The sequence below is a fragment of the Pelophylax lessonae genome, assembly GCF_965119305.1.
Source record: "Pelophylax lessonae genome assembly, chromosome: 8".
In the NCBI taxonomy this organism is placed as follows: Eukaryota; Metazoa; Chordata; class Amphibia; order Anura; family Ranidae; genus Pelophylax; species Pelophylax lessonae.
The window spans coordinates 252,989,856-253,111,751 of record NC_138775.1 but is presented as its reverse complement, the minus strand read 5'-3'; the positions used below and the strand labels follow the sequence as shown (position 1 = coordinate 253,111,751).

The following is a 121,896-nucleotide window of genomic DNA, read 5'->3' as shown; positions in this document are numbered from 1 at the left end:
TACAGTGTTACCATAGTAACATTGTAATATGCTGGATCAGGATTTTTTTTAATTACACATTATGATTGCTTATACCAGTTAATTTCACTGTTATAAGCAACAATCTTTACTGAATGAAATCGATTCATTCAGTGTTTACTATTGTAGTTAGCTGTGATTGACCACAGCTAATCACGTGGTACAGATGGGCTGTGTTTGGCTTTGACTGTACCATGTAATCACTGTGAACAATCCCAGAGATCAACACAATTGTACACAATGAATTGCATGAATGAAAGCCATCCATTGTGTATAATTATGTGATCTGCAGTGATGCAGTGGTTGGTCACAATGACACAGTGTTTACAAGGTACCTGCAGGAGTCGGTACACTGATCGGTCTGGTGACCGATCGCGCCGCAGTCATATGATCTCCACCCGGGACAGTGAACTGTTTAGGTATGAATGGCACCCCCCCCCCCCCCATACTAAAGATCAGCGCATTTCTCTGCATATCTTGAAAGCGCGGGATTTTGCGAGTGTTCTCAACACGCATAAATGTAAACCAAGGCCCAAGGGTATCACTAAAAGCTTTCCATATAGAAACAAAGAAAGATGGAATATTAGAACACAACACCTAATAGGTCAACATTTAAAAAAAACCAAAAAACTTCCTATTTCAAAAATAGGGTTTTAGTTATTACATGCAAAAAATAGAAGGACAAACCCCAAAAAATTCTTCAAATATATTAATAGTAAAAAGGTCAGGTCTGAGCATGTAGGCCCTTTACAAAATAATCAGGACTGACTGGAGACAAAGAGAAGGCAAATTTATTAAATACTTTCTTCAGCTCTGTCTATACAAAGTAGCATGGGTGAGCTCGTGACCATAATGAGGACGGTATTGGCACAGTCCCAAATGATCCACAATGGCTCATAATTGATATGGTCCAGAAATTTTTAGACAGAATAAGGGTGGATAAAGCACCTGGACCAGATGGCATCCACCCACACATCCTAAAAGAATTGAGCGCTGTAATTTCTAAGCCTTTGTTTCCAATTTTTAGGGACTCGTTAAGGACTGGAATAGTACCACTGGATTGGCGTAGGGCCAATGTGGTGCCTATATTTAAAAAGGGATCAAAGTCTTTACCAAGTGACTATAGACCTGTTAGTTTAAATTCTATAGTCGGGAAGATATTGGAGAGTTTAATAGATGAGTTCTTGCTGGAAAAAAATATTCTAAACAACAGACAGCATGGATTCGTGAAAGACAGAAGTTGCCAGACATACCTGATTTCTTTTGATGAAGAGTTAAATAAAACCTTGGATAGAGGGATGGCTGTGGACATGGTATACTTGGATTTTGCAAAAGTGTTTGACACAGTTCCCCACACACGGCTAATGTGTAAGGTAAAGTCTACAGGCTTGAAAAGATCAGTTTGTAAATGAAAAGAAAACTAGATAAAAATAATTCAGAGAGTAGTAGTTAATGATTCTTACTCTGAATGGTCTAAGGTTATCAGTGGTGTACCCCAAGGTTCAGTGTTGGGATCCTTACTTTTTAATATCTTTATAAATGATATAGGGTCTGGGATTAAAATTATAATTTCAGTCTTTGCAGGTGACACCAAGCTTTGCAGTGGAATAACTTCTTTACCGGATGTCTCCAACTTACAAGCTGACCACAATGCACCATTTCATTGGGCAGCCATGTGGCAAATGAGGTTTAATGTTGATAAATGTAAAGTTTTGCACTCGGGCACTAAGAATACGCATGCATCATACATACTAGGGGGAGTAGAACTGGGGGAATCCATAGCAGAGAAGGATTTGGATGTTCTGGTAGATCATAAGATTAATAATAACATGCAATGCCAAGCTGTGGTTTCCAAAGCAAGCAAAGTCCTTTCTTGTATTAACAGAGGCATGGACTCCAGAGAGAGAGATATCATTTTGCCCCTGTACAAATCATTAGCAAGACCTCATCTGGAATATGCAGTTCAGTTTTGGGCATCAGTTCTTAAAAAGTATATAGGGGAACTGGAGAAAGTGCAGAGAAGGGCAACCAAACTGATAAGAGGCATGGAGGAGCTCAACTATGGGGAAAGATTAGAGGAACTGAATTTATTCTCTCTTGAGAATAGGAGAATAAGGGGGGATATGATCAACATGGATAAATACATAAGGGGTCCATATAGTGAACTTGGTGTTGAGACGTTCACTTTAAAGTCATCACAGAGGACAAGGGGGCACTCTTTATGTCTAGAGGAAAACAGATTTCGTCTCCTAATACGGAAAGGTTTCTTCACCGTAAGAGCTATGAAAATGTGGAATAGACTCCCTTCAGAGGTGGTTCTGGCCAGCTCAGTAGATTGCTTTAAAATAGGCCTGGATTCTTTCCTAGGTGTACAAAATATAAATGGGTACTAATATTTAAGGGTAAAGTTGATCCAGGGAATATCCGATTGCCTCTCGGGGGATCAGGAAAGAATTTGCTTCCCCTGCTGTAGCAAATTGGATCATGCTTTCCTGGGGTTTTTCCGCCTTCCTCTGGATCAACTTCGGGTATAGGATTGTGTACATGGGATTGTATGGTTGGGTTTTCTTAACTTTTTTTTTGTTTTTTTTTTATTGGTTGAGCCAGATGGACTTGGGTCCTTTTTCAACCTGACTAATTATGTAACTATGGTTAATGACACAACAGGACAACTATTGTTTCAATTTTATTCAAGTAGATCTACATGTATCACAAAATACTATTCATTGAATAAACTATATTATGTTTCACCATTGCACCTTACAAAACAGCCGCTAGACTCTCCTGGAACCTGGTGTTGGGTGCTCCAAAATCTGGCCAGTTGCTGTCTTCCCTTCCACATGTAGTGCCCACCCAGCTAGGCTGTTAGGTAAATTTAGTTATTGGCTCCTCCTTAGTAAGTGGAGTGGTTATTAATACTCAGTTAGATTCTTAAGACAATTTCGTTTTTGGCTCCACTGTAGTCAGTGGAGTGGTCGTTGATTGTTTGGTCTGCTCAGGACTTCTAGGCTGAGAGTTTGGCTGCTTTCCCTGCCTCTGGAAGAAGCTAGTAGAGCATAGGGATGGAGTTTCTTTTGATCAGCTGAATATTTTTCATGCTCTGGCCGATCCCTGGAATGGAGCATCCAGAAGGAGACTGGGAAGGTAATAAATGGGCAGGAGACCTGGGCAGATTGTTCGTTCCTCATCAGGGAGAGCCTGCTGCCTTAGGAGAAGGATCATTAAGGCCCCTTATGAGCGAGTTTGGGGTGGAGGAGCTTGACTGGCCTCCACAGAGTCCTGACCTCAACCCAATAGAACACCTTTGGGATGAATTCGAGTGGAGACTGAGATAAGACAAATACGCTTCTGGAAGAATGATCAAACATTCCCATAGACACACTCCTAAACCTTGTGGACAGCCTTCCCAGAAGAGTTGAAGCTGTTATAGCTGCAAAGGGTAGGCCAACTCAATATTGAACCCTATGGACTAAGATTGGGATGCCATTAAAGCACATTCATGTATGTGTAAATGCTCACTGAGACCTAACTACAGCATGGGAGGTAAATAAACAACAGAGGCTGCTTCAGTTGGATCTCGGTAAGTATACATCTAGAGGGAGAAAGGAAGGTAGGGAGATCTGAGGGGGCTACCTTTGCTGGCTGTACATCATTTGCCCTTAAAGGATTAGTTAACCCTTTAAGAAAGAAAAAATGAACAGGTGAACAACACCCTGCCCACCCACTCCCCACTGTACAGTACTTACATCTGTGAGCGATGAGCTGTCAGTGCCCACACATCCGCTGTAGCAGTCCAGAGATCTGAAATCCCTGTGTGGCCCCTGGTCCTAAACTAGGGCTACAATGTAAATGTAGTTTTTGGCTGGGCTGTAGACAGCTCAGACTGATTGGATAGTTTATATGGGGCCTTTCACTAAGCACAATTGGGTTGTGCATTTCTCACTGTCGCCAGTAGGCGTCACTGGTACCTCAGGCCATAGTATGAAATTGTACAACTAGAGTTATAAATATTTATATTTTTTCTAAAGCCAGCCCAGTAGGAGGTTCATGGCCACTGGTGCATTCTGGAAGAGAATATATATATATATTTGGGGTGGGCCATGTGCTCGCTCTCTTGCCTCAGGCTGAGGCCTGAGGAGGTGCTGCTGAAGTGAGCTCTGCGGGTTGGGCTAGAAGTCTGTCTGGAACCTACTAATGCAGAGGTGGTCCTGAGGCTGTCTTGCCTGGTGTAGAAGAAGCCAAGCTGAGCCCTCTTATGTAACATATGGTGAATAAAAATCTTCTAAATACATACTACCAGAAAATGCTGCTCCAAGCGCCCACAAAATATGGCCACCTGACCGTATACCTAGGCGTCTGGTTACATAGTTGAATGGAAGGACAGACCTGTTGATTGACAAGAAATTTGCACTAGGAGCTTTTTCGGAGGCTGCACACCAGTGGTGGCTGGTGCATCGGGGGAGCCGCCCCCACTATCCAATGCGTCCGGCCCCCTAATTTACATGCAGGGCGCCGGATGCATTGAGTTCAATGGGGCTTTTTTTTTTTAACCATGTGATTAGAGCCAGAGGCTCTAATAGGCTAAAAAAAAAAAAGGGTGGGCTCACCCAGTTGTGTGAAAATAGCAAATGAATATTCGCTATTGTCACATGGATCCTCCTCCTGGCCAATCAGGAAGCAGGTCCGAAAGGAGAAGCCATGCCATTGGGCATGGAGGAGGAGGGAGGAGACGCAGAAGGCTGAGGGGGAAGAAGCCAAAGCCGCCGTTTGCTGCTGTACATGTCCAGATGTCAAGGCAGGATGAGTGAGCTGGGGGGGTCCTGCTGTGGTGAGTGAGCCGGGGGGGGCGGGGTCCTGCTGTGGTGAGTGAGCTGGGGGGGGCGGGTCCTGCTGTGGTCCTGGGGGGGTATGGTGTGCAGCCTGGTGTGGTCCGGGGGGGGGGGGGAAGGTGTATGGTGCGGTCCATCTGCCGCCCCTCCCCGGCCCATGGAGCACCAGCTGCCACTGCTGCACACCCCAATAGACATTAAAGAAAAACAACAGAACATTTCCCCAGGGTTTTTTTTTTTTTTAGACCTGTTGGTTGGGCACCTCTGCCTGAATGTTGTTCCCCTAAGCCACCCCAATGTAAGTCATGTGACTGTGTGCCTAGGCATTTTGTCGTACTGCTGAATGTCAGGGTAGCCTGGAACATATTTTTGCAGGGCTCAACAGTGCAAGGATTTTTTAATATTATTTTTTACTGCACATGAAAAGACAAGGAGATCAGGAAGGCGAAGAGTCATTTGGTTACATATCAGTCTAACCCTTATCATAACACACAAAAGGCTCCGACTTGAGATCACATAGAAAAAACTGCTGCAATCATTTACGAGTGCTAAACAGTGAACAAAGACTAGGTGACTGATCGCTGTATGAAGTGTCCTAATAGGTCGCTTTAATATTCCAGTTTCCTGCTTTGTCTTTCCCTTCCAGCCACCATGTTGTCATGGCTCCTTTTCCCTGAAAAGATTTAAGAAAACGCATGCATTAGAAATTTGAATACAATCCGTGACAACGTATAAATTAACTTCTATGATATGTCTGTACTTCTTCTGCTGATAGGGGCAAAAATGTGCAGCCAATCACAACTCTGCATTTTGTGAGCATTGTGTCAATGCACGCATTTGTTGGTGTTGAATTGGCTGGCAGTGTAGCTCAACACAATAAAAATGTATTAAGAGATTAAAAATGTAGATGCGCTAACTCCACCAATATGTGACCAAAGTTTTACCTAGGGAGGGATACCTCCCTGCAATCTTCTGGGACATGTCACAGGTCCCAGAAGATTGCCCGGGCACTAAGAAGGCACTTCTGGCTGTGAACCTGCATGCTGTCACAGTCGGGTGCCCACACTTGTAATGTTGGCGCCGCCGGAAGAGGAAAGGAACCAAGGCTCCCACCAGCTGGATCGTGGGATAGGTGAGTGTGTGTTTATTAAAAATCAGCAGCTATACCTTTTGTAGCTGATGACTTTTAATAAACACAAAAATGTCTGGAACTCCGCATTAAAGTGATATTAAAGGTAATGTTTTTTTTTTTTGGTTTTGTTTTTTTTTATTTTTATTTTTTTAATAATGTTATATTTACCTGATAAACCTGATCCTCCTCTTCTCTGGTCCCCCGATGGTGCTCTTGGCTCCTCCTCTTCTCTGAGTGCCACTATAGCAAGCCACTTGCCATAGTTGCATGCGCGTGCTCGCTCATGAGCCCTGCTCTGTGTGTTTCCAGAGACATAAAACACACAGAGTGGGGCTCAGCCCTGCCCCCGTTCCCTCCTCACTGGGTGTGATTGACAGCAGTGGGAGCCAATGAGCTCCCGCTGCTGTCTCTCAGTCAATGAGGCACAGACCCAGGTAAAAAAACTTCAGGCTTTAGAACCACTTTAAGCCACAGAGAGCAAGGATCCCACTCTGCAGCTGCTGACAGAGGACAGGCCTTTCCACATAGGGATCTTTCCCATAAATCTTTGCTCTGAGCCAGAGGCCACGTTCGTTTTTGTCCTCCTCCTAAGGACCAGAATGGTTGCAGTCTTACCTTGGATGAAGTGTCCACGATCGAGGTCTGGTTGTTCGACAAGCTGTGCCCCGAAAGACTTATGGAGTCTCCAGCAGTCCCCAGATATTAGTGGGGTGGAGAAGGATGAAGGATTCAGTGCCATATGGAGTCTCCAGCAATCCCTAGCTATTAGCAGGGTGGAGAAGGGCGATAGATGTGGTGCCATGAAGAGCTTAAGCTTAGCCATTGGCAGGCAGAGCGGCAGTGCGGCCTAAGAGTCTTGCTATTAGCAGATAGACATAAATGCCCTGGGCCCATGTAGCAGTGTCTTCTGGAAACAGGCATGGTCGTGGGGGATGCCGTGTGCGGTGATGTATACTTTTATTTTACATATTCCATGGCAGCAGGTGTGTGTGTTTGTCTGTTTTTCTTCCCTGGCTCTAGTGTCTTCCAGCCTATGGTGGCTGGAGCGCATTTACGTTCCAAGCCGCCGCTCTCTCTTCTGGCCTGGCGTCCCTGGGTTACTTCTACCCAGGGACTCAGCGCATGCACACTGTGGGCAGCGGTGGTGTCATTACAGTGGAGAAATTCAATCAGCGGTCAGTACTGTTTATTTAGGGATTTCTCTGTGGGCAGCTTGCAGCCGTTTCCCTAAATGCTGTGTGCAATCATCACAGGTATATGCTATGCAATAACACCCTTGTGTGCTGCCTGTGTGTTATCCTGATGGTTCTATCACCTGTGCAGGTTAGCTGTGTTTGCAGTTTCCACTCTACAAATGTATCACTGCCATTCCCTTTGTGGCCATCCCTTGTGTAGCGGGGATGAGAAGGTGTGTTTTACCCTTTTATTCTCGCTTGCCTGGGCATTCCTTTTGGGTTTTTAACCCTTTTCCTTTCTACCCTATTTTGTTTTCTTTTTAGGTTTTTAAGTCCTTCTAGGTCAGATTGACAATACACGGCAAGAGATGATAAAGACCTCATTAGGTCACTACATCAACATTCTTCTTCCAGATTTATTGAACATTGGTCACTGTCAAGGTCAAGCCTTCTAAATCCTCCTTTAGGCACCACATCCACTGCCGTGTCGGTCTCTCCAAGGAATGAGCCTGCTGGCGGAGGGCAAGTCTCTGTGTGAGTCATACTAAGCCCAGGCGGTTGGAAAAGGGGATTGTGATTTCCAGCAAATGGAATGTCTGGTGAGACGCGTAGTGCAAAAAACCCTTAAAGAGTGGGGTACAAGCCACACGCAAAGTCCAACAGTCGTTACGGCGTACTCTCCCACTAGGGAAGGGCAGGAAGAACTGGAACCGTCCTAACCAAGCCATTCATCTATGAAGACCTCAGAAAGTGAGGCAGAGCGAGATGAGTCCCTTTGCCTTTGTGACATTCTTGGTCAAGACAATGAAGAGGGCGTTTACATGAGTGAGAACCTATAGAGTCTCCTGCAAAGCAAGAGAAAGTTCTTTAAGCACCTCTGGAGAGAGCGTTCTAATTTCCCATTCCTAACGGAAATAAGGGACATAATTTTGCATGAGTGGAGCAAGGTCGTGAGATATACCTCCCTTCTGAGGAAGATGTCCAAGCTCTATCCATTCAGAGATAAGGATGTGAAGCATCTAAAGGCTGCCTCTCTAGTTGTTGAGGCCTCAATGAGGCAAGCAAGCATGTCACTCTTTCTTGGAAGATGCAGTGAATGGCCTGAAATCAGCCTGGGCTCTTGTGGCCATGTTTAAAGTAATTGAAACCAAAAGACAATTTTAAAGAGCAAAGGGCTATATCGGTGCTGGATCAACCGCCTTGAGACAGAAATCAAACAAAAGTTGTAATTGGTGAGCCCCTCCAGCCCATGGAGTCTGCACTCACAGCAACCAAGCAAGGTTGCTGTGAGTGCAGACTCCATGGGCTGGAGGGGCTCACCAATACATTTCAAGGGTCGCTAGTATGGCTTACCCTTTGAGTTCCATTACAGCAGGCTTCTCAGACTTTTTACACAATTCCCTGCAGAGGGACGTCGTCTGAAGGCTGTGTATGAATCAAAAAGGAAGGGTTTTAAATGTTTGGTGCCCTATGGTTCAATGCCCCAGCCTCTCTGCATGCCTCCATCCCGACTACGGTGGAATATATATATATATATATATTTTCGTTCTTTTTTCTTCTTTTTTCTTGTTTAAAGCCCTGTGGGTGTTTTTGAAATCTAATCCTTGTCGTAAACAAACAGTACCTACTGATTTTTCAGGAGAAGGTTCTGAGACAAGTGTGGTTTGATGTAAATTGGTTTGCGATTCAGCTACCCTGCAAGCATCTATAGGTGGCTTCCGCTCCTCTATCTATGGGACCATCCTTAATTTTATAATAATATTGTGAATCCTCTACACCTACCCTTCCCTGAAGAAGCCGAATAGGCAAAATACATTGGACACCCTTACCTCGCGCCACTATAGGTCATTCTTTTATGTACCTGTATGGGGCGGGGTGTGGGTAGGGTATATTGGGAGGTTCACATATGTTTTGTGTCTTTATCTGTTTAGTATTGTCTGTTTACTGTACCTGCTGTATAGTATTTTAGTTGATGTATTCTAATTAAAGTTTTTTCAATTTTTACAACTTTTGTTTGATTTCTGTCTCAAGGCGGTTGATCCAGCACCGATATAGCCCTTTGCTCTTTAAAATTGTCTTTTGATTACTCTTTTGGGGTGATGGTGCAGGAATGTGATTGTGTGGACCTTTAAAACTTTTTGTCAAAGTAATTGAAACGTGGAAGGAGAATGTGGACACAGTATTTAAGAATGTTTTCAGAAACTTGGTAGTTCAGGAGCTGGAGCTGGTGTCGGTTTCCATGGTGAGGCTCCAATTGACATCATCTGCATAGTGGCATGGGTTTTTTTCCTGTCAGTTACAGCAAAGTGAGTGCGATGGCTGGGGCCTGGGCTTACTGATCCAGCCTCTAACAGGCCTAGTGTAAGATCCCTTTTGAGGGAGACTCATCTTTTGGCAAGCTGGTCAGCACCGTAACTAGGGCCACAGTTGGCAAGTTGAGTCTTGTCTCAAGACTGGTGTCTGCTAGGCCGCAAGATAACACAGCCTAGAGGACAAAGTTCAGAGCGTGCGAGGGTCGCATGTTTTTTTTTTTTACAGACCAGGTCTGGATTTTCGGAAAAGCTGTTGAAGAGGCCAGATATACCCTCAGAAGTATGCTAAAAGCTTGACCTTGGGTATCCAAGAAGCTACTGAGTTTGAGCCTCAGACTATTGGAATGTCAGAGCGGTCTTTTCACATGGTCCTTCAGAAGTCCTCTTCATCAGATTTTGCCTCACTCTGAGGTAATATGAAGCATATACTCTTGTATTACGTAAAGTCACTGGTGTCGCAAAGTGCTGCTGTGCCAGTCCCAGGATGCGAGAGATTTCAGGGCATGTGCTTGCTTCTCTTTATGGTCATGAAGAGGAGCGGCTAGCAGAGGCAGATTTTAGACCTCGGGCACCAAAACCAATTTTCATCAACAGAAGAAGTTCAAGATGGAAACATTGTCCCTGATTCATAGGGGGTCCAGCCAGGGGACTGGCTCATTTCCAATAGACCTAAAGATGCTTACTTTTATGTGCCCATTGTAGAAGACTTCCACAAGTTCCTTCGGTTTGCCGTAGGTCAAGACCATCTCCAGCTTGTTTGTCCACCATTTGGGCTTACAACATCACCCTGTGTGTTTTAACGATCTTATTGGTCTTTATCAAAGCAAGGAGCATACACCTGCATAGTTACCTGGATGTTCTTCTCCTACTGTCCCAAGACAGAGGACAGCTGCTCCTCAAAATTCAGCTGGCGGCTGATTCTGGAAAAGAGACACCTGGAGCCCACTCTGTCTCATGTGTGCCTCGGGGCTCAGTTCAAAATAATCAAGAGGACCATTGCTTTGTCTCTGGATCCCGGGGGGCTTGCTGCCTGTCGGGGATAGCTCAAGGAAAGCGGGGCTGTCAATTTCACAAGATTGTGTTGAACATTCTGAAACTACTGGCAGCCTTTTGCAGCCTACAGGCCTTTCACCATATAACGAAGGGAGCGTCAGTGCTCTTAGGCTAGTCATCACTAGGGCGGTCTCCTACATTAAAAGACGAGGGGGGACTCACAGCCTGCTCTCGATTACAGGAAGTGGAGCCAATTATGTCTTGGGCTCAGAAAAATCGAGCCTACATCTTAGAGGCTTATTTACCCAGAGTCCAGAATATTCTAACAGACTTTCTTTCCAGAGTCCAGTTGGACAACATGGAATGGTCTCTACAAGTGGAAATGCAGCAGGTCCTGTGCATTTCTTCAAGTCCTGGTCATCCTCGGGTTACTATAAAAACCCTGACCAGAAGTTGTGGAGGTAGTGGCAGTGATGACTTATTGGCCAATTAGGCCATGGCTCCCCCTGCTAGCACTGTTCATTGTTCAACTACTGGAACCCAGTGCCCCTTCTCATCAGGCAAGACCTTTTGTCACTGGGTGGAATTCTATATCCATGTCCAACACGGTTACGTCTGATGGGCTGGTTCTTGAGATTGGAGGTCCTCGGCTGCTCCCCCTGAGTCATCTCTCTCTCTCTTGAATGCTAGGAGAGTGAACACAAACAAAGTTTACGGGAGAATCTGGTCAAAGTTTGTGCAATACATGTCTGCTGCTGACAGATCATGTACTGATCTAAAAGTTCTAAGTATTCTGGGCTTCCTCCAATCAGATTTAGATCTGCCTCTATTGATCAGCTCCTTCAGAAAACAAGTGTCAGCTTTATCGGCCTTCATAGATGTTTCCAGGTCTAGACATCTTTTCCTTTCAAACAATTCTTCAAGGGAGCAACTAGGTTCAGACCTCAGAGTAAGTGGAGCTTTTCCAAATGGAATCTTCCTCTTGTTCTGAACTCCCTCTTGGGAATTGGAGCTGAGTGTTCTATGGCTGCCTCCGTTAAAGGCCTCTCTTTCTTGCTCGCCTTTCTCCTGGCTATCACGTCAGCATAAAAAGCCTTAGAGATTGATTCACTGGTCATGGACAACTTTTCTTAATGTTCTTCCAGTTCGAGCAGTGCTTTTACCAATGCTTGACTCAATTCACAGGGGTACATCAGTCTTTTTTGGGAACCAAGGAATTGTTCTGCTAACCTTTGGAGTAGTAACTTGCACCCTTTAGATGTGGGGAGGTCGAGCTGTGGCTTAGTTGGTTAAAGCGCATGTCTAGTAAACAGGGAATCCTGAGTTTGACTCTCAGCAGTGCCTTCCTTTGGTTCTGGGAATCTCTAGGATATTGTGAAGTTAAATCTACAAGCTACAGCATCCTTCAGGCTTCAGAATGCCTGTTCATTCTTTTTTACCACAAAGGACATTGGGAAAAGTGCCTTATCTAAAACGATTGTAGCATGAATTGTCTGGACCATTCAACAGGCTCACAGGGCCAAGGGCTTGGCTCCTTGGGCATGGTGACCGCTCACTCACCCAGGAGTGTTTCCACATCCTAGGCGGCTTTGCAGCATGTGGTTCCCAATGTAATCAATAGGACGGCCTTGTGGTCCCTGATCAATACATTTATGGCTCTTTATTGTATAGAGCCGGCCTCTTTATCTTCTGTTAATTTTTGGTTTACAAATCCTGTTAGTTGTCAGTGTCAATTAAACCCTTTTCTTTTGTTCTGTAATTGCCCACCCGAGCGTGTATGGCTAGTTATTTCCCATACGTATGCTGCCATGGAGTCTGTCAGGAAAACTGAAAATGTCCTAATAAATACTTACCGTCATTTTCCTGAAGGATTCCATGGCAGCAAGAGTTACCTCTCAGAGTCGTAAGTAGGCTAGTTACGGAATGCGACCCCTGGCTCAGAGAAAAGATTTATGGGAATGGGGTCCAATATTGATCAGGGACCACAAGGGCGGCCTTGTGATCCCTGATCAATACATTTATGGCTCTTTATTGTGTAGAGCCAGCCTCTTTATCTTCTGTTAATTTTTGGTTTACAAATCCTGTTAGTTGACAGTGTCAATTAAACCCTTTTCTTTTGTTCTGTAATTGCCCACCCGAGCATGTATGGCTAGTTATTTCCCATACGTATGCTGCCATGGAGTCTGTCAGGAAAACGGAAAATGTCCTAATAAATACTTACCGTCATTTTCCTGAAGGATTCCATGGCAGCAAGAGTTACCTCTCAGAGTCATGAGTAGGCTAGTTACGGAATGCGACCCCTGGCTCAGAGCAAAGATTTATGGGAATGGGGTCCAATATGGGAGGAGTGGAGGCGCAGTTAACCCATACATATGCTGCCATGGAGTCCATCAGGAAAGGACAATTATGGTTAGTATTTGATAGGAAATGTTTAGTTTTTTCATTCGTTAAAAAAACAGATCGGATGAAAAACGGATGAAAAACTGATGTTGACTGAAAAAAAAAACGATGACAAAAAAACCTTGACTGAACTGATGAAAGGGGCCTAATGCTGAATGTCATATGTCAAATTACAGTTTGGGTCTTGCTTGCATCCATTTGCAACATGATGTAAGGCAGAGATGTGGTGTGCAACAGCTGTGTCCTCCTTCCACAGCATGGCAATTGTTACTCCCTCTCCATGTGAGCAATTCCCATGGCTACTAATAATGGCTGTTAAGAACTATTACAGGGGTCCCACATGGTGACTGTGCATTTAGGAGGAATCGATACTTGCTGTCTTATTTACAGCTTAGTTCAAAAAGCAGCAGTTTACAATAACCCACAGCAATCAAATGTGTGCTTTCTTCAACTTACAACAGTTGGACAAATAAAAAATGATTTTGATTGCTATGAATTCTGACTTTTGCTTGTTGTTTTTTTTTTATCATACTATACAAAATCTGAAGTTAGATAAATATGGGTGCTGACATATTATTTTGAAAATGCAAGTCACCTACTTGTCAAACTGACCTTGAAGTGATAATAAACTCTGACTTACAAAAAAAAAAATGTGTGCAAGCCGGTATTCCTAATGTTTTGTCTCCATTGGCACTATGTGAACATCTGTCAAAGATCTTTTTGAATTATTTATACAAAACCCACATCTTTGTTTTTTTATGATATATATATATATTTTTATTTGGTTACAAAATCAATAAAAAAATTTGTTTACGCATTTATGGTGTCTTCTTTAGATTTTCTTTGGGAATTTATCATGCATTTAATATATATCGGACAATGTTGAATAATGCTTTATTTTAAAAAAAGTCCTTTACTATTTAAATAGGGAATAAATTACCAATAGATTTGCTAAAAACATACATGGCATATGTCTATTTGACATTCCATGCTATATCTTGGCTGAGAGGACTTCTTTAGCTTTTTTCATTCGTGTTTACGAAACTTCTTGACATGGTACAATGCTTCCGGGTCAACAAACATTTCCGGGAAAATATTTTCGGACATGCGTGATGAGGTTAAACTGAACGACCTCAACATCAACGTATAGAATATCGTTCTTTCGCAAACGAGACGACAGAATTTTTCGGGTTTTTCAAACGGTATTTTTCGTTCACAATATCGATATCGCTCATTGATGGCTGGACATTAACAAGTAGAATATCGGCCGATCGCTCGCTGAACAGAAATTTTTGTCCGATATTCTTATCGTGTATTCCGGCCATTACTCAAGAGAACCTTCTATTGCTCTCAGCCTCCTCCAAAATTCCACATTTCTTTTTTTTTCTTTGTTTGCTGCTGTGATCCGACTTCCTGTGAGTACTGAGAGGGTGGCCACTGTCTTGCTCACCCCCGACATGGACTATAGGCTATGAACTATAGACTATGGGATCTGTAGTATACGCAAAGTAGTATGATCGCAAATAACCCGCACTTTGTCCTCTCCTTATTTACTCCTATTCTGGTATTAGAATGAAGTATATGAGAAGATTATACTTTTAGCATTGTTTTTCTAATAAAACATGTTGATTTTAGATGGGGTAAGACAGCTGGACAGCTCCATGATTATTTTTCCTGGTAGATAATATAATTTAAAAATTTGGGAAAACAGAGCTTAGAGCAATAGCATAAACTGATGCAAATGGCGCCAAGATGTAAATTTGTATAATAACAATCAATACTCCCCTGACCCACTGAAATAAAGCATTTTATTATTGCAGTCAGGCACATATTGAATAAATATGGAAATCAATGTGCATAATGTTTCAGGATCCATGCACACTAGCGTTTTTTTTAAGCTCCTAGAAGCTGTTTTTACCATTTGTTTGCTCCTAGAAGCTAAATAGTGTTATATCCCTATGTGTCCATGCACACTACTTTTGGCTATTAGCATTTTTTTTTCAATGTCAAATTTTTTGGAGAGTTTTTCCAACAGAAAAAAGCCCCGAACTCTACTAAACGCTCCTAAATGCTGTTAACCACTTCAATACAGGGCACTTTCACCCCCTTCCTGCCCTGGCCAATTTTCAGCTTTGAGCGCTGTTGTACTTTGAATGACAATTGCGCAGTTATGCAAAGCTGTACCCAAGTTACATTTTTATCATTTTTTTCACACAAATAGAGCTTTCTTTCGGTGGTATTTAATCACTGCTGGGTTTTTTATTTTTTACTAAAAAAAAAAAAAGAAAAAAGACTGAAAAAGTCTTAGTTTCTGTCAGTAAATTTTGTAAATAGGTAATTTTTGTCCTTCACTGATGGTCAGCGATAGGCTGCACTGATGGGCACTGATGAAGTGGCACTGAAGGGCACTGATTAGGTGGCACTGATGAGGAGGCACTTCTATGCCGCACAGATGGGTACTGATAGGTGGCACTGATAGGCAGGACTGGTGGGTGGCACTGATGGGTGTCACTGATGGGCAGCCCATCAGAGTGCCCAAGTACCTATCTGCAGCCCATCACAGTACCCAAGTACCTATCAGCAGACCATCAAAGTACCTGAGTACTGTACATGTCTGCAGCCCATCAGAGTACCCAAGTACCTATCTGCAGCCCATCAGAGTACCCAAGTACCTATATGCAGCCCATCAGAGTACCCAAGTACCTATCTGCATCCCATCAGAGTACCTGAGTACCTATCTGCAGCCCACTAGAGTATCTGAGTACCTATCTGCGTTTTTAAATTCTTTATTCATTTAAGGACTCATATGGACTTTTTTTTTTTATATATTTTTTTTATATATATTTTTTATTTCTTTAATATTGAGCTCTCCATTTGTCTGATATTTATTTTGGATAGTGCTACACACTCATGTTTATAGTCTTGTTTGGATTATTTATTGCTTCATCATTTGTCTGATATTATTCACCTTGGATAGCGCTACACATATATGTCTACAGTTAGAAAACACCCCCTAGGCTCACACTTAACTCTTTGATCGCCCCTAGGTTAACCCCTTCCCTGCCAGTATCATTATTACAGTAACAGTGCATATTTTTAGCACTGATTACTGTAGTGATATCACTGGTCCCCTCAAAAGTGTCAAAAATGTCAGTTAGGGGTCCGATCTGTCTGCCGCAATGTCGCAGTCCCACTAAAGATCGTAAATCACCGCAATTACTAGTAAAAAAATAAATAAATAAATAAATAAAATTGGCATAAATCTTTCCCCTAGTTTGTAGACACGATACCTTTTGTGCAAATCAATCGAAATATGTTTATTGAGGCTTTTTTTTTTTTTTTCAAAAAATATGTAGCAGAATACAAATTGGGCGAAATTTATGAAAAAATAAATTTTTTCCATTTTTTTTATTGGGAATGTTATAAAGCAAAATGTGAAAATGTTTTTTTTTTTCAGAATTGTCGCTCTTTTTTTGTTTATAGTGCAAAAAATAAAAATCGCACAGATGATCAAATACCACCAAAAGAAAGCTCTATTTTTGGGAAAAAAAAGGACATACATTTTTTTTGGGTACAGCATCACACGACTGCGCATTTGTCCGTTTAAAATAATGCAGTGTCGAATCGCAAAGAATTGCCTGGTCATTAAGGGGGCAAATCCTTCCGGTCCAGAAGTGGTTAAAGATGACCAGACTACAGTATATATATATATATATACAGATTAATTTTCAATATCTGAGTGCAGCACTTCACCTGCTGCTTCTGCTCTGGTTACCACAAGAGATACGTCTATATCTGGAGTGTGACTCATACATTAACATGATACAAGACTGATCAGTCACTTCTGAAATTCCCAGTGTGTATCAGAGGGAGATGGGCATGAAGAGTCGGGGGTGTGGAATTGCTGACCTTGCAGTATAGCTATGCCTGTGTGTGCCGTGTATGATTCAAATTGGTAACAACTATAAAAGACTCCCAAGTATGTCGTTACTTTCCCTAGTAAAATGTCTTGGTCTACAATACAAGCAGTAAAAACTGGAGGAATGTCTTTGCCTATAGCACCCAGCCATTGCTTTCATTACTTCAATTATGCTTGATAAATAGTAGATTTAAGCCATTTACATGTGTAGCTATGTTTGCCCCCAATCCGAAATGTGATCCACAACAGATTGCTTTTTAGGAGGCACCTGACAGGCTGATCCTGGCAATATGTCATCTCCTCACAGCCCGTTTTAAGTCCTAAGCACTGTACTACAACTATGTGCATTACACAAGGTTGCAGCGTAGTTGGGGTTCAGTGCCATTTACATGAATATTTTTACTGCCTAGTGCAAGATATGTGTAGCGCTTAACAGAGATGTATAGTAACGAAGTAGAACTACTTAAGTACTGTACTTAAGTACCGAAATGCAGTATCTGTACTTTCCTAGAGTAGAATTTTTTTCTCCTACTTCTACTTTTACTTCACTACATTTTTTCGATGATTTCGATACTTCTACTCAAGTATTTTTTTTTTTTGTGCTGCATAGTTACTCGTTACTTTTAAAAAAATTACGACTGCCAGAACAGTAGATGGCAGGTTGCATAAAGCTCAAAAAAATGTGTATAATGTCATTTGTAAATCAGCGCATACGAAAATAAAGGCTGTGTATAATAAAAGCTGCTATACCAAATCTTTCCAATAAAAAGAAAATATGAAAAACAAATAAATGGTGCTACAGTGCTTAAAGTGCATCAAGAAACTACTAACAAACACAGGTTAATCATTTGAATAAATCATTTGAAATAATAAAAACAATATGATGTTCATACTTTTGACTTCTTTCTTTAATAACTACATAACACAGTACTTGTACTTCTACTTTCAGTACTTGAGTAGAATTTTTTTTTCAAAACTACTGGTACTTTTTACTTTTAGTACTTAAGTAGCAAATTTTTTGAAAAAACTACTTGCAATACTTAAGTAAAAAAAATGTTGAATACTTTAGTACTTCTACTTAAGTAACTTTTTCTGCGAGCACTTCCACTTCTACTCAAGTAATTTTTTGATCGAGCACTTGTACTTTTACTCAAGTAGAAATTTTGAGTACTTTATACAAGTCTGGCGCTTAACCCATAAATATATATCAGTAACAAATTCAACTCATATGTTCCAACAAGTGATATCCATCAAATCAATAGTGATCACCAATAAGTCCATAAAATAGTCCCAATACAATGAATATACACATGAAAATAAAACAAAAAAAAGCAAAAAAAAAACAAAAAGAATTTGTCCCTGCGACTAAGTGTCGCTAAATGTGAAAATCCCACTGCAGCAAGTTCCAATAAGTGGATGTTGTTCTCTATGGCAACTTGTAAAGCGAGTTTTAGTAAACAGGGCTGCTTACCAAATGTAGTTGGTCTTCCAAGTTAATGAACAGACCTGGGCTCACTTTAACCGCTTGCCGACCGCCGCACGACGATTTACGTCGGCGGTCAGCCCCTCACAGGCAAAGCGACGTAGGGCTACTTCGCTAGCCTGTGAGGGTCTAGGGAGCGAGCGCGTGACGCCGGAGGCGCGCTCCCGCTCCCGCACGGTCATGGACCCCCCCCGCGCGTGTACCCAATGTCCGTTGGTCACTCGCTATCGTCCGTTACACCGGAAGAAAGGCAGGCGGCTAATGTAAACACAGCCATCTGTCATTCTTCCCTGTGTAGGAATGGAGATCAAACGGTTCTGCTATGTAGGACCGTTGATCTCTGTTCTTACACATCAAGCCACGCCAATCACAGTTAGAAACACGCCCCTAGCACACACTTAACCCCTCCCTCTCAAAAAAAGTTAACCCCTTCACTGCCAGTGTTATTTTTACAGTAACAGTGCATATATATAGCACTGATTACTGTAGTAATGTCACTGGTAACCCCAAAAGTGTCAAAAATGTCAGTCAAGGGTCCAATCTGTCCGCCCCAATGTCGCAGTCCCGCAAAAAAAATCGCAGATCGCCGCCATTACGCGTTACAATAAAAACAACAAAAATCTTTCCCTTAGTTAGTAAACAATAACTTTTGCGCAAACCAATCAAAATACGCTTTTTGCAATTTTTTTTACCAAACATAGGTAGAATAAAACAAATTGGCCTAAAATGTTAAAAAATTTTGATTTTTACATTTTTTTGGGGGGAATTTCATGTAAAAAAATGTGAAAAATATTGTTATTTTTGCAAAATTGATGCTTTTTTTTGTTTATAGCGCGTGATCAAAAAATCGCACAGGTGATCAAATACCACCAAAAGAAAGCTCTGTTTGTAGGAAAAAAAAGACGCCAAATTCGTTTAGGTACAGCGTCGTACGACTGCGCAATTGTCCGTTAAAGTCACGCAGTGCCGAATCGCAAAATAGGCTCTGGTCAGGAAGGGGGTAAAATCTTCCAGGGCTTAAGTGGTTAAAGAAGATGGCAGGATCCACTCATTAGACTTCTCACCACTATGAGGGAGGAAGGCTCTCAATGGCTCTCAATGGCAGGTGTTCAGAAACCATATATGGCAGATATATGAAAGAAACACATAGTGTGATACCGCACATACTGCCTGCCAAACGCAACATGTTGTATACATTTTGTCGCACCATGACCGCTGCATTGTATACTGACATAGCCTCTGGCCATGTTAAGTTGTGGCTCAGGTGGTCAGGGAGCCGTAAAACCATGGCAGAACTATTTTTATTGCCCCTTGTCCACCAGTGTAAACAAGTTCTTATAGTGTTTTGTTTTGGATAGGGTAGGGAAGGGTTAAACCCCCTGTCAGTTTCTTTTTTGCTGTCTGTATACCATTAGTGAAATTTCCCTTCACTTCCTGTCCCAGGGATGCAACAGGAAGATAGAGGAAATCTCCCAAAGTGAGGGGAATCCTCTCTTGGACAGGTGTCCCCGTTGGAAGATTTCCCCTTACCTCTTGTTCTGGGGGCCACTCTAATATGTTGGACTTTCCTTCACACAATGATAATAGTCATCGGGACAAACAGAAGGGGGGGGGGGGGTCTCCCCAACTGCGACACAGACAGGAATAAAAATTTGAGGGAAGTGGAAGGATATTGCTGGACCTGTAAGATTACCTTACTGGTATTGTTATCTTACGGTATTGATGTTGGTGTAAATCATCTGGTTCCTGGGCAGGTGGCTTTTACACCCCAGAGAATCTCCACAGTCTCCTTGGTTTGTTGTGTAATGTAATTCAAAATGAAATAAAAGCACCACACCACTGCTGAGAGGTCCAGATACAACTTTATTCCATTACCAGTCAAGGGTACAATCTCAACGCGTTTTGGGGGTCCAAGCGCCCCCCTTATCAGGGCTCTGCCAAACAAACTGCTGATAAGGCCTGTGCTTGTAATTCACACTGGAAAAATACAATTGGAGTTCCAGTTCACTTCTGGTTTGTTCAGATTGTTGCCAGTCACACCCTGATGAAGGGGGTGCTTTGACTGCCGAAACGCATTGAATTGAAATTGGATAGAGGTTCTAACCCTTCCCCATGCTAAAAAAAAAAAATGGATTTGCCAAAAACCATAACTGTCCCACCAGACCAGGAAAATGTGGTTATTATCATATGGAAAGACATGTTTCTCTAATGTAACTCATCTTACCTTTACATCAACCGTTCCTCGACAGGTCAGAGTATAACCACCAATTTGTTTAAGGTGATCGGCAGCACTGGAACTGCACTGAATTTTTAAGGCTACAAAAAGGCATAAAAAATACATTTCAATGGAAAAAAATGTAAAGTTTGATCTTGTCACAACAGAAAAATATATATTTGTCTATTGAAGATTGATATTTCACACAGTGCTGGTACAAGGCCATCTAGCGCCCAGGGCGAACATTTCAAATTGCGCCCCCCCCCCCCAGGCCACATATGACTAATCATCTTACCTATACCTGTTAGCCACACCTGATCATTATACCTACATATAGAGTGCAGAAGTCAGGATTGGATAAATTAGAAAGTGCAAGGGTTGGGAACAATAAAAAGTGAGTGCAGGAGTCAGTAACGGGGTTATTTTTAAAATAATAAATTGGGACCTGCTTCTAGAGGAAAGTGCAGTGTGTGGCAAAAATTGGATGCGGCTTTCACTGTGCTGACTATTGGGTGTGGCAAGAGATGTAAGGGCAGGAACAGTGCAAGGGCTCAGTAGCAAATGACGCAGAGTTCAGCCTTTTATGATTGTGGAAGGGGGGCATTCAGAAGATCCAAAGGTTTTTAGGGTGGGGAGGGTCCACTTTAAAGTTCTTTTACTGTTTGTTCCGAATATCTACAATACTTTAGGGTGCATAAACTGGGGAGTGGTTCACCTAAAGAAATAATTACCTGAAAACCAAAAATGTAATATATTGTAGCTTACCAATTATTAAATGTGGTGGCTGCATTCGTTTTCTTTTTAGGCTTTTTTTCTACCGTTTGTCATCTGGTGCTCTGGCCAGTAGCACACCTGCTTTATTAGAGCGCTCCCACTCTGGATAAAGAAGCTCAGGCAGCACAGCAGACAGCAGTGCTGTCAGTCTGGGGGGAAGGGAGTGTTAGATGAACTAGCAGATTTAGATACACTAACAAATTGAACCCAAACTCCAGCTCCCACTTTATAATCATTAACTGTTACATTTTTTTTCTCTTAGTATAAAGGTTTTACTTAAATATATGCTGACCTTTGTAAGCACCCCTGCCAGTGGTAAATGGTTAGTCACATCTCTAACTGCAAGTGAGCTTGTTCTTTTGAAAAACAGACTTGCTCGCTGGATCACCAGATAAAAACAATTGGAAGAAAGAAAGCCTAAAAAAGGAAAACAAATGCAGCCTTCACAACTAAGAATTGGTAACCTGCAATATAATGTTTACTTGTGGGTTTAATGTCACTTTAATGTCTACTTTACACTTGTGACCCTGTTGCTGGTGACAGGTTTGCTAGTGAGAGCAGAGAATGTCACCACCTGACATTGCTACCATGCTGACAGAAAGTGTGGAATGTCCTTTGTCAGTATGGCTGGTGAGGAATTGATGCTGTAGGAACGGGTCAGTAGTTTCCCTGTCCTCTCCTCTTGCTGGCTAGTTGACACCAACACCAGGATCACAATGTGATTGTGACAAAATGTATTTTGAATTTGGTTTGCTAGGAGTGAAGTAATCCTGACAGTTTGATCTGTTACTACATTCCTGCTAGTTTCTAGACCAATTCAGAACATACATCCAGGGCCATCTTACTGAATGGGCACGCTGGGCAGTTGCCCGGGGGCCCCACCTGCCCAGCAACCCAGCCAAGCATTAGTCCTGATTCCCGTGTGCATCCTGCCACCAAACTTAACAGGTGGCAAGCGCCTCTCGGCCCTGGGCGGCTATCAGGCCACTTGGGCCGTGGAGGGGGAGCCCACAACTGCAGGAATGCCTGTCCACCTCCAAGGGAACCAACACACACAGGACAGTCAAGTCTGACTCCCGCCTGTGTGTGTGTTCACTGGACCCAGCTGAAGAACTTGGAAGCTGTTATTAGCCTGGCACTGCTGTACCAATAAATATCGCATTATCGATAATTTGTAATTTTATTCTCCTGGGTGATTGTGTAGGCGGGTTCCCATTGCACTGCATTGCCCGGGGGCCTATAATGCGATTAAGATGGCACTGCATACATCACTAGCCTATGGAAAGCAGGACCCACCACTCCACACCAGCACACCTCTGCTTCTTCTCACCTGTTTGAAGTGAGTGTGGGAAAGAGAATGAGGAGGTCCCACTATCGCACAGGGAGCTCTGATTCCCAACAGGGTATATGGCATTTGCAGCTTGCTGAAATAATGTGTTTCTACAGCTAGAAACTCCCAAGATTTCTCCCCAGCACTGCCCCAGTCTGTACATGAAGAGCTCTGTGCTTCAGGACAACTCCTCCATCTTTGCTGAGATCCTGGGGCTATCAAAGCAATTCTGCACATTTCATATGCTTGCACTGGGCTGTAATGTAGAGGCAGGGGATAAATGTAGCAGGACACACAGGAGGGAGATCAGGAGAACTGTCACTGCCATGTGCATGAAGAGCACAAAGGAAAGAAACTTACATAGCAACCAATTCTCACTGTGCTCCATCACCACTATATCCATCTTTGCTGCCTGCAGCTACAAGTGTCAGTCACAGAATGGAATGGAGTTATTTTACACTTTGTAGAATACTGAAACATCCCAGTATATTCCCACTATATGAATCCATTTTACTTTCACTTTCACATCTAGCAAAGTACAGGGCAAGTTTACAGCACAGCCAGGTACAGATTGGAAGGCAGACTAGATAGGGACTCACAGGTGCAGAAGACATCCATCCATCCATCCTGTCACATCTTCATTCTGCCATTTGTTGAGCTCTGATGTCTTCAGTGCTGGGCGGGAGCAATGATCGGGGCTGCAGAGAAGTGTCCTCTTCTTGCTCCGCCCCCTGCAGAGAAGCTCTTCCTGTGATAGCCCAGATGGAGCCGAACACAGTAAGGAACTAAAGCCCGGGAGAAAGCTTTCTTCTCTCTTCTGTAAAGGGAAGTGAGAGCCATTGTACAGAGGAGGCAGCCAACAGATAAGGGCGCATCCTTTAGTAGCAACAACAGAGGTTGCAGCATACAGTGGAGTGAAAGCCTACCTATTCTGTGAGTCTTCTTGCTGGCAACCCAGCGCCCCTCCCATACTCCGCCCAGGGCACCCGCCCCTCCCGCCCTCCCCTTGTACCGGCCCTGATTTCACATAAGGGTTGCTAGAAAGGTAAAGTGGTTGTAAACCCTTACATCTACCCAGAGAAGTGACTGGCCTCAGGCCATAATATAGCGCAGGAAGCTTTGTTAGTTAACCCAGTGACATTGCCTCTTCTGTTTTTGTGTTAAAGGTGCATTTGCATGTTGTTGGGGGGAGAAGACTAAGGCCTCTTAATGCCCATAGACATACATTATGTCCGTATATCATCCGCAAACGGATGGGATGATATGCGGACATACGGAGAAGATGAAACAAGTGTCATCCGTGTCCGTAAAAAAAAAAAAAAGGTGCCGGAACGGATAGCAATACGGTCCGCTCCGTGTGAAAGAGGCCTTAGGAAGGCAAAACTAAAATAGAATAAACTTCACCTTTACAGTGGTTGCGAATCCTTCTATATACCCAGTGAAGTCACTGTCCTCAGGTGATACACAGAGATTAAACAAATCCTCATACTGTACATACAGGTGCATCACATAAAATTAGAATATCATCAAAAAGTTAATTTATTTCAGTAATTCAGTTCAAAAAGTGAAACTCATATTTTACATAGATGTGTTACACACAGAGTGACATATCTCAAGCATTTCTTTCTTTTAATTTAGATGATTATGGCTTACAGCTAGTGAAAACCCAAAATCCAAAATTCAGTATCTCAGAAAAACAGAATATAACATAAGACCAATATGAAAAAAAAAAAAAAAAAAAAAGATTTTTATTATAGAAACATTGGCTTCCTGAAAAGTATGTCCATGTACAGTATAGTATGCACTCAATACTTGGTCGGGGCTCCTTTTTACATGAATTACTGCATCAATGCTGCGTTGCATGGAGGCGATCAGCCTGTGGCACTGCTGAGGTGTTATGGAAGCCCAATTTGCTTTGATAGCGGCCTTCAGCTTGTCTGCATTGTTGGGTCTGGTGTCTCTCATCTTCCTCTTGACAATACCCCACAGATTCTCTATGGGGTTTTGGTCAAGCAAGTTTGCTGGCCAATCAAAAACAGTGATACCATGATCATTAATCCAGGTATTGGTACTTTTGGCAGTGTGGGCAGGTGCCAAGTCCTGCTGGAAAATAAAATCAGCATCTCCATAAAGCTGGTCAGCAGAGGGAAGCATGAAGTGCTCTAGAATTTCCTGCTAGAGGGCTGCCCTGACTTTGGACTTGATAAAACACAGTGGACCAACACCAGCAGATGACATGGCTCCCCAAATCATCACTGACTGTGGAAACTTCACACTGGACCTCATGCAACTTGGATTCTGTGCCTCTCCACTCTTCCTCCAGACTCTGGGACCTTGATTTCCAAATTAAATGTAAAATTTTGCACAGACTGTAATGATTTGGGGAGTCATGTATTATGCTTGGTGTTGGTCCACTGTGTTTTATCAAGTCCAAGATGATATTCTATTTTTTTGAGATGCACCTGTAAGTTTTACCTGTTTATCTGCAGTCTTCTCTTCTCTACAGCCTTTCAAAGTTCAGAATTTATAAAGCTTGTCCGAGGTGTCAGAAAAAAGGGGGCGGGGAACTGAAATTACACTCTGCAGAGCCCAGTGAGGAGGAGTTCTGAGATCTGATTAGAAGGAAGGGACCCCCCCCCCCCGCCCTCCCAACACGTTCACACAGCACACAGGAACAGAGGTGAGGTGCTCCCTCCCCTGTCACCTTTGTACCTCTTGGTGTCAGGAAAACTTGTCAGAAGTGATTCATTCTGATAGCAGAGAAACAGAAATGACACTTCGTGCTCTTAGTTGAGACAAGTGAGACACACTATAGAGGGATATGCTTTGTTCATATTTCAGGTTTGAAGTTTCCAACAACTTTAACTTACGCACATTTCTTTTATATCTCAGGCACCCATGAACATTGTCCCCACATAACTAAAATACCACTGTACTGAAGTTTTTTATTACCTGAGCATCACATCAGGTAAACTTTTTGTTAGATTGTCACCTTTTATTTATTTATTTATTTTTTGTAGGAATGCAGCAACAGCTTCGGGGCAATGAGAGGAATAGCAAACATTGGGGTTGATTTACAGAAACTGAATCTGGTGCAGCTGTGTATGGTAGCCAATCAGCTTCTATCTTCTCATTGTTCAATTAAGCTTTGAGAAAAAAAAACCTGGAATTTGATTGGTTCCTATGCAGAGTTGCACCAGATTTTGCACTCTCCAGTTTTAGTAAATCAACTCCATTGCATTGCTGGAGGAAGGCAAAAGTCCACTTACTCTAGAAATGGTAAAGTTCTCTTTTAAAGTGAGCCTGTTGTGAAAAAAAGAAAAGCGCTGTTACCTGTAGAAGAAGGCAGTAAGCACTAACATTGCCTGGTGCCCGCACTCCCGAACACTGCTCCAACCACTAGAACTGGTCCCTTGAAGGCCACTGGGAATCCACCAGTACTGGGAGTATCTATCTCATGGATCCCCTGCATCTCTCACTGGTTCCTCCCTCTGTCCTTAAAGTGTTACTAAACCCAGGAGCCTGCATTCACTATATCTGGTCTCCCACAGGAAATGCAATTATTTTAGTAAATATAAACTGCTAAATATCTTCTCGCATCAGCAGTATATAGCAGTCTTATGACTTTTATCAGTGCCCGGCCAGGCACTGGTTGAAGCTTTCAGGAGTCTTCATTCTTCTCTGACTGTCCTATGAGACTGAATGACCCCTGATCCTCTGTCTGGACAGCGCTGATTGGCCCTGTAATGATCACATATACCCCCCCCCCCCCCAAAAAAAAACAAACATCTCTAGCAATACACACCAAACTGAGCATGTGCAGAGTGCCTCCAAGGCTCTGTATTATCAGGAGGTTGATTGGGGACAGTGTAAGAAGCGGGAGATCTGAGAAGACAGGATCAAACAGCCTTTTTAAACAATGCGCAGGATTAACCACTTAGGTTCCACAGTGAGTATAACAAGCATGCCTTACTGCACATTCACACAGATTTTACTGTTGTGGATTTAGTAACACTTTAAAGCGGAGTTCCGGCCACAAAATCGACATAGTCGATTTTGGGCCATCCGCTTCCTATTTGTCAACTGAAAAAGAAATGGGTAGTTACGATTTTTTTTTTTTTTTTACTTACCTTGTAATTGCAGAAAAAAAATACTCACCTTTCTTCCACTTCCTCCCTCGGCCGCGCGGCTCGCGCCATCACTTCCGCTTTGCAATGATTCCTGGGAGCTGAACGTCATCGCTCCCAGGAATCAATGCGCCTACACCGGCCCCGACGTCAGTTCCGGTTCAGGCGCGTCATACCTTGCTAAACAGCTTCTGGGCATGCCCAGGAGCTGTGCAGGGATGATGCTGCAGACCCGGAAGTGACAGCAGGGCCGGCGCAGTGCATCGTGGGACCGAAGAGGACGGAAGAGGACGCAGAAGAGGATCGCGCTGGCTTCAAGCTGTCCACACCTGAGATGGCAGCGCTGGAGAAGAAATTTTAAAAAGTATTTCTTCTTGCAGGTAAGTACGAACCGGGACAGATCAGAGGCTATCCATTGTGGAATGTACTAGCCCTGACTGTTTCGGGGGTATGTTCATTGAAATTTTTTTTTTTGTGGCCGGAACTCCGCTTTAAATGAACACTCTCCGCTGCCTTCTTCTACAGGTAACAGCCCGATAATTGTGACAGGGTCAAGCATTTCAACCAAATTTTTTGTATCTAATTTTAACTGTTTAGCTTGCCTTAAAAGATCTTTGTAACCTAAAGTAAACCAAAAATCGCTGGCAGGTATGAAGTGCTGCCACTCAGAGATGCCTGCATATACCTGCAGCAGCAGTCATTTCCTTTTGCTTCCCCCAAATGCCAGGCTGTTTTGGATAGGATTTTGTTCAGCAGAGCAGTTTAGATTAGCCTGGTAAACATATAAAAAGGAGCCCCAGAGCTCTGCCTACTGGCTGAAAATTGTAAATATGCCAACTTAACATGCAATTTTTAATTTGACTTACTTCACTTGAGATATTTTTCAAAAATGTATTTATAGTCCAGTGAAGATAAATGAATAAATAGAAAAAATGATTACAAAACACTACACATTTAGTATGATCATTTTGATTATGTGATTGTAATCTCACCTTCACTGGTGGATTCCATCCTTGATGCAGTATTCACAGTATCTCCAAACAAACAGTAACGAGGCATCTTGGAGCCAACCACACCAGCCACTACGGGACCTTCAAAGGTGAGATATATTTACAGCACATTCACATTCTGAGTCTCCCGGTCCGGCTGTTGGGAGAGGACTACAGCTAGAGTTTCATGCATAGGTTTGGCTTGTGGACCATGCATGAAGAGGAGAAGATGTTGGGTAGTGATGGATATGCCGATGGTGGGATCAGCATATCTTAATGAGCAAAATAGCAATTAAACAACTTAAACCCTTGAAGCAAAGGATATGTCCCTCTCTGCCATATTTGCTGTGCCCATAGCCCTGAGAGTGTCTCTCAATCTGGTACATATTGTGTCTTGTCTATGGTCAGCTTTCAAGCCCAACTCAATTATATATTAAAATGTAAAAAAAATCATTTGACTATGAGTTTTGAAAATAAAAAAGAAGTTTTGTCCACAGGACCAATGCAGCCCCTACAGACTTGCCATTTTGCAAACCAGCACCAGTCCTCTTCTGGGTTGAATAATGCCCAGCAACAATCAACTCATTTCCCGTGAGCCCAGAGTGACCCACTTTCCACATTAATAATTATGCTTCCAAAATTAGTGTGTGCTGTAAATTGCCTCCAACATTGCTCCTGTTTTATTGCTGGAGGCTGCCCTTTTGCTGAAGCCCAGAGCCCCTGAGCAGTAGTAAATCATAAAGCAGAACTAAACCCATCGATTTAACGGTTTAAAGAAACGTATACAATCCTGTAAAAGGAATGCTAACTGTCACATTTGCTTGTGTCCTCAACCAAACTGTCACCTATTAAATGGCTGGTATCATAACTGATCACAGATCGGCCTCTACAAATTCAGCAGTGTCTACAAGTACCTAAAAATGGAGAGCAACTGAACATGTGCAGAGCAGGGTGAGACAGTGCATTACTGGATTTTAAACGGTATAGGCACTTATTTTTAATGTTTTACATAGCTATACACCTGCAAAAGTGATCTAGCAGGACTTACAGCCCATTCACACTGCCGCGACAGGATTTTGTGGGGCGACCTGTGAACCTCGGCGCGACTTGCACGGACTTCATATAATTGAAGTCAATGCAAGTCGCCTCCAGGTCGCCCCAAAGTAGTACAGGACCCTTTTTCTAAGTCGGAGCGACTTGTGTCGCTCCTATTAGAACGGGTCCTGTACTATTCAATGGCGAGCGACCGACCGCGACTTATCAGGCGACCAAGTCGCCTGACAAGTCGCGCTAGTGTGAATGGACCCTTAAAGCAATTGTAAAAGAACAATAAAAAAAAAACAAACAAACATGTCTATACTTAACAGCTCTGTGCAATGGAATTGCACAGAGCAGCAGCGAAACCTACACTTTTTGTGGTCCCTCGGCGGCACTCCTGGCCCCTCCTTTCTGTCCAGTGCCCCCATGGGATGCCGCTTCCCATGGGGGCACTTGTGCGTGCTCACTTCTGAGCCCTGCCACTGCATCTATTGAAACAGATTTGGCTTCGCCCCCTCTTCACTGGAGTTGATTGACAGGAGCTGGAGCCATTGGCTGCTATCAATCTGTCCAATGAGGAGGGAGACAATGGGGAGAGCCGCTGCTTTCATGCATGTTGCTGAATCAGATTGGGCTCAGGTAAGAATAAGGGAGGGACTGTGGGGATCCTGGAGCAGAGAAGGTTTTTTAGTTTAATCCATAGAATGCCTTTCTCACTTTAACATGGATTAGGGAATATTACATTTTTAAATAAAAATGTGTGGTTTAAGCACAACTAACTGGACTTTCTGACTTCAGCAGAGTGGCAATGATTCTTGTATAGCATTAGAAGTTCACTGATTAACTTTACTTGTTACCAGGAACTGCTTTCTTAGTTTCCGATGCACAATAAAGGCGTCGGACACAGAATCCTATAATTGGAGAGCAGATATGCAAAGCGACTGTTGTTGGTGCAAATGCTGTAGGACCCATAGGCCAATTGCTACAGTCCATGTGCACACAGAGAATCTTTTTTTTATGGCATTCCTGTACTAATTTATTTTACAAGCTCCCCCTCTGCTTACCCCAGACAATACAGAGTCTCCCCCTTAATAACAGGAAAGATGTCTTCCCTACACACAGAGTGATGATGAAACCAAACTAAAGCCTCGTACACACGCGTCGAAATTCGGCAGGGAATTTTCATCCGACGACCGATCTGCCGATTTTCGGCTTGTTAGTATGATGCTTCCGACAACCGACTCCGACTTTTCGGCCGAAAAAAATCTGGTGTGCAGGCTATAAAATTTTTCCTCCGTCAAAACACGCCCGATTTTCGTGCAGTCAGTACAGATTTTGACGGGGAAAAATCTATTGAGCAAGACTGGGCATGCTCAGAGAAGAAAGAACACAAAGAAAGCAAACCAACACATGACATCACTTCTGAAGTAGAATTTTGGCCGGCGAGAAAAATCGTGTGCAGTCTAGGCACATTCCAACCAACAGACACCACTCTGGACAAAAGACGGACGACCGGTCGGCGGAAAATCGTTGCGTGTGTACGAGGTTAAAACCTTGCACTGAACTGGTGGTCTATCCTTAGTGGAGAACAATTCACCTCCCTAATTTACTGCATTTATTGAATTGAAGGCAGTAAAAAGACCAAGAACTACTTTATTACAGCTCACCTGAATGTATTCCCACTCTGATATTCAACTTAGTGTCGGGTAAATGAGGGATCTGGAAAGAAGAGCAAACACCAACGAGATCCAAAGCCATACTTGCTATCTCTGACACATGCCTTGTACCATTTTCCTTTGGGACACCAGATACCACCATATCTGCAAGACAGAACCTGGAATGTTATAGTGCTACAGGAATTGGTTTTAGGCACAATATATGATATTTAGCTAACTCTGGTCCATGTCCTCCTCTGATCCAAGTCTTCTTTTTGCTATCTTGGTTCTGCTGAATAAGACGGGGAGCCAATTAGAAACCAAAAGACACAATGGGGTTAATTTACTAAAACTAGAGAGTGGAAAATTGAATGCAGCTCTGCATAGAAACCAATCAGCTTCCAGTTTTTTTTTTTTTCTAAGCCTAAAGTGTTTGTAAAGGATTTTTTTTTCTTTTAACCACTTGATGACCACACCATGTATATAGTATATATATTGCAGGGCAGTGACTCCTAAAGGTGAAATTACAGGATCGCCTCTTCCGGCGACCAGCTCCTGCTGTGATGGGAGCCAATCAGCGGGCAGACCCGATATCCGCCTGGACCCACTGATTGTTCCCAACAGAGGCAGAACTGTGGCCTGCCTATGTAAACAAGGCAGATCGCCATTCTATGAGAAGGGAAGACAGAGATCCTGTCTTTCTGCTAAGCATACTAGCACATTATGTGACACTTACCTGCAAACGAAGCCCTCGTCGTCCCCACTGGAGGCCGCATCTTAGTCCGTCTTCCTTCCGGGTCCACTGACTTCAGCTGTGCTACTGGCCAGAAACACGTGATGTCATATCAAATCAGCTGGTCACTGCACAGGGCTCTGAAGAAACGGCACGGGCGGCCGTTCCTTCAGAGCGCATGAGCCGATGACATCATCGGTGCAGTATATAGTAAATATCTCCTAAATGGTGCAAGTTTAGGAGATATTTACAGTACCTATAGGTAAGCCTTATTATAGGCTTACCCATAGGTACAAACAGTAGAGGGAAGTTTACAACCACCTTAAGGGGGGGCTGACAGGGGAGCTGCAGGTAAAAAACCTTCAGCCTTTAGAACCACTTTAATACATATCAATAACAAGCTGAAGCTATAAGCCGATTTTCTACCATGCACTCTCCAGTTTTAGTAAATCAGCCTCAATGAATCTGTCTGAAGGAACAGCTTGAGCCCTCAATCACACCAGTACGACTTCAGGTACGACATGCGATTTACAAATAGTACCTGAAGTAGCATCTAATGTGTTTCTATGGCGGTGTCTAAAGCCCCGTACACACGCACCGATTGTTGGCCGTAAATTTTCGACCAACGTCCGATCGGCTGATTGTCGGCTTGTTAGTATGATGCTTCTGACAACCGACTGCGACTTTTCGGCCGAACAAAATCTGGTGTGCATGCTATAAAATTTTTGTTGGCCGTCACCAGAACGGCCGATTGTTCGTCATTCAGTACAGATTTCGGCCGACAAAAGTCAGATGAGCAAGACTGGGCATGCTCAGAGAAGAAAAAACACACGAAAAGTAGACCAGAACATGACTTCACTTCTGCAGTTGGTTTTTGTTGGCCGACAAAATTAGTGTGCAGTCTAGAGCACATTCCAACCAACACAACAACACTGGACAAAAGACGGCCGATTGGTCGGCTAACAATCGGTGCGTGTGCACGGGGCTTTAATAGATACGATTTCAAGTAAAGCGATTTGAGAAGTAGTTCATGAATTACTTTTTCAGGACTTCAGCATCATTTCACTACCATAGATGTAGCACCCCTCCTAGGTAGGTGCTAGAAGAGAGGAGGGTCCATTGATAGGGTCTGCTCATGGTGCTCAGGTGCAGCTCAGCTTGTGTGAAATGTTTCACACTGGTCCAATAGAGCAGTGGTTCTCAATTCCGGTCCTCGGGACCCACTAACAGGCCAGATTTTAAGTATTACCTTGGGGGATGCAGACTAGAATACTGCAATCACTGAGCAGCAAATTAGATCACCTGTGATGTAATTTAGTTATCTTGCAAACCTGGCCTGTTGGTGGGTCCCGAGGACCGGAGTTGGGAACCACTGCAATAGAGAGGCATATTGGACAGTGGGAGGAAATCTGACAAGTGAGGGCACAGGCATTGTTAAACTTTTGTATATAACATCACTGTTTCTCCCTGTGACACCGACAGCCCCTCTCATAAAGTAGCACTGAAGTTGTATTAAATTGTTACAAATCTCACAGAAGTAGTGCTGAAGTAGTGGTTGAAGTCGGGCTTTAAATCGCATTACTTTAAATCATACCTGGTGTGACCGCAGGCTAACAGCTGAAACCAAAATAGGAATGAAATAGGGCAGGTCAGCTCTAGGAGCTAATTAGGCTTTGCTGGGTGCAAATGTGCTGACAGGAGTTGAGAGCAGAGTTGATAACTAATCACTGTGCTGCTGCTCCTTCATTTTTCTATGGGCTCTTTCATACGGAGCGGACCGTATTGCAATCCGCTTCGGCACTTTTTTTTTTTTTCACGGATACGGATGACACTTGTGTCATCTGCTCCATATGTCCGCATATCATCCCATCCATTTGCGGATGATATACGGACATAATGTATGTCTATGGGCATTGCGGATGTCAGCGGATGACATCGCTGACATCCAATTTTGCATCCGTTCCATTTTTTAAACGGATCAAAAATAGGGTTCTGTTCCGTTCCAAAAAATGGAACAGAACTGAAAGGATGAAAATCGGATGTCACCGGATGGTCATCCGCTGACATCCACAATCCTATAGACATTCATTATGTCCGTATATATCACCCGCAAACGGATGGGGGGATTTACGGACATACGGAACTTCTGTGTGAAAGAGCCCTATCAATGGTCTGTGGGTTGGAGGATCATACATATCTGAGGGGACAACATTACTTTTGGTAGAGTTGGGAATTGTTAAAGACCCTGACCACTTTCTTTGGTTTAGGTGTCCATTTGGGAGATATTTCCTTCACTTCCTTTATTTTAGACAAGTAAGAAAAATTCTCTGGGACACTTGTCACGGCAACAAGAAGAGATTTTCCCCTCTAATCCTGCTCTGGTTACAACTCAAAATTTTACATTTTCCCCTCATTTTCAGTCTTGGTGACATTTTTTTACAAGGGACAGATACAGCACCCCTATCCAAAACCAAAAAAATTGATTTAGATACACTTCACATCTAACAAAGAAAGTAGTGTTCTTTTATCTGCTATTCCTGTGACAACTCAAAAATGTGGGGTTTCCCATCACTTTTTGTACCAGAGACAATGTCATGTACCAGGTATGAGAAATCTCCCCAGGCAGCAATAAACCATTACTGGGGCTCCATAACCCTTCTACATTCTGAAAACTAAAAACCAATATAAAGTACTTTCATAACTAGCTAGAACAAATAGGTAACATACATGCGTCTCCAATAGTTTCCACCTTGTAAACATCATAATTGTCAATGATTTCATCAAACTGGGTGTACAGCTTGTTAAGGAAGTTGACCACTTGATGAGGTGTGCTGGCCCCAGACAATGACGTGAAGCCCACAATGTCACTAAACAAGAGAGAAAGAAAGAGTTATGTGAATGAATCTGATAGGTAATTACAGTGGACCTGAACTCCTGCAAAAATAACAGAACACTTCCTGGTATGTGTGGGTGCCTAGGTACTCCTGTGGCCTTAAGCCTCATACACACGCGTCGAAAATCGGCAGGGAATTTTCGTCCAACGACTGATCTGCTGATTTTTTGCTTGTTAGTATGATGCTTCCGATTTTTCGGCCAAAAAAAATCTGGTGTGCAGGCTATAAAATTTTTGTCTGCCGTCAAAACACGGCTGATTTTCTGTCAGTCAGTACAGATTTCGACAGGGAAAAATCTAATGAGCAAGTCTGGGCATGCTCAGAGAAGAAAGAACACAAAGAACGCAAACCAGCACATGACATCACTTCTGAAGTAGAATTTTATTGGGCGAGAAAATTGGTGTGCAGTCTAGGCACATTCCAACCAACAAAACACCACTCTGGACAAAAGACGGACGATCGGTCGGCCGATAATCGTTGCGTGTGTACGGGGCTTTAGCCTCATACTAAAAAAACAAACATCTCCCACGGTGGGGTGGTCTAACAACAATGCTTCTTGCATATCATATCTTGACCTGAGATGCAAACACGCCATGCTTTGCTGCTCTCTGAAGACTGGGCATGTCCCAACGACAAAACTAGAAGAACAGACTAACAAAAGGAGGGTGCACTGGCCTAGTTTATTATCCCATTTATTAACCACTTGACCTCCAGAAGATTTAGCCCCCTTCAGAACCAGGCCATTTTTTGCTATACTTGCCTGCACAACACAAGCAGATTGGGTGCTAAATGACTGTCTCCCCATCATGGTGTCATATTGACAGCTAAAGCACAAGAGTTGGTAATGGGCACAAAAAAAGCAGGGCAGCCACAAAGTGTCTCCAGAGATGATGGGAAAAAAAGATTATATAAACCACCGCTAGGCGCTCATGCTATAATGCACCAGAATGTAAACTGTCCATGGGCCATATGTGTGGGGCTGATGATAGTAACTATTGGATGTCCAGAGCCCAGTAACATAAGTAGGCAGAAATCAGATAAAATAGTTTATTCCAACAATGAAACAGCAATAAAAACAGCAAGAAGCCAGAGTTGAATGTGAAACAGCATTACCAGAGGTGGATCCGATCCTGACCTGTAGCACCAGAGGTTAGCCAGAGGGCCCTGATGACGAGGGGAAACCTGCGTATACCGGGAGATCTGGATGGAGGGCAGATCCTGTGTGAGAAAGCCGCCCACCACCGCTGAACAGCGGGGAAGTACAGGTCAACAGAAACAGCGTGGCTGGAACACAAGGATCAGGTGATCCACCAACATGAAGTTGAACAAATAGGAAGTGAAGTCGGTTGCCCGGACTACATGTTTTGGGGCACACCCCTTTGTCAAATCCAAGCGGGTGTCGGGGGACATTCATTGCAAAGCCGATATATTGAGGGCTGATATGCACTTTCCCTGATATATCAAAATTGGCCCCGGAGGTTACCGATATTGCAGATATTTTGGGAAAGTGCATGTACCAAAGTGATGCCTGCAGCTAGAGGCATCACCCCGGTACCGGCGTCCATAGCCGACGGTCGGCTGTCTTGTAATAACAACCAATGCGTCTGAGAAGCAGCTTGGCTGTCATTACAAGGAGTGGGAGGAGACGTCTCCCCCCCTATTCCGCCGTCTTCCGCGGCTCGCCCGGGTCTCCCGTCCCACCGGGAGACCCAGGCAATCAGCCTGCACGTCCGCCCAAGACCCAATCAAAGCCGCATTTGGCTCTGATCAGGTCTCCATGTAAAAACTCAGCGCCAGATTTTAAAAAATGACAGCCAAACTTGGCGTTTTGAATGCTTTTAAGTGCAGAGGAGGGGTTTGGGGTCTTTTAGACCCCCAGATTCCACCACAAGAGTACCTGTCAAGAGATAAATAAAAAAATATCGGTATCGGCAACGAAAAACCGATATCGGTCGATCACTACTACAAAGCCCTGCTTCTACCAAGATAGCCGCCTCTACACAGTACTACATTCCAGAGCAAGGCATTGTAAGTCAAAATGGGAAAAAGATTAGCTACTAGGAGATCACAAGCAATACTGGTGAGCTGTCCTTTTCCAGCTGCCTGCCTTTTTCTGGCACAGCTTCCAGCGTTCACGTTCTCTGGACCCAATTAACAGATGACAATTATGCTATTTGACCTTTGAATATGTAAAAGTAAATTTTACACTTGAAAAGCACCATACCATGAAAGAACAGACACGAGCAAACACACACATGCTACAACCACAATCATGCACAGAACCTGCCTGAAATAAACAGTTGCATTAGAATAGCTCTGAGCTTGGCAAGTAAGGCCTTGGCGGAGATCATCAGCGACTGGTTTAGGAAGCATACCTGGTAATGTGCAGAAAAGTTGAGAGATGCAATTAGAAAACCGATTTCACTTAAAAAGCTTCATAAATGAAAGCTGAACCCCAGGCTGCAACAAATAAATACACCTGTGGTTGGCTCCTTTCCCCCCTCACAGCAAGGGTTAAATGGCCCGTATGTCTAGGAGTACCGGAAAAAGGAGAAATCTTATTCTGCACTCCAGCAGACTCCCTTTATCTGTGCAACCGAGTCACTGCAACCTCCTCTCTAAGCTGCCGAGATCTCATGCTGGCCCCCACCGCATACAATGCAAGGTTTATAGTCCTGCACGGTACATGATGATTCTTAGTGTCTGCATTTTGGGGAGAAGAGGACAGTGCTGGAGCCTTAGGGAATACACTAATACTGCCTCTTTCTCTACTCCCTAGAAATAATGAAAAAAGTTTTTTGTGTTAATATTTCTGATATGTGCCTGCTGTTTCATGCACTTGTATGAAGATGTATCCTGTTCTCTTTGTATTGCTTCCTTTGTGTGAATTTCCTGGTGATCCTGCCAGCCCCTCTGCTTTCCTATTTAACCGCTTGCCGACCGCTGCACGACTATTTACTGCGGCGGTCAGCCCCTCACAGGCAGAGCGACGTAGTACTACGTCGCTAGCCTGTGAGGGTCTAGGGAGCGAGTGCGCGCCCCCGGAGGCGCGCTCCCGCGCGGTCACGGACCCCCCCCCCGCGCCTGTGACCGGCGGACCCGATGTCCGCTGGTCACTCGGCGATCGTCGGTGCAGAGGGAGAAAGGCAGGCGGCTGATGTAAACAAGCCGCCTGTCATTCTCCCCTGCGTAGGAACGGTGATCATACGGTTCTACTATGTAGGACCGTTGATCACTGTTCCAACACCTCAAGCCACAGCCAATCACAGTTAGAATCACGCTCCTCGGGACACACATAACCCCTCCCTCTCAAAAAAGTTAACCCCTTCACTGCCAGTGTAATTCTACAGTAACAGTGCATATGTATAGCACTGATTACTGTAGAAATGTCACTGGTAGCCCCAAAAGTGTCAAAAATGTCAATCAAGGGTCCGATCTGTCCGCCCCAATGTTGCAGTCCCGCAAAAAAAATCACAGATCGCCGCCATTACACGTTAAAAAAAAAAACAACAAAAATTACAAAAATCTTTCCCTTTGTTAGTAAACGCGATAACTTTTGCGCAAAACCAATCAAAATACGCTTTTTGCGATTTTTTTTACCAAACATATGTAGCATAAAACAAATTGGCCGAAAATGTTAAAAAATTTAGATTTTTACATTTTTTTTGGGGGGGAATTTCATATAAAAAAATGTGAAAAATATTGTTATTTTTGCAAAATTGACGCTCTTTTTTTGTTTATAGCGTATGATCAAAAAATCGCACAGGTGATCAAATACCACCAAAAGAAAGCTCTGTTTGTGGGAAAAAAAGGACGTCAAATTAGTTTAGGTACAGCGTCGCACGACCGCGCAATTGTCCGTTAAAATCACGCAGTGCCGAATCGCAAAATAGGCCCTGGTCAGGAAGGGAGTAAAATCTTCCGGGGGTTAAGTGGTTAAAAGTTGTCAGATTTCTGAATGTGCTGGGAGTACAGCCTGCCTGTCCTTCAATGGCCAAGACTTGTGCTAACAGGCCTTCTCTGGGAAGATAAGTATTCTGTTGTTTCTCTGCCTCCTAATGACACCCCTCCCCCCTGCAGTCTCCACTCCCACCTTTCCAGACCCCTTATGCAGCCAACAACAGTATGTGATCACTTATAAAACATATACAATTTTGGGTTGTTGTGGAAACAAGGATTGGTGATAAAGCTTCAGTAGAGACACCTTTTTCCCATGAGAACTCTTACAGGAGTAAATTTCCTTTCCTAGGGGGAGATTTCCTCTCACTTCCTGTTGTCTCCCTCCGTTTGTAAGTAGGAGTCGTTTGTAAGTCAGATGTTTGTAACCCAGGGACTGCCTGTATACACAAATGATTTGCCTTGGATTTCTATTTTGAACTAAATGGGTTAATTTACAAGGTGAGGGTTTAAAAGGTATAATTTACCAACTGCCTTTACAACCCAAATATTAACTTTTAAAAAAAAAAAGTAGTGATCACTATGCTCCATATAGCCTGTACAGGAGGCAATGCTGTGGGAGGGGCCCAAAAGACCCACACATTTCAAGCTGCCTGCAGAAAACTACAGGAGGGGGCGGAGACAAGACCAGTCACCCTGCACAAGAAGAGAGAGCATCAGTGAGAGGTCTTTATTACAGGAAGCCCCTACACCGAGGCAACGCTTCACAATGGAATACTGCACAGATCTGGAATAAATACACAAAACACACCAAGATTTAGGCTCCATGTACACGCTGGAAATGGCCGTTTAGGAGCAGTTGGGCGTTTTTTTCAGAAGCCCCTGAACCCATCTACATTTTATCTTATCTGTCCATGTACACCAGGTCGTTTACAGTCATTTGCAGGCAGTTGCATTCAGGGACTTTTTCTAGAACGCAATTATTTGCGTTCGAACGTGTGTTTCCCGGCGTTTCAAACGCACAAACGCGTCCGAACGCGATGACCCACGTTTAGCGTTTGCGTTTTTCCATTTTAAAGGGGAATAATTTTTTTGACCACTAGGAACGGTTCTAAACGCAAACGCCCGCTAAACGCTGCTTAACGCGGGTACAAACACGACCGAACGGACGTTTAAACGTCCTAAAAATTCCAGCATTCAAAGGGACTTTTAACAACGTCTCATGTACATGGAGCTTTAGGCTTCATTCACATGTCAGCGTATCGATCGCGGGCAGAATCACTGCGATTCTGCCCGCGATCCGGAAATCATTGCAAATCGTGGGACGCTTGTGCGTTGCCCGTGATTTGCAATAGCACCCCAAACGCTGTGCGATGTTGCCGCGATTTGCGCCTGCCGAATCGCGGTAACATTGCGCAAAAAAAAAAAACGCGGGACGCCCCAAAGAAGCTCTTGTACCCTTTTAAGGCGTTATGCGCCCCGCAATTTTTTTTGCGCGATGTTACCGTGATTCGGCAGGCGCAAATCGCGGCAACATCGCACAGCGTTTGGGGTGCTATTGCAAATCACGGGCAACGCACAGGCGTCCCGCGATTTGCAATGATTTCCGGATCGCGGGCAGAATCGCAGTGATTCTGCCCGCGATCGATACGCTGACATGTGAACGTAGCCTTAGGGAAAAATACGGGCTCTTGTATTTAGACAATATTTGCTTCTCTCAGAGTTCAACTCTGAATGGAGTGCACCTTTAAAATGACCTTTGTATAAACCGATCTTTTCAGTCTAGGACAACATTTGCACTAAAAAAAAACCCCAATCTAAATAAAAAAACAATTACAAAGTATAAAAGAAGACACTGAAGAGCCCACAAACTGTTATGTCTGAATGCAAATATTGGACATTGACTTCCATGTGTGTGAAAAATATGCTCCCTTATAGAACTGCTAGTTTCTCTATATTCAGCATGTTATTATGGGAGATAATACTGGCCATTCACTCACAAAACCGTATTCAGAATCTCAAGTGAGGGCTTTTCATAGTGTCCTTGGCAACCTGAATGAGGACATCTGCTTCATTGTGCAGCGCAATACAGCCAGGATCAATTGGCCCTCGCAAATTAGACACCATTCGGGTTTACGTTATGGCAAAACAGAGCTCCGTGGAAGGAGAAACCTGAAGCTCATGATCAGATATAGTATGTACAGTATGTACTGTACACAGGGCTTTTTTTCAGCGGGAACGCGGGGGAACGCAGTTCCGACACCTCCAGAACTGAATGAATGTAATGGCAAGGGGTGCTGGGGTGTACTGGAGGGTCTATTGATGCTGGCTAATAGGGAATCTATTGCTGCAGAGGATGGGGGTCTATTGTTGCTGGGGAGGTCTTCTGTTGCTCATAAGGATTTATTGTTGCCCTGGTGGGTCTTTTGCTGCTGGTGGGTCAGTTGTTGCTGGGAGGAATTTATTGTTGAGGGAGGGGTCTTTTTTGCTGGCTGCTGGAGGGTCTATTGATGCTGGCTACTGGAGAATTTAGTGTTGCTGGAGGGGATCTATTTGTTGCTGGAGGGGATCTATTTGCGCAGAGGGTCTATTGTTGCTGGGGAAGTCTGTTGTTGCTAGTGGGGTATCATGTTGCAGGGAATCAATCATTTCTGGGAGGGATCTACTGTTGAGGGAGGGGCCTAATGCTGCTGGAGAGTCTATTGATGCTGGATGTTGGAAGTCCATTGTTGCAGGGGAGGATCTATTGTCGCTGGGGTGTCCATTGTTTCTAGGTCTATTATATTGCCTTTCTTGTTATCATTAATTCTCTAAAAGGGGTGGTACTGGGAGGTGGGTAGGAGGCGAAACCAAGGAATGGTGCTCGGGGGCGGGTAGGGGACAGAGTTAAGGGGTGACTCAGAAGGGAGGAGTTCCTGCACCTATTCTCTGAGAAAAAAGCCCTGACTGTACATACTGTATATACATATTGAGGACTACAAGATTGTTCACCTTTTTGGGTTCCGTGGGTTACCAATAGCAACTGCATGCAGAATCTTAACACTTTACTCTCCGGCTCAGTCAATGAACAGTCTAGGGGTATTGGTTGTTTTATTATAAATAAGGATGGGAGAAGGGATGAGTGGAATACTCCAGAACTTGAACTATTCACAATGCTGAGGACTCCTATCTATGGATGCCGCAGTTTCACCTTACCATTAGATGAAACTGAGGTAATGTTCTTGAGCACTTATCTTCAGGGTACTCGCCTTGCACCCCCTTTCTATCCACCAGCTGACACCCGTCTTCTGACTATTCTACTCTGGAGTGGCCCCCTTCCTGGTCAGGCCCTTAGACAAGATACCCTGTACCCACGATACAGTTTTTCCAGGTTCTCCAGTGTCTCAACCCCTCTAGTCAGCTCTCCTGGACCTCTGGGTTCAGCTCCAGACATCTGGCTCACCAGGCCGACTGCCTGTGACCATACACCAACTGCTGCAGAAAAGGAAGAAGCCACCTCCCTCCTTCTGGGACTCTGCTTACCAGCCAAAGACCACGAGCACATGTGCTCCTGGCTTTTATACCATAGAAAACCAAAAAAAACTATTTTATTCACTTAACACAGCCATTGTGGAGTGTCCCAATCTGCTTCTTTGAGACCCTTGTATGCCATTTACCTTTTTTTCCACAGTGGTACAGCTTAGCACTGTCACTATGGGGTTAATTTACTAAAACTGGAGCTTTCAAAATCTGGTGCAGGCTGCAGCTCTGCATAAAAATCAGCTTCCAGGTTTTATTGCAAAAGCTTAATTGAACAAACTGAGGTTAGAAGCTAACTGTGTATGAAGGGGTAACACTGGTACCTGTTCCCTCCAAAAGGTGCCAAATGTGGAAGCGGGGGGGGGGGGGGGGGGGGGGTTGGGGGGGGTGAAGCTCCACTTTACGACTAAGGCTCTGACGTGAATGTACAATATATATGTAAAGCGCTGCGTAAATTGACTGCACTATACAAGTATCTGTAATAAATAAATACATAATAAAGGTTTGATTTTAGATTTTAACTTATTGTAAATATACATTTTTGTTACATTTTGTTACATAGGTTTAACTTAATATTGTTAAACTATCCTATAACCTTGAGGGACATTTTGTATTGCATCTTTATTTTTTTGGTTCTAACGTTATAAACCTTTGTGTTTCGTAGTCTATAATAGTGCTTTCACAATTTTTGCCAATTCTTTAAAAAACAGCAATAACTATTGCCTTATTGGCCATCATTTTCTTATCCGATCGTTGTGCAATTTGATCAAAACGATCAAATCTACAAACCATCAAATGATAATACCTCCCCTTCAGATCGATTTAGATACAATTTCGATTGAATTTGATCAAACTGATTTGATCGTCTAGAATATCTTCAACTGTATTGCATCAATCGACAGCACTGTGATGCTTTGTTCATCAATATGATATTAATATGATCAGTCAGATTATGCAATTACATGGTGGAAACAGAGATGGTATCAATAATTTATGATCATAAGTTATAATTATATATTAACTTTCCACTTCCCCCTGGGTGGCATATTGATCAAATGAATTGCAGACTATAGATCAATTATTTCTATTGGAAGAGATTGATCAGAAAAGGAATCAATCGTTTATTGAAGTGTGTATGGCCACCATTCAGTTGCACGCATGGCATTTCATTCAATATGAAGTTTCATAGCCATATTAAGGATCCAGTAACAGGACTGTTCTCACTGTATGTTGGTGCCACCTAGTGGTGTATTATGTATAGTACAGAATGTCCACTTAGCTTAGTGAAAGCAGTGAAGCTAAATTTATAAATGTGCAAGAGAATGTCAAAAACAGGTGTTCACTTTGCTAAGCAAGCACTCTCTTTTGAGAAAATGAACCAATTTGGATGTATCGGGATCACATCCTGATATTATGAATCACACTAGTTCACTTGATGCTGATACCAACCCATTTTAATGCTCTTTTAAATTGTTGGTGCATACACAACTTAGTTTACATTCCAAGGACATCTATCCTGTGTACCGGGATGACTGCATTCCTGCATATGTGCAGAAGTGATGTCATCCCACATTGGCCAATGAAGACAGTCACAGTGTGGCACCCGAAAAAAGCCAGTAAAAGATACCGGCGCAGCAAAGGTAAGTATTGCAGAGTTTAGTTCTGCTGAAAGCACAGAGGGAACTTTATTTTGAATTGGGCCTTCAAATTTAAAAGAGTTCCAGTTATATGAGTTGGAAAACTAATTTTGCCGCACATAGCAAATTGATAGATGTTTACAATCATAAATAAATACAGTCTGAAAGAAGAAACTTAAATGTTTTTTTTTTTAATAAATAAGACCAAAACCTCAATCTGTCTTAAAACGCCCTTCTTCTCAGAATTAGCAATAGAGTTCTATAATGTGATAATCTAATCACATAGATGGCGCTGACCAATCATAAGCCGCCAACCCCATCCTGTCAGTGCTGGAAAAGAGAAAAGAGAAAGCCACAGGGATTTGAAATCCCTGGACCGGTAAAGCGGCAACCCTATGTCTCACAGTAGGAGATCGCGGGACCGGGTAGGATGGGAAGGGGGTCCAGTGTAAGTTCACCTTAGAGATTTCAAATCCCCTGACCAGTAAAGCATTGACCCAATGTCTCACAGTGGGAGATCGTGGGACTCCGGTATAGCAGGACCAGGGGGGTGTGGGGAGGGGGTCCAGTGTAAGTTCACCTTAAAGATTTAAAATCCCCTAACCAGTAAAGCATTGACCCAATGTCTCACAGTGGGAGATCGTGGGACTCCGGTATAGAAGGACCAGGGGGGGTGGGGAGGGGGTCCAGTGAAGGTCCTCCCTACAGATTTTAAAGATGAACTTACATTTTAAAGTTATTTACCCTAATGCATTCTATGCATTAAGGTAGAAAACCTTCTGTGCCAGACAATCCCCGCCAGCTCCCCCTCCCTCCCCCTTATACTTACCTGAGCCCGATCTCAATCCAGCATTGTGCATGAGAACAGTAGCTCTCTCTCCCTCCTCATTGGGCAGACTGATAGCAGAGGGAGCCATTGGCTCCCACTGCTGTCAATCAAATTATGTGATGAGGGAGCTGGGGGGGGGGGGGAGCTGCACTGCCTGTGTCTATAGATGCATACAGGACAGCTTGGGATCAATCCTGCACGAGTGCCCCTATAGAAAGTGACTTTATATAGTGGGTACTCACTAAAGAGTAGGAGCCAATAGTGCTGGGGACCCCAGAAGGAGAGGATTGGGGCTGCTCTGTGCAAAAGCATTGCAGAGAGCAGGTAAGTATAACAAGTTTATTATTTTAATTTAAAGAAATCTGAAGCTTTACAATCACTTCAAATAGAGTGTTTGTATTACTTATATTTACAATTCTATATATACAATTGGAATCTGACCTAGAAACTTGGTTGGTGTCTTCCATTCACACAATTTACAGTATTGATTAGGAAAATATTAATTGCCTGTTTGAGGCCAATCAGAATTCTGATTTACTTACTGTAAAGGAGACGGTCAGTTTTTTGTTTCTCTTGTAGGAGATCTTGTGTCCTCTCAGCAACAATTGCCTCCAAGTGTTTGCTGTACTTTTCCATCTACCATTGTAATACAGAGAACTGTTAGTTAACCACACAACAACCATAACCCAACATAAATCATATTTTGTTGTTTTTTTTTTTTTTCAGTTCTTCTATTGGATATAATTATTTTCCTTTGCTCTCAGACACTCTTTTTTTTGCACACATGTTAAAATGCTCATGTTGGACCTAAAGATTACGTAAGCTGAACTGCTCAATAACTATAAAGGATATAAATTCAATTTGTGTGCATCAAATGCCTTTGCATTGCTACCTTGTAAAAGTAGCAGTGATGTCATCACTGTGCTGTACAGGACCTGTGCAGGGAACAGGGCTGTGGGAGGGGCCCAGCGGGTTCCACCCACTACAGGCTGCCTGCAGAAAACTACAAGAGGGGCGGAAACAAGACCAATCACCCTGCACAAACAGAGAGAGCAGAAGTGGCTGGTCTTTATTACAAGAAACTTCTGAACAGGTAATGTTTCACAATGGATTACTGCACAGATATAGAGAAAATACACGAAGCACACCAAGAATAAAAATGACTTATGTATTTACACAAAATCTACTTATCTCAGAGTTCAGCTTTAAAACCTGCAAAACATTACATATTTTCTGAAAGCAAAGACCCTGTAGAATAAAATGGTGGTAGTTTCAATTTGTATGCACAATTTTTTGTTAAACTCATATTTTCATTAAAAAAATACTCACATTTTTAGTGCACACAAACACAATATAATAGGCACATTTTTGGTAAAAATACAAAAGTTGAGGTTGCATTCAATAAAAAGATACCAAATATGTCAAGGCTCGAAACTGCATATTTTGTGAAAAGCGAAAAAACGACGGTACTCCGAATTGTCCACAGGCAACACTTTAAAGGCATCATCAATAAACATCAATGTAACCATAAATAATATGTAAGGAATATACTAGTGTATATGCCCCGCGCCACATGTTTTTTTAATAAGTATGTGAATAAATAGTAATAAATTTTATAAATAATTATTGTGAATAGAAAATTAATTTTGTGAATAAAAAAATAAAAAATATTTTTATTTTTAAAATTGTGTGTTTGTAGCAGCTGCTATAGAAGTAAAATTTGTGTTTGTAGGTAAGTAGTCGAATGACTGCCTATAGAGCTTGCTTTAAATTGATATATTTTAAAGTGAATATAATACATTTCATAGAAATTAATATTAATGACAAATATAATAAGTACAGATAATAAATCCTATTACATATAACATTAAATAGATGTGAAAAAGTCCAAAGTTAAAAAGTCCAATAAATATGCAATATAGAGTGAGTCCTTTGTGCAAACAGTGCCAATTTCCAACCAAAAATTGCAAGTGTTCAGCGCGATGATTGCTCAATCCACTCAATAATAATCCTTAGAGTTATAATATCACCATGACAGAGGTAAGATTCAATCACTTACCAGATCTTGGGGGTCATGTATGCCTTATAGCACCACGACCAATCAAGCTTGAGTAGCCGTCCAGGCTGAAATGGGCCCTCCTTATGGCTTACTCCAGGTGGATGAGATGGTGGAATCCCCCTCTGTCTCCTCTCCCCCTCTACCTCTGTCATGGTGATATTATAACTCTAAGGATTATTATTGAGTGGATTTTTACAGTAACAGTGCATATTTATAGCACTGATTACTGCAGTAATGTCACTGGTACCCCCAAAAAAAAAAACGCCAAAAACAACAGAAATCTTTCCCTTAGTTAGTAAACGCAATAACTTTTGCGCAAACCAATCAAAATACGCTTATTGCGATTTTTTTACCAAAAATATGTAGCAGAAAACAAATTGGCCTAAAATGATAAAAAATTTTGATTTTTACATTTTTTTTTGGGGGGGGGGGGGGGAATATATAAAAAAATTTGAAAAATATTGTTATTTTTTCAAAATTGTCACTCTTTTTTTGTTTATAGCGCAAAAAATAAAAATCGCACAGGTGATCAAATACCACCAAAATAAAGCTCTATTTGTGGGGAAAAAAGGACGTAAATTTTGTTTGGGTACGGTGTTGCATGACCGCGCAATTGTCAGTTAAAGTCGCACAGTGCCGAATCGCAAAAAGTGGCCCAGACGTAAGACAGCAAAATCCTCCGGTGGTAAAGTGGTTAAAAAACTGATGGAGCAGGCTTCCCCATTGTTAGATCTTAACTTCGTTTCACCGACAACTGTAAAATTTTGGATTTCCCATTGCCTTCTGTTCTAGTGACAATCATCACCAGGACAAAGAGGGTTAATCTCCCCCTCAAAAAAAAAAAATAAAAAAAATGGCAATATATATATATATACAATAATTTCATTCTGTAAGGTTTCCTTACCAGATTCATCATCATATCCACTGGGCTGACGCGGTGAGGATTCATTTTTTCTAAACTTTTCTTAACTTGCTCAAATGAAGGTCTCATCATAGCATTGTGTGCCCAGCATCTCTTTATCAGCTTCAGAAAAGACAGAAAGAATAGGAATAAAGTAATACCATGCAACCAGTTTTAAAAAGGTCCAACATAGTTTTTCAGAAACTTTTTACCACTCTGAACTTTGAGTATTCTGTTTTCAATTGGGCAGATGAACTCTTTAAAATTTTAACTCTGAATCCCCAGGAATCCTCCACAAAGGCTTCAGGCAGAGCAGTTCATAGAAGATCTCTGTGGTAGAGTTTTACTCTAGAGCATATTTTACTATGTGATTACACTAACGGGGATGGGGAGGGTGCAAAAGATTAAATGTGAAGTTGTGCTTTAAGGGCTAGATTTATCGGTTAGGTTGGGGTTTGAAGTTTGGAGTAGTGGTTGGATTCAGGTTAGGGTTAGTATAAGGTTAAAAAGAATCTAAACTGAGATAAAATTTCCTTAACTTCCACTGACACCACATGACAGGAGTCTGCAGGTGCGATGCATGCAACGTCAGTTCTCCTATACCAGGGTTTCTCAACCAGGGATCCTCCAGAGGTTGCTAAGGCTTCTGCCTCTCAGATAAGTTCTTTCTGCCTCCATTGATCTTTTTAGCTATCTGTAAGGGGATAGTGCTTCCCAATGACCACAAGTATAAGGAGCATTCTTCCCACTGACCATCACACATGATTTGTAGATATAGTCATTTTTAGCAGGGGTTTCCTGAGACTGCAATGTTATTTCAAGGGTTCCTGTGTGTTGAAAATAAAAACATTCCATCCCCTCTGTAACATAATGTTATATGCCCCTGTGTCTATGTTATAGAAAAATTATACCAATATGTACCTATATCAGAGCGTTTCCTGGCGCTCACGTGACTCCTCGGCTCTCTTCTCTGCCCAGCTGACAGCTTTAGTGGGCAGGACCGATCATTTCGGGGGAGGATGGGGGGAGAGAGAGCCGAGGAGTCATGTGAGCACTGGGAGACACTCTGATATACGTACAGATCAGAATATTTTTTATATAACACAGACACAGTGGAACATAACGTTATGTACAGAGGGGATGGGATGTTTTTATTGTAGTTATAATAGCAGCAGAAGGCGAGGGGGTGGGCACTGACACAGAGCAGACAGGCAGGGAGGAGAGGGGGGAGAGGAGAACAGAGAAGGACAGAGCAGGATTGCGGATGACGGAAGCATGTAAACTGACTACAGTATCAGGGCTCAGCAGCCATGATAATCCGTGGTCGCTTTGCAGGGGGGAGTGTATAGCTACGGAGGATCAGCCAGGTTTTTTAGGTGATAGAAGGGGCCATATTACACACCATCAGCACTATGCGGTTATTCATGCTTTAAGGGAACAGGATCTGTTTTTTTCTTTTTTAGAGTAACAAACACTTTAATTAGTGAAGTCTATTCAAGCAGGTGAGAAGACACCCATAAGTGGGGTGAAGGGCACTGTGATGATCAGAGGCAATTACTGAAAAGTTTCTGGTGTATGGGACTGCACTTTTTTTATGGACATTGAATCATGTATTGATGGACTGTATATATATATATATATATATATATATTTCAAAGAAAAGATGGACCTACGTAAATGTATTCTTTATAGTTGATTTTTACACTGTTTTCAGATATTTATTTATGCACTATATTTGAATGAACTTTATTGAAGGAGAGCGCTGCACTTATTTGTGACTATAACCCCTACGTGTAGCCACCATAAAGAAGCTGGATGGAATGGGGTCAGGTAGCTCTGTATTTGCATAGCAGAGTAACTGGGGATTGGGGGCATTCTGGACAATAAGGGGTTGATGTAGTAAGTGTGTAAAAATCTGGTACAGCTGTCCATTGTAGCCAATCAGCTTCTAGCTTCAGCTTGTTCAATTAAAGCTTCAAAAAAAAAAACGTGGAAGCGGATTGGTTTCTATGCAGAGCTGCACCTGCTTTTGCACTTTCCAGTTTTAGTAAATCGCCCCTAAATAGGAGAACTGACCTTGTGTGCAGTCACCTGGTGATGACTGATGTGGCTCAAGTTGCAGTTTGTTTTAGGAGTTAACCACTTTTGCTTTTTCTGCTTTATATGATAGAAGAGAGTCTAATTTTAAACGTTTGTTTGTATTAATCTCTGATATTAGAGGGTCATGCGTGTTCATATGAGATTTATATATCTTTTGTACTTCAATTGTAATGGATAGAATTATTTCCAATTTCTGTTTGTTATGAGCTTCAGCTAACTTGATTAATTTGCCTCAGAGTACTGCTTTGTGAGCTAACCATACTGTTGAAATTTGTGTTTCTGGAGTTGTCATTGAGTTTAAAGTTTTCTTCTATGGTTGAAGCCACTTCTTGATGTTGTTGTGTAGGATCTATTAATAGGGCTTCATTGAGTCTCTTAGAGTACGGAGTGGGTAAAAGGCCAATAAAGTGTGTAGAAAAGGTGTTTATGTGATGGTCAGACCATGAGCAAAGGTGTATAGAGGCGTCTAATGATTTGGATAAAATTATGGGGGTGCAGAATATATAATCTAGGTGTGAGTGAGAATTGGGTGGATGTGAATAGAATGTATATTCACGGGCACCTATATTCAAAGATCTCCAAGAGTCAATAAGTTGTATAAAGTTAAGATGAGTGTAGTTTTGGAAAAGGCATAGGAATTTGGGGTGCATTTTCTTAGATCCTAGTTAGGTTGTGAAACAGAATTAAAGTCGCCTCCTAAGATAATGTGTGTTGAATGATGGCGTTGTAGAACATCAAAGAAATTAGTAAAAAAGGATGCTTCTGCTTCATTAGGGGCATTAACATTAGCTATAGTCAAATCCCATCCTGCTAGACGGCCTATAATGCTAATAAAAGGACTTGCTATATAGTTATATACTTGCTGAATCTCCATAGGAAAGGAGTGATGCATTAAGATTGCTACACCTTTTGTTTTGGAAGAAGCATTAGTGTAAAAGGATTGATTCTAAGTTTTATGGAAAAAGGTGGGATGGTTGTCTTTAAGAAAATGGGTTTCTTGTAATAAGATCACTTTAGCGTTTAATTTTTTATATTGAATAAAGGCTTTCTTTTGTTTGTTGGGGGAATTGAATCCTTGTACATTATGTGAGATAATGACTATAGCCATAATGAAAAATTAAAATTTATAGAGACACAACTGAATTTGTGATAATGGACAGTATAAAGAATGGAGGAGTGAGAGTGCAAACTCATTTCCTTGTTACATCAGAATTCAGCACAATATATCAAGGTACAATTGAACAGATGTTATATACCCGTATTATATATCTGAGAAGTTATCTTGTCATTTTTTGTAATCAAAGGTGTAAAAGTATGAACATATAGAATATGAACATTTAATTTTGGGTCTAGGGTGAAAAAATTCCCCAGACAACATAAAATCAGCCAGAGACTATATGGTCTCAAACTTATGTCTGGCCATGCCGGGGACTAAGGCAACAAGCAAAACCACCGTATGAATACACCCCTCAACTAGTGAGGGAGAGCAATCTCTCATTTCGCTGCTGCTAAGTAAAGACCACGGAGTGGTAAAGACTGAGTGGGGGAAAATCATGTCGACACAGAAATGGGCAGCCGCAGATTATAATGATAACATGGTAACTTTACCTATTGGGTAAAGATATAGGAAATAATGAGTATAATAATTAACGAAAACATCCAGTGTTTGGAGTAAGGCTCTAAAATAGGACCTTATTTTTATAACTGATATTAAACCACTAATCCTAGGAAATAATCAGGAGTAAGTAACAGTATCTCCATCTAATAAAACTGGAGTATAGAAGAGTCAATGAATTATCATCTGAAAAAGTGTTATATCACAAAACGGGCACAAGATGTCATTAGAGAAGCATGAGAGAACTACTAAAAAAAAAAAAAAATAATAATTTGTAAAAAAATAAACTGGAACTTCGGTGAGGTTTCTTGATTAATCAGGGTAATGAGGACCAGCGTCATGTCGGATTCTGCGTCTGTCTCTGAGAGGAGTCGGCACGTTCCAGATAGGGATAGGGCAAGGAGTTGATGGGGTATGTGGTAAAGTTCCAGGGTCTAAGAGACCCAATTTGACTAGAATATCTTGACCTTCAGGGATAGATGTTGCAATTTAGGGTGTGCCATTAAGTGGGACAATTATTTTAAAGGGAAATCCCCATCTATGACGAATCCTTGCTGTGGATAGGACAGAGGTGATTTCCTTAATTTTCTTTCTTCTGTCTAGTGTAGCCTGAGAGACGTCGGGGTATATTTGGATAGGGATTCCATCCAGTTTAATGTTTCTTGTGTTACGTGCTGCTCTTAAAATTTGTTTCCTTAATGAGAAAATCATTAATGCACAATGTTCCTGGGAGGTTTATCAGGGAGGGGGCTTAGCGCTTAAGGCACAGTGAATTCTGTTGCATGTAAAGGTTTGTGCATCCTGATCTGGGAGTAAACTTTGAAAAAGTTGAAGGGTGAATGCTGTAAGATCTTAAATGGTTTCTGGTGCACCTCTAATACTGAGGTTATTCCTCCTATTTCTATTGTCGAGATCTTCGACATGCAATTGTAGTTGGGAAAATGCTGAGGATAATGCCTCATGTTCCCTTGAGAGGTCATTAAATGCAATGGCTAGCTGATCATGCTTGTTTTCTAACAGATCTGTGCGTGTGCCAAGTGCAGCTATTTCTTGTGATAATGTGGTAGTTGATTTTTTCAGTTGAGATTGAAATTTGTTTAAGAGCTTAGAGCAGAGAGAGTCTAGGATGTTCTCTAAATCCAGTTTTGTGAAGGTCCTGTAGGTAATTGTGGATGACCTGTTGTAAGGGGAGGAGTGGCTGGAAAGGCAGCAGGAGAGGCAGTCAGGGATTTAGCTCCATTTTCAGCCATGCTGTACTTCTCCCTTGATCTGAGGAGGTAGTGAGTAAGAGATTTCTGGGCTCCTCCTCGGTTCTTTTTCTTAATGGTAGGCATGCACGGAGGATAGCTTGCAGGGGGGGTTAATGATTTGTGCTGAAACCGCCATTCATTAGCCCTCTTTTAATGGCTTTGAGCCCTGTGAAGAGCGGAGCTTCTTTCAGCAGTGGCTGCTCCGGTCCATGCCGCGCATGCGCCCCCTGCGCCCATCTTTTCTACCTTGTACACCACTCACCATGCCTAGCAACCTGCAACCTGAAGTGAAATGTCAGCCTTCCCTCTATGGGGGTTGTCAACCCCCCCTTTGGAGGTCAGGGGGGCGCTATAATATTCTGAACCAACACCTGACTGAACAAGGCCTCAATGTGGTTTGTAGCTCTGTCACATAAAGTTACTTTTTGTTTACAGATCCTCTAAACATTCCACATCCATCAATTACATATGTAAATCCTCCCTTGTAATGTTTATTGATGTAGATGACCGTATGAATAATCGCCCCACGGAGCTGTTTATATGGATTCTAATGACCAGCAATCTAAATATGAATTTTATCACACCTTGCTATGAATATTAATTTTATCGCACCTTTTTATAAATATTACTTTTATCGCACCCTGGTATAAATATAACTTTTATCGCACCCTGGTATAAATATTACTTTTGCGGCACCCTGATATAAATATATTACTTTTATTGCACCTTTTTAGAAATATTGCTTTTTTCGCACCCTGGTATAAATATTACTTTTATTGCACCTTTTTATAAATATTACTTTTATCGCACCCTGGTTGTCATGTTTCACATGCTTTGTTATATGCCTTTAAATGTTATATGTATTCTCCTGCCCCTGGTTCCTCCCCTCCCTGCAGCTCAGTTTATCCTGTATAGATAGCTCCACCCCTTTGTTCATTTTTTCCAGTAATGCATCTCAGCCTCATGTCTCATGGAGTGGATCACATTATGATCTTTTGACCTATCCAATGTTCATCGTTGTGAGATCCTCACAGTTTATGGATTAAACTTCACAAGATCTTCAAGTTGTCATCTGGATCGAGTCACTGTCTTCTAATTCAGCTAAGATTGTAGGTTATTGCTATCTCATCACAACTGTAAATTACAGAGATCACACTTTCAATGCTTCGATTGGAGAGGCAGAACACTGGCATAAATATTACTTTTACCGCACCCTGGTATAAATTTATATTTTATTGCACTTTGGTATAAATATTTATTTTATTGCACCTTTTTATAAATATTACTTTTATTGCACCCTGGTATAAATATTACTTTTATCGCACTCTGGTATAAATATTGCTTTTATCGCACCTTGGTATAAACATTACTTTTATCGCACCGTTTTATAAATATTACTTTTATTGCACTCTGGTATAAATATTACTTTTATCGCACCCTGGTATACATATTTATTTTATCGCACCCTGGTATAAATATTTCTTTTATTGCACCTTTTTATAAATATTACTTTTATTGCACCCTGGTATAAATATTGCTTTTATCGCACTCTCGAATAAATATTACTTTTATCGCACCTTGGTATAAATATTGCTTTTATCGCACCTTGGTATAAATATTACTTTTTTCGCACCCTGGTATAAATATTACTTTATCGCACCCTGGTACTTCTATCACACCCTGGTATAAATATTTATTTTATCGCACCTTTTTAGAAATATTATTTTTATCACACCCTGGTATAAATATTACTTTTATCGCACCCTGGTATAAATATTACTTTTATCTCACTCCGGTATTAAAATTCTATCGAAACCCTGGTATAAATATTACTTCTATCGCACCCTGGTATAAATATTACGTCTATCGCACCCTGGTATAAATATTACTTTTATTGCACCTTAATATAAATATTACGTCTATTGCACCCTGGTATAAAAATTCTATCACACCATGGTACAAATATAACTTTTATCCCACCCTGGTATAAAAATTACTTTTATCGCACCTTATTATAAATATTACTTTTTTTGCACCTTGGTATAAATATTACTTTTATCGCACCCTGGAATAAATGCCACACTAGTGTGTGTTTTTCCCGGGCACAACAGCCCATTCATTTTAATGGGCTGCTGTTCTGCATGAACCGCAGAAAAATGGTGTATGCATCTTTTTAAACTGCGGCTGCAGGAAAGCCTCATTGACTTTTTGACCATGCGGCTTCCCTGCGGTTCCCAAAACCACAATCGCGCTGCAGGTTGAGATGCATGGGGGTGTCATGCAGAATGAACGACAGCGTGATTCATCTGCGGGGGGTTACGGGTGCGGGAGTGTGAACTGAGCCTTATTGCACCTTGGGTCTGATTCTGTGAAAGGTCAATAATACCAGTTATTTGGCGGATGACCAGAAGTTGTCACGGGTTCTGTCCTCACTTTCTCTGTAGACATTCGATCTGCCTTTTATAATGTCATCACAACATCTGCTTGTGACTTTTCCAGCATCGGGGTTTCTTTGTGGGGGTGCACTTTCTTTAAATCAAGGTTATGGAAATAAACAGAAAAATGGGACGCCTGCGCTGACACACATATTTTGTATATCCAAGCATTTTCTTCACCAGATTCTAGTAAATAAATGTTTAGTGAGTCATTCCACGCAGTTTATAATATACTCCCTGTAATACTATTGAAATTTAAACATGCCATGCAAGGACATCTGGGGGATCCTGTGGATACTGAGTCATCGGGGAGTGTGAAATGTCATTAGGGCCCCTTTGGGAGGAAGAGATCAGATCATGTATGGAGGAGGTGACAGGAGCACCCACATACTGTCATTCTGGCCTGTAAAGTATATGTACCGGTAATCTGTTGCTGATGATATTTAAAGTGGAATAAACCCAAAAGCAAACATCTATTATATTGCAGCTTACCAATTCTTAGATGTGATGGCTGCATTATTTTGCTTTTTTAGGCTTTCATTCTTTTACTTTCATCTGGTGATCCAGCCAGTAAAGCCTTGTACACACGATCAGATTATCGGACCAAATTTCGTCCATTTTTTCTTGCACACTAGTCTCACATGGAAAGTGAAGAGGTTACTTTCATACAGAAATTCTCATACGACAGAATTCAACTTCTTGTTTTGTATGCATTCTTTCGTTTCGAGCATGCGTAGTCTTGCTCTTATGATTTTTTTCGGATGAAAACTGTACTAATTAAATGAAAATTGGATGTTGTGTTGACGTACAATAAAACTTTTATAGCCTGCACATCCAGTTTTTGTCGCACGAAAAATTGTAATCGGCTGTCGAAATAATCTTGGCACCCCAGATATTTTGGAACTACATTTCCCATGATGCTTAACCACTTGCTGACTGCCGCACGACTATTTACTGTGGCAGTCAGCCCCCTATAGGCAAAATGTGACGTAGGGGTATCGCTCGCCCACGAGCCTGTAGGGGGCGAGCGGGCGGCGCCAGTGGCGCGCTCCCGCCCCTGCTCGTTCCCTGCCTAGCCAGCGTGTGTGACCGGCTGCTCCGATGTCCGCCGCAATCTCCCTCAGGAGAGGGAGAAGGACGGACGGCTGATGTAAACTCAGCCGTCTGTCATTCTCCCTGAAGTAATGACAGAGGCTATACGATCCTGCTATATAGGATCGCATGTCTCTGTGATTACTTCACTAGACACGCTCCCTAACAGTTAGAATCACGCCCCTAGGGACACACTTCCCTGCCAGTGTCATTTTTACAGTAACAGTGCATATTTATAGCACTGATTTCTGTAGTAATGTCACTGGTACCCCAAAAGTGTTAAAAATGTCAGTCAGGGGTCCGATCTGTCCAATGTCGCAGTCCCACAAAAAAAAAAAAACGCAGATCGCCGCCATTACTATTTTAAAAAAAAACAATAAAAATTACATAAATCTTTCCCGTAGTTAGTAAACACAATAAATTTTGCGCAAACCAATCAAAATACGCTTATTGCAATTTTTTTTACCAAAAATATGTAGCAGAAAACAAATTGGCCTAAAATGTTAAAAAATTTTGATTTTTACATTTTTTTTTTTGAGAATTTCATATAAAAAAAATGTGAAAAATATTGTTATTTTTTCAAAATTGTCGCTCTTTTCTTGTTTATAGCGCAAAAAATAAAAATCGCACAGGTGATCAAATACCACCAAAAGAAAGCTCTATTTGTGGGAAAAAAAGGACTTCAATTTAATTTGGGTATAGCGTCGCACAACCGCGCAATTGTCCGTTAAATTCGCGTAGTGCCGAATCGCAAAATGGAGCCTGGTCATTGAGCAGCCAAATCCTCCGGGGCTTTAGTGGTTAACTACACTGCAGAATGCATTAGCATCATGGGAAATGTAGTTCCAAAACATCTGGGGTGCCAAGGTTCACCATCACTGCACCATACTAACGATCCAAAAATCGGCAGATCGTTAGTCGGACAAAATATTACTTCCGATTTATTTAACGTGTTTACTGGTCTTTAGTCTGTTGCTTTTCGACAGAACAAGCTGTCCTGCAGATGTAGAAGTTTTAGGGTTGATATAAACCATTTACCACTCACAGGGGTGCTTAGAATGATCAGCTTTTGTTTATTTATGTAAAACCTTTATCCCAAAAGGAAAAAAAAAAAAACGTTTTGCTGATTATAAAGTGTGAGCTGGAGTTTGGCTTTAGTTTGTTAGTATATATAAACCTGCTAGTATATCTTACACTTCACTCCCCCCCAGAATGACGATGCTGCTGTCCAAAGGTGCCCAAGTGCTCCTTCATCCAGAGTGGGGGCGCTGTAATACAGGAGGTGTGTAACTGGCCGGATCACCAGGTGAAAACAGAGAGGAAAAAGCCTAAAAAAAGAAAACTAAGGCAGCCACCACATCTAATGATTAATATGCTGCAGTATATAAGTATATAAAATGTTTGGTTTTTGGTTTAATACCGATTTAAAGCTAAACTCCGGGGCTCAACCCAACTGCCCCCAGTGTTCTCTTCTCCCCCGGATGACCCTACTCACTGTATTTTGCAGTTATTTTTTTTTACTTACCTTTTTTTCACATCTTCAGGGTGGTCACATCCTGGCAGTGAGTATCACTCAATGATGCAGAAAGCAGCGCTGATGATGCATCATTACATTGTGAGTGCAGGGTGCCATGGGTATGCCCCCTCAATGGGCATAAATCAGCAAAAAAAAAATCAGAAGCCATCCCCGCCAGAAGAACACAGTGATTACTGTTAGCGGCTATAACCGCTAGCTATAATTGCATGTAAAATCCGGCAGGCTGGTTGTAACTAAGTTGATCGACTGGAAAGTTTTAATGCCCCCATCAACACCCCAACCGTAAGTGTGAACTTAAGCTGGATGTAGATTGATGGAAATATGGCTGATTCAGCAGGGACTGGCCAAATTTTGATCCATTTATGGCCGTTCCTACTTCACAGAAGTGGATCTAATTACTAACTTCTGTTGGACGGAAATGTTTGAAAAAAGGCAGATAAAAAAAAAATGATCCACATATAGCCAGCTCTAGCCATATTGTAGGGGACAAAGCACCTGCTCTGCAGGGCACCGCAATGCATGTGTAGAGAGTTGTGGTGTACTACGTCGGCTCACTCAAAATGTATGGATTGGCTTTATGCAGAATAACTTAATGCACAATAATGAGGACACAAGAAGAGCGCCTCTAAGTGCAGTAGTTTTAATAGATAAAAAGTGGACAATAGCACACCCACATTGGTAAAAATTGAAGCTCATCAAATAGGGCAGGGCCGGGTGGTGGTCGTAGCGCGGTGTGGCCAGGATCCAAGACTGCAGAGCCGAGATGTCAGTGGGAGACAGGGAGGGTGCCGGCACTCGATGTCTTCTGGGTAGGCTACGTCTGGGACCAGCTTGAGCCGCAACGTCAAAGGCGTGTGACGTCACCGCCCTTCTTGCGTCCTTTTTATCCCTATTTACTGAGTTGACTTCGCTCTATTGAAGAGCCTTGCCCTTTGTTGCAAATCCTCCATCAGTCCACTTACGGACCTTTTCTCATAGACTAATGATCTTTTATTTACTTATATGTTTTTAGTTTTCTCCCATTCTGTCTATATACCTGGAGCGCCAACACCTACCTGTGTTTTTTTCCTGCAATAATGCACAATAATGTGTTGCATTACTGCACATTCTTTAAAGCAATGCATAGACTGAATGAGTCAGAGGCGTAACTTCAGGGCCCGGTGCAAGAAACCATGAAGGGCCCCACGGACCCCTGGCCGGGGCCCTTCCCTTCAAGCCTGAGGCTCTTCCCACTGATCCTGGGGCCCTTTACTCTCGTTGCAGGGCCCTTTATTACAGTCCCGCAGTGGGACCCTTTCACAAGTTCTGCAGTGGGCCCCCTTCCTGCCATCTTGGGGCCTCCCCACAGTGATGGAATGCCAGGGCCCAAGTGCAAATGTGACCTTTGCGATCCTGGAAGTTCACCCACTGGTGTCAGTAGTTTTTATTTTTTGGTATTTTAATTGTATTATTTTTTATCATTTTTTTTTTATTTTTTTACAATGTCATTGACTATGACTCTGTCCATTCAGAAAAGGAAGAAGCTGGTAAATTACATATTTACCGACCCCTTCCTGGTTCTCTATTTTGACACATCCCCTGCAGCAGCCCTCAGAAGAGGGGTGGGAGTACAGTGGGGGGGGGGGGGGGCAGCACAGTGGGGGGGACCAGGGGAGCACACAGGGGCCCAGAGACAGCAGAACACAAGTGAACTGGATAGGAGGTGGAGTGGCGGGGGTCAGCATACAGAGGAACCAATCTGGAGGAAAGAGGAGGACAGTGATTTCTCTACATGCTGCCCCCGCCACTCCTCCTATCCAGGTGTACAGGGGAGCCGCACAGGCCCCCTGGAGCATGGGGCCCGGTTACAATTGTAACCCCTGTAGTTTGGCCCCTGGAATGAGTCCTAATACATTGATTATAAGGCACTATATAAAAATTCTATTCAAAGTTCTTACAACTATATTTTATCTTTCATTTAAATATTTATTTTATGTCCTTTACTGTATATTTTACTGTTGTTAAAGTGATACTAAAGTCTTGGGTTTTTTTCAGTTAAAAATACCAAACATGTAATACTGCTCTGGTTTGTACAGAGCAGCCCAGATCCTCCTCTTCTCAGGTCCCTCTTTGCTGCTCCTTGCCCCTCCCTCCTGTTTAGTGCCCCTACAGCAAGCAGCTTGCTATGGGGACACTCGGGCCGATACGCAGCGCCGGGTATCCAGACACAGGGCCGCGGCCTGGCCCCGCCCCATTTCTCTCCTCATTGGCTGACTGTCTTTGATTGACAGCAGCAGGAGCCAATGACCCCATGCTGCTGTCTCAGCCAATGAGGAGGGGAGTCCTGGGCAGCCGAGGAGGGGGGGGACATCCGCTTCTCAGCCGCATCGGTTGTCACTACAAGACAGCCAACCGTCGGCTATGGACGCGGGTACCGGGATGATGCCTCTAGCTGCAGGCATCCCTTCGGTACAAGCACTTTCCCGAAATATCGGCAATATCGGTCACCTTGGTGGCCGATTCCGATATATCAGGGAAAGTGCATATCGGCCCTCGATCTCTAATCTTTAGTAAGGGCAAATGATTTATGTGGCATTTACTTTCTGGAATCCACTTGCCCTTAGCTCAGACATGCAAGCAGAAAAGGTGTGCTTAACTGAGAAAACCCCTCCTCTCCTCCTGAAGACTCCTGGCATGCATGACATAATTTTTCTATGCCTGGAAACCAGTAAGTAACTGAAGAAATGCAAAAACAAAGTTTAAAACAAGAAAATATGATATTTACTAATGGTAGCAGCATGAGGATTAAAAGTAGTCAATGTTGACTAACCCCCGGTTCACACTTGTGCGTGTGCGGGGTTCGCATGTAATATCGGAGCGCACTGCTCCGACATTACATGCGATCGGCTGTGCGGTGCGAGTTTAGCCATACAGTTTGTATGGCTAAATTCGCACCGCAGCCGCACCAAACACGCACAGGACCCTTTTTTCTAGCCGCATCAGGATCGGATCGCACAGCGGTTCACACTTGTGCGATCCGATCCTGTGCGAGCTGCACGATCGCACTGCGATATGCGATCAAACTGGGGGTGTCGTTAAGATTACATTGACACCCCCAGCGTATCGCATATGGCAGTGTGAACTGCCGGGGGTGCGTGTGCGATGCGGGAACAGGCTGCGAATTCGCAGCCTTCCCGCATCGCATATATGTGAACCGAGCCTGAGAGAGCCACATTCCGCTTTAAGTTTAAACAAATTAGTAACAGATGTGCATAAAATATCAAGATGATGAGATGTGAATTATGTGCAATTTGTATAATTAATGTATTATGTCTTCAACAATGTGGTTCCCCATCTCCATAACACATCTAGACTGTCAGTGGATATTAACTGCCGCCAGTAATTTGTTTTCCTGGAAACACTGACCTCGGAGTAATCGGCCGGGTTTGGGCAGTACTCGTCAGTCTTCACTGCGCTTAGCTCAGGTATTGGGGGTCTCCAGGTCACATCTTTCAAGTAGGCTTCTCCCTGTAAGATTCCAAGAAAGTCTCACATTGCATCGACACCAGGCATTCATTGCAACATTCTTAATGTGGATTATGGGCTTTTTTATTTTAAAGTGGTTGTAAACTCTTACATATACCCAGTGAAGTGACTGGCCTCCGGTGATACACTGAGAGAAAACAAACCCTCCTACATAAGTTGTACCTGTTTATCTGCAGTCTTCTCTTGTCTATATCTGTTCAAAGTGCAGAATTTATAAAGCTTGTCTGGGCTGTCAGAAAAAAAGGAGGTGGAGAGCTGAAATTAAACTCTGCAGAGCTCAGTGAGGGGAGCTTTGAGAACTGATTATAGAGAAGGAACTGTTCTCTAGGAGTTCAGCTGAACTCGCACGATTTCAAACCGGCATTTTCAGTCTGACCTGTGGGTCGATTTCACAGACATCTGCGCGTGTTCCTACACAGATGTCTATTGAAAATGCCCCGAAGTTGCCAAAAGTAGTATAGAAACTACTTTTGGGAATCGGTGTGGCCCCGCACCGATTCGAAGGTACTATTGCCGGTGATTGGCTCCGATTTGACATGCGATTTGACATCCTAAATCGCATGTCAAATCAGACGAATGTGAATGTGGGCTTATTGCCAAAGCTTAATTGAAGAAGCTGAAGTTAGAAGCTGATTGGCTGCCATGCAGAGCTGTACCAGATTATTCACTCACCAGTTTTAGTAAATCAACCCCTTTGTGTTCTTAATTGAGACAAATACACACTATAGAGCAGTGTTTCTCAACATTTTTTTAGTCGAGGCACCCTTTAAAATTATGGACAGTCTTAAGTCCCCCTTTAAAGTGGAAGTAAACCCTCCTCTGCAACTTTTACCTATAGGTAAGCCTATGATAAGACTTACCTATAGGTACTGTAAATATCTCCTAAACATGTACCGTTTAGGAGATATTTACCTTACATGCAGCCAGTGACATCACTGGCGCATGCGCTCTGAAGGAACGGCCGCTGGTGCCGTTCCTTCAGAGCCCTGTGCCGTGACCGTCAGCTCCTGTGCGCGTGCGCGGAAGTGACGTCACCGTGCTCCAGCCAATCAGATGGCTGGATGCTGCGATCCCGGAAGACGGGCAACTGAACATGTCGCCAGTCATACAGGTAAGCGGGCGGCACGGCGGGGGCTCGTTCTAAGGTAAGTATTTCATAATGAGATAGTAAGCGATGCATACTAGCTCATTATGTGTTTCTCTTTCAGGTTGAAAAAAAAAAAATAATAATTTTATGGGTTTACAACCTCTTTAAAATTATAGACAATCTCAAGGCACATTTTAAAACAATGGACAGTCTCGAGGCACCCCATTCTAAAATGTAAAAAACTTTTCTAATAGCTTTACATAATGCAGCAACATCCACATGTAGGACACCCAACGCTAGAGGTGATTCATTCTTCCAAAGCAAATACACATTTGGAAACTGGTACTGACTAGTATTCCAATGTTTCTCTTCTTCCTCAATTCTCTCCATCAGTCAGCTAATGTCACCCCAGTGCTGAAGGAGAGGGGCACAGGAGGTGGCAGACATCCATTGCTGTGGAGGCAACAGACATCCTCTTTATTAACTCATGCCGTCATTGGTTGTTAGGATGCCAGTGTCTAGAACTGTTTCTTATCCTTTTTTTAGTCGAGGCACCCTTTAAAATTATAAACAATCTCAAGGCCCCCTTTAAAATTATTGACAGTCTTTAGGCACCGTCTAAAATTATAAACAATATCAAGGCCCCCTTTAAAATGATGGACATCCATTGCTGTGGAGGTGACAGACATCCTCCTTATTAACTGATGACGTCATTGGTTGTTAGGATGCCAGTGTCTAGAAAGTCATAATGTGGCATAATAAAAATCTGGGCTTTGTGTAACTAAAAGTCAGGCTTGATCCACCTGCTGGCTTGTATACAATTTTTGATACATTTTTAGGCTTTTAGCCAAGGCAAGAAACCTCAAGGCAGCCCCAGGGTGCCTGGGCACCCTGGTTGAAAAAGGCTGCTATAGAGGGATATGCTTTGTTCATATTTTATGTCTGAGTTTTACAACCACTTTAAGGGCAGTTTGAGGCAACATATGAAAACGGTTATCTAACAATCACTACAATTGTGCTAAAGTTCAAAAATCATAAATTTTACTGAAATCTGAACTCAGTGTAATGCACATAGCCAGAATCTAAAGTGCACTTCACAGGGTCACTGGGGGAGTACTTCCCAAAGCCTGTACTGTGCAAGTATCTGTCTATCTGCTTCATGTATTACCAACCACATTCAAACATTAAAAACTAAAAAAAAGTCTAAATTTAAATGGTGGCTGAGAGAAACTTCTTAGAACTGAAATATTTACATTCGGTGTATGTGAGAGATGCAGATAATCTGCAGTGGGTGTATGGGATTTCCTCTCCTCCTTAATAGGCAGGGGTTTTCAAATCAACAGATTTTCAGTATTCAAAGAATATTTGTTTAATCTTCCCAGTAACTTCAGCACTTCCATTAAATTTGGAGTTTCACTCATCTAGCTACATAGAAAGTGTATTCTTTTTAATTCCTCTGAGCAGATAAGTATACTTGTACTTACAAAAGTTAAAGTATAGGAATGGCTGAAACTGAACTCTAGTGGGCTTTATTCTTTAATACATCATTAAATATATTTTTGTGTAAGCAGTGTACAGGTTTGACCTGGTATCAGCCTATTGGAGTCGCTGTACAACAGAGCCCAAACTTGGGGAGGAACAAGGTCCATATTTGTTACTTAACTACAAGAAAAAAAAAAAATCAGGTCTCCTGCCCCCTAGACAGAGCTTTATAAATTTTAGGACTGGAAGGACATTTAAAGGCCAACTCCGGGAAATCTGAATACTCTCCTCTGCAGTATGGCTGCGCCCGCAGTGCAGTGGTTGAAGTGGTTCTAATGGCAGTTTTTTTTTACCTTAAGGCATTGTATTCATTAGGGTAAAAAACCTTCTGAATGCAGCTTTTACCCCCCCCCCTATACTTACCCAAGCCCGCGATGGTCTAGGGCGATGTGCACGAGACCAGTGGCTCTCTCCCTACTCATTGGACAAAGAAGCAGCAGCAGGGGCCATTGACTCCCACTGCTGTTAATCACAGTCAGTAAGGAGAGAGAGGGGGACAGGTCTTAGCCGCGCTATGTGTGTCAATAAACACACAGAGCTGGCTCAAGAGCAAGTGGCTTGTTATGGGGGCATTCAGCAAGCGGAAGGGGCCAGGAGCGCCAGCAGGTGACCAAAGACAAAAGGATTACACAGAACAGGTAAGTGTGACATGTTTGTTATTTAACCTCCCTGGCGGTATGATATATATATATTTACATAAAAAGTACAGTAAAACTGCAGGAAAGGGCACTGGGGGGCAAACTAATGTGATTCTTTTTTATTTTGAATGGTATCAGTGTGTTTGGTGTGTTTTTACATTTGAATTTGCCGCCGGTTCCACCCCCCTGCGAACGTCACGTCGCAGGAGACGGAAGCCGGGGCACGGAGACGATCGGGAGGAAGATCCGCCGCGAGACACCACCGAGACACATCGTTGGATCCCAGTGACAAGGTAAGAAACCTCTTTTACAGGATCCAGCGATGCTTCTGGCGGTACCCCGAGTGTGGCTCGGGGTTACCGCTTTTGGCTCTGAAATTTAACCCCGAGCCACCCTCGGGAATACCGCTAAGAAAAAAAATACAAATGTTGCCTTTAGAGCCGGTCCACACTGCCGCGACTTTTCAGGCGACTTGTCAGCCTGACAAGTCGCGCTCCCTCGCGGTCCATTGACCACTACAGGACCCGTTCTAATAGGAGCGACACAAGTCGCTCCGACTTAGAAAAAGGGTCCTGTACTACTTTGGGGCGACCTCGGAGCGACTTGCATAGACTTCCATTATGTGACGTCCATGCAAGTCGCTCCGAAGTCGTGGTGCATGGTAATGCACAAGTCGCCCCCAAAGTCGTGCAGAGTCGTGTCGCCTTAGTGTGAACCGAGTCTTAGAATCACTTTAATTGATCGTTTGTTCTAGGAGAGAGTAGAAGCACTTTTACTTACCTGATCCTCCATTACTATGCAGATGGCACTCCTCCATGCTCTGGTGGTAGACTGTCCCTTGGCATAATCATGAGCAAAGCAGGGCGTTGGTCTTGATGACATCAGGACCTTAGACCACTGGAGCATGGGGCCGAAGATGCTACAGGGACCAGTCTACTAGCACAGAGGAGTAGAGGATTGAGTAGGTAAACCTTTTCTATGCCTCCTAGACCTAAACAAGCAGTTAACCCTTGCCATGCAAGCACCCTTGCACGGCAAGGGTTAACTGCTTGTTTAGGTCTAGGAGGCATAGAAAAGGGAGAATTTTCAGATTTCCCAGAGTTTAGCTTCAATCACTTTAATTGCTGAGCAGAACAATTAACAGAGAACTACAGCCTAAACCAGTTCATTCTGCACTCCTGTGATGCGTTTTCAGCTGGCAGCGGGCTGAATCACGCTGTCGGCTGACATCAGGCCAGGCTGGGGAAAGATTGCGACCTCATGGTCAGGATCCCCCCAGGAGCCTGGACTGACGGCAGGGGGGTAGAGCAGACAGAGAGCCGATGATTGACAGTCACCCTCTGCCCGTGGAGCACTGACAACCAAGCGATCAGCGGTCTTTAATCGCTCGGTTCTCAGTCTTAGAGTTAGCAGGGGAACAAATGCTGCATTCACCTAGGTATGATTTTTAAAAAAACAGAAAAAAAACAACAAACTGCTCTTTTAAGCAGGAAACAGAAACTGTGTATAAAAACAAATATGCATATATCAGTGAAAACATTCATAGAAAGACTCTGAATAAAAAAGATTGTAAACCAAAGAAGAGAACTTACTGGAAAGGGGTCACACCTGCTTGCAATTTCAATGAGTACGATGGCATAGCTGGAAATAAAATAATACCATTGGTGATTTTTTTATTTTTTTTGACCAATAAAATAGATTTGAAAGATATATCACATACAAGTTTGAAAGCTTGTATGTGATATATCTCCATGTAATGAGAGCTTAGTGGTGTGAAATTTGTGATTGTTTGGAAAGAATTGGTCAAAGCCTAAATTTGCTACTATAATCACTGACCTCTCAAATCCTCTAGCAAATAAAAACTGCCGTCATAGATACATTACATTATCTATACCAGCAGTTTTCATTTGTGCGGATTTGACAATTATATACAGGTCCCATGATAAGTCTCCTATCACATCTTATCTTTGTTTTAATCATATCCACTGCCCTGGCCCTGAGGAAGGGGGAAGCCGTTCCCCCGAAACGCGTTGACTTTATTGTTCTTGATCATTAACCACTTATCGCCCGCCCACCGTCAAATGTGCTGCTCTCGTTCTGGGACGACGCCATATGACAGCGCCCCAGAACGGCCTCTCTCCGGGGCTTGCAGCACGGCGATCGTGGCCGCACCATGTTGCTAGGACATGGCGCAACCCCGATCTTGGTAAAGAGACAATGACATGGCTCTTTACCCATGTGATCGGCTGTGTCCAATCACACTGTCAGAGTGTGTGGCGAGGAGAGCCGATCAGCGGCTCTTTCTCAAAGGGGAGTCTAGGACAGGTAATGATTACAGAAAAGTTAAAAAACAGTGCCCATCAGTGCCCGCCAGCAGTGCCCACCATCAGTGACCACAGTGCCCACCATCAGTGCACATAGTGGTGCCAGTCAGTGCCCATCGGTTTCTGCTCATCTGTGCTGCCCATCAGCGATGCCTATCAGTGCCGCCCTTCAGTGCTGCCTGTCAGTGCCCATCAGTGCCGCTTATCAGTGCCACCTATCACTGCCCATCAGTGTGGCGTTTTAGTACCTCCTCATCAGTGCCACCTCATCAGTGCCCATAAGTGCCACCTCATCAGTGCAGCCTATTAGTGCCCATCAGTGCTGCCTCATCAGCGCACATCAGTGAAGGAGAAAGATTACTTATTTTCAAAATTTACTGACAGAAAATAAGAAAAACTTTTTTTTTTTCAAAACTTTCTTTTTTTTTAGTAAGAAATAAAAAAAAACCCATCTGTGATTAAATACCACTAAAAGAAAGCTCTATTTGTGTGAAAAAAAAGATAAACATTTCATATAGGTACAGTGTAGCATGACCGCCCAATTGTCATTCAAAGTATGACAGCGCAGAAAGCTGAAAATTAGCCTAGGCAGGAAGGGGGTGAAAGGGCCCTGTATTGAAGTGGTTAAGCAGTTCAAATAGACTGCAAAGTGATATGAACATTTGTACTGGTTGCTCCTCTATATCCATTCCAGAATCAGTTAACTGTTGAGCGTTCTCTTTCTTGCTATCAGAGAGGCAGCAGCCTGGGGCCATAATAAGGTCCAACCAAACTGCACCTTCATTGGGTATTAGTCCTCTGGAAGCAAGACTCACTCCACTGTGTATTCCCCAATACCAAGCCTTGCTTCCATTGGTCCAGGACAATCACACACGCACATAAATAAAATACTAGGCAAACCAGATTACATTATATCCAGCTACCAGTTGACCCATCTGAGATATTGGATAATGTTTGCTTAAGTGGGTATAGTAATTCAGCTGTTCAACTGCAATAATTCAACTGCAATATCGTAATAAGTTCATGGGTACACACCAGGAGGTGATATAAGTCTTTTTTCTAACAGCTGTGATTTTTTAAGAACTTTTTTTAAATAATTTTTAAAGAGGTATTTGTTTTTTGCTTCTGAAATTTGATACCAGGAAAATCCCATTCTCATTCTTATGTTACCTATAAACATCAGCAGCAGGTGTAGGTACTGTACTGCTGCTGTCACTCTGGATGACCTCAGGGGGGCAGTAGATGTGTGCTGATTTTTTCTCCATCAGCTCTTTAAACTCATCTCTTCTGAAGACCATCAGCCCATAGTCTGGAAAAGTGGAAAAGTAGACAGTGTATTGTTTTAGTTAAATTAGTACCTGTTACTACACTGCTCAAAAAAATTAAAGGAACACTTTTTAATCAGAGTACAGCATCAAGTCAGTTAAACTGCTGGGATATTAATCTGGTCAGTTAAAGTGGTAGTATACCGCTTTTTGACACTAACTACAGGTAAGCCTATAATAAGGCTTACCTGTAGGTACAATTAATATCTCCTAAACCGGCACGGTTTAGGAGATATTTGCACTGCATGCAGCCGCTCACGCGAGCGGCGCATGCGCTCTGAAGGTCCGGCGGACCTTCAGCTTTCCTTGCCGGGAGCTTGCCGGAAAATGACTCCCGCGCACATGCGCTGGAGTGACATCATTGCGGCTCCAGCCAGTCACAGCGCCGGAGCCGCCGAACCCGGAAGAGACGCCGAGGGATCATGTCAGCTCCCACAGCGGTGTCCGGGGGTCTGTGTCGGGGTTTCGTTCTAAGGTAAGTAATTCATAATGAGCTAGTATGTAGCAGGGGGGGGGGGGGTTGTTAATCAGTTTCAGCTGCTTTAGGGCACTAGATGGGCAACAATGAGACAACCTACAAAACAGGAATGGTTTTACAGGTGGAGGCCAATAACATTTTTGCTGTTTTTCACTAGTTTTACATTTGGCTAGGGTCAGTGTCACTACTGATAGCATGAGGCAATACCTGAACCCTATAGAGGTTGCACAGGCAGTCCAACTCCTCCAGGATGGCAGATCAATACGTGCCAATGCCAGAAGGTTTGCTGTGTCTCCCAGCACTCAGTCTCAAGAGCATGGAGGAGATTCCAGGAGACAGGCAGTTACTCTAGGAGAGCTGGACAGGGTTGTAGAAGGTCTTTAAAGCGGTTGTAAACCCTATAAAAAATAAAATAAAATAAAAAAACCTGCAAGACAAAGGCATAATGAGCTAGTATGCATCGCATACTAGCCCATTATGTTAAAACGAAGCCCCGACAAGGACCCCCGGACATCGATGCGGGCGCTGCCATGATCCCTCGTCGTCTCTTCCGGGTTCGGCGGCTCCGGCGCGCTGATTGGCCGGAAGAGACGGCTCCAGCGCGCTGATTGGCCGGAGCCGCGATGACGTCACTCCCGCGCATGCGCGCGGGAGTGATTTTTCCGGCAAGCTCCCGGCAACTTAATTGAAGGTCCCCCCGGACCTTCAGAGCGCATGCGCCGCTCGCGCGAGCAGCTGCATGCACTGTAAATATCTCCTAAACCGTGCCGGTTTAGGAGATATTATTTGTACCTACAGGTAAGCCTTATTATAGGCTTACCTGTAGGTAAAAGTGTCAAAAAGCGGGATACAACCGCTTTAACCCATTAGCAAGACCCGGTATCTGTTCCTTAGTGCAAGGAGGAACAGGATGAGCACTGCCAGAGCCCTACAAAATGACCTCCAGCAGGCCACTGGTGTGAATGTCTCTGACCAAACAATCAGAAACAGACTTCATGAGGGTGGCCTGATGTCCTTTAGTGGGCCCTGTGCTCACTGCTCGGCCCCGTGGCTTTACTTAATTTACTAAGCTCTGTAGAAACTGCACCTGCAGAGTAAAACTGTAATTTGCAAAGTGCACAGTCTAGTTGCCTTTAGTAAATCAACCCAAATAAATCCCACATGACAGAACCATACCTGAGATCTTGCAAACCCAGCGATCATCTATGACACAGTTGCGGGATGTCAGCCTTCCATGGTAGATTTTATGTTGGTGAAGATACATCATCCCTCGGGCAATGTCCGTGGCAAATGAAAGTCTGTAACAAGACGGAAAGAATTCTTTACTGTCTCCTAGAAGCTGACACAACTAAACATCCAATGAACATCCTATAATATGCCTATCACTCACACCTTATGTTTTGTAGTACAGTATATAATTAGGCATACCTGTGGACACGGCGTTGAGTTAGCCCCAATAGTAATAGCTGCCCTTTGAAGACTTTGAGGAAGCACATTGATGCGGTGCAGGAAATGCAGCCATTCCATTGCGTTTCCCGCACCGCATAGCAATCGCAGTGTGTTCATGCGATCTTCTGTGGGTGTCAATTAAAAGTTAACAACACCCCAAAAGCAGGTTGAAAAATGCAGTGCATTTGCTTGAACCATTGTAAACACCAATGCAATCTGGTTCCAATGCGAACAAAAAAAAAACAGCTGACTAGACTTCTGAGGTTGAGCATCCCATCCCCCACACACACCTGTACTCTATTGGTGTCCACTATCAAGTAGATATAGGAGGAGCCCCCTGTAGTGCATTAGCACACCTTCCCAGCAAGGAGTGTTGTCTCCAAGGGTAAGAAAGGCTGGATTCACCTCTTTTTCATGGATAGTGTAGGACCCACTGATAATGGGGTACTTTGACGCAGTGGTGGGCTTGAGCACGATATGGCCATATGGTGGGACTAAATCTTCATTTTTATTTATGGATTGTCTCCATATTTGATAGTCATTTCTTTTGCATGTGTGCGCTATTCTTTTTTAATATACATGTTGCTTGGTCCATAGCTGCACTGGCTTTAGATATACATGTTCAGAGTTTGCTCCCCCAATTTTTTGCTTGTTTATTAAAAAAAAAACAGCTGCCCGCACCTTTTTCATGCGGACGTGGTGCAGTTTGAGCCTTTCACATGGTTCCTGTGCAAATCACAAGCAGTGTGAACCAGGGCTGAATATCATTGTACTTTAATAAAAGAACCTGTAGACCAATACTTAATTCATGTCATGTGATCACTTTAGATGTTCCCTGTGCTTTGAGACATGTAAAAACAAAGACATTAATACTCCTATTTTCCTGTACACGCAGTGAAAGCTTACCGGAAGCCCCAGTTTAGAGGAACATCATCATTTAGGAGGACATCTGCCAGGCTGCCCTTAGGACAATATTCCGTGATGATGAAGATGTTTCCTTCTGTTGATCCTCCAATGAACTTACAGAGATTCTGATGATCCAACTTCCTGCAAAATCAACATCAATTTAATCACTGGAGAGATTTTCAGGTCCCCATAACCCAAACTGACTAATCTGAGAAGACTGATAGCATCATCATAGACTACTGAAAGCAACAAAACATAAGAAATGGCCAAGATAGGCCATCTTCATAAGGACTACTACATACAGTCTTGCAGCCATAATTAAAGGATAAGTTCACCTTTTGTAACATGTTACATGTGACAACCATATTCAGGGTGTAACATGTTACAAATGCACCACCCCCCTGAGTCTCTATTTTGACAGCGAGCAGATTTTCTCCCTTCGCTCATTGCCACAATATGAAGAAAGTGTTCTGTGAATGAATGGACTACAACTACCATCAACCTTTGCGGCGTTGGCTTGTAGTTCTCATTGAAGTACCACGGCATTGTTGAGCCCCGTGGTAGTTCATGGAGTTTTCCTATAAGTGTGCAACTGCCTGCCTGTATGATGTACAGATAGACAGCTCACACTGACAGTCTGCATGAGTCCTGCGTGGCACCAGTGATTTTCTGATCACCAATGCAATGCTTTGCAGGCTCCATAGTATGCACATTTTTACCTGCAAAAAAATGTGCATTTATTATTTTTTTAATAGTGTTTCTGACCATCAGAACTTCCTCTCTGGACAAATTCTGATTTATTTTGAACCTGTATTTTGTACCAGGAGCATAAGTGCACCTGTGCCCTGACTATGGACATTAAAGTATTTATATATTCATAACAAGCAGTAAAAAAGCCTTAAAACAAGGCCCCCCTGGGCTCTCTAGCTGCAGGTACTTTGAAGTTATTCATTATCAAGTATCTGAGCAAAATCTTTAGCGACAAATGCTAAGTATAAAGAATCCCATTATACTCAACGGGTCGCTTATCGCCTGTCACATGAAGCCTGAAAAAGTAAATAAGCTTCTTTGGAGCAGATGTGCTTTTAGCCTAGTAGATGTTAATGGGCCTAAAAAAAGCTTACAAAAATGTGTGTTTATGGGCATTTTTTTAAGATGCTCCGATTCAAGACTATGGAGCCCCAAAATAATGTGATTCTGCTTCTTTTTTACAAGTTGTGTATAAAAAATATGAAAGGCACGCATACAAATGCATCTTTTTTGGTATGTTTGAGTGTTTTGAGGCTCATCAAAATGTTTATTCCATGAAACAATTTAGAGAGGAACAAAGATGTGCATGTCATGTCATAGCATCTATCAAACTTCAGATTATTGAAGACAGACCAGTAAAAGTTGACTTTTGATTAATTGTATTGGGGTGAGGCACTTTGAAGATCTCTATTTGCCTTACTGAATAAGCCAGTTTGTGTCAAACGGCAGAGGCGTAACTAGAACCTTCAGGCCCCGATGCAAGAAACCATGAAGGGCCCCCCCAGACTCCTGGCTGGGGCCCTTCCCTTCAAGCCTGCGGCTCTTCCCATTGATCCTGGGACCCTTTACTCTCGTTGTGGGGCCCTTTATTACGGTCCCGCAATGGGACCCTTTCACAAGTTCTGCAGTGGGCCTCCTTCCTGCCATCTTGGGGCCTCCCCACGGTGGTGGAATGCCAGGGCTCGGTTGCAAGTGTGACCTTTGCGATCCTGGAAGTTCACCCACTGGTGTCAGTAGTTTTTATTTTTTGGGGAGGGGAGGGAGAAAGGGGGCAGTACAGTGGGGGGGGGGGGACCAAGTGAGCACACAGGGGCCCAGAGACAGCACAACACAAGTGAACTGGATAGGAGGAGTGGCGGGGGCAGCATACAGAGGAACAAATCTCCTCCTTCAGCTATAGGAGGTAAAAGGAGGACAGTGATTTCTCTACATGCTGCCCCCACCGCTCCTCCTATCCAGGTGTACAGGGGAGCCACACAGGCCCCCTGGAGCAAGGGGCCCGGTTGCAATTGCAACCCCTGCAACCCCTGTAGTTACGCCCATGTCGAACGGGCAATTAACCAGCCACGTGACACAATAAATAATCAAGGGTACGTATGATATCAGAAAGAGTACTCCTCTTATCTTAGATTACAGAATTAGATTAGTCTTTATGTTGTGGAGATCTGAGAGTGGGAACGGTTGAGCAGCAAAAGACAACTCACAGAGCTGACACCATTTAGTTAAAATAAAAAATAAAAAACTGTGTGTTGGCACCAGGGTTGCCAAACATCAGTAAATTCACAGACATTTTGGAAAAACCATGATTTTTACATCTGCCTGCAAATGCCTGTTTCGGATATGCAGTCTGCATGTCCATAATGGACATTCATGGATTTTACAAACTGTCTGTGAATTTACTGATGGTTGGCTACCCTGGTTGTCAGCGAACAACAGGACCTAAGCGGAGCTCCAGCTCCCCCCACCAAAAAATGTAAAGTCAGCAGCTACAAATACTGTAGCTGCTGATTTTTAATATTAGGACACTTACCTGTCCAGGTGTCCTGCAATGTCGGCAGCCAAGCCGATTTTTCAGTTGGCTCTCGGATGCCGCCGCCGCCATTCCTTGTAAGGGAGAGCTTCAGTGAAAACTTGTGGCTTCACAGCCAGATCCCTACTGCGCATATGTGAAATGCGCTGTGCTTTGTGAATAACCCGGCGGCAGAAAAGGGAGGAGGGGGGCCGAACTTCCAGGGGCCTCGACATGGCGAGGTCATCCGGAAGTGGGGACTGGTACCTGTCAAAAACAGGTATCCGCTCATGGGCGTCCGCAGAACTTTTTTCAGGGGAAGGCAAAATTTTAAGGTCACCCATGCTCCGCCCCTTTTCAACAATGTCATTATACTTATTTTGAGTATTTATTTTTAAAGAGCAAACAGCAGCATTTATTTTTAAAGCATTTGTTAACCTAAAAAAAAAAAAAAAAAACACAGATCCTGTTCCCTTAAAGCATGTTATATAGCAAAGTGCTTGTTCTGTGTAATTTGTCTCCTTCTATTACCTAAAATACCTGGCTGATCCTGTCTGGTTATGTCCTCCCCTCTGTAAACTGACCACAGTATACCATGGCGGCTGAGCCCTGACACTGTGGTCAGTTTACATGCCTCCATCATCCCGTGTGCCCCTGTGTCTGTGTTTTAAAAAATAAGCCATTCTTTACAGGTTTTCAGAGTGCCACTCAACGCTCACGTGACCCACTGCCTCTCTCCTCCTCTCCCCCTCCCCTCCTCCTCCCCTCCTGACTGACATCAGTGAGGAATCTGCGGCCCCGCCCACTGCAGGCAGCTGTCAGATGGGGAGAGGAGAGAGCCGAAGGGTCAGGTGAGCAGCGCTCTGCCCTCTGAAAACTGGTAAAGAACGTATCATTTTTTTAAAGCACATACACTGGTATTTAGGTTATTAAACAGACCAGGCAGGACGGTATAAAGTGGCTTAACAACCACTTGAAAGGGGAAGTTGAGATTCCAGGGGGGGCGTTTGCCCCCCCTTTCCCCTACCTGTGGATGCCCATGTATAATCCGCTCCCCCCAGAAAGGTGCCAAATGTGATGGCGGACGGGGAGAAGAAGCAAAAAAGCAGAGCTTCCCCTTTTAGGGTGGAGCTCTGCTTTGGGATCTGAGTGCATTTCTGGCAGATTCTTCTTTACTTGTAAGGGATAGCACATGGGGAAGTATATATGTATTGCAGAGATGTACTGCATAGGTTTTTTTTTTGTCTTGATGTATACTCAAACTCACCGGACATGCTGTACTTCTTTCCTAATTGTTTTTGTGATGGTAAAATTCTTCTTATATATTCTTTTTACTGATACTATCCGGCCATCACTAGAAGAAGAGACAGCAGCCTGTTACTGCATTAGCTTACAGTGATAATTAGTCATATAATATATTGCTAATGGGAAACATTAGCTAAATAATGCAAAAAAAAAAAAAAAAAAAAAGAGAATAGTAATTGAAATGCTATACACATTAGCAGCTCTTTTTGAAGCTGAAAGGGCTGCTAAAGATAAATTACTGACTTCCAAAATCTGTGATATGACTTTAAATAAATGACTGGCTAACTCATAAAGCACAGCAGTGCACTTAAAGAGGAGGTCCAGCCCCCCACGAAAAAACTACAATAAAATACTGTAGCTGCTGACATTTAATATTAGGACACTAGCCTGTCCTGGAATCCAGAGATGTCGGCACCCCCGCCAATGTTTCCATTGGCTCTCGGGTACTGGCGCCACCATTGATTGTAAGAGAAACTGGCGGTGAAGCCTTGCTGCTTCACAGCCGGTTCCCTATTGCGCATGCGCGAAGCTGCGCTTTGTGAATGGCCTGGTGGCAGGGGGAGGAGGAGGGGAGCCGAACTTCTGGGTGATCTCACCATGGTGAGAGCACCCGGAAGTGGGAGCAGGTACCTGTCAAAACAAGGTACCCGTTTCCCCCTCCCCCAGAAAGGTGCCAAATGTGGCAGATAAGCAGAGCTTCCATTTTTGGGTGGAGTTGCGCTTTAAAGTATATGTAAACCCTCACCTTGTAAAAAAAACCTTTTCAGTTTAAATTAGAAATACAGGGCAAAACATTTGTGTATAGATTTTAAAAAAACATTATAAATACCTTTTCCCCCTTTTTTTTTAAGTGATCACATTCCCTCAGCTGTATAAGGAGCTCAGAGAGCTAGGGGAGGATAAGTAACAGCACACTGGTCTTCCCAGTGAACGGCTGTACAGTGTGTATATGTGTGTTTGGGGGCGTGTCAGCACAGCTAGAGAACTGATCACGCAGGAAAGCAGAGGGACTGGCAGGAACACCGGGGATTTCACACAAAGGAAGTATTACAAAGAGAACAGGAGACTTTCTCATACAGCTATATTTTTTTAAGGGTTCATGTCGAGGGGCGTTCTAGTCAAATGCTGTTTTTTCCATCCATGCAGCTACATTTGAATAAAAAAATGCTACATTTGAAAGAAAAGACTGCGTTTGACCAGCTTTGCTGGAAGTTCAATCACACCTTAATAGGTTGTGCTATATCCAAGGAAACGCAGCGCAATGCAAAGAAGGTCAAACGCAGCCTCTGACCTGCCATGTGTACTGCTTCATTAAAGCTAATTGGATTTTTGTGACCTGTGTTTGATGTGCATTTCAAATCCCTGCCAACATGAGCCCTTATGAAGGAGCTGAGTGGCGCAAACATTGCAAACCATTAAACTGCCATCTAAGTCGAACGTAAATTCACCTTGAAAATCAGCAAACACATGACCAAATGGGGCGCTTGGCGAGAAGTTCGCCCATCGATGAGTGCCCCATAATGCACTGTGCTGTTGCAGTGCATTCATTGCTGATGATTGACCAAAGCATGCACCTGACCTGTATGCTTTGGCCAATCGAAGCACAATGTCCTGTCAAGTCCCCATCCAACACTATATAAGGGTGCCGCTTATACTGCAGCCATGTATAGTGTGTTACAATAGAGATTAGGTAGGTAGTTAGTGGATAGTGTGTTGAGTTAGTTTAGTGCCGTCAGTGTAGTGTACAGGTTATACTCCACTTTTAAAATGTATGGATATGTTGTAGTCCTGGGTCCCCTCTCGGTGCTCCCCATGTTTTGTGTCTCTGTCACTTATAGCTTGGGAGCAGTGCCATGTCAAGCTGACCAAGAATTCCCATAGACGTCAGTGTTAAAGATAGGGAGTTGTGTCATGCCAAGCTGACCAATATTTCCCATAAATGCCAATGAGCACTGAAAGCTGAAAATTGGTCTAGGCAGAAAGGGAGTGAACGTGCCCTGTATTTCAGTGGTTGAGGGGAACCCTATGGCAGAATAAAAAAAAAATGGCACGAGGCCCCCCAAAATCTAGATTTTAAGAGGAACTGCACGCCAAAATGTAAAAAAAAAAAAAAAAAACAGCGTGGGGTCCCTCCCCAAAATTCATACCAGGCCCTTTGGGTCTGGTACAGATTTTAAGAGGAACTCCACACCAAAATGTAGAAAAAGAAAACAGCGTGGCCCCCCCCCCCCCATACCAGACCCTTAAACGAGCATGCAGCCTGGCAGGCCAAGAAAGGGGAAGGGAATGAGGGAGCACCCCCCCACCTGAACCATACCAGGCCACTTGCCCTCAACATTGGAAGGTGCTTTGGGGTGCTCCCCAAAGCCCCTTGTCCCCATGTTGATGGAGACAAGGGCCTCTTCCCGACAACCCTGGTCTGTGGTTGTGGGGGGCTTATCGGAATCTGGAAGCCCCCTTTAACAAGGGGACCCCCAGATCCCGCCCCCCTGCCATGTGAATGGGTATTGGGTGCATAGTACCCCTGCCCATTCACCAAAAAAGTAAAAACCACAGTACACAGTTTTTGACAAGTCCTATTATTATTGTTAAAAAATTGCTAAAAAAAATATTATTAAAAAGAAAAAATGGCCCTCGATGTAAATCCGTCGTCAATCACGACGCCTGCAGGACCCGAAAAATAGAAAAAAAATTAAAAAGGCTTTGCCTCTTCAGAGACTACCCACCGTATGCCCGTTCTTCAGCTTTGACAGCTCTTTTAAAGGCAAGGGGCGGGGCCACTCAGTTACATCATCAGGTGGCACCACCTCCTTCTGACATCCCTTTGCCTATAAAAGAGCTGTCAAAGCTGAAGAGCGGGCAAACAGCGGGTAGCCCCAGAAGAGGTGAAGCATTTTTTAATTTTTTTCTATTTTTTGGGTTCGGCGGGCGTCGTGATTGATGATGGATGTACATCTTTTTAATAAAGGTTTTCGTCAAAAACTGTGTTCTGTGGTTTTTACTTGTTTAAACTTTAATGGTGAATGAATAGGGGTACTATGTACCCGATACCCATATACATGGGGGTGGGGGCGGGATCTGGGGGGGGGGCATGCTGTTTTATTTTTAAAAAATATGCACTGTCACTGTACTAATGAAACTGGCTGGGAAGGGGTTAAACATCAGGGGCAATCAACAGGTTAATTGTGTTTCTAGCCAGTGCTTGTGTACTGTGTGGGAGGTGCTTTTACTAAGGGAAGGCAAAGATCAGTGTCCCTGCAGGATCAATGCCTTCCCTATGGACATCTGCCTTGTTAAGATAGGCAGATCACCATTCTGCCTTTGTACTGAACAATCGGAGGGTGCCGGAAAAATTTACAGTGGGCGGTCATGAAGTGGTTAAAATTACATTTGATTTTTCAGCTATAATACTGCTAATCTTAGATCTTCTGGCTGTTTTAATGATTTCATTTACTCACTAGATCCCGGTCTGGATGAAATTTTCCGTCGCCGAACCACATACGAATACCGTATTTGCCAGTAACTCCTGTTTTGGTTCCAGGTTTGTATTATTATTATTATGTTTCAGACTGATTGTGCTACCCAATCCGTTCCAAAAAGCATCTCCTATGGAACATGATCAGAGTTATACATCTATAGATTTGAGATAATGCGATATACACCGCCATCCAATATACAATATACCCGGTGAGTCTTTCACGGTGAGGATCCAGCTCTCGTCCCAGAGCATCTTCTGCTTCTGGTATTGAAACCACTTCAAAACAAAAAAAAAAAGATTAATATATTTCATTAACCACTTTAAGACCGGAAGGATTTGCCCCCTTCCTGACCAGGCCCTATTTTGCGATTCTGCACTGCGTTACTTTAATGGACAATTGCGCAGTCGTGCGACCCTGTACCCAAAAAAAATTGATCCACTTTTTTTTCCACAAATAGAGCTTTCTTTTGGTGGTATTTGATCACCTGTGCGATTTTTATTTTTTGCGCTATAAACAAAAAAAAGCGACAATTTTGAAAAAAAAAAAAAAAACAGTATTTTTCACATTTGAAAGTTTGGGCACCCCAGGTAAAAATTTGTATTAATGTGCATAAAGAAGCCAAGGAAAGATGGAAAAGATGGAAAAATCTCCAAAAGGCATCAAATTACAGATTAGACATTCTTATAATGTCAACAAAAGTTAGATTTTATTTCCATCATTGACCCTTTCAATATGACAGAAAACAAAAAATGGCGTCTGCAAAAGTTTGGGCACCCTGCAGAATTTATAACATGCACTGCCCCTTTTGCAAGGCTGAGACCTGCCAGTGTCATGGATTGTTCTCATTCATCGTCTGGGAAGACCAGGTGATGTCAATCTCAAAGGTTTTAAAAACCCAGACTAATCTGACCTTGCCCCAACAATCAGCACCATGGGATCTTCTAAGCAGTTGTCTAGAAAACTGAAACTGAAAATAGTTGACGCTCACAAAGCTGGAGAAGGCTATAAGAAGATAGCAAAGCGTTTTCAGATGTCAATATCCTCTGTTCGGGATGTAATTAAGAAATGGCAGTCATCAGGAACAGTGGAAGTTAAAGCAAGATCTGGAAGACCAAGAAAAATATCAGACAGAACAGCTCGCAGGATTGTGAGAAAAACAATTCAAAACCCACGTTTGACTGCACGATCCCTCCAGAAAAATCTGGCAGACACTGGAGTTGTGGTACACTATTCCACTATAAAGAGATACTTGTACAAATATGGTCTTCAGGTCTTATGGTCTTCTACGCCCTCACCACAAAAATCAGCGTTTGAACTTTGCAAATGAACATATAGACAAACCTGATGCATTTTGGAAACAAGTTCTGTGGACCGATGATTTTAAAATTTAACTTTTTGGCTGGAATGAGCAAAGTTACGTTTGGAGAAGAAGGGGCACAGAATTTAATGAAAAGAACCTCTGTCCAACTGTTAAGCATGGGGTGGATCAATCATGCTTTGGGGTTGTATTGCGGCCAGTGGCACAGGGAACATCTCACGAGTAGAAGGAAAAATGAATTCAATAAAATTTCAGCAAATTTTGGATGGTAACTTGATGCCATCTGTGAAAAAGCTGAAGTTAAAGAGAGGATGGCTTCTACAAATGGATAATGATCCTAAACACACCTCGAAATCCACGGGGGATTACATTAAGAGGCGTAAACTGAAGGTTTTGCCATGGCCTTCACAATCTCCTGACCTCAACATAATTGAAAATCTATGGATAGAACTTAAAAGAGCAGTGCGTGACAGACAGCCCAGAAATCTCAAAGAACTGGAAGACTTTTGTAAGGAAGAATGGGCAAAGATACCTCAAACAAGAATTGAAAGACTCTTGGCTGGCTACAAAAAGCGTTTACAAGCTGTGATACTTGCCAAAGGGGGCAGTACAAGATATTAACTCTGCAGGGTGCCCAAACTTTTTCAGACACCATTTTTTTGTTTTCTGTTATTTTGAAAGTGTAAATGATGGAAATAAAATCTAACTTTTGTTGACATATTATAAGAATGTCAAATCTGTAATTTGATGCCTTTTGGAGATTTTTCCATCTTTCCTTGGCTTCTTTATGCACATTAATACAAATGTTTACCTGGGGTGCCCTAACTTTCAATCACCACTGTAACATTCTCAAAAAAAAAAAAATTAAAAATCTAAATTTTTTAACATTTTAGGACAATTTGTTTTCTGCTATATATCTTTGGTAAAAAAAAAAATCGCAATAAGCGTATTTTAATTGGTTTGCGCAAAAGTTATCGCGTCTACTAACTACGGGAAAGATTTATGTAATTTTTATTGTTTTTTTTTTGTTTGTTTTACTAGTAATGGCGGCGATCTGCAATTTTTTTGTGGGACTGCGACATTGCGGCGTACAGATCGGACCCCAAACTGACATTTTTGACACTTTTGAGGGGACCAGTGACATTACTACAGTAATCAGTGCTAAAAATATGCACTGTCACTGTAATAATGACACTGGCAAGGAAGGGGTTAACATTATGGGTGATCAAGGGGTTAAATGTGAGCCTAGGGGAGTGATTCTAACTGAGGGGGGGGGGCGTGGCTTCTGAAATGACCACAGAGACATGTGATCCTATATAGAAGGATCACATGGGCTTTATGATCATTGCATTAAGAATGGTTAGCTGTGTTTACAACAGTCGATCATCCTTCTCTCTCTGCGGGGAAACGATCGCGGGTGTCAGGCGGCAAACGGAGCCACCGGCCCCATGTATCGGCTTCCCCACTGACTAGTGGGGGCAGGAGCCCCCTAGCCGTGTGTATGAGAGCGACATACAGCTACCGCGATTTGCCTGGGAGCGGCTGCCTGCTGCCGTATAACTGTGGCAGGCGGTCGGCAACCAGTTAATCTCATTATTTATATTCAATCCAGTAGGACCACTATAGTGCCATATCCGTAATGAATACCAAACCTAATAAAAATATTATAATCAGACTTTACTGGCTTAAATGAAAACAAACATTATAATGTATAAAAACATGAACACATTTTATTATGAACAGCTTATAAAATCATATCTAGGCCCAGGACTTTGGAACGTGGGGGAACGCAGTTCCGGCACCTCCAGCACTGAATGTATGTAATGGCAAGGGGTGCTGGGGTGTGCTGGAGGGTCTATTGATGCTGGTTGCTGGGGGATCTATTGTCACTGGAGGGGATCTATTTTTGCATGAGGATCTATTGCTGCTGGGGTGGGGGTCATATGTTGCTGGGAGGGTTCTACTGTTGAGGGAGAGGTCTATTGATGCTGACTGCTGGAGGGTCTATTGATTCTGACTGCTGGAGGGTCTATTGATGCTGACTGATTGGAGATCTGTTGTTGCTGCTGGGGGTCTATTGTTGCTTGGTTGTTTTTTTGTTGCAGGGGGTCCATTGTTGCTGGAGGGGGATCTATTGTTGTTTGGAGGATCTATTGGTGATGGGGGAGGGGGGAGTCTATTGGTGACGGGAGGGGGAGAGTCTCTTGTTGCTTTTGGGTCTATTGTTGCTAAGAAGGCACTATTGTTGCTGGAGGATCTATTTTATTGCCTTTCCTGTTTTTATTAACAGATTCCTAAAAAATTACTTAGCACCACAAAATGGTACTTGGTCCTGTATTCTCTAAAAGGGGCAGAACTTGGAGGTGGGTAGGGGGTGGAACCAAGGGACAGTGATCTGAGGTGGGCAGGGGGCAGAGAAAAGGGTTGACTCAGAAGGGGGGAGTTCTTGCACCTATTATCCGAGAAAAAAAGCGCTGTCTAGACCTATTCTGGGTTAAACACAAGTGTCTACAGTACTTTGTTATCTATGGGAATGTTATCTAAGGTAGGGATTCCCAAACTATGGCCCTCCAGTTGTTCAGGAACTACAATTCCCATCATGCTTAGTCATGTATGTGAATGTCAGAGTTTTATAATGCCTCATGGGATGTGTAGTTCTGCAACAGCTGCAGGGCCGTAGTTTGGGAATCCCTGAAGGGCTTATTACAATCGCTTCTTGCTCATAACAACATCTGTAGTCTGTGGCGATAAGTCCTCAAATTGCAATTTGTCATGCAATTTGACAGTTCCAAATCGCATGAAAAGTCGCACCCTATTATTGGCAATGGAACCGTTCAAATTGGTGCTCACTACTTGAAGGCATAAAGGAAAGGATGGAGGCATAAAGGAGAAGATGGAAAAAAGTTTTGGGTGGCATTTGGCTATAAGAAGCAGCCCCATGTATACAGCAAAGCTTTCATGGTGATTGTAATACAAATAGGTTATACCACAATAGCGCAGATGAAGCCGCTGCAGAATAAGGTGAGGGGAAGTGCTATAGCAAACTTCACGGAGGTCGCCATCGGGCAGGGGCCGCAGTCTGCCGGACAAAGGGCGCAGTTTTCTTCTGGACTGCAGACGTCGTCACCGCACACTACAAGGGGTACAGACATGATTACTACAGTTATATTTGACCAGTGTAGAATAGTCCCAGGAGGAGGAGGTGGATGGCAAATTTTTTTGTTTTCTTACCTGCAAGATAAAGGCTTAATGTGCTAGTATGAATCGCATACTAGTACATTGCGTGAAACTTACCTGAAAACTTAGCATTCCAGTGATGTGCTGTCACCGCTGGAAGCCACTTCCATCGTCAGCCGTCTTCCTTCCGGGTCCGCAGACTCCGGCTGTGTGACTGGCCGGAAACGTGATGACGTCATTCTCGCACATGCGCAGATGGAGCCACCGTTTGCGGCACAGGACTCTGAAGGAATGGCCCGGCTGGCCGTTCCATCAGAGCGTATGCGCCAATGACGTCATCGGTAGCATATATAGTAAATATCTCCTAGACGGTGCACATTTAGGAGGTATTTACAGTACCTATAGGTAAGCCTTATTATAGGCTTATCTACAGGTACAAATCAGAGATGGAAGTTCCCTCATACTTCAGGCCCCTTTCACACTTGTGCAACCTTGCCGCAATTTTTCACCGCGATTTTGATGCGACTTTGACTAGACTTGAAGCAATACCTGTGTAATCTTGGGGTCTATGGACCTCAAGTTGCATCAAAGTCGGAGCAGGGATTACTTTGAATTTGCGGTGACTTGAAGTCGCACAGATATGAATAGTAATCATTGGAAGTCCTGGGGTAAGACTTGTCATGGGACTATGCAGCCCCAAGTCGCAGGACAAGTCACAAAAGTGTGAAAGGGGCCTTAAGGAAACTGGGGCAACCCCTGCTCTTCTATGGGGGAGGGGGCAAATTTTAAATCAGGATCCCCTTATAGTAAACATTTAGGAAGCAAATTAATTAAGAATGGGATACACCATTGTGACTTTGCACTTTGATTGACGATATTGACTAGTGACTGCTTATTAGTGAATGTAGAAGTTGAATCTTGACTCCGTATACAACATGGCTGCCTCCAGTATATATGAATGACAGGTACCAGCTGTTGGGCTGTATAATGAAAATGAAGTCTCAGAATACCTTTTCCACTCAGCACTATGGACTGCGATTCTAACGCTGCCTGAAAGCTGCCGACTTTGATATGAGCGATTAATGAGGTTACCCCAAGATGGACCAGAACGACCTAAAAGAACAAAATACAGGGAATGAACGACACACTAAAAGCAGACAGCAGTACAGCTTAAAATAAATAAAAGAACACCACACCTTTAGCAGGATGAAAATTGGCCGCAGCCGTTTTATTCTTGGTTTAAAAAACGCAAGTAAAAACTCTTAATCATTTATCAAACCATTTCACCTCAGTTTTGTCCCTAGTGCTTTGTCCAGTGCCCTTCCTGCACTTTTACTGTATTATTCCTTTATTTTTATTAATATTTTTTATTTTTATTAAAAAAAAATTATTAATAATTTATTAATTCACTTATTAATTTAATTTATTAAAACGTTTATTTATTTTTATTCACTTTTACTGTTTTATTCCTAAGAATTGCAGGCCTACAATTTAAAACAACAGATTGTCATGCAAAACAGTGTACCACTTTGACATTCAAAAATACTGACATAATCAGACCGCCAGGGAGGTTAATCACTTACCGCAAAGTGACGTAGGGCTACGTCGGCTGACTTTGCGGTGTCACCCGGGGTGATCCCTCTAGCTAGAGGCATCACCCCCCGGTACCGCTGTTTAGAGCCAGCGGTCGGCTTTCCGACGGTAATGACCGATGCGGCCCGGGAGCCGCTCGGTCATTACCCCGGCGAGCGGGAGGGGACGTCCCCCCCCCTCCCGCCGCCATCCGCGGCTTTGCCCGGGTCTCCCGTCCCACCGGAAGACCCGAGCACCCAGCCAGGACGTCCGCCGGCTGGATGGAGTCCCGATCAAAGCCGGAAGCGGCTTTGATCGGGTCTTCGATGACGTAACCCGGAGGCGGCGTCCATGACGTCACGTCCGGGTTACTCTGCTGCTAAAGGCGGCAAATTTAAAAAAAGAGTGTATTGAAAAATGCAGTTTTCGGCGTTTTGAATACATGGAAGTGTAGTGGAGGGGTCTGGGGTCTTTTAGACCCTCGATCCCTCCATAAAGAGTACCTGTCACCAATGTTCCCTCTAATTTTTTACTGGGCTGAGCAAATAAAAAAATTTCTGAGCGCAGTGCTCCCCAACCTTTTTATCGCCGCGGACCGGTCAACGTTTGATCATTTTTCTGTGGCCCCCAATCAATGCAGAGTGCCCACAGCATTGCCCCCAATCAATGCAGAGTGCCCACAGCATTGCCCCCAATCAATGCAGAGTGCCATAGCATTGCCCCCAATCAATGCAGAGTACTACAGCATTGCCCCCAATCAATGCAGAGTACTACAGCATTGCCCCCAATCAATGTAGAGATGCCAGCGTGCCCCTTTTCAATGTAGAGGTGCCAGTGTGCCCCCTTTCAATGTAGAGATGCCAGTGTGCCACCTTTCAATGTAGAGATGCCAGTGTGCCACCTTTCAATGTAGAGATGCCAGTGTGCCACCTTTCAATGTAGAGATGCCAGTGTGCCCCCTTTCAATGTAGAGATGCCAGTGTGCCACCTTTCAATGTAGAGATGCCAGTGTGCCCCCTTTCAATGTAGAGATGCCAGTGTGCCCCCTTTCAATGTAGAGATGCCAGTGTGCCACCTTTCAATGTAGAGATGCCAGTGTGCCCCCTTTCAATGTAGAGATGCCAGCGTGCCACCTTTCAATGTAGAGATGCCAGCGTGCCCCCTTTCAATGTAGAGATGCCAGTGTGCCCCCTTTCAATGTAGAGATGCCAGTGTGCCCCCTTTCAATGTAGAGATGCCAGTGTGCCACCTTTCAATGTAGAGATGCCAGTGTGCCCCCTTTCAATGTAGAGATGCCAGTGTGCCCCCTTTCAATGTAGAGATGCCAGCGTGCCACCTTTCAATGTAGAGATGCCAGCGTGCCCCCTTTCAATGTAGAGATGCCAGTGTGCCCCCTTTCAATGTAGAGATGCCAGTGTGCCACCTTTCAATGTAGAGATGCCAGTGTGCCCCCTTTCAATGTAGAGATGCCAGTGTGCCACCTTTCAATGTAGAGATGCCAGTGTGCCCCCTTTCAATGTAGAGATGCCAGTGTGCCCCCTTTCAATGTAGAGATGCCAGTGTGCCACCTTTCAATGTAGAGATGCCAGTGTGCCCCCTTTCAATGTAGAGATGCCAGCGTGCCACCTTTCAATGTAGAGATGCCAGCGTGCCCCCTTTCAATGTAGAGATGCCAGTGTGCCCCCTTTCAATGTAGAGATGCCAGTGTGCCACCTTTCAATGTAGAGATGCCAGTGTGCCCCCTTTCAATGTAGAGATGCCAGTGTGCCCCCTTTCAATGTAGAGATGCCAGCGTGCCACCTTTCAATGTAGAGATGCCAGCGTGCCCCCTTTCAATGTAGAGATGCCAGTGTGCCCCCTTTCAATGTAGAGATGCCAGTGTGCCACCTTTCAATGTAGAGATGCCAGTGTGCCCCCTTTCAATGTAGAGATGCCAGCGTGCCACCTTTCAATATAGAGATGCCAGCGTGCCCCCTTTCAATGTAGAGATGCCAGTGTGCCCCCTTTCAATGTAGAGATGCCAGTGTGCCACCTTTCAATGTAGAGATGCCAGTGTGCCCCCTTTCAATGTAGAGATGCCAGCGTGCCCCCTTTCAATGTAGAGACTCTTCAGTCCCGAGTCTAGTAATGGTTCTGCCATTTTTTCAGTTTTTAATTAATGCAGAGTGCCCACAGCATTGTCCCCAAATCAATGTAGAGATGCCAGTGTTCCCCCACCGAGTCTACCCCCCCCCCCCCCGTGCACTTACCTCATGGTCACGGGCGGCAGCTTCTCTTCAGTTCATTCCCCGGCTTCCTGCCTCTCCTCAGTCCTCCTGACTCCCGAGTCCCGGCGCCTCTTCCTCGGCCAATGGCATGAAGTTGGCCTTTCGGCCAATCAGGAAGCGGGAGGACCCGCTCCCTGATTGGCCAGGAGGAGGATCCGTGTGACAATAGCGAATTTTCATTCGCTATTGTCACACAATGGGCGTGCTCTCGCGGCGCACGCTCTGCTACACGGCCGCCACGTCTGCGGCTGCGCGGTTTGAATAGGTGCTTGCGCGGGACCTTCATTCACACTGCGCGCCCGCGCATGCGCGCAGGCTAAAGGGAACACTGCCTGTCACTGCATATTACTGTCACAAGGGTTGTTTACATTGCTTGTGACAGCAATAAAAGTGATCAGATTTTTTTTTTTTTAAAACCTGTGATAATGTTAATAAAATAAATAGGAAAAAAAAAAAATGTAGCCGCCCCCATCACCGTTAGCTCGCGCACGAAAGAAAACGCATATGGAAGTCGAGCCGCAAATAAAATCGCTGTTCAAACCACACATTTGAGGTATCGCCGCGATCGCCAGAGAGTGAGCAATAATTTAAAAAAAAAGAGCTACACTCTAACTCTAAACTGGTAACCGTTAAATTTTTTTAAAGCATAGCCTATTGAGATTTCTATTGACCGTAGTTTATCGCCATCCCACGGGTGTGCGCAATTTTTAACCGTAACATGTTGGGTATCTATTTACTCGGCGTGACATCATCTTTCACAATATGCAAAAAAATGGGCTAACTTTACTGTTTAGTTTTTTTTAAATGCAGTGAAATGTGATTTTTCATAATTTTTTCAAAAAAATGGCTTTTTAAAGACCGCTGCGCAAATACCGCGTGACAAAAAATATTGCAATGACTGCCATTTTATTCTCCAGAGTCTTTGCTAAAAAATATATATATAATGTTTGGGGGTTCTAAGTAGTTTTCTAGGAAAAAATACTGATTTTAACTTGTAAACAAAAAGTGTCCGAAATAGGCCTGGGGCTTAAGTGGTTAAATGCCTTTACAGGTTACCTGTTTAGAGTTAGAGGAGGAGGAGTTAGAGTTATTGCTCTCGCTCCAACGTTCGCAGCAATACCTCACATGTGGCGCGATTACCGTTTACATATGCGTGCGTGACCTACGTATGCCTGCAAGCACAAAGGGATGGGGCTGCTTTCAATTTTTCTTTCTTATTTATTTTACTTTTTATTTTGATACAGGTCCTTTAATTTTATTTTTTAATCACTTTTATTCGTGGGATGCGCGCTTCAGCACATTACACAGCTCCCTTTTTTTTTCCTTTCAACTTTATTTAAAATGAACAAAATGACACTTCAGTCATGCCACTGTACAACAGCGCGGTGTGTTTCTCTGCGATCCCTTCCTGTACACTGCAATAAAATGAAGCATGTCTGCAATTTATTGCAGCTCACCGCACCGCAGGGTGTGTCGCAAGATGAATTGGACACCTAAAAAAACATTTGTTTTCTGTGTGTCCCAGCAGTGACCTTCATTTGTCCAGTGTGGTATAACGCAGTTCACCGCAATATAACAGGGCCTAAAGAAAAAAACAAAAGAAAACAAAGGCAGCCACTACATTTAAGAATTGGTAAACTGCAATATAATATTTTTTGTTCTGGGGTTGAATACTGCTATAGGTCTGTTTCACACGGGCTTCAGCTTGTATGGGGGAAAGGGGGAGCAGTATTGCACCCCTTTTCTGATGGGTTGGCGGCAGGGATAAGTCTAAAGTATGTTAGAGCATTCATTTAGCTGTGAGGGAGTAGGATATTTGACTCTGAGGTGAGGGATATTTGACCTTTTCCTCAAATGTCCTCCTTCCCGCCTAAAATTTCCACTTAAAGCTTCCCTGTACCCAGGGAGAATTGGCTATTTGACCTTTTTCCTGGGGTCAAGTAGCTCTTCCCGCTCATTTATCCCGCCCAAATAGCCCGCCAAGAACCCCTTTCTGGGGTATTTAAGGGGCATCAAGGAATTCAATCGCTTCAGAAACTGATCTGTGGTGTTCTCCTCCCTCCCCTCCCGGCCAAATTATTATGTGGTAGTATTAAATGTATGGGGGGGGGGGGGGGGTTGTGCTGCACTTCAAGGGTGTTTAATTAGATCACTTATATATTTAAATAAATACAATAAATACATATAGTGCTTTTGTGTGTGTCATGTGACTACAGATATAATGTGCAAAATATTATCACTTTTCCAAATGAATCACATTAGTAAAAATCAATATTCCAAAACCATAAATACTATAAAGTGCTAAAGTGTCAGAGTCACACTATAAATAAATATAAACTATAAGGTGCTTATGGCACTTTTCCACTGCAAGTACCGGCTCGGCTCCACTCGGCCCTGCTTGGCTCTGTTTGGTTTTCCACTGCATGGTACCGCATGGTACGGTGTTGGAACGGTTCGGTAGGTTTGCTTTTCCACTAAAGTAAAGTGGGTGAGATAACAAAGATTCTCTGACCAATCAGTGGCTAGTAGTGACAAACAGTCAAGGCTGCATGCAAAGGATTGTGGGATATGGTACCGGTACGGCCCTCTTGGAACCACAACTGAGGTGGTACTGTTTAAGCGAGCCGTACCGTTCGGTTCCATGTAGTGGAAAAGCGCCGACGTTCCGTACCGTTCCAACACCGTACCATGCGGTACCATGCAGTGGAAAAGTGCAAAAACGAGTCGAACGTTCGGTTCCATGCAGTGGAAAAGCGCCATTATATCGCTTACAGTGAATCCGTGCACAGTCATATGAATATATGACTTATACCTTTTTGCACCTTGTTTCTTTTCTTCTCTTGGTGGTTCTTTATTTTTATGGGTATACTCCCCACACACCTCCTTTTCACCTATTCGGTGATTCTACAGGCTTACATTTCACTCTCTATTCCCTCCTGGACTATCCACTAATTATTAGGGGTCCCAGGACACACTCAGTTTTATGCCATTCACTTGGGTCTCGGCTTCCTAATGATCTCACCCATATCGTACCTTTTATAATTTTCATCTTTATCTATTATATTTACCTATGCAGTTTTGTTATTATTATAGATATACACTTCTAGGAGTGAAGGGTTTGAGATCCCCTTTCGGAGAGCCGTATGGCACAAATGTTTGATTCATCATGCCTGCGTGCTTGACACACACGGGCTTCGCCCCCTCAGTTCCCTGGCTGGACATACCATTGCATGACCCGTTACCCCCAATTCTCATATATACTCGATATCATACTGTAATGCCCCGTACACACGATCCGAAAATCGGGCGACGTTCCATCCGTTTTTTTTCGTATTCTAGCAGCTCTCAATAATATTCGCTAAACGGGAGAGGTTACTCACGATACGAATTTTCTCGGACGATAATTCTTAGCTTCCGGTATGCGTAACCACGCTGTAGTGTGTGAGGGGAAAATGATGTCTACTGCTCATGCGCTGTCTACTGCTCACCATTTTTTTCGGACGAACAACATACTGATAATACGATTATCGTACGATGTGTTATAATACGATCAAAATTTTTATGCTTGCACGACCGGATAATATCGGGCGTACTGTCGTGATCGCCTCTCGTAAGCTGTGTACTAACGATCAGATTATCGTCCGATCTTTTCACAAGCGTTTTTTTTCGCCCGATTTTCGGATCGTGTGTACGGGGCATAAGTTATACTCTGATTGGTTTGAGACCTTGTGATTATTGGATATATACTGTTGTTCATTTATGTACATTCTTTCTAGATACCTAAACTGTGCCTACTCCTGACGAAGTGAAATTTGTTTACGAAACGCATTGAGTCTCCTACAGGCCATTTCTGCAAGTTTATACATGCGATCAACTTTCTTATGACTGTATACAATAATATTTTTTATTTATGTACTTTACTTATGTTATTATCATGATATTACTGTATTACCTTGTACCATTATTATGGTCTTACATATTTACAACTGTATCATTCATGGCTACTCCCATATTCTGGGGCTACATATCGAGCATTACTGGTTCTACTAATAAATTTTCTATGCATTTTACATTGGTTCCTTTTCTCTTACTGTCAGGTCACCTGTGGCCAGGTGACAACTGCATCCTGTTGGAGGCAGGGGTGCAGCGCAAGGTAGTGAACCCGATAGCAGACTGCTGCGGATGGACCGGAACGTGAGCCCAAGATTCCCCAGGGAGCAGAGTCTAAGACCCAGCAGGTGTTCACCAAAGCCTCTAGTGGTGAGGATGGACTTGGCTGCAGCTGGGCCCAGGTCGCGGCCCCTGGGGTCCCCCAGGTCACGATCCGTAGGGAGAGAAGGGAAGCAGCCACTCAGGACACACGGAATGGTGATGGGTAAGCCGAGGTCGGGGTAACAGGCAGACGAGGGTAACCAAGGGACAGGCCAAAGGTCAGGGTAACAGGCAAACAGGAATAGTCAGAGACAAGCCAAAGTCGGTACACAGAAAAGTAGATCAAGCACACGGCAAACAGGAAACAAACACTGTTGAACAGCAAAGCAGACCTGCAGTGCACTGGTTAATATAGACTTCCTGTGACGACCTGGGGAGGGGCAGGAACAGGAAGGAGAGGTGATAAAAAGGAACCAGAAGTAAAGTCTGACCTCTAATACAGACATGAAGGAACAGGTAAGCTTGCCAAACACTTTTGCAAGTCCATGACACTTACTTTATTTTTACCCCTATATAATATAATTATTTTATTATTTTTGTTTTTGCTTGTGTTCCAATATTAGTGAAAAACAGAGATTCTCATCAAAATTGATTATAAAGTGTCCAATCACAAAATTTGTAAAAAATATATAAAAATAAATTCACAGTGCTGATTATCTTCCTCCACCTTTAATCTCAGTGATTGGGGGATTTTAGGTGTCCTAAATGCTCACCTCAGTGAGGTCAATAATATGCCTGTATCATTAGACCTGTAGTGGATGTGGCTCCTTTAATTTCTTATCCCAACGCAGTCCTGCTCCTTCCGGGGGACTCTCCATCTCTCCTGGCCTCGATCCGTCTCTTTTACCTAGGGTGGGCTTCCTATAGGGGCTTTTTGGGTCCTTCTGGGATCGATCTGGTAGCTCATCAAAACAATGGGGCCATCATGGTATAGTATGTATAGCTTTTATTTCCAAAGAATATAGCAGACTTACATTTAAAACGACTGTCAACTGTATGCAGAGAAGTGCTGTGGGACATCCGTCCCATCCCTTCACTTCCGGGTTTCCTACGCGTTGCGTCACGGTATCACGTGACTTCCTCAGGGAATTATTATTTATTTATAGTGTGACTCTGACACTTTAGCACTTTATAGTATTTATGGTTTTGGAGTATTGATTTTTACTAATGTGATTAATTTGGAAAAGTGATAATATTTTGCACATGATATCTGTCGTCACATGACACACACAAAAGCACTATATGTATTTATTGTATTTAAATATATAAGTGATCTATTTAAACACCCTTGAAGCACAGTACAAATCCTCCCATACATTTAATACTCCAAACTGTTTTTCGGTATCAGTTCATAGGCGTGCGCACAGGGTGTGCCAGGTGTGCCTGCGCACACCCTAATCACCCCATGTACATTAACTTTATCACTTTTTGTGCTGGCAGGAAGATGGGAAAAATCTCTATCTTACTGGCTCTGACATAAGAGAAGTCTTTACGCACTTCCCTTTCAGTGTGGCGGCAGGGAGATAAATGTGTTGGGGTCATATATATGTAGACACACACAAACACGTGTGTTTGAGCTCTGGGGTGCACACCCTAATTTAACAGGCTGCGCACACCTATGCATCAGTTACTGTACATGCGACATCAGGGCGGCTTACTGCCCAAGATAGCGCAGGAACCACACTCTTAGAGTAAAATATATATTATGTGGTAGTGTCACCTTTGCTTATTGCATAGGAAGACTAACATTTGTTTACAATATATGGTTGTTTAACCACTTCAATACTGGGCACTTTCACCCCCTTCCTGCCCAGGCCAATTTTCAGCTTTCAGCACTGTCACACTTTGAATGACAATTGCGCGGTCATGCTACACTGTACCCATATGAAATTTGTATCATTGTTTTCACACAAATAAAGCTTTCTTTTGGTGGTATTTAATCACTGCTGGGTTTTTTATTTCTTACAAAAAAAGAAAAAAGACAGAAAATTAAAAAAAAAAAAGTTTCTTATTTTCTGTGAGTAAATTTTGAAAGTAAATAATTTTTCTTATTCACTGATGTGCGCTGATGAGGTGGCACTGATGGGCACTGATAGGCTGCACTGATGGGCACTGATAGGCTGCACTGATGGGCACTGATGAGGTGGCACTAATGAGGAGGTATTAAAATGCCACACTGATAGGCGGCACTGAGAGGTGGCACTGATGGGCACTTAGAAGTGACACTGATGGGCACTGAGAGGCAGCACTGATGGGCACTGACAGGCGGCACTGATTGACACTGATGGGCAGCACCATCAGTGCCCGTAGTGCTACCAGTCAGTGCCCATCAGTGCCTAGACACTCTGACAGTGTGAGGCGAGGAGAGCCGAATAACGGCACTTCCTCATTTACATGTGATCAGCTGTGATTGGACATTGACTCTTTACCAAGGTTGGGGGTCGCGCCGTGTCCTAGCAACACGGCGCGGCCACAATCACCATTCTGCCCTTTTTTGGGTCCACAGCAGAATTGGATCGCATGGTGGTTCACACCTATGTGATCTGATACATGTCCAAACTGACAGTTCGCACTGTGATATGCAAACTTATCTGGGGGTGTCGTTATCTTTGTATTGACACCCCCAGTGATTCGCATATGGCAGTGTGAACTGCCTGCAATTTGAATGCAATGCGGGAACCCGCAGTGGATTCGCAGGGTTCCCGCATCGCATATATGTGAACCTGTGGACTATGTGTGTGACTATATGTGGACTAAGAGCAGTGTGAACAGCAAGCTTTGATGAAGTTTTTAGACTGGGTTCACAATCATGCGAATTGGATGCGGATTTTCACTGTTTGACGACCTAACAAATGTTATTCAAAAGAAGTTAAACATTTTGATAACTGTTAACATTCGATTTTGGAACTAATGGACTTTACGGAATGAAACTGTTATAAATGTGTTCATTTGAGAAAAATGCTCCATTCTGCCAGATCCGTACCTCGTACCGACCTGACACTGGGGGGTATCACACACAATCCGGAGGCTGCAGCCCCCAGAATTGTGTGGGAAACTGATTCCGCTGCTGCCCGATCGCTCGCACACACCCCTGGTTCTGGGCTCTGTTTGCCCATCGGCAGGCCTGGGAGCTCCATGGCGGGTGCCGGCGGGTGGAGGGGAAGGAGAAGAGCGGACAGCTCTGGCAGTGAAGGGGTCAAATTTTCTTGTCACTGTGGGCAAAAACTAATGTTGATATTAGTGATCGACCGATATCGGTTTTTCGTTGCCGATACCGATATTTTGGCCATTGCATATCGTTATCAGCCAATATTGGCCGATCTTTTCATACATTTAAAAAAAAAATTATTATTATTATTTTTTTTTTTACTTGACAGGTACTCTTGTGCAAGGATCTGGGGGGTCTAAAAGACCCCAAACCCCTCATCTGCACTTAAAAGCATTCAAATCGCCAAGTTTGGCTGTTTTGAATGCTGTCATTTTTTTTCAATCTGGTGCCAGTAACCGGAAGTGATGTCATGACATCACTTCATTGCTTATATCTTTAATTTGTACATATATAAGTGGCATATTCAATATCATTTGTAAATGGAATTATGCGATGTGACATAATTTTACCTTTACATGAGCAAATTTTGATACAGATATATCGGCAAAAGTCAATATCGGCCCTCGATATATTGGCCTTGCCGATAATAGGTCGATCCCTAGTTGATATGACCCCAGTAATAATTAGAAAATGGAACGAATGTTCCTAAAATGGAAAAAAAAAAAAAAAGCAATGCTACTAGTGTATAACTGTAGATCCAGCTCTACTGGTCGGACCACCAGATTATTATATAGAAAAAAGCTTCAGTACTCCTCCCAAATAACCCTCCGCTCTGTTGCAAACAGTTGGCTGGCTCTTGAGAGGAGTTATGCAAAGATCAAAATGCCTTGACAGGTGAGTGTCGGTCTGGAGGAGCAAGCGTTCCAAGACAGACTGCATTTGCATGCAGACCACCCTACATAATACTCACATGCCATGCTGAGTCTGCATTATTGAAAGAACTGACATCCATTGAATCAAAAGGGCAAGCCTGGGACAGTAAAACCGAGGTGGAAAGAGCTAGATGATGCTGAAAGTCCTCCAGCCAGGAAATGAGACAGGCTCTGACTTACTGCAGCTTCTAAGGAACACTGTGAGAAGCTCACAGTGTGCGGTGAAATCAGCGTAAGCAATATCAGTACAGGAAAGGACCCTGTACAACTGTGCAAGACTGAAGGCCATAATTCATCTTTGAATATTAGATCATACCTTGCTGGTCCAGTTGAGTTGGGTCATTTTTCCTGCTTGGGAAATGGTGTGAGTAACAATTTTACCATCGTCAGGGATCCAGGGGCCGCAGATCCCACGTTGTTTCTGCAAAAGGTACACAAGAAGGTGTGATTTGTGTATTTGTCATGCACAGTCCTCCTACTCTCACTTTCTGCAGATTTCACAATCAGGAAATCCCTGACTTCACAAATCCTTCTCACACCAACATTATCACAACATATCGGCCCTTTCTTACTACAATGCAGTCCCGTGCCTCCGCATCTCAGGCCTACATGTCCGCACAGATCTTAGAATTCCGGAAACAATTAGAGAGCCTCCCATTCTATCTCATAGCCCATACATTGAGACAAGCATACCCCCAGGGCATTTCCTACAAGCGTTTATTAGGCTGAAGGTTACACCAGAAAGCACGCTAGGCTTAGTCAGCATGCAAATAAAATTATAGAAGAGGTTCTGAGCTCTCCATCCTACACGAGCACTAGAAATCTTTTGTTCTGTATTATATGCAGTGAATGCATGTAACTATCAGTCATATATGTTTTTTAAATTTTAAAGCATGTATGTGGTCAAAATCAGAGGCGTAACTAGAACCTTCAGGGCCTTGGTGCAAGAAACCATGAAAGGCCCCCCTGACCCCCCCCCCCCGACCGGGCCCTTCCCACTGATCCTGGGACCATTGTGGGACCCTTTTTTAGGGCCCTGCTGAGGGCCACCTTCCTGCCATCTTGGGGTCTCTCCACAGTGGCGGAACGCCAGAGCCCAGTCTCAAGTGCGACCTTTGCCACCCTGATAGTTCCGCCAATGGTGTCAGTAGTTTTTTTTATTTTTGTTGTTTCGTTCTGTTTTGTTATCTTTTTTTCCCATTATATTTTATTTATGTGACATCAGTGCGCCTGTGAGTGATTTCTGCATGTGCTCCAGATCAGTGTGAGGCGGTCCTAGGACATCATCCAGTGTCCTTGGCTCCCCCGCAAGATCAGATAATCCATCTGCCACGGCAGTTTCATGGAGAACTGATGATCCAAATGGTGCATATCGAAGACGAGCCTGTATTCATTTCAGATCTTGCGAGTGTTTTTAGCCATTGTTCCATTAAACTGTATTTTGTTTGCTGCACTTAGATGGTGCTTTTTCTCCTTTTTTTTTCTTTTTATCCTCATCTATTAGGGCTGGCTGCTACTAGTGCTTGCTTTACTCCAGGAATCTACAAGGGACTACAACAGATGGCATTTGGACTTTAACAACTTACGTTCTGCGCCCATGATTACCATGTTTTTTTATGGCAATCAAGTGCAAATCAAATGCAGGAACCTTTTTAAAGTCTCTGCAACTTTAAGTCGCAAATATTTGAAGAGTTGTCTAAATGAACATGGCAAGTCGCACAATTGTGAATGGAGCCTGCTGTCTTTTTCTGTTTTTGTTTCATCCCTCTATCTCAGTCCGTTTCCCTTTCCTGTCTCTTTTTCTTTCTCTGTCTGTCGCTTTCTCTTCCCAGCTCCACATCTATCTCTTGCTCTCTCTTTCTCCTCCCATCTCTCTGTCCGTCTATTTCTCTTCCCATCTCTCTGTCCGTCTCTTTCTCTTCCCATCTCTCTGTCCGTCTCTTTCTCTTTCCATCTCTCTGTCCGTCTTTCTCTTCTCATCTCTCTGTCCGTCTCTTTCTCTTCCCATCTCTCTCTGTCCGTCTCTTTCTCCTCCCATCTCTCTGTCTCTTTCTCTTCCCATCTCTCTGTCCGTCTCTTTCTCCTCCCATCTCTCTGTCCGTCTCTTTCTCTTCCCATCTCTCTGTCCGTCTCTTTCTCTTCCCATCTCTCTGTGCGTCTCTTTCTCCTCCCATCTCTCTGTCTGTCTCTTTCTCTTCCCATCTCTCTGTCCATCTCTTTCTCTTCCCATCTCTCTGTCCGTCTCTTTCTCCTCCCATCTCTCTGTCCGTCTCTTTCTCCTCCCATCTCTCTGTCTGTCTCTTTCTCTTCCCATCTCTCTGTCCGTCTCTTTCTCTTCCCATCTCTCTGTCCGTCTCTTTCTCTTCCCATCTCTCTGTCCGTCTCTTTCTCCTCCCATCTCTCTGTCCGTCTCTTTCTCTTCCCATCTCTCTGTCCGTCTATTTCTCCTCCCATTTCTCTGTCCGTTTCTTTCTCTTCCCATCTCTCTGTCCGTCTATTTCTCCTCCCATTTCTCTGTCCGTCTCTTTCTCTTCCCAACTCTCTGTCCGTCTTTCTCCTCCCATCTCTCTGTCCATCTCTTTTTCTTCCCATCTCTCTCTGTCAGTCTCTTTCTTTTCCCATCTCTCTGTCCGTCTCTTTCTCTTCCCATCTCTCTGTCCGTCTCTTTCTCCTCCCATCTCTCTGTCTCTTTCACTTCCCATCTCTCTGTGCGTCTCTTTCTCTTCCCATCTCTCTGTCCGTCTCTTTCTCTTCCCATCTCTCTGTGCGTCTCTTTCTCTTCCCATCTCTCTGTTCGTCTCTTTCTCTTCCCATCTCTCTCTGTCCGTCTCTTTCTCTTCCCATCTCTCTCTGTCAGTCTCCTTCTCTTCCCATCTCTCTCTGTCCGTCTCTTTCTCTTCCCATCTCTCTATGTCCGTCTCTTTCTCTTCCCAACTCTCTCTGTCCGTCTCTTTCTCTTCCCATCTCTCTCTGTCCGTCTCTTTCTCTTCCCATCTCCCTCTGTCCGTCTCTTTCTCTTCCCATCTCTCTCTGTGCGTCTCTTTCTCCTCCCATCTCTCTGTCTCTTACTCTTCCCATCTCTCTGTCCGTCTCTTTCTTTTTCCATCACTTTTGGCTTTCTTTTCCCATCTGTCTGTCTGTCTCTCTCTCTTCCCATCTCTCTCTCTCTGTCTTTCTTTTCCCATCTTTATGTCTATCCCTTTCTTGCCCCCCCCCCCCCCCATGTCTTTATCTATCCTCTTTTTTCCTCATATCTTTCTCTTTTTATTCCCATCTTTCTGTCTCTTTCTCTCCCATCTTTTTCTCTCTCATTCTCCTGCTATTTCTCTATCTGGATCTTTCACTCTCTGTGTCATCCCATTTCTCCATCTTTCTCATCTGTTCGTTTCCTTTCTCTTTCCTGTCTCGTCTCTGTCTTCCACTTTCCCTTCCCATCTTTCTGTCCTTCGCTTTCACTTTCAATCTAGTAATCTTTCTCTCTCTCTTTCTCTTCCTGTTCATCTGTCTCCTAATTTCGCTCTTCCAATCTCTAAGTCTTCCCTTCTCTCTGCCTGTCTCTATCTCTTCCAATCTCTAGGTCTTCCCTTCTCTCTGCCTGTCTCTATCTCTTCCAATCCCTCTTTTTCTGCATTTTCCTTTTCCCATACCTCTGTTTGTTCCTTTCTCTCTCTTTCTCTTCCTATCTCTCTATCTGTCTCCTTCTTACCCATCTCTGTCTTTCTCGCTCTTTCTCTTCCCATTTCTCTCTCTGTCTGTTTCTTCTCTAATCTCTCTACTATTCTTTTTCTCCTCCCATCGCTCTGCCTCTCTCTCTTTTCTCTTCATCCATCCATCTGTCTTCTGTCCTTCACACCAGTGTGATGTGCAGAGAACTTTAACACCCAGCAAACTACTCTGACCGTGACACATGAACTAACAATGTGTGCAGTAGTACGGCAAAAAATGGAAGCTATGCAGAATTTATTGCACATGGGTATTATAGACCATGACTGGAATTCTGAAAGCATGCCTGTAAAATACAAGAACTGATGTTAAAGCCCAATTGAGCCCTCTTCATGTATTACTGTGGTGTAGTCAGGCTTTCTATACAATAGTGATTTTCTCCTCTTTTATCAGCTAACAGTTGCAGCAAGGGTATACAAACCCCTGTGCTCATAGCTCCCAACTGTTCCTGATTTCAACGGACTGTCCCTGATTTGGAACAAAGTCCCTCTGTCCCTCTTTCCTCCTCCTTGTTCCTCATTTTGGTCTGATCTATATAGCCATTTATAAAATACATTATTAATCTTTCAAAAAATGTTTCTCAGTGCTAAACTTTTCATCCACTTTCTAAATTGCTGCATTTGCGAATCTCAAAATCCAGTATAAAGGAATAGTTGTGGTTTAAAAAAAAAAAAAAAGCATTTGTGGATTTAACTAATCTTTTTTTTTTTTTGTACAATTCTATGCCTACATACTTTTGCTAATTGGTGTCTCTCATTCCCATTTCAAAACGTCGGGAGGTATGCCTGTGCTGGCAGGTGAGTCTCACACTCAAGAAGCAGCACAGATCTCTAGGCCCCGCCTAAACATTGCCCACTCAGTGACATCACTGAGCCCACTGCCCAATTAGGGAGTAGTATTAATTGGAGTAATGCTCAGTTGGGTGTGCTGGACTTCCAGAGAGCTGGGTGTGTGAGAGCTGGGGTATCAAATCCCTATATTCCTATTTTTTTTTCTAATTTTGGATAGAAAATGGTTAAAACTGTCAGGATTGTTTTTCCATCAGTGTCCTTTTGGGGGAGATTTTTATTAAAGTAGAACTATAGGCAATTCTTTTTATTTTTATTTGGATAGAACAGGGGAGGGCTATATCCCTGTCAGATTTTTTTTTCTTTTTGTTATCTGTGTCCCATGGTAGGGTTTTCCTTTTACTTCCTGTCCCATAGCCAAACAGGAAATGAGTGGAAATCCCTGCAAATTAACCACTTTAAGACTGGAAGGATTTGCCCCCTTAATGACCAGGCCCTATTTTGCGATTCGGCACTGCATTATTTTAACGGACAATTGCGCGTTCGTGCGACTCTGTACCCAAATAAAATTGACGTCCTTTTTTTCCCACAAAAAGAGCTTTTTGGTGGTATTTGATCACCTGTGCAATTTTTATTTTTTGCGCTATAAACAAAAAAAGAGCGATCATTTTGAAAAAAAAATAGTAATAAAATTTTTCACATTTTGCTATATGACATTCTCAAAAAAAAAAAATTAAAAATAATTTTTTTAACATTTTAGGACAATTGTTTGTTTTCTGCTACATATTTAAAAAAAGAAAATCGCAATAAGCGTACTTTGATTGGGTTGGGCAAAAGTTATCGCGTCTACGGGAAAGATTTAATATAATTTTTATTGTTTTTTTTTAATTTTTTACTAGTAATGGCGGAGATCTGCGATTTTTTTGCGGGACTGCGACATTTTTTTGACTGTGACTGATCTTCTCCAACAATTTGAGTGGATGCTCATCCGGGCCCTGAAAACTACCTCGGATGCCATAACTGACAGGCTCACACATGAAATCAGGGAAGTGGGCCGCCGCACTACTGTACTGGAACAGCGTACTGAAGAACTAGACGTAGTGACAGGCAACCATGCTGAGGAGCTTGAGACCCTCAGAGAGGAGAACCTGACCCTGCAATCCCGTTTGGAGGACTTTGAGAACAGGGCCAGGAGATCCAATATCCGGATCAGAGGTATCCCAGAATCGGTGGAGGACCTTCAATCCACCATTACAGCACTTTTTCAGGAACTAGCCCCTTCTATACCAATAGAGCGTTTAGAAATGGACAGGATTCATAGATCACTAGCCCCGCGCTCTGACGATGGACCCCCAAGAGACATAATAGTGAAACTTCATTTTTTCCGCTCTAAAGAGCAACTCATGGCGGCAGCCCGCAACCGGGAAGCCTTAATCTTTCAGGGTCATCGTTACCAGTTGTTTCAAGACCTGTCACAAGCCACCCTTGCTAAACGCAAAGCTATGAAACATCATCTGCTTATCCTGCAACACCATAAGATCATCTACAGATGGATCTTTCCCTTTGCGGTTCGTTTTTCATACAAGGGTACCTCCTACCAATATAAATCATCCGAAGACCTGCAACACATTCCCGGGAACTCCACTTGACGCCCCCAGATCAATCGACAGAAGGCTCTAGACGCCGAACTGCATCCTCCTCACTGCAGAAAACGCAAGCCCACACAGGCCGAGTCGCCCAGCAAGGAATCCACAAGAGAGGCCTCTACTCTTCACCAACTCCACGTCCTGCCCAAGCTCCAGAAGACTCCATGGACTGACGGGACACCCTGCCGCAAACCATATTTTTAATACCTCGGCGAGCGCTACGCAGCTCTGCCGACCCCTTTGGGCACCACGGTACTGGTGTCCCCCTGGAACAGTAACTATGGCCCCCCCCCCTTTTTTTTTGTTTTTCTTTCTTCCACGCCGGCAGCCAGTTATGCTGCTCAATGCACTCTTACCAGGCACTTATGGCTGTTTAATTGACTCCAAATTGACCACCCTTATGCTGGCCGCACACTGCTCACAGACGGGTTGTTGTGGTTCTCACTATGCCTACTAAGCAGGCTTGCTAACAGTCTGTCTCACCATCTACTCTTTCCCCTACACCATCACTGCCTGTTCTGAGTGTATTGGTAAGCTGCAGGCACTCGGGGCCACATACCCTGGTTACCTACTTGTGTTCATATAGTTGGGTATATTTGTCCACCCTAATTTGTTTTACTGTTCAGAGTTTACTGTATTACTGACTCGATTTATCTACATCATTTAATCTCATTAACATTTTCTCAGGCTGTACTAGTCCCAGAGACTGCTCACTGCACCCCACCTTTTGTCCTTTAGTGCCAGCCCTGCTTCGATTGGTACCTATTGGACCCTTCGACTCCTTTCGGCGGCAACCAAATTTCCTTCCGAAGGATCCCTTAAGGTTTTTATAGCCTTTAACATTCCCTAAGCTTTCCTTTCCCAGCTTCCCTATCCCCCTTCTCCCTCAGGTTTGTGCCAACCCATCCCGACCCCCCCCCCCCCCCGGAGGGAGTCTCCTACCCCTTGTGCCTGACTCCTACCTCCTTCTCACGACTTCCAATCTTCAACATGTCCACCTTAAATGTACTTACCCTTAATGTACAAGGCTTCAAGTCCCCCTCCAAACGTGTGAAAGCTTTTCGGTCGTTTTCTTCACTATCCATTCATGTGGCTCGCCTCCAGTAGACACACTTCTCTTCGCAATCGACTCCCAAACACTTCGTTCACCAGTATTCACAGGTCTATGCGGCCTCCGCTCCCACGAAGCAACGAGGGGTACTGATTGCGTTTCATAGAACTACTCCATTCACACTTTGGAAAGAGATTAAGGACCCAGAGGGTCGATACCTCCTCCTGGTTGGTCAACTTCTTGACTCTGAGGTCACTATAGTGTTCTACTATGCCCCTAACAAAAATCCCCAGGCCTTTCTTTCCCACCTATTGTCCGTCTCTGACACGCACAAGAGCGGCACGCTTTTGATTTGCGGCGACTCGAACCAAACGCTCTATCACCTGCTTGACAAATCCCCTACCCCGACGACTCCACAACGACTCTCTTTTCAACAGCTCTTAAACCAACACTCCCTTTTGGACACCTTGCGCTAGCACAACCCCACACGGCGGCAATACACCCACTACTCTCATCCACATAAAGTTTTTTTCCCGGCTTGACCACATACTTACCCACGTGGGCACGTCCCCACTCATCACCACTTCTACCATCATACCATGCTCTTGGTCTGACCATGATGTGGTGGTCACCTCCTTCTCCTCCATGGTGCCTAAACCTAACCTTCGCTCTTGGCAAATCAATGACAGCATGCTGGCCAACCCAACTCACCGTCTAGAAATAGAGCGAGCCATTACTGACTACCTGACTACTAACTCTCAACCAGACACGTCCCCCTTGACCTTGTGGGAAGCCCACAAACCTGTTATTAGAGGGGTTTGCATTAGCAGAGCCTCCTACCTACGCAAAGAAAAGCGTCTTCTGCTCCACAAACTAGAAGCAGCCTTTTAGAAGGCCTCCGCAGACTTTCAGGATGCCCCCATACCATCCACGAAACAGGCTCTTGACAAGGCACGTCTGGAACTAGACCTCCCCCTGTCGGAATCGGCGGAACAAACACTCAGAAAATCTAAACACACTCTTTACATGAAAGCGAATAAACCCGATACGTTCCTGGCCTTGACACTACGTAAAGCTGACTACACTCCGAAACCTATACGACTTAAACTATCCAAGGACACTTACTCCAGCAATCCCCTTAAAATCCTCTGCAAGTTTCGCAACAAACTTTCAACACTCTACAAGAACTCCTCTGGGTTTGATCAAGCGCACCTAGACGCCCTCCTATCTTCCATCCAACTCCCTTCTCTGTCATCCGCCCACAGGGAAATGCTTGAACAGCATCTCACAGCAAAAGAACTGCAACAGGCTATAAAGTCTCTGAAACCGCGTAAGCGCCCAGGCCCAGACGACTTCTCAGCTACTTATTATAACGCTTTGCATCCATTCTGATCCCCCTCTGGTAGGGGCGCTCAATTCCTTGCTCGACGGGCACCCCTTCAAAGTGGAGTCGCTTATGGCTGCGATTTCTAAGCCTAACTCCGACCACCCCTCCTGGTCTAACTATAGACCCATCTCCATACTGAATATAGACATTAAACTACTAGCCAAAGTTCTATCTACCCGTCTCAATGCCATCATCGGAACCTTAGTTCATGCAGACCAAACGGGCTTCATTCCGTCTCGCCAAGCTGGTGATAATGTCAGACAAGCTACTTTACTACAGAACTTTACTGGCCCACATCGCTAGACAACGCCGCATTCCCTCCTGCTTCCTCTCCCTCGATATCTGTAAAGCCTTTGATTCCTTGTCCTGGCCATACCTCACCTCGGTCCTCGGTCGTTGGGGTTTCGGTTCGCATTTTATGCAATGGGTAATGGTCGTTGGGGTTTCGGTTCGCATTTTATGCAATGGGTAAATGCCCTCTATCGGAACCCTAGAGCATATGTTCACTATTCAGGCTTTCGGTCGGACTCCTTCCCCATTGAGAGGGGCACACGACAAGGCTATTGAACCCCTTGCTATTCTTATACGCGCTGACCCCAATTTTAGGGGAATTGAACTGGGTGGGCACCACCATAAACTCTGCCTCTTTGCGGACGATGTTCTCGTTTTTCTCACTGCCCCCCTATTGTCGGTTCCTAGCCTCCTTCATACCCTAACGGACTTTGGCTCAGTCTCAGGCCTCGTTGTTAATCCTCGAAAATCGCTAGCTTTGAATGTATCTCTCCCAACTGATGTCCGCGACCACCTCAGGTCCTCACTCCCATTCCCTTGGGCGACCTTGCATATCCCCTATCTGGGTGTTAAACTCACAGCAGACCCTGCTGGACTCTATTCCGCTAATTACCCCCTCATGCTGTCCACACTAACGAACATCATGTCTAAATGGTCCTCTCTGCCCCTATCGGGAGCTATACCGACTGCGAATACATGGCGGGCTTGGTGTGCCACATTTCGTCAAGTATTATTACGCAGCACAATTAGCTCAGCTCCCTAAATACCACGCCACAAAGGAAATTCCATTGTGGGTTTCCCTAGAAGCAGTGGAATGTGATCTATTATCTGTGGCCAACCTCCTCTGGCTACCGTCCTCACAACGGAGGTGTATTACTAACCCAGTCATGAAACATAGCTTGACCATCTGGGATAGACTTAGCCGACGTTTCAGCCTGCAATCTCCTCATAACCCCCTACTTTCTTTTCTCCGCAATCTATCCTTCTACCCGGCCTGGTCCTCTTGGACCTCCTTCTCCGCCTGGACTAGTGCTGGCCTGATACGGGCCTATCAATTCTTCACTTCGCGTACCTTCTACCCATTCCCTGCCCTGTGGGAAGCTCATAATCTCCCATCCAGGGAAATATTCCACTACCTACAGCTCAAACATTTCTTTACACAAGCTACTCCGGTTAGGGAGGGCACTACCACCTTCTCGACTTTTGAACGTGCATGCAAAACGGACTCCCACAGACGAGGGCTCCTATCTGAGCTCTGTGCCCACCTCCTGTCTGCTCAGGAGACCACCCCGCCCATGTACTCAGGATATGGGACCTTCCGCATCACGCTTGATGATGCGGACTGGATACAAATTTGGCAGGCTACCAAATCGGCATCCCCAAATATTGTTGCACTCTAAACCAACTACAAGGTCCTTACCAGATGGTATTTGGTTCCAACTAGGATCTCTAAATACGTACCTCAGTACTCCCCTCGTTGCTTCCGGGGATGCAAATCCCCAGGTACCCACGCACATATCTGGTGGGAATGCCCTGTGGTGCGAGCCTTCTGGTCCGAAGTATACAAAACCCTGTCCATCATGTTTGGCACCTCTCTTGCCCCTGACCTGGCATCTGCACTCCTGAATCGCAAACCACCTTACCTCACTTGTCGCCAATTTAAACTCTACCTGTATGTCACCACTGCAGCTAAGCAAACCATCGCGAAAGCATGGAAAACTCCCACGCTCTGTCACCTGACTATGCTGAACAGAGTTACCCAAGCCATGCTACATGCTAAAACGGAAGCAATTTTGTTGGACAAACTGACCCCATATGAACGGCTCTGGAGGCCCTGGATTGACCACTGCCTACTGCCAGGGCTTGACGATAGCCTTGTACTCACTTGATTTAGCGTCCTCATTACCTGCTCTATATTCCCACCTGGGCCCCAATGGGGATTCGAGACTCTCTCCGGGCACCTTCTATTACCTCCCCACCACGACCCTCTCCTACTTACCCTGATTTCCTCCCAGCCCCGCCAGCCCAGCCCCCCCACCCGGCCTCCGGCACAACTACTCTAGATATGTATCTTTGTTGTGGCTGAGACCCCTTCTTCAGGTCTGTGTGGGGGTCCATTCATGCATTGTGACCTAGGCCACACCTACATTTAGTGAGTGCCCTCAATGCTTCTCAGACGGGGCGCCGGGACGACCCCCTATACGTATAACATTGTTATCTGTTACTTGTTTGTTATATGCTGCCGTTATGTATTTCAATGCGACTTGTACTATCAAGGCATGTACCTAATCTTTCAACCGCCTGTTTCTGTACCGTATTTCTTTTGCCTTTAATAAAAAACGTTTAAAAAGAAAAAAAAAAGAAAGTACTTGTCTTCAGAAACATTCCCTCGCCTGCTGTTGCAACATATGGTCTATGAAGGACTGCTTTTGATGGTGAAAAGAAGTATGGTGCAGATGCTTGGCACTTTGTTGAGAGAGACCTCTATGTGGACAGAAGTTGCAGATGAACAACAGGTAGGACCACGGGGTCTTCGGATCGTATAGTGTATCTGTATGTGAACTTCCGGTCTCGGTCGAAAAACCGGAAGTGATGTCACCCGGCTCACGGTTTTCACCCTAGACCGGAAGTTCACATACAGATACACTATACGATCCGGGGACCCCGCGGGGCCTACCTGTTGTTCATCTGCAACTTCTGTTGTTCATCTGAAAATTTGTACTTAATTGTAAGTCACTACTTTTATGAATAAATTCCTGCTTTTATATACTACACGATGGAGATGTTTACTTGTTTTACATGAGCTGATCATTCACCGCTGTGGAAGAATTTTCCCATTATTGGATTAATTTGAATGCACATACTATCCTTTTATTAAGATGAGCGACCATTGCATGCATAGGTTGGATAAGTGCCCGTTCTCTTTGAGATTTTGCACGGAAGACACTTTTTTCACTCCCAGCATGTTTTTCACTTTATTCATGTATGCACATTGGATTTGAACACTTTGATTTATTTGCTGGTCCTTATGTCACTAATCAGAAATAGAGTTCACAGAGTAACAAAATTAGTAGAAATTTTTCTGACCAATTAATAATATACAGTGGAACCTCGGTTTACGAGTACCGCGGTTTACGAGCAACTTGAAAGACGAGCAATCATTTTTATTTTTTCTTGGTTTGGTTTGCGAGCGCCGCTTTGATATACGAGCGGCGCCCGCACCCGGAAGTGACGTCATCAGCCGAGCCGAGCCGAGTGTCTCCAGAATACAGCAGAGCGGATGGGCGGATGTGGTGGAACCCATACATATACAGTACTGTACAGTAAAGAGAAGGCAAACGTGAGTCGAGTCAAAGTACAAAGTCACAGTACAGTAATACACTGCACAGGGCTGAACAGAATACTGTACTGTACATGTACAGTACAGTACAGTATGTGCATACAGTAGAGTACTCCGGAATACAGTACAGTAACCCCTGCACCTGCATACTGTACATTTAAAAGAGAAGTCAAATTGCACCTGCATACTGTACATTTAAAAGAGAAGTCAAATTGTGAAAGTACTGTACAGTAAATACACTGCACAGGGCTGAACAGAATAATGTACATGTACAGTACAGTATACAGTACAGTACTGTATTTTGAAGTTCAGCTTAGTTTGTTTTACATTTCTACAGTACACTTTATACTGTATTTTGTATTGCCATAATGAATAAATGTTTGTGGAACGAATTATCTGAGTTTCCATTATTTCCTATGGGAAAATCCGCTTTGATATAAGAGCGCTTTGGATTACAAGCATGCTTCCGGAACTAATTATGCTCGTAAACCAAGGTTCCACTGTATTAAACTTCTGAACTAACTCGCAAATCTACAAGACTAAAGCCTAGTACACATGGGTCGAATGTGTGGTGGTTTCTATTGAACCGGCTGAAGCCACCCGATATTCGGCCTGTGTGTACTGCAGCTGGTCTGACAGAAGCCGGACATTCAGTCTGCCAATCGGCTCCAGATCAGTGCTCTCAGCCCATGGCAGAACACAGTAGCACAGCAGGGGAGATTGCTGTACTAACATCGGATAGTTAGTATAGCGGCTCCTCCTGAGCCGTCAGGTTTTTTGTCTTGCTGTGTTGAATGAAAAAAAAAAACTGCTAGTATGTGCTAGGCTTAAAGCGGTTGTAAACCCTAAAAAAAAAATAAATAAAAAAAAAACCTGCAAGACAAAGGCATAATGAGCTAGTATGCATCGCATACTAGCCCATTATGTGTAACTTACCTTAGAACGAAGCCCCGACACGGATCGCTGCAGGCGCTGCCATGATCCCTCGCCGTCTCTTCCGGGTTCGGCGGCTCCGGCGCGGTGATTGGCCGGAAGAGACGGCTCCGGCGCGATGATTGGCCGGAGCCGCGGGAGTGATTTTCCGGCAAGCTCCCGGCAAACATAATTGAAAGTCCCCCCGGACCTTCAGAGCGCATGCGCCGCTCGAGCGAACTGCATGTACTGCAAATATCTCCTAAACCGTGCCGGTTTAGGAGATATTATTTGTACCTACAGGTAAGCCTTATTATAGGCTTACCTGTAGGTAAAAGTGTCAAAAAGCGGGATACTACCGCTTTAAGAGAAAGCAGCTGTGTTGTTGCTCTGTGGAGACTAATGGACAATTCACATAGTTTTCACATATTCACTAATTCACATTAGTTTGAGCCGTTTGATGAGCGAATTGCTTTTATGACAATCAAAACTCAGCAGCCTGCAATGTGAAGTTTAAAGAGATTTTTTAAAAATCCCATTGGTGGTTCAATTGATAGTGGCGCTCATTGTCAAGTGTCCAAGGACAGCTCAGAGTCATCTGATTTATAGTAGATTTAAATAATTTATTTCCCCCGAAATGCATTTAATAGCTTTAAATGGCCTCAGTTCAGGGTTTTTAGACCTCTTTAAACTCACCTAGTTCAACCATATACCCGAGAATGCCACAAGAGGATCCAGAATTGGGACCCCCCTGGCATTAAGAGTGACCACATTCCTCCTGCATAGAGACAGGGTTTTCTCAACCTACCCTCACAGGAGGTTGCAGGTTCCTACTCCACAAGGTGACAGCAATCTGATAGATGTAAGTTATTTTTCTTTTTTTTTCCTGCTGATCCAACCTTTTAAACTGTCATTTTTGGGCCAACTTACTACACTTTAAGGGCTCTCCCACCTCCCTCTTTTCTTTTCCAATGGACATCTGGAGCTGTTCCAGAGACCAGTGGTTAGTCTTTTTGGGACGGGACCCCTCAGACCTCCTTGTGCCCACCACATACTAAATCTTTAGACCTTGTTATTAATATCCTTGTTATTTTCTAAAACCTGTTATCTTTTATTGGTGACCCTAAACCCAAAAGAAAAAAAATATAATTTATTGGAAGCTGAGTCCCTTCTAATGTTGGACAGCACAATCATAAACATGAAATAAAAACTCTCCACAAGTGCAACTTTCTTTTTTAATGTGACTACTGACTACTCTCACTGTATGTAGGAAAATAGCCATCCTCCTATGCTAACACCCCCAAAAGGACTACCAAAATATGTGCTGACGCATTCAGTGCCATCATAAAATATCACAGAAAAACACTCATTGATGAAATTACCGCCCACACAGAGTGAGTAAATAACAATGAGGCCCATGTGCAGTAGAATCTTTTTTGCCCTCCTGTCCCTGGTTTGTCGTTTTGGATTTTATGGATTTTCAATAAAAGGTTTTTATCATTTACTATCACTCTCAAGTTGGTGTGCGGTTGCCTTCTTCTAATTGTACAGCTGTCGGGACTACGGACCTAACCTGCACCCTTCTGATTGTGAGGACATTTAAACACCAGAGCGGTCTCTGTGCTCTCATATCTATTTGGCAGTAGAATCTCCAGGCATATTGATGGATGGAAAATGTAGCTTTATTCTGAGAATTGCACATGACCACTATCATGTGCATTGCTTGCAACAACTAAATCAAGGGCAGGCAACCTTTGAGAGGCAGAGATCTACCTGAACAACATGTAAGAGTTCAAAGATCACTGGGGTTCGGTACCCCCTTTTTTATATTGTGCATGTGTTATATAAAGAGACTTAAACCATATTTTAATTTTAATAATAATTTAATTATAATTTATATATTTAGTTTCTTTGGGGTCATAGAAAATGAATTTACAGTGCCAGACAACTGGAAAACTCTTTAAGATCTGACAAGTGAATTAAAAGTCTAAGCACCAAGACCTACATTAGGGGCAGTGGTGGGATTTTTTTTTTTTTTTCAGGTTATGAGAGTGAGCACCAAGCACTACAATATATTTGTTAATAACACAAAAGTATTTAGCGGTACTGACCATATATTCCAAAGGACAAGAGTGGATATTTGCGTGGTAGATACAGCAATTTTCTGCCGTAGCGTATTTCCAGTTTGAGGGACACTCCACTTCTTCACAAAACTGTTTTGCTTCGCTGGCATTACTAGAAATAAAAAAGTCACAATATATGAGAACTTTTAAACTGTTGTAGTATTTGGTCTCCTGCAACAAGAACTGATCTTACTGTCCACAGCAGCCAATTAAGATCTTTCTTTCTCTTTCCCATGTAGCTATGGACCAATGGGAGTAAGCATTGAGCAACAAGAAACATTCTTCTTTCATGCAACATAACAATGACAGAAAGATTTTCTGTGCAAAACAAATATATTACAAAGCATGGGGACATAATAAGCAATTGAAGTAACTTACCTGAATTGAAGAATATTAAGATCGACCACTTTCTGATAGAAACTGTCGGGGACAGACACTCTGTAGGAGACGTTAAATTCATGTCCAGTAATAACTTTCTCAGGAGGGCGATCAATCCAAGCCATTTCCAGGCCTAATGCAAGAAAATAGTGACCAGAGTATACACCAGGTGACACAATATAATACAGCCTTAGTGTCTACATACATAGGAAATATATAATATATTCCTGCAAAATATCTAATGTGGTAGTACTGAGTTTATGGCTGCACGCCAGGAGGATAAGGAAGGAAGCAGGGAAGACTTCCGCTTGAGAAGGATCTCCTTATGGGCTTATAATTGTTATTAGCATTTGTAGTTGTCGTAGTATTTATGAAAGTGATATTGGGAGGGAGACAACACCTCAACTACTCTCAATCTTTTCTTCTTTTTGAGGTCAGGACTCTTTGCAGGCCAGTCAAGGTATTCCACCCCAAACTATCTTATCCGTGTCTTTATTGACCTTGTTTGTGCACTGGTGGGCATTCATGTTGGAACTAAAAGGGGCCATCCTCAAACAAAGTTGGGAGCCTGAAACTGTCCAAAATGTCTTGGTATGCTGAAGCCTTAAGAGTTTCTTTCAGTGGAACCAATCGGCCAAGCCAAACCCCTGAAAAACAACCCCACACCATAATCCCCCCTCCACCAAATGATTTGGATCAGTGCACAAAGCAAGGTCCATAAAGATCTGGATGAGCGAGTTTGGGGTGTAAAACTTGACTGGCCTGCACACAGTCCTGACCTCAACCCGATAGAACACCTTTGGGATGAATTTGACTGGAGACTGCGAGCCGGGGGTTCTTTTCCACATCAGTGCCTGACCTCACAAATGTGCTTGTGGAAGAATGGTCAAACATTCCCATAGACACACTCCTAAACCTTGTGGACAGCCTTCCCAGAAGAGTTGAAGCTGTTATAGCTGCAAAAGTTGGGCCAACTCAATATTGTACCCTACAAACTAAGAATTGGATGCTATTAACATTCATGTGCATGTAAAGGCAGGCGTCCCAATACTTGTAGTAATATAGTGTATGTGTAGCTTGGGGGAACATAAGGAAGGAATGGAAACATAATACAACCTAAGAATAAACAAACCGCGGTGTAACAATGCTTTATGGTAAAAGAATTGAGCCTGCGTTCTAGAACAAACAATAATAAGTAACAATGGTTAAGGTTTGAGAAAGACCTACCCCTGAGAATTCATAGAGAGGAAAAGGAGGAAGTCGGATGCATAGTACACCTTTAGTGTTGCCTAGAACTGCTTTGGCATACAACTCAGTATATTGGAACAATGTCATTAGTCATGTTATTTCTGAGCTGGTTAGAGTAATTTCCATGAAGGCCCGCCAAGAAACGATTTGTGGGAGCATAGTTCTGTAATTGTGCGTCCAGTTTTTCTCTTCACATTATAAGCTTTAGCTCTTTTAAAATCAGCTACAGTAGGTGTTGTAGAGAGAATTAACTTTTTAAGGATTGCTCCACGAGCAACTAATAGACATATTTGAGTCCATTGTGAATAACCCTGTATTATTTTTGGTTGGCCCATCATAGGGTTAGATGCCACTGTGCCGTAGCTGAACAGCAGAAGTGGATCTTTGAGCACACGTTGGTGTGATATATCATATACGAAGTTAGCTATTGATCCCAAAAAGTGGATATAAATGGACAGGACCAGAATCAGCAGAATAGAGATGGTCATCGGGAGCCACAAAGAGGGCAGTTAGACGCCTAAATAATGCCTTTATCTGTGTTAAAGGGAAAAAATAAAGCTCTGTGGATTCATTTGAATTCATATTACCTCCAACATTAATTAATGGTAAGACTCTGATTTTTGTTATAGCCCTCAAGGATTTTATCACCAAGGGTGTCATCCGGAAAGTCCATACATCAATGTTTTACAGCTGTTAGTTGTTGATTTAGTAAAAGAAGAGTAAAGGGGTTGATATATCTTTGATATGGAGTAGGATTGTTTTTGAATCAGGCCGTCTACCAAGGAAAGTTGAAAGGGTTTTGTTTTGTCCAGACAACAAGATTTGATATAATCTTGGGCTTGTGAGTAATATAAGAAACAATGGCCTGGGAGGTTATATTCAGTGGCAAGAGCTTGGAATGATTTTAGTTTGACCATAGTGTACAGAGAGGAAACCTTAGTGAGTCCTTTAGGTTTCCAGAAAGAGAAGGCTTCATGTTAAATGCTTTGCAGAAACATGGAGATATACAGGCATATATCTGGAGATAAAAGGGGAGAGCCCCAACTTTTTTTTTCTTTTCCCTCTGGGCAATATTGGTCCCCTTTATCAACAGGCTATATTGTAGTTTTGCAGGTATCATCTTCATCTTGCTGTTTAGAAGAGCTGGTAGGCTAAAAGTGTATACCATTTGCGATTGTAAAAATTTGCATTATGTGAGGCTTGTAACACCCAGTCTAGGCCTATACATAGTAGACACTCAAGATTATATGAATAAAAGCAAATTTATGCAGCGCTAGCAACAAATTTGTGACAAAAATTAATTAAGATGAAACCAATCATATAAATTCAATATATATTAATATATCAATCACATTAAAGTGCATAAATATTCTATAATGATAAAATATAGTGCATGATTAAACTCAAAATTAATAAATATAATTTCCAAGTGAAAAATTTAAAGTGCATAAATAAATATAATTTGCATTAATAAATATAATTTCCAGGTGAAAGATTTAAAGTGCATAAATGGTGAAATACAGTCCTTATTGATGATCCGAAAAGGTGCCAAAGTGCCAAGTGAATAAGGTGCTTGTGAGGTGAAGGTGCCCTCTTGGTTCCCCACTCACCGGAATTAGATTGTATAAAAGCCCTTGGTTTTATTGCACATTTGCCAAGGATCTGATGTGGGATTCCTCCGATGTGACCTCCGTGTTGAAGTCGTCCCCGATATCACCATTAAAAGAAAAGAGGGCAATACATCGTGAAGTACGTAAGGTGTATTTTATTTCCCCAAAAGCAATTTAATACTTACAAGATAAAAACTAAAAAATGGCATATAGCAAACAAAGCAAGTGGCGCCGCTATTAGCGTGCGTTCCACATACAGGAAGTTCCCGACCGGAAATGACGTTACGTCCGCAACCGGAAGTACGTCAACGCGTTTCGCCGTCACACACAGCGTCTTCAAAGGACATCACTTCCTGTTGACAGAGGCTCTTTATACCATAGCCTCTCATACATCATATCCGGATTTATTTAGGAACTAAATCCGGATATGATGTATGAGAGGCTATGGTAATAGCTCACCCCACTCACCGGAATTACAATCTAATTCCGGTGAGTGGGGAACCAAGAGGGCACCTTCACCTCACAAGCACCTTATTCACTTGGCACTTTGGCACCTTTTCGGATCATCAATAAGGACTGTATTTCACCATTTATGCACTTTAAATCTTTCACCTGGAAATTATATTTATTAATGCAAATTATATTTATTTATGCACTTTAAATTTTTCACTTGGAAATTATATTTATTAATTTTGAGTTTAATCATGCACTATATTTTATCATTATAGAATATTTATGCACTTTAATGTGATTGATATATTAATATATATTGAATTTATATGATTGGTTTCATCTTAATTAATTTTTGTCACAAATTTGTTGCTAGCGCTGCATAAATTTGCTTTTATTCATTTATTCTAAGAATTTTCTTAGTGTTTGCAGCAGCTGCACACTTTCACAGTTTTTTTCACTGAATAATTTATTACTATTGTGCAGCGTGGGTTTAAATTATTTTTTTCACTCAAGATTATATACTCTTAAAGAAGTAATAAACCCAAAACCAAAAATGTATTATATTGCAGCTTAAAGTGGAGTTCCATTCATTTTTAATAACTTGGATTACATAGATGTATGTAATCCCCTTTAAAACTACTTTTAGCAATGGAAACTTTTTTTTTTTGCTAGCAAATACCTTATTTTCTTCTTTATTCATCCTCTCCTCACTTCCGGGTCCGGCCGCCGATCGGCGATTACGTCATTCGGCGATTCGCAGGGGGTGCTGGGATGTACATGTGGCATGAAATCTCGCATTATTACACAGGAGCTGAGCTGTATGTATTGTATTGAGGCCGTGCTCTGCCCCGCCTCCGCCCCTCCTTCTCTCAGTGAGCTGTATTGTATGTATTGTATTGAGGCTGTGCTCTGCCCCGCCTCCGCCCGCCTCCTCTCAGTGAGCTCAGTGAGGATATAATGCTTTCAGTCTTCGCTCACTGAGAGGAGGCAGGGCAGAGGCGGGGCAGAGCACGGCCTCAATACAATACATACAGTACAGCTCACTGAGAGGAGGCGGGGCAGAGCACGGCCTCAATGCAAACAGTACAGCTCAGCTCCTGTGTAATAATGCGAGATTTCATGCCATGAGATAGATCCCAGCACCCCCTGCGAATCGCTGAATGACGTAATCGCCGATTGGCGGCCGGACCCGGAAGTGAGTAGAGGATGAATAAAGAAGAAAATAAGATATTTACTAGCAAAAAAAAAAAGTTTCCATTGGTAAAAGTAGTTTTAAAGAGGATTACATTCATCTAAAGTTACTAAAATGGGTGGAACTCCACTTTAACAATCATTAGAAGTGGTGGCTGCATCAGTTTTATTTTCTTTGGCTTTTTCTTCTGTGTTTTCACCTGGCAATCTGACCAGTAACACACCTCCTATATTAGTGAGAGACCACTCTGGAGGAATGAGCACAGGAGGCACAGCAGACAGCAGCCCCGTCGGTCCTGGAGGGGGGGGGGGGGGGGCTAGTGCTAAATGCATTAGCAGATTTAATTACAATAACAAATTGAAACCAAACTCCAGCTCACACTTTATAACCAGGTTCAGCAAACAGTTTTTTCTTTTGAGATAAAAGTTTTGCATGAATAAATAAAAGCAGGTAATTTTAATCACCCCTGTCAGTATTAAGTGGTTTGTCTCATGCATGTAAACTGATACATTGTGCTGGACAGCTTGAGCTTGTGAAAAAGAGACTTGCTGGCTGCATCACAAGATGAAAATCACAAGATGCTGTGCTCGGGGGGTAAAGTGTCAGCGACCCGGCTCTGGAGCAGCACATGTCTGAAGCATCAGCCATCTCAGATCTGAGAGCAGCGCTTACTTACCTAAGCTGACAGGGCACAAACTGGGAACGTGTTCATATCATACCCAGAATTCACTCCATGCAGCAGTCCCCTGTAATGAGCACCGAGTGAATCTCTGATCGTTTTTTTCACAAAAAAACAATCCAGAAAGTGTGGAAAACGTGTCCAAGAGATGGAAAAGATTTGCCAGAGAGCGTCTGGGGAAGGTGAGTGACAGCAAAATATAATTTGTGAATAACAAAAGTTTATGGGAAGTACCTCTAAGCCTGCAATATCTGAATGGCAGCGAATAGCCTACCTTAAATGTCCCATTGCCAAGACAAAAAGAAGAACGGAAAGTGGACAGCCCTGCCTACTGCCTCTTTAGATAGGAAAAGAAGCAGAATCCATAATTTTTTACTTTAGCCTGGGGGGCACCATACCAAGCATGTATCTACTGCATAAAGGAAGAACCTAACCCATAATGATGGAGGACTGCAGTGAGGTAGGGCCAAGAGAGAATATGGAAAGCTTTAGTGATGTCAAGTGATAGGAACAACATCACTGAAACTTTTTCATTCGAGTCAACCTTTGACAATCTCTGTAATTGTTTATATGGCTACTGTATTTGACTTTGACATTTTTTTCTTCTTTGATTACTTCTATCAGGCAACCCTACTAATGTTCTGCTAATCAAGGGTTCTACCTTAAACTGTATGTTTTCTACTCTTGAAAAATTCAATAAACAGTTTTAAATCTAAAGTGGTATTAAACTAAAATTATAAAAAATTGCTGACAGGTAGGGTTTTTAATGACAGAAGTGACCATCTTCTCTTCTGTCTTAAATTTTTTCCTGTCAGCTGCCATGTACATTGCGCCATGCATGAATTATGGCACCCACTCTGTTCTGTGATGATATGACTCTCGTGCAGATGGGCGGTAGTAACATCATCCTGGCTCGGTCATTCAAGCGACCAAACAGATGGAGCCCAAAAGGAGGACGGTGAAGAATAAAACCTGGACCAGCAGGAGCAGTGACAGCTCAGCACTAGAGGGCTTCGTTTGACAGGTAAGTCTGTCATAATGTGCTAATATAATGTGCGGTGCATACTAGCACAAAAAAAAATCAGAGTTTAACCACTTTACCACCGGAGGATTTTGCTGTCTTACGTCCAGGCCACTTTTTGCGATTCGGCACTGTGCGACTTTAACTGACAATTGTGCGGTCGTGTGACGCCGTACCCAAACGAAATTTACGTCCTTTTTTTCCCACAAACAGACCTTTCTTTTGGTGGTATTTGATCACCTGTGCGATTTTTACTTTTTGCGCTATAAACAAAAAAAGAGCGTAAATTTTGAAAAAATAACAAATATTTTTCACATTTTTTTATCTGAAATTCCCCCCCAAAAAATATAAAAATCAAATTTTTTTTACATTTTTGGCCAATTTGTTTTCTGCTACCTATGTTTGGTAGAAAAAATCACAATAAGCGTATTTTGATTGGTTTGCGCAAAAGTTATTGCGTTTTCTAACTAAGGGAAAGATTTCTGTCATTTTTGGTGTTTTTTTTTTTAACGAGTAATGGCGGCGATCTGCGATTTTTTTTGCGGGACTGCGACATTGCGGCGGACAGATCGGACCCTTGACTGACATTTTTGACACTTTTGGGGGTTCCAGTGACATTACTACAGTAATCAGTGCTATAAATATGCACTGTTACTGTAAAAATGACACTGGCAGGGAAGGGGTTAATTTTATTGGAGAAGGAGGGGTTAATGTATGCCTGGTGCTTACTAACGTGTGTGGGGGGAGGTGAATGAGTGACACAGGGACAGATCGCAGGTTCAGCTATGCTGAACCCTGCAATCTGTCATTATCTGTCACTTAGGAGATCCGCCCGCTTTGTTTACACAAGCGGGCGGATCACCAGACTCGATTCCTGTGACTGAATACAGCGGGAGCGAGCCTCCGGCGGCGCGCGTGCGCCGCCCACAAGGGGAGGAGTCCAGTAGGTCTACGTCGCTGGACGGGAACTAACCACTTTGCCGCAGTAGAGCTCGAGTGAGCGGTCGGCAAGTGGTTAATACTGATTTATTTGAATTAAATTATCGATTGGTAAATATTAATAGAAAATATTATTATTTGTTATATTAATAGGAATACATTGTAATATTTATATACTTTGTGAAGTCACGGCCCCACCTCTCCACCTCATCTAATCAGAGAACGCTTCGCATTTATTGAGAGAATGCAAAGTGTTTTCTAAATGGCACCTATGTCGAGTGAGTGACCTTCTTTCTCTAAGCAGTGGAGCAGTTGCTCGGCACAGGATCCGGAAGTTAGTGAAGATCACTGGAAGAGCTATCCTTACTACAGTCATTTCTAGTTTCCAGGGGAATCCCACAGGTATGGCACATAAATACTTACATTGTTCCAACCTGGACCAATGTAACTATGTAAAAATAAGCTTACCTGGAATTTAGTTTTAAATGTAAAGCAAAGCTTACAGTGAGATGTAGTATCACTTTTCTGTTTCTTTTTAGAATTAATAATACACACCCATACAGTCAATCATATTCTGCTCATTAGGATTCTCATTAGGCCAGCAATCAAACTCTGAATTATCCAAATCATGCCAAGCTGAAACCATCTGCAATGAAATGAGAAACCATAAACTGTAAGTATTAAAACACTGACTGTATCCTGTCTAAAATAATGGAGACATTTGTTCCTTCTCTTTTGGTTTTTGTTCCAAAATCTCACAATAGTCATATAAAAACTTTGGCAGCATTGTGACATAAGTAAATACAAAGCCGTATTAAAGCCAAATTAAACGTTCAGCTAAAATCTGCTAAATAAATTTCAGGTGCATCCGAATAAAAGGTAAGGATCGCCTTACAGGTTTTTCTTTTTCTTTTAGCAAGCTATAGTCTAAGTAGGAAAGCCTGTCCTCTGCCAGCATGATTCATAGAAGAACCTTGGTTCTCTGTCTCAAAGCAGTTGTCTTTCTGCTGCAATATAAAATGCCTCCTATTGAGTCAGAGTTGGAGCTCTCTAATCAGCAAATACATCGCTGTTGGACCTCTGCAAAGGGACCACTGCTTGCTCTCAGAGAGCTAAGGTCCTTCTCTGTAGCATGCTAGCTGGGGACAGGCTTTCCTACTCAGTCTGTGGCTGCTTTCTAAAAAACAAACTGTAAAACATTGAACACCTTTTGTTTTCATGCACTTAGAAGGTATTTAGCTGATTTAAACTGGGTTCAGTTGGGGTTTAAAGAAGGCTGTGCTGAGAGAAATATGCTGGCTGACATTTCTGAACTTTGCATTTGAAAATGCTATTTTTATGGATGTCATGCTTATTTTCAATGGTCATTGACAAGCCCGGAAATACAAATACCCATCTCATAAATTCTGACTTCACTCTTACTTCATTGACTTCATGCATGTTCTAGGTCAGTAACTCAGAAAGCATTGAAGAGACGGTCCAGTAAACAGCATTTTTAAAGGAAGGAAAGTGGCAGCCCGCATGTTTTCCTTAATTCTATGATCAATAAATCAAACTTATTATGTTAAACTTAATGCCAAGTCAAATGATCTAAGCTGATGCAGAGAATCTCTTTTCTGGCAGAGTTGCTGATTGGCTGGTTCTTCCTAAATGCATTTTCTCAAGCCTCTTAGAAAAAGACCATGTGACCAATGCCTAGGCACCAGAAGGGCCCTAAATTGTTAATTAGAAGAGCAGACAAATTTTTATTTTAGCTAGGGTCACACAGTGTTAATTGAGAAATACAGAAATAGAACATTTTTAGCCATATATTAACTTTAACAAAAGAGAAATAATGCTGTATTTCAGTAGTTTTTGGCTGGTTATCTGTGGTTTTTGGGAAATGTAGGCAACGACAACAATAATATAAACAGTAACAAAGATTTTTAAACCCCTTTGGAATATTTGGCTGCACTGTGACCTAGTAGCAACATGTATGACATAAGAGTTTTCAACTTATGGCTCGTTTCCACTGAGCGGTACGGTTCGGTACGGTACGCTATTTTTGCCGTTTCCATTGTGAATGGTACCCTAATTCCGAACCGTACCACTTTTTTGGACCCTTTCGTTGGGGTACCAAGCACATTAGTACCGTACCAACAGGGTGGAGCTACACTCTGCAGAACTTTGATTGGTTGACAGAGAATCGTCTATCACAGCTTTCCTGCTACACCACGCCTATCATGAAAAGGTACTATTGGCAGTGGAAATGCTTCCGAACCGTACCGTACTGAACCGAACCGTACCATACCACTCAGTGGAAACGAGGCATAAGGGTCTATCTATATTTTACATCATTGCAAGTGGATTGAAGTTTACCTTAAAGAGGAAGAGCTGAGAAACCAATATACATGTCAGTTGCATTGTTGTTGGACGCGTGTACTATATAATCCACATCGATTCTGTTCCTCCAGATAGGTTAGACAATATTATTTCTATAAAGTGTCCTCTTTAAAGTTTTTCAGTCAGTGGTATAATCTACAAGATAAAGTGAACCTACAGATGACAACACCTTGACTGTGTACCTTGGATGTCGAAACTTCAGAAACCATATCTATGTGAAGGTGCAGTTCAAATAGTATCGGTGCATTCCAACCTTCCAGTACAATTGATGTTGCGATATTGAAATAGCCTTCAAAGTGGCAAAAAAAGATTTTGAAGTCTGGCCAGTTCTTAAGCCTGTAACAGATAAGATGTTTTCGCCTGAAATCCTTAACAGGCAAATAATTGATGTTTGCTGGAGTGAGTTAAGAGTCTTTTTGGGTCCTCTTACAATAAGGTCAGAGATGCAACATGAGACACCACTAGACTTATCTCTTGTAGGGAAAAAAATGATCTCCGAATTTTTTAGTCAGTCCATTGGGTACAAACCAAGTAGTTTCTTCTGCCAGTACTGTCTTCAAGAGGAAAAGAAAAACATTGGTTCAGTTGCGACCATTTATCAGATTCAATCAGTGAAATGCAACATGCCAAGAAACAGTCTTCTTTCTAAGGATTCAGTGGGTACCACAAAGTAAAAAAATACCAGCCAAAATGATGGGGCTGGAAATGCTGACTGTATTTTACATCAGGACAACAATACAGTCTAAATGAACACAAACAACAAAGGCTGGTGATGTGTCTTCCAAAAGTGGAAACCTTAAGATGACACAAGAAAAGTATTCCTTTATGACTTATAATTGATACTTAATAGAAGATCAGTAATCCCTGTAGATCTAAGCTTTAAAAATAATTGGTGGGTCACGTTACTGTTTAAAACCGTATTAGTTTGTTCATTTTAATGCTCTGCTAAACAACAAGAGAGCAGGCGATACATTATGTTCTACAATCATTGTACCACTATGGTGGTTTACACTAAAATTAAAAAGGACAATCAGACTAGATGGGCCAAATGGTTCTTATCTGCCGACACATTCTATGTTTCTATGTTTCTATAAGATGCTCAGAAATGTTCTAGCACTCTAAGTAGATGTGCATAGCTTTCTATTCCCACACTTTTCTCTTTATTTACAATAAGATGTGCACATTTTCTGCAGTATGTACATCATTTGGAACAATTTCATATTTTTCATAAACTTTGTGCGATTTCAAGAAAAATTGTGCATATTTTACACATACAATCCTTAAATGACTTTTCTGAAATCTCTCCCATAATTGCCAATTGTTGCTGATCTTGCAAGATAGTCCTAGGACTGGGACAGTGTCCATGTCCTGTAGGTGGTGCCACAGGTACCAGAACGCTCGGTAGTAGTGCAGATTGGAAGCCTGATACTGCAATGCATGCTGTGTACCTGTCCCCTGCTGGGGTTTTACCACAGTGCTCTTGCATTCACTGTAATGGTGCTGATGGGGGCATGGCACATCAGCAACACTTTCTGCATTATTGAACTTTGCCCCCACCCAACCCAGAGAAGAGGCAAAGAGGAGGAGAAACTTGCATATGATGTAACTGGCCTAAAAGGAAGTATAGAAAACAAATTAACCTAAAACATTCTTGGAAGGAAAATGGAGTACTGGGAGGATCTTTAAGGCTCCATTCACACCTCGGCGTTTTTGTTTCAGGCGTTTTTGCAGGCGTTTTTTTGTGCAGGCGTTTTTAGATTGACTAGAAACCAATGGAAAACGCCTGTAATCTGCCCAAAAAGAAGCTCGTGTACTTTTTTGAGCGTTGGACGTTTTGCTTCAGGCGTTAAAACGCTCAGATGTGAACAGGGGCCATTTAAATGAATGGGGATTTACTTGTTGGGCATTTTGGAAATATTTTTTTTGAGCGTTTTTGGAGCTGAAAACGCCCAGGTGTGAATGGAGCCTTAAAGCCATGGTTTAGATAAAGTGGAGAAGTTGCATTTTACTTTGGATTTTTATTTTTGTTTGTGACCTTCAGTTGTGAGTTTGTCCTTCACTTCCTGTCACTGTAACACATGTAGCACCCTCCTAGGTAGGTTCTAGAGAGAGAGTATAGTTTTGGATCTTTTCTGCTTACCAGAAAGATTAGCAGGTAAATCTATATTGTTCTATGCCTACCAGACAGCAGGATCTGCTAGTGAGGTCTGCTCATCGTGGTCAGGTGCAGGTCAGTTTGTCTGAAGTGTTTCACACTGGTCCAATAGGGAGGCATATTGGACAGTGGGAGGAAACCTGATAAACAAGTGCACAGGTATTTAGTACAGCCCTGGTGATTGGCAGAGGAAAGTGCCTCAGTGTAGGCTGGGATACTGTATAAATGTCAAGGGCACATGTGCTCGGGGTCTTTCAGCTGGAGGGTGGAGTCCCAGAGGGAGGGGGTGGCTGCCTCCTCCTCTGTATAAGTTGCCATGCGGCCTCAGGTGGTCAACCTGAGGGCCTAAAGAGTTAGAGAGGAACTGAACCCAGAAGTCCTGCAGAGCTGACTGAAAAGGAGACACTGGAAAGTATCTGATTCTGCATACAGTGAGTACAGATCTGTGTCAAGGGACCTGTCCTGAGGGGGGCCATCCCTTCAGCTAGAAGAGTCAGTGGACGGGTGGCAGTAAAGGGGATGCTAAAGAGTGTCCTGAAGATAATGTAGTTCATCGAGTCTGTTGCT

At 43.2% G+C, this 121,896-nt stretch overlaps 1 protein-coding gene across 1 annotated transcript; it reads right to left on the bottom strand.

Annotated features, from left to right (window-relative positions):
- Window positions 1-5,373: 5,373 nt before the first annotated feature.
- Window positions 5,374-94,435, bottom strand: LOC309562286 (atrial natriuretic peptide receptor 2-like). The gene is made up of 19 exons (XM_082266408.1): window positions 94,328-94,435; window positions 82,990-83,092; window positions 81,790-81,935; window positions 77,690-77,759; window positions 77,464-77,611; window positions 73,968-74,054; window positions 70,162-70,302; window positions 68,983-69,104; window positions 67,174-67,312; window positions 65,272-65,320; window positions 60,293-60,394; window positions 46,862-46,981; window positions 44,441-44,534; window positions 36,295-36,391; window positions 33,850-33,989; window positions 30,402-30,554; window positions 27,700-27,798; window positions 20,486-20,577; window positions 5,374-5,520 (listed from the first exon to the last, which is right to left on the bottom strand). Exons 1-19 carry the CDS (start codon window positions 94,352-94,354, stop codon window positions 5,443-5,445), a joined length of 2,007 nt encoding a protein of 668 aa, XP_082122534.1. The 5' UTR covers window positions 94,355-94,435; the 3' UTR covers window positions 5,374-5,442.
- Window positions 94,436-121,896: the final 27,461 nt, after the last annotated feature.

Excerpts from the sequence above, each read along its gene's own strand:
- LOC309562286 (XM_082266408.1), bottom strand. The coding sequence starts at position 94,354 with ATGACCCAACTCAACTGGACCAGCAAG. Across the intron at positions 65,321-67,173 it reads CCTGCTGCTGATGTTTATAG|CTATGCCATCGTACTCATTG; the intron begins GTAACATAAGAA and ends TTTTATTTCCAG. Across the intron at positions 44,535-46,861 it reads TGGATATGATGATGAATCTG|ATGGAAAAGTACAGCAAACA; the intron begins GTAAGGAAACCT and ends TTACAATGGTAG.